Raw genomic sequence first — 144,179 nt, forward strand, 5'->3', positions numbered from 1 at the left:
TCATGAGGAAGCCCCCAGTGTAGATGGACAAAGTGCAAGTCATTAATGATAGCAGTCATTCCAGGAATTCTTGCAGAAGTTGCCATTTAAAAACAGTTCCAGTCAAATTTAAATTTAAATTCTCCTGTGAAACATCATTTAGCAATAGACTTGGAGGCCTTTAACCATGGGGGTCAAAGAGCATTCCGGCAGTCAGGAAGAACAGATAACTCTTTTATCTGGAGTCTTACAAGCACATGGCCAAGGCTTCAGCAGCTGACTCTGTTTAAGCTGCATCAGAGCCATGCCTGAGAGATTTTGAATTAGTCTGAGGGAGCTGTTTTGGCTGTATTAGTGAGATTAAGCCAGTAAGTACATGGCTTATTCAAATTGGTGTCCTTAAATGATCTCCAGACCTTTGATGGGTAATTTCTAAGAACCAAGAAATCAGACTTAATTCATGTTAATAGCATGGCTCCTTAATGAGAGTTTTCCTGTAAATCAATTAATTATTGATTTCTATAAGGCAGAGGGTGAGGTGTGTCACAGCCCTTCTCTGGAAGAGTGAGTTTTGCTCCTTGACACCAAAGGACACGTGTCAAGGTCTGGCAGATTTTGAGTTTTCTTACCTCAAGAAGAAAAGTATCTATCAGCTGCAATCACAGTGATGGTCAGCCCCCCTCCCAATAACGCATTAATTGCCCCAGAACATCTGGAGGGCCACTATTGATAAATGATACAGGATAAGGATAAAGGTAATCACACAATTTGAAAAGCATCAACCTAAAGACACTTTAAAGACGTTGATTTATGGTCATGAAAAATTTCGACAGAGTACATTTCCCCTGTACCTAAGTTACTCTCTAGAAATAAATTAGGTTTCTATGACACTGCATTAACCGCCTGAAGTCACCAGGGAACTGAACTAACGGAGACTGCTCTGGTGCCTTAACCACAGCCTGAGGGTGTTTAAAGAGTTAGGGGAACTTTCAAAAGTTGCTAATTCACAAGTAGGCATTAAAAACCTGGCACATGAAAAAGGACATAAATGCATCGAAAGGCGAACACATAAACAAGTTTCTATGTTCAGGGAGAACACAAGACACGGTTCTCAACTTGTGGGTCCTGACCCTTCTGTGGATTGGACTACCTTTTCATAGGTGTTAACTAAGAGCATCTAAAAACACGGATATTTACATTATGATTCATAACAGTAGGAAATTACAGTTATGAAGCAACAATGAAAGTAATTTTATGTTTGAGGTTCACCACAACATGAGGAAAGGGTTACAGCATTAGAAAGGTTGAGAAGCACTGGTCTAAGATCTCTCTCTCTCTCTCTCTCTCTCTCTCTCTCTCTCTCTCTCTCTCTCTCTCTCTCTCCCGCCCCCCCTTGTGTGTGTGTATGTGTGTGTGTGTGTGTGTGTGTGTGTGTGTGTGTGAGAGAGAGAGAAGGATAGAAGTTCATGAATTAGCAGTGGCCAATGATGGAATTAGATCTTATCTTTAAAGAAAAATAAAACACTGGATTAGTTAGGACTGTGGTATTCAACCTTCCTAATGCTGCCACCTTTTAATACAATTCCTCATGTTATGGTGACCCCCACTCATAGAATTATTTTGTTGTTGCTTCATATCTGTAATTCTGTTACTTTTATGAATTATAATGTAAATATATGATATGCCCACCCAAAAAGTGTCAGGACCCACAGATTGAGAACTATTCTTACAGAGAGACCCTGAAGGCTAACCATTACTCCATAACTAAATGATTCTTGAAGGCCATGGGGAGGTTTATGATGCTATTTCTTGTGACAGAGCCTTGCTAGCTTTCACCTCCATGGTGACCAGAACCCAAAAAACAATAAAGTACTGTAAGAGCTGCCAAGAGGCCTGTGAGGATCAGTTTACTGTGTCTACATAGTTAGGGCCAAATGACCAGGTCAAGCATTGTTTTAAACGCTTCTGTTGGAAGGTGTTCTTTAGATGAGATTAATTTTAAATAAGCAGATTGAATAAAGCATATTGCTCTCCACAAAAGAGTGACTTCATCTAATGAGCTGAAGTGCTTAATGGGACAAGGCTGTACTCCCTGGAAGAATAAAGAATTCTGCCAGGACTGTCTCCAGACTCGAGAGTCAAGCTGTCACTTCTCCCTATGTTCCTGGCTGCCAATTTGGATATTCTCTCTGACTCTGTCTCTGTTTCTGTTTCTGTCTCCCTATCTCCCTATCTCCCTGTCTCCCTGTCTCCCTCTGCCTCTTCCTTTCCACCCCCCCCCCACACACGCACACATACAGACATGCTAAATAAAATAAAAAATGAAAATGGCATTTAAAATGATAAGAAATCATAAATTCTAGTAAAATTGGTAAAATTTTAGGTTGTAAATATCAATATTAAAAAGGCATCACACTTAAACAGTTAAAAAATACACAAGGAGCCTGATAGTAATCCAAGAATTTGCAGTAAATTATATTTTTAATTATTATTTTATTTTATGCATATGGGCATTTGGTTTGGATGTATGACTGTGTACCACCTATGTTCCTGGTACCCATCAAGACCAAACAAGGGATTAGATGCCCTGGGACTAGCGTTCCATATAGTTGTGAGCTGCCATGTGGATACTACAAATCAAATCCTTGTAACTGCCAAGCCATTACTCCAGATTCTAATTTTATTTATTTTTTAATAGTGGGAAGTATAAACATGAGATTTATTCATTATAGCCACATTAGGACTGTGGACAGAGAGGAATTCTAAAAGGGCATTAAAGTTAAAACCTAAGGCTTACAGTATGTACTAAGCAATCCCAGTCAAGATGTGGCTCTGTCCATTGGACCATCGCAGTCTTCACTCATCTGATAAGTGAGAAATGTGTGAAAGCTTTCAGACAAGCTCACACACTGGCTGGCACCTTTTCTTCCTCCCTGCATGAGATTCTTGGGAAAACTCCCGTTTCTTTTATGTTTGATGTTTGGATAGTATGATACATATAGAGACTAAGTGTCTCTTTAAAACATCTACATTTCTTCCAGGATTATTACAATTCTCACTTCCTATTTCAATACCTCAATCTTGAGGTAAAGTATGTCTAAAACAAATATAATAAATAGACTGTCAGTAGGAATTAAGGTTAGAATGGAGTTAGTGCCAGGTAGCCATGAACAAAATCATTCTACATAAGCTCCTGGCCTTTAGTTACATTGGTGAGGGCTGACATGAGCAACTTCATCATGTTATGTTGAGAGAGGATCATATCATGTAGCCCAGGCTGGCTTCAAACTACAATCCACCTATATGAGCTTCCCCAATGATTGGATGACAGACAAACACTATCACTCCCAGTATGACTTTATTTCCATTCTGACAATTTTCTTTCATGTCTCTGAACAGCACGCTTTAAACACATTATTAATTACCCACCTAGTGGTTCATTTTTCATAGTTCCAGAATGAGAGGAATAGATTCATCTTGGTTGGTCAGAATTTGAGCCTGTGTTGGGGTAATGGGAGATGGTAAGCCACAGATGTAAGAAAATCAGTGATGATATATCCTTTTCACGCACTTTAAGCAATTGAATCATGGAAAAAGTAGCTCCTGGGTCAGGTCTTCCAAGAGCCCATTCCTCTTTCCCTTTGGGTAATGTCCTAGCATCTTAAAAATTTAGGTCCCCCCCCCCCCTGCAGCTCGTCTGGTCTCCTTCAGCATAAGCTTTATATCAAGGGTCAGATTTCTGGAAGAGTAAAAAAAAATGTCAAAATTCCTTTTTGTGCCTCACAGAGTAGAGGCAGAAAAGCAGCTGGTGCTGGAAGTAGGAAGAGGGAAGGGGAGTCTGTGGAGTGAAAGGACTTGGCAGATGCTGGGAATGAACATCTCTCCTGCCCCCTCAAGTGTATCTTACTGAGAATGGCAGAAGACCACAAATGATGGTTATCATTTTGGCATTGAACTTGTGGGTTGCAATACATGCTCTGGGTCAGTTCTGGCCACCCATCCTCAGTAAGCCAACAAAGAGAGCCAAATTAGCAGTGGAAAGCAGAAAAAGGAGATGTGGGCTTTGGGGAAGGGGGGGTGATTCAGTGGCTAAAGGTGCTTGTTGGCAAAGCTTACCACGAGTTCAACCTTCAGCCTTAACATGATAGAAGACAATCAATTGATTCTTGCAAGTTGTCTTCAGAACACACACACAAACACAAGTAAATAACAACAACAATAATAAACAGTGTATAAAAATCTGAACTTATTTTTCTGTTGAATAATTCTTCAAAACAAGTACTTGATAACAATAATACTATATACAGATATGGATATGTGTTCAAAATATTTGTACCATAAAATCAAAACAATAGTGACCAAAAAAGGTTTTACTAGAAGACTTTGAACTATTCAAAAATATAAAAACTTTAATTTTTCCAAAATGAATCTATAACTATGATAAAATATTAATAAAAGTCAGAACTTCAAGATGCACATAGAAATGAAAAGGTATTTTTAAAGGTAATCACAAATCTGGAAATCTATAATTTCTTTGAAATGAGATCCTGAGATTTTGGGGGTCAGACAATATTAGAGCTGGGACAGGGAAACTGAGCAATGGTGTAGAATGGGGCTCACAAATCAGAATTATTATCATGATCTAGAATTCAGCAGAAAAGATGGTGTTTTCAGTAAACAATGCTAAGGCAACTTGTTCTCCATATGGACTCTAAAAGTGTGTCTGGACCCCCATTTCACAGCACACACGAAAAGTGGTTCCAGCTGGATTACAGAAACACATATGAAAGAGAGACCACCAAGCTCTCAGAGGAAAACACAAGGGGACATTCCTGTGACCTTGGCACTGGCAAAAATCTTAGAAGCAGAACAAACAGGACCTAAGTGAACAGAGGAAAGAAAAATGCACTTAAAAAACTGAGAGGTTGTAAGACACCATTAAGAGAGTAAATACCCAAATTAAAAATTGGCACAAAGCATTTATAGTAAAGAAATTTGGCAGTGAATCACCTACTGAGTAAGTAAATAATAACAACTTTAAAAGGTTGTCGACTAGGGGGAAAACCAGGAAAATTAAAAAGACTTTTAACAATGAAGGATACTAAATTGCAAATGAGTATATGAAAAGGTCATATATCTCCTATTTGTAAGAGAAATAGTCCTAAGTCCACCTTGTGATAAAACTATACATGCACAGTAATAGTCAAATAGACCTGCCACGGCAGTGTTAACAAGGCAGAGGGGACAGGGGAAGTCCCATAGGTTTTTATGGGATTGTAGGAGACTTGTCTCCTACTGAGCATGCACAGATTTTAGGATGATGCAAATCCACTCCTAGGTACATATGCAGAAGGTTGTCCACAGGTTTACAGCTCTAAAGTGGAAGTGTTCATATGCCCAACAAGAGAAAGTAGGTGATAAAATGATTATACAGTTGAGTTAGGCAGCAATGAGAATAACCAGTATATAACATATAAATAATTTTCAGCAATATGTTACACACACACACACACACACGAAACACAAAAGCACACAAAAGCTTTGGTTTTATTTCAGAAGGTACAAAACAAGAGGCTGAGTAGAGAGCTCAGTTGTGAAGTGTTTGCCTCACAGAGTAAGTCCCTGAACTTGATCCCTGATTCAATGTAAAAGACTGGGTGTGAGAAGCATACACTGGTAACATCAGTGCTGGGAAGTTAGAGCCAAGAAGATCCTTGATGCCTGTTGCACAAGACAGCCTGACTAGTCTATTTGGCAAGCTCCAAGGCAGTGAGAGACCCTTAAAAGACAAGTTAGAGGGTGCCAGAAATTGATTTCTGGCCTCCATACTCATGCACACACACAAGTATACACAGACATGCACACCATGTACAGGCAAAGAGAGGAGTCACACAGCACTATGATAGTTACTTCCATCAGCATATTGTTTTCTCCTTAGAGAACTGGAGTCTCAAAATCAGATAGAAAAAGCACTTCTGGATACTGATGATGTCATGTTTCTCAAACTGCAACATGCTCATATTGTACACAGACTATTTTTCAATTTAAAACAAAACAAAACAAAACAAAACAAAACAAAAAAACCCAAACAAACAAATGAGCAAGAAGCCTGAGCTTTGTCCAGCAGAGGGTAGGCATCAATGTCTGATGCTTTCTAACTATATTAGTCACTATATTACTGTTCTATTGCTATGAAGAGACATCATGATCAAGGCTACCCATTCAAGAAAGAATTTAATTGGAGTCTTGCTTACAGTGTCAAAGGTAAGTCCATTGTCCACAGTGGAAGCATAGCAGCACCAATGTCACTAGAGCAGTATTAGCTGAAAGCTAATTTTGATCTGCAAGTGGTAGTGATGGTGCTGGCGATGGTGATGCTGATGATATGGGATTGGTCCTGACATGGGCTTTGAAACCTCAGGGTCTGGCGCCAGTGACATAATTCCTCCAACAAGGCCGCATCCACTCCATCAAGGCCACACCTCCTTATCCTTCTCAAATAGTGCCATTCCCTGCCATCTAATCATCCAAGTATATATGAGCCTATGTTGGGAGGATGCCATTCTTATTCAAACCAAACACTAAGAGCTTGGGCAGGTCACTTAACATACTGTGCCTCTCTCTTCATATGGAAAACTGTCATAAAACAGCCCTGGGTTTCAAAGTTGTATGGATCAATTGATTCAGTGAATTCCAAACATATGAACTAAATAAAAGGAATGCCTCAATTAGTGGTTACCAAAGACTGGCTTCTAGGCAGGTGAGATAGAATACAGCTGGAATCTGGTCAGTCATCCAAATGGTCCTCTGAAAGACAAGGTCTGGAGATGGTCTGTGGGGCAAGCTAGGTTCATTTTCTCCTAGAGTCAATTGATGGACAAAACATCAAGGAAGGTGCTTTTTTTTTTCCCTTGACCTGACTGCAAGAGACACTGGGGAAAGACAAACAGCTGTGGATTGATTTTCAATCTCTCCTGCTTCTATAGATTGAAGGCTGGACAGGTTCTTTAGTGAATTCACCCTTTTAAGGATACATAAGAAACATCTCTTTCCAGATTCTCTGTCTTCTCTTCCAGGCCACCTCAGCTTCCAGAGGAACTAAGTTAACCATGAGGCTATCCAACTTTGTGTGTTTTTATAGTATTGGAAAAGAGATGGATTGAGGGCCTGGCAGATGCTAGATACTTCTACACTAGAGTACTAACTCTACAACTAACCCATACCCCTTAGGTTATCATTTTGCTGATTTGGAAATCACTGTGTAGCTCAAGCCTCACACCTGCAGCTGCCCTTCTGCCTCAGCCTCCTAAACAATGAGCTTATAGTCCACCATTTTTAGTCTAGCATCCATACCTGATTTATTTAATGCATTGTCTGAATGTTCCCTCTCGATAACTGCTGCATCCTATCGGTTTTTTATTAGATATTTTCATTATTTACATTTCAAATGCTATCCCAAAAGTTCCCTATACCCCCCGGCCCTGCTCCCCTAAACACCCACTCCCACTTCTTGGCACTGGCATTCCCCTATACTGGGGCATATAAAGTTTGCAATACCAAGGGGCCTCTCTTCCCAGTGATGGCTGACTAGGCCATCTTCTGCTACATATGCAGCTAGAGACACGAACTCTGGGAGTACTTATTAGTTCATATTGTTGTTCCACCTATATAGGGTTGCAGACCCTTTCAGCTGCATCCTATCTTAAAGCACCCAAAAGTCAAATCAAGAAAGGCAAACAATATGAGGGGCATCATGAGAAATGTTTAAGTCTTTCTTTGTTTCCTGCTTTTTTATTTGTTGTCTTAAGCATAACTAGAAAAACAATCCCAATGATCCTTTTGGCTGACCTTAGGTAAGCAAGTGACCTTTCATCTCAATTGATTAATTGATTACTCTACTTCTGGGATTGGTTTCCCCGAGGAAACGAGATATTTTTGTAATTGCATAGATGCCATCTTTGATGGCCATTAATGATTGAGAGCAACTCTTCTTCGGTTTAGAACCATTTTAATTGATTAGCATGTGCTAGTCTAGTAGGACTCTTAGTTCTATGCTGTTGTTTCTTTCCTTATCTGGGCCACAATCAGGAATAAATCACAGAACATAGAGTTTACTTTGAGAAATCCTAGTCAAGGTAGAATTTTGTGAAAACCAATATATTCTAATGTTACAGCCCACAATTAACACGGCCTTATGTTAATAGAATGTAAACTACCTGTTCCAGGTTAGTGAGCATACTCACATCCCATGATGCTGACTCAACCCAATCTAATGGGGAAAGAAGCTCAGAAACATCCAGCTTTGTGTCACATGCCTCACCTGTTCATCTGTAGCTTACACAGATTCCCCGAGTCCCATGAGTCACCATAACAAATTATCAGATTCAACATGGCAGTCCGTGGGGACCTTTTATTATAGCTACTCAGAGTAACAGGTCTCAATCTTGGATTTACAGTTGACCTCTTTCTTAATTGAGGACTGTATTGTGAGACAGATCTCTTAGCCTGCTGATCTTATGTTTTTGGTGTAGATGATACAGATACTACCCACTTACCTGTTGGTAAGGAGAATAGGTCACAGATTTAGTCACAGAGCCATGCTTTGCTGTGTTGACTGGGTGTAGAAAAAAACAGTTTGGGGTCTCATACTTCATACTCAGCAGAGAAATAAAATAAGAAAATGTAAGAGAGAGAATACAAAAGCAAATAATATTATCATGGTCGTGAATTTTGATCCATATGTGATCCTGATTTACAGATAGTCATAACAACTGTTTGCATCTGTGTTGGAACACTCTGAAGCATTTTAATGAGCCTTAGAACTAGATCTTCAGTAAGGACAAATATTCCATTGGTAAGGTCTATAGTAACTCATATTGGTAACCATAGATTCAGAGAAGGTAGCCCCAATGTAGTGTTAAGATGGACTTCAACGTGTTTCTTGCTCTGCACCTCCAAATCTTCCAGTTACCTAGCATGTATGGATGTGTCCAGCTGTTGCCCTCTAGAAGGGCATTTGTATTTATTGAGCGTGAGGCTTGTTACATCATTTACAGATGGATATAGCTATACCACTCCAGAAGAACAGTTTGCACATACTGAGAATGAGACTGGGTGGTTTTGGTTGTGCCTCTCTAGAAGGGCATCCTAAACTTGAACATGATGCTGGGTGTATCCCGTATGCACATGTTCAATTCTTCAATATAGAAGAATATTTTATAATCATTGAACATGAAGTAGAGTTTCAGTGAAGTCCTGAGAATGTACTTGGTTTGACATGTATATGTCAAGAAGTTTAATTCCTCACCCATGCAAGAGGCAAAGACTTCTCCAGGTGAGGCTCAGAGGAATGACAAAATATTTATAGGACCAGCAAACATATGTTAATATAATTTGTGTGCTTTTTTTCTTTCTTCCACCAGATGTTTAAAGCTCAAAGATTTCTCCCCTACTGTAACTGTTCTACTGAGATTAGCTAAACTTGTCTCATTGTTTAACTATGTAGAGTGATCCTGAATCTCTGTCCAACTGTACCTAATAAACACGTGGGTATTTCAGGGTGCTGTAGCTTCTCTATTGAGAGAACAAATCACCCAATCCCAAATCTTTCTGTGTATCTGCTATCTCTTCATTCCATTCCCACCCAAGCTTGTTCAATCCCTAGAACCATGCAGAGCATGACACTGAGTGTATCATGTGTGAATATAGACAACTGTACCTCTCTATATATAGAAGGACATCTTATAGTTGTTGAGCATGAGGCTAGGTAAATATTATCTATTATTTTGTAATGTCCTACAAAATAAAATAAGAGAGATTTGGACAGGAAGAAAATCTTCAGTTGCTACTGCTGATGACAATCAAGAAAATGGTCTTGGTTAATTTATTCATGGCTATGACCTGATAGAAGAAACTGAAGTTAGGAGGGATTTATTTATCATGGGGACAGGGAATGCATCATGGCTGAAGCATCCTAGGTTGTGGGAAAGGGAGCCTGCTGCTGGTCATATTGTGGGCATAGAGGGTAAGCAAGAGAAAAATATATTTGAACCCCTGAACCAGAGGTTGTCGGTAATACTCCTGATACCCTATGCCCACCATCTAGGCCTTACTTATTTCCTGAAAGTTTCATGGCCTCTTAAAGCAGCACCACCAGTTGGGGACCTTATGGGCCTCCATACGGGGACCTATTAGGGATATATGGGCCTATTGGGGACATTATCAAGCCAAATCACAACATCAGTTTAGTACATAAAGTCATCTTATTTTCATATTGAAGCAGGAATTTATTTTTCCAAAAACTTTCCTTTAATGTAACCATGCATCCAGATGAGCAAGACAATAGCTTAGGTAGCTTTTTGCCCCCTGTGGATCCTGATCTAGACTAAGAGGATTTTCAGAGCCCTCCATTCTCACCACACCAGAGAGCTAAGCCACATTTCTTTGACCTTGATGGGTTTGCTTTGTGGCTTACTGTCCACTTCCAGGTTCAACCTCTCTACCAATAGGCAGCCAACTGCTCTGATTAACTTAATCAAGAAGAACTATATTCAGAAAATGAAAAGTAGTTGGTAGAATCAACAGGAAACAAAGCAACCTGGCCCTTAATGTGTTGCTGAAATGAGAGGCAGCCACAAGGCTGACAAGAAAGCCTATGAAATAGACCAGCTATAGCTCTGTGATGATCCCTGAAACTAATGCTGCATTGAGCCACCAAGATCACTGTTGATAGTGCTAAACTCTGCCACAAAGACCCGGGGTAAAAGATGGTGTGTTCTCTCTGTGCATTTGGATATCATTTAGTCACATTTCAATGTTTAGGCTGGGAATGCTGGGGTGGCTGAACTGTAAGTTTACATTTCTTTTTTTTCTTTGTGTATGTGCATGTGTGTGGTGTGTGTGTGTGGGGGGGGTACAATCTGTATGTGGAAGTCAGAGGACAATTTGCACAAGCCAGTGCTCTCCTTTCATCTCAAAATGTTGGAGCTTTAAAAAGTCAAGCTCAGGCCATCAGACATGTTTCCCAGTGCCTTTCCTCTTTTAGCCATCACACCAGGCCCTAAATCTATACTTTAAATAAATCTCTAATCTTCCTTTGATATTTGTTCGTCCCACAATCTGAGTAATTCAGCTACCTATTAAAAATCTCAAGAAATATCACTTCTATTTCTTTACCATGTGTATCAACCATGTGTTGTGTGTGTGCTATTTTTTCCTTCCTTCCTTCCTTCCTTCCTTCCTTCCTTCCTTCCTTCCTTCCTTCCTTCCTTCCTTCCTTCCTTCCTTCCTTCCTTCTTCCTTCCTTCTTCCTTCCTTCCTTCCTTCCTTCCTTTCTTTTTTCTTTTCTTTTTTCTTTTTTTTTCTAGATATTTTCATCATTTGGAGTTACAGAGACAAAGTTCAGAGCTGAGACAGAAGGAAGGACCCACCCGGGGATCCATCGCATATACATCTACCAAACCCAGACACTATTGCATATGCCAGAAAGATTTTGTTGACACGACCCTGATATAGCTCTCTCTTGTGAGGATATTCCACTGCCTGGCAAATACAGAAGTGGCTGTTCACAGTCATCTATTGGATGGAACACAGGGCCCCTAATGAAGGAGCTAGAGAAAGTACCCAAAGAGCTAAAGGGGTCTGCAACCCTATAGGAGGAACAACAATATGAACTAACCAGTACCGCCCAGAGCTGTGTCTCTAGTTGCAGATGTAGCAGAGGATGGCCTAGTTGACCATCAATGGGAGGAGAGGCCCTTGGTCCTGCGAAGATCATATGCCCCAGTACAGCAGAATGCCAGGGCCAGGAAGCAGGAGTGGGTGGGTTGGGAAGCAGGGCAGGGGGGGTATAGGGGACTTTGGGAATAGCATTTGAGAGTTTACATTTCTACCTATATGTTTTTGGGAAAACAGAACAAGAGAAAATTTTCACAAATATCAGAGAGAGATTCATATCCTAGAAGGGAAAAAACAGTATGACAAATTTCTATTGCAGAACCTACATGAGTTTATGCTAGAAAGATGAAGATACATAAATAGAATTATGCATGAATGCATACATATATTGCACAGAAGAATGATTTCTGTGTTTTGAAGAGGAGCCCTAGAAAGGAAACGTGCTTCTTTTATTTATGTGGCTTGAATAATTTTCTTCTTCTCCTAGCTTTTATGGGTTTGTAACAACAAACAGTCCTAATAGCATTGCAATGTCAACAGCACAGAGAATGTGTCCTAAAAATCCAGTGTCCTCTACAACTCCACATAGTTGGTATTGGGAAGGATATGTTCTGAAAAGTAACTACTGATTTATTGACCTTTTCGGTCAATATCTTCTTGAGTACCAATTGATTCATGAACAAAAAGAAAGGCTAAGATGTCAGCGGTGACCCACAGCTATGACAACTAGCTATCTGACAAGTTCAGTGTGTCGCATTGGACCTACTAATAACAAAAAAGACTAGTGGAATTCTTTCCTTAGAACTCAAGGAAAACATAGATGGAAATTATTATCATTAAGTCTAAATTCACCCTGGATATTTAATTCATCCAAAATATGAATTATTGCTATATGTTTAAAGCATTTGGCTATCTTAATACCAGATTTTACTCGAGCAAAATTTTTAAAAATACTACTTTTTTTCAAAAGCTGATACCAGATACACCTTCTGGTATATATGTATTCATTTACTTACTAAAACTTCTAAGTAAAACAGTCTTATTTTACCTTGCTTCATGGTCCCATTTTTGTGCTTAGAATTTGGGAATAAGCAATATCAAAGTTATGCAGTCCACTGATCATAAGAAAATTGCACCTACCCAACAAGAGCAAAACAATAATGAGTTATTTCAGAAGCATGCCCAATAACATTTTTCTCGACCATTCTAAGGGGACAAACTCTTATAAATGTATTGAACTCTTAAAAGCCTGAGAACACTTCTTAATTAAAATGTCATTGCTGAAAAATTCAATTATGCTTTAATGTTTACTCAGCTGACTCTATTGACATATAGAGATGTATTTCAACATGACGGCAATGTCGAATGGTCCAGAATTTTAATATGCAGAACTTATTAGTTATTAGGGGCAATAAAAAAAAGCTCATTCAAGATCTCAGTAACCTAAGTCTTGAATAAAAATTTTCAATATGAAAATATTAAGATAAAATGAGTCTGTTTTTTGTTGTTGTAATCTTTATTGGTAAAGGAGAAATGAACTAACAGGGCAGTGTTACGACATGCATTCTATTGTATACACCCCGGAAATTAATGTGCACATGTATTCAAAGCTGATTGAAAGTTGAACCTGGTGTGTGGAGATGATATGTACACATGGAACCAAGCACTGTTCTAGCAACACCAGCCAACTGTGTCTTCAGGAAGGTTCTCCCTATGTTACCATGGAGATGGAAATAATGCTTTCTATAGCCAGTGGTGGTAACTGTCAGGAGCAGAGGCTCATTTGCTGTTCCTGATTCCAATACTAGATCTCTCTAGGACAGATGCAGAGGATGCTCCAGGAATATAAGATATCATTGACTACTAGATAACATTGTACAGAATATGTTCCTGGTATAATCATTTTCCGTCAATATTTCATTCAGTACCAATTCATTCATAAGCAAAAAAGAAAGGCTGAGATATTGGATGTAACACATAACTGAGAAGACAATTGTGGGTATAAGTTGGTAGACAAGATCAGTGTGTGGCATTGGAGTTAGTAAGTATGATAAGGACCATAAAATCTTTCTTTGAAATCTAAAGAAGACATAAAGAGTGACATTAAATAACTGAGACTATGAATCAAACTAAGATGTTTAAATACTCTGTGTTTAAGTCACTTTATGGCAAGTTGTAGATCAGAAACGGGTTCACCTGCCTTTTATCCAAGCCAGTATCTCGGTAGTATATTAGTCCTCTGTATCTCTACATTCTGAGAGTGTCAAAGCTACAGATGCAGCCAGAGCCCTTCAGCTCAGACCTGACACAAGAGTTACCCTTTTCACTCAGTTCCCACAGACCTTCCTATTGCCTACTATATCTGCGGGGAGTTGGAGATGCTGGATAATCTAGATAACTATTTCTCCAGGTGACTGTATGTCATCTGGAGGTTCTTTCTAAAATTGTTGATGTCTGCCTTCCCCTTTCCAAAGGATTTTTTATTTATCTGGTCTCAGTCATGACTTAAGCATCAGTAGATAGCTCTGCAGGTGGTGCAACTAAACCATTAATGGCACGGATAAGGGATCTAGGCCACTGTAGTAGTCAGACAAAGGAATGACCATTAAGGATGGAAAAGATGATCATGAGAAAGGCAGGAACTGCAGGAGGGTGGTAAAGAGCTTTGGTTTGTACTATCAAGATATAACCCTGATTAATTCAAACACTTATGACATCTGGGTAGAAACTCCACTGGCGCATTTAAATGAGCGTCAGAACTGGATGTCCCGTGGAAATGAATTTTCAGTGGCTAAAATATTCTCAGAAATTCATCTAGAGAACTATGGATCCAGGGAAGGTATGCCTCAGACCTGAAGAACTGGTTCCAGTGACTAACATATTCCTTTCCAATGTGATGCTAAGATTGATTGCAATTTGTATCTTTATTTAGGTCACCCACCTTATGATTTCTCAATCCCTCTTCAAATAATAAGTAGATATTTCTACTACCCTCAGATTTAGATATTTATATATTTAAGTGCTCCATTATTGGATATTTTGTATGTATTTAAAAACAAAAAAATAGTGTTAATTTACTACCATTGTTTTCTACAATAAAACTGAGGCCTGGTTAACCTAAATGATAAGAGAAAGTCCTATTTCTAGAACACTGAACTTCAGCAATTACGGTAGAACTTCAGAAACTACCACAAGAAAACTGGGTTAGACAATTTCTAGTCAATCCAACAGGATCCGAGCTCTGTAGAGAAGCCATGACTACATACCATGGAACTGCAAGGAGAGGATGAGATGCTCAAACTTTGAGTGGCAAGGAAGAAAATGTAATCCAAGTCTAATCAATAGAGGAAATATGTTGACGTCTATCTGTGGGAAAACTTAAAGGAAGTTTTTAGTCATGCCTTAATGGATAACAAGTCAATTTAGCTGCTGTTTTCTGAGTTCTGGCTGCTTTTATCTTGGTTGGTGATTTTCACTTACAGGAAATCTTATCTTCCAGCCTTATTCTTCTGAAGAAAGAGTCAGCTTATACTAATATTTCTGGTTCCTAGAAAACATCACCAAAAATGCTAGATGGGTTCTGAACCAAATACCCACCCTTGTCACTATGGTGGGTAGAATGGCATAGGATAAATGAATACAGGGCTGGAGCAACCCCTGTACAATTAATAAAAGCCATAGATCCAAAAACATATCAGAAGGAAGAGAAAGAGTGAGGGAGGAAATGGGGAGAGAAGAGTAGTGGGAGAGAGGAAGGGAAGCTGGGGCAGAGCACAGATAGGTAAAATAGAAATTTCTACACAAGAATCAATATAGTCAAGTTCCACTTTAAATTCTCCCAAGGACACGCGTGTCCTTGGTTACTTTCATCATTGGTCACTTTCATCATTGCCATGAGAGTAGGGGAGAAAGTGATCTGATTTGTAATGCTAAAATTCTGACGTTCAGATCTCTCAAGTACCTCATGCCCGAACTATCTGGCTTCCAGCCCTGTTTTTTGAGAATCATTTAAAGGAACAGAACTGATTTATGGTTATGGGCAAAATTGTTCAAGGAAATTAGAAGAATGTTTCCACTTTTCTCTGCTAATATGGGAACTGCTGGTCCTGTTAGTGAGCAATCATGGCGCCAATGCCTGACTTCTTTCCCGCTGGCTCCTGGGATAACTGATAAATCTGCACAGTCCCCCAGCTTGTTTAACAATGGATTTTCTTATATTTGTTTTAAAACTTTTCTTGAATGATTCGCTTTGCTCCTGACATCCTCTTGCACCTTCAGTGTGTTATATGACACCAGAATGGTAAATTTATTGAGGCTTTCGATTTTAATTAGTTTTTTTCCCATATTTTCCCTGAAAAGTTAATCCTCTTTTAATGAAATTGTAAAATATAAGCAAATCTTACACGACACTTTTATCACCTTCTCATTTGAGATCAAAAGTCTAACTGTACAGCCTTCTAAAGTTAGACCGAATTCTAAGTGTGTATTAAAATGGTAATTTTTATCTCTGATCAATGGCCGAGCTTTAATTTGTTTGAGCAAAATAAAACAACATAGATAATGGTTCAGAGTTGTATCTCAACATGTTTTAGAGAATAATTATATTACTATAGTGAATTTTTTACCACTCTTTGAAGTATGGTAAGAAGTAGATTCGTAACTTAAAACTTAATAGATTTGTACTTTTCATCAGAACAGAACTTGCTATATAATTTCTTGATAAGGAAAAGGATTCACTCATATCTTTTGCTGTGTTTTATGATGTAAAATAGCACCTACAGTTACTTCCGGGTGATCGTAAAAATCTAGTGCACGTGCTCATGGGTGAGCTCCCAGACTTGTGATTAACTCTGCTTGGGAATAAAGAAAATATCTGATCTTTAATGTCTATTCTAAGTTTTCCAACCAACTCTGTACAGGGCTGAGATGACTTTTTTTCTTCTTCTTTATCATTTTAAGTCAGTACTTTCCATTTAATTTAGGCACCTTGGTTTATATTGGTTTAGATTTCATCCTTATTTATGATCAAAGTATAGGCTCACTTTGTAGCCTTATGCTGAGAATTTATAACCAGCTTATAAATGTCCCTTGTCCCTTGATTTATGATAGGGCTCCTTCTAGGAGCCCATGACCTCTTTATCCAAGGTCCTCACTCATTGCTCATCTCAGGGAACAGTTGAAATTCATCAGTTTAGGTACCTGTGGAAATAAGCAAACCAACATGGAGACAATGCCAGCATTATCTTCAGCTTCTCTGGGCCAGCGTGTCAACACAGTGAAAGGCAACAATGTGTCCTGTGCGAGTCCAAGTCCAACTTAGACGAGAATTAAATTTTGTCCTGGAGTCATGAGAGAGAGAGAGAGAGAGAGAGAGAGAGAGAGAGAGAGAGAGAGAGAGAGAGAGAGAAGGCGACACTAGTTTTGGGTAATGAAATTAATTGAGAAAAAGCCAGTCTAGCTGTCAAACGAGGAGAACCTTGGGAAGAAAAGCAGCTTTGAAAGGTCAGTGCGCAGCAAGTTGTAATCTTTACCATCTGTGCTCTGGCTGGTCGGATTCTAAGGCTGTCATCTGCAGTCTTCCTGGAAAAGAACAGACAAGGGAAAAACCGGCTTGCCCAACAGGGAGCCTGGATGTACTTAGCTGGATGGAAAATGAAAACACTACATGGTATAAACTCGGGGTGACCCATACTTTCCCTTCCCCTTGACCTACGCGGGTCCACAGTTTCCGCCAAACACAGGGACAGCAAATTGAAGGGACTCAGACTCCGACGAAATGCACTCATCTATTTACAAGGCTAGTCGCTGGGCGGCTGGACTCAGGTTGGATATTCTTCCTGTCTGACTCTGTGTTCTCATGCCAGCTAACATGGCTGGCTTCCTTTGTGTCTAACAGGAACTATTTTAAAAAGAGGTAGAAGCAGGCGGTTGGGTTCTCTTTGTCGGAAGGTTTGGCAGGGATCACGCAATCGAGAGTGTTCTGAATCTGTTTGGTTTCTCTTTACTCTATTCTAGGCTGTAACGGAGACTTTGCTGTAATTGTAGATTTCATGCTTCTATGACTTTTACCCAATATACAATAGCTTTTGATTACTGAACACAGTAATTACTTTCACTTATGTTACTTCTGAACAATAAAAAATGAAAACTAAAAAAAAAGTTGTATGCAGTATTTGTATGTTTATGCATATTTACATGTGCTATATATTCATAAACACTGTACATCATGTTATTATTTACTCAATGCCTTTCCCTATATACACTTCAAATGACTATTAGAATAATGTGGATTATGATTAATTTTTTTAAAAGTGCGAGACATGCTATTTAATTTGCTATCATAATTTATAAAAACAAATGTTTTCAATATTAGTGTAACAATATCAATGTCTGGGTTTTTGTTGTTGTTTGAAAAGTTGCAATCTTTCATAGGGTTTCAGGACTAACTCATGCTAATCTTTCCCACAGAAGTAACTCTAGTTATGAAGGTCCTCATTGGAAGCGTCAGCACTCTCATTAGCTCCAGCTCTCTTTTCTTTCTTATCTCTTTCCCTCAGTCCCTTCCTTCCTTCTGTCACTCCTTTCTTCTCTCTTTCTTCCCTCTTTCCTTCCTTTCCTTCCACTTTTCCTTCTCTCACACCCTCTCTCTTCCCTCCCTCTCTCTTCTCTGTCTATTCTTCCTGTTTGTTGGCTACCAATTTCTTAGGCGAGATAGACTATCCATCTTTGAAGAAAGCTTAAGTCACTGGATTCTCTAAGGGAAGGTAAAAGATTCTATCCTTCAAGGAAGCATTTGATCTCAGGAAGGAGACAAGTCAAAACCTACAGGAAGTCCCTGAAACTGAACAGGTTCACTATTTTTTACCCTGAAGCATATATAAGCAATAAAGACTTCTGAGAGACACTCTCAGGAAATGTGAGCTTCATAGAAAATCTCAGATAAGCTGGGCTGCCTAAAAGAGGCTCAGACATTCTCCAACATGGTGAGTTATCTGAAAGTTGTGCTTTATAGGTTCCATATATATACATATACATACACATGCACATAAATATACATACAGATTTATTATACATACACACATATATGCAACCTATGCTGGCTGGAGTTTGGGTGATGCAGCTGCTTTTAAGTCATTTCTGTTCCTGTAATCATTCCCTCTACCTTATTCCTATAAGAAAAACTCAAATAGCACTCATAGGTTCACCAAGTTAGACTTTGGTCTGTCACCAAATCCCTATCTAGGGTGAGAATCATTTATGATATCCCCAGAGGTATGGTATCACATAATATCTCCTCCTACCCTTCCTTCTTTGTTCCTTACATAACTTCCTTCTCTTTTCCCTCCACATTTCCCTTTCTTCCTCTCCCTTCCACACTATCCCATCCACATTTCCTCACCTCCTTCAGTCTCCCTTGTTCCCTCATCTCTCATCTTCCTCCCTTCCCTCCCCTCTGTCTTTTGTTTTACTTCTCTTATATGTACAATATCTTAAAAATTAATGAACATACATGATTCCAGTGGCTCAGCATACTTATATACTGCCGGATAATTAAACTTCTTGCTACTTTAACTACACTAGGAACAGGTTTTTATGAAGCCTGCTAACATCTGAAGTATAAGGGTAAAGCTCTTTGACTTATCTTTCTCATGATTTCTTTGTTATGTTTCAGGAAACACCAAGCAGGAGTTTCTTGTCTCTGAAATGTTTGTTTCTGCTTCTCCGGTCTCCCAGGAATGGGGACCATAAAGTCTTTGGCATAAAACATAATAACACTCTCCAAATGCTAGTTAATAAAATGTTCCACCTCTTTAGGGGAAAGAGATATTTTATTTGCTTTCATTAGGGTGACCTAACCAGTCACTGGTAGCCTTCATTTTGTTTCTCCTGGAAGATGCAGTGGCTTGAAAAGAAAGCCTGGGCACTGGGCGATGCTTCGGCATCCTTTAGGACTTCCTAAACACAGCTATCCTTTGTTCCCCTTCCTCCACTTCTCCCTCTTGTTTTCCTCCTGATCTGCCTCCTCTTCTTTTTCCTCCCCTTGCCTCTTTTCTCAGCCCATGTGCTACTCTCTCCTAACAAGCCGTCTGTTTTACAATCTAAAGGTACTCTGATAGTTAAAGCCCCTGTGAGATTATTGTATTGGGCTTGGTTTTGTCATTGTTGTTTGGACATTTTAAGTTAATTATTGTATACGTCAACTGATTCATGTTGTTCTAACATAAACAAACAAATAAACCAAAACAAAAAACCTCTTTCTGTTTTTTGGAAGGTTGTGTCATTGTCAAGTTAATAAAAATTGCTTTTAAATATTCATTGTTATGTAGGCTAGAAGTTTAACATAGTGATGGAGTGCTTCCCCTTCAAAAGCCAAGGCCCTGGATTTGGCTCTTAGGTCTGGAAGGAGAAACAAGATTCACTATTATGTTTAACTGTGTGTTGGGGGGGGGGGGAATTGACACGTGTGTGTGTGTGTGTGTGTGTGTGTGTGTGTGTGTGTGTGTGTGTGTCATTGGGACCTACAGGAGCTGGAGTCACAGGCAGTTTGTGATCCATTAAATATGGATGGTGGGAATTGAACTTAGGTCCTCTGTAAGAGCCATAAAGGCTCTTAATCACTGACCCATCTCTTCTGTCCAAGGAAGAACACTGATGAAAATAAAGTAGAGGAATAAAGCGGGTCCTCACAAAAGAGAAATAGAGAGAAAGAAAAAAGACAAAAGCTTTGTAAATTTAGAATGCTAAGCAAAAGTCCCTATCTCTAACTTTTGGATAAAGGACAATGACCATTAATGACACTGCTGTAAGCCTGTTGTGAGGAATATCACATGTTAGGGCCAACCACCATGCAGTCCACAGGGCAATAATTCTCCATAATAGCTGCCAATTCCAGCTAATATATTTGCATCATTTTACTGCAGAGGCTTATGAAATGCAAATGAAAACTCTACTAATAATGCCTCTCATTTAATTAGTTCTACCTGGTGAATATGCTCTTCCTTCAGTGAAGACTTCAGAATCAGAATTTTGGTTCCAAGGCTGACAAAGCCACCTGTCCATTCTTCGGAAGAATGGCCCCTTTGCTTCAAAGTTGTTGACCAAAGAGATAGGATCAGTGACATGTAAGAAGAGACCCTTTTTTGAAATGTATACTATATGGGGATATGTCATTCAGCATTATTATTTTGATGCTCAGAGTAAAGCATTCCCCCATCATATTCCTAACCAATTTTAAAAATTGTGTTCAAAAACAGATAGTGCTTTTTTTTCTCCATCACATATGCATCATTGTGAATGTGAGGCTAATCCAGGCCATTTTGCCATTATTTGACATGTTTGCTCAAGATCCCTAACCTTAGGGCAACACTGATTTCCTTACTCCAAGTTAACTCATTGTGTAGCTTTGCTTCTTGTCCCTTTTTTTATTGTTGTTTTGTGACAGGGTCTCACATACTCTCTTATACACCCATTCACTCCTGCCTCTGCTGTCTCCACGACATGTGCCACTGCAACCTGAACAGCAGGTTAATTCTACTTCTAATCATTTTTTGTCCTGTGTACTAACTTCAAGTGTAATGCTACATGTACTTATAGATAATCTGTGGCTCAAGCCTGGCCAGACAGAACATCTCTGAATTCTGAGTACAATTAAGAATGGGCACAGGGGAAAATTCCTAAACAGAACAGCAATGGCCTGTGCTATAAGGTCAAGAATTGACAAATGGGACCTCATAAAATTGCAAAGCTTCTGTAGGGCAAAAGATACTGTCAATAAGACAAAAAGGCCACCAACAGATTGAGAAAGAATTTTTACCAATCCTAAATCTGATAGGGGAGTAATATCTAATGTATAAAAAGAGCTCAAGAATCTGAACTCCAGAAATTCAAATAACCCCATTAAAAATGGGGTACAGAGCTAAAGAAAAAATTCTAAACTGAAAAATACCAAAGGGCTGAGAAGCACTTGAAAAAATGTTCAACATCCTTAATCATCAGGGAAATGCAAATCAAACAACCCTGAGATTCTACCTCACACCAGTCAGAATGGCTTGGATCAAAAATTCAGGTGACAGCAGATGCTGGCAAGGATGTGGAGAAAGAGGAACACTCCTCCATTGCTGGTGGGATTGCAAGCTGGTACAACCACTCTGGAAATCAGTCTGGCAGTTCCTCAGAAAACTGGATATAGTACTACCGGTAGATCCAGCAATACCTCTCCTGGGCATATACCCAGAAGTTGTTCCAACCGGTAAAAAGGACACATGCTTCACTATGTTCATAGCAGCCCTATTTATAATAACTAGAAGTTGGAAAAAAACCCAGATGTCCCTCAACAGAGGAATGGATACAGAAAATGTGGTACATTTACACAATGGAGTACTACTCAGCTATTAAAAACAGTGAATTTATGAAATTCTTGGGCAAGTGGATGTATCTGGAGAATATTATCCTGAGTGAGATAACCCAATCACAAAAGAAGTCACTTGATATGCACTCAGTGATAAGTGGATATTAGCCCAGAAACCTAGAATACCTAAGATACAACTTCTAAAACACAAGAAAATCAAGAAGGAAGACCAACACGTGGATACTTCATTCCTCCCTATAATAGGGAATAAAATATCCATGGAAGGAGTTGCATAGACAAAGTTTGGAGCTAAGATGAAAGGATGGAGTATCCAGAGACTTCCCCACCCAATGGCCCATTCCATAATCAGCCACCAAAGGTAGACACTATTGCATATGCCAACAAGATTTTGCTGAAAGGACCCTGATATAGCTGTTTCTTGTGATGCTTTGCCAGTGCCTGGTAAATACAGAAGTGGGGGCTCACAGTCATCTATAGGATGGAACACAGGGCCCCCAATGGAGGAGCTAGAGAAAGTACCCAAGAGCTGAAGGGGTCTGCAACCCTATAGGTGGAACAACAATATGAACTAATCAGTACCCCCAGAGCTCATGTCTCTAGCTGCGTATGTAGCAGAAGATGGCCTACTCGGCCATCATTGGGAAGAGAGGCCCCTTGGTCTAGCAAACTTTATATGCCCCAGTACAGGGGAACACTAGGGCCAAGAAGTGGGAGTGAGTGGGTAGGGGAGCAGGGCAGGGGAGGATATAGGGGACTTTTGGGATAACATTTGAAATGTAAATGAAGAAAATATCTAATAAAAAATAAAAAAAGAAAAAGAAAAAAAAAAAAAGAATGAAACCTGCCCATCAAGTAGTATGTGAATTCTTAAGTCCATTAGCAAGAACTGCCCTTCTCTTTGAAAAGAAGAATCTCATTTACTAGCCTTCTATTGTTTTGCCCCAACTTTTAGGTCTGTGGAGCATGACTTCACATCAGCATTGCCAGTGACTCAAGACAGCTGAACTGCACTTTGGGAACCTAGGTTTTAAATTATGAGGCTGATGTGTTCACAGACAATTGGGAGCAACGTGTTTCACACACATGTGCTGTTCACGAGTGTTTTATAAGACATTCCAATCTATCTTCACCACTGCTGTGCCATAGTATTAACCTGATTTATTTCTTTGGATTAAGGTAGTGACATTCTTTCTTTTATGACCCCTCTATAACTTCAAATCTCACATGAATTCTAGAATATACTTTATAAATAAGCCAAGCTGCTATTACACAATAGACAAGATTTTCTCCTTTTTCTTTTTGCTCAACTTCCATGTTCTATAATATCTTGCACTTTAAGTGTATCTGAAGTGTAGTCTATAGAGACCTAAGTACCTGTAGGAAAACAAAAGGCTTGAAAATGCCAAGACACTGAATTATTCAGTGTATAAGCACCAACCCTTCAGGCTGTATCAGTTCTTGTCATATTTGCCTATGTCCTCAGAAGTACATGCATTATTGATTTCCATTCCTATGGATTGATTCCAGTTATACATATTGTGGTGGTTTGAATGTTCTTGTGTACCCAGTTGGTGGCACTGTTTGGGGAGATTTAGAGGCTCGAGCCTTGTTGGAGGAAGCATGTTACTGTCAGTGGTAGGGTGGGGGAGGAAGGCTTTGTGATTAAAAGCTTCATGCCACTTCCAGTTTGTTCTCTCTGCAGTTCAAGGTGTGAGTGCTCAGCTTCCTGCTTCTGCTGCTTACAATTTGCCTGCTGCTTGCTGTCCTTTCCTCCATTCAGTGATAGATTCTTATTCCTCTGGAGCTGCAAGCCCAAATACACTCTTCTTTTCAGTTGAATGATCATAATGTCTTATGCCAGCAACAGAAATGTAACTAATACATACATATATGCATGCACATGTGTGCACAAATATGCTAATGGAAGCAGGACGGGGTTACAACAGCCTAGAAGCTTGAGTAGAGAAGAGATATTCATTCTACAGTTAAATGAAATACCAGCACAGTAGGTGGAACCATGAGAGAACATTCCTGGGACGAAGATATTGGCTTAAGAAAAAGTAAGAATAACAGGTAGAGTTAGGAATGCCCTTTAATGTACCGCCTAGCTTTGCTAAGGAATGGGTCCATCATAACTGCTTTCCTCCCTGACTTAGTATTATACAGCTATTACCATTGCTGAAAATAAGAATGTATCCATTTTGGGCATTAAGACACTGACACCCACACCCATATGTGCTAATTTGTTTCCTGCCAAAACATGTCTTTTGAATCATGTAGGCTTGTGCAAAGGGAAAAAGAGAACGGGCAGCATGCTCAGTGGAATGTAGAAAAATATTCATGAAGTCATGGCTCTGTGACTTCCCACAGGAAGTTTTGGCTCTTGCTTTTAAATTAACCTGTCCAGGTGCTGCTTAGAGGCTGTTAGATTATGGAGATCAATTCAAAATGCCCATGGGGATGGCTTTTGTAGTTGAGATTTTGAGTAAGAGCAGATTGCTATGTGGTTAGCAGAAGAGGCAGAAACTATGTATCTCAGTGACCAATTTGTTTAAGAGACACGGGAGTCTAGAGTCATTGCTCAGACAGGGACAAACAAAACAAGAATGAACCCTGCAGATCACACCCAAACCTTCAGGGTAAATCTGAACAAAGAACAGACTATAATTTTTTTTCCTAATGCATCTGGGTGTAAACCTCCCCTCCCCTTTGCCAGAAACCATCATGTTTATAGGCATGTTTTACTGGGAATCTGCTGCTTCTCACAATGTTTCCTGAACAACTGCCGGAGTAAAACTACATCTGGAAATGACAAGAACACAGTTGTCGATCTGGAAGTCGGTGTGTTGTAATAGCTTACAGCTACAATATGGCTGTCTTGCAGAATGCCAGAGTTCCAAAGACACAACCCAGCTGTATTCCTCTGAAAAGAGTGCTATGTTTTCTCAGGATAAAGGACAGAGTTTAAGAGGTTTGCCATATCTCCTGTCAACCAAATAGACCAGGATAGATTGAACTCATTGCATCTTGAACAAACCAGTTATTTTAGAAATTTTGAGAACTGGTTTGGAGCTACAACCACTAATGCACGTTCTGAAAACATGTAGAAATTGGGTGAATCACAGTCTTACAGAAACTGACTGGGTATTAGGCCTGTTGAGTCAAGTGTCTCCCTGGATGATGAACCACCCACCCAAAGATTCACAAAATGCCATCCTTGGGAATTATCTTGCACATCTCTGTTTTTGAGCCCTGGATGGGTGAGGTGATGCCCATATGGATCCCAAAGAGATGATAATCTATGCAGCAAGAATGTTGTCTTCCAATGCACTTGTTTCAATGGGTTTCTTCCAAAGTTCATGCATTAGAGCCTCCTGGCCAGTATACTGGGGTCTTTGAAAGGTAGGGCTTCTAAAAGAGGATGAGGTCATGGGATTATGACTTCCTTCTCTCTTCTTAGTGGAATTAAGGCCCTTTACAAGAGGGTCTACACAGAATTTAATTCTTTTCACCTTTGGTCCCTTGTACTGTGAGAGACACAATAGATGCCCCCTGCCCCGCAGAAGATACAGTTTTAAGGTGCCCCTTTAGAAGGAGAGACTGAATCTTCTGCTAGATGTTAAACCTACTAGAACAGTTGTTCTCAACCTTCCTCACATCACGTCCCTTAAAAACAGTTCCTCTTGTTGTGGTGACCCTACCCATAAACTTATTTTGTTGCTACTTCAGAACTGTAATTTTATTGCTATGACGAATCTTAATGTAAATGTCTAACAGGGTGGTTATCTGATATGTGACCCCACAAGGGCATCTTAACCCATCAGTTGAGAACAAGAGCTTTGATTGCCCTGGCCTCTCGTACCATGCGATGTTGTTACGTTCTTTATGAATTGCCTCGTCAGTGATGCTGCCTTATTGTTGTGTAAATAAACTAAGATATTCTAAAAATGTTTCTTTGGGTCTTTTTAGTTAATGTGAGGAGCCAAAAGAAAAATCAGTAACAGTGGGTCATTAAGCCTCCTATACAGCAAACCTACCCGTCAGCAAGACCAGCAGCAGTAGGTGGAATAAACATTATTTAGTAGAGCATAAAAATAAAATTAAAAGATCAGCAAGGTCCATATTTATTGTTTAAATCACAAATTATTTATTTAAATAATAACTATGTGGATATCTTTAGACACTATAAGCCTTGATTATATAATATGCACGCATGAACTTTATTCTTAAAGTTTAGGACATGCCCACAAGTTTGTGTTTATCAGCAGGGATATTTGAAATAAGGAGTATCTTACCTCTTCCTTCTCATCCCTTTCCTTTGCAACATGTTCCTTTCTTCTTAGAGACAGCAAGGTGTCTCTGTTACAAAGTCAGCTACTTTTTCCTATTCCTCCCTTTCTTCTTATTCACATTTCCAAAGGGAACTCTGTCCATTGTTCTCGTATCTTTAATGCTTGGATTTCCTTTGTAAGCATTTCTCTCCTTGTTTTCAATCATGCACAAACATCTCCATGAATGAATTTTTAAAAGAACTAGGAAGGTTCTGAATCTATTCAAGAGCTGGGTGTGGAATGAATTAAACAAAGTTCCCTGTGAGATCAAAGAGAGTGGGGATACTGCCTTTGGATGACAGTGATTCCAAGTTTCTTAACAAATACCCATCCACTTAGGGACTCAATAAATGTTTGTCAAATAAATGAATGAAAACAAAGAATGAATAAATAAATAATACATGTATGTATATGCTACTTCAACCCCCTCACAACTTATTGGTTAGTTTTCTTTCTCTCACACCAGAATCCTTGAAATCACCATAATCTGCTAGTTGTCGTTATCCTTCAGTTTATCTCTCTATAGGTTTAAAACATGGGGACTCCCTTCCTATCAACAACAGTATCACAATGCACACATGCACAGATACACACATGCAGACACACACACACAGATACACACACACACACACAAACATGAGAGAGAGAGAGAGAGAGAGAGAGAGAGAGAGAGAGAGAGAGAGAGAGAGAGAGAGAGATTTTCTTTTGTAACATTCATGGCCAGATGCTAATGTTATTCTTGTCTAATTTCATTACCTATGTGTTTGGTCTCCTCAATGTTTCTAGGTTTTCCAGGATATATTTTGCCTTGCTGTTCCACATCCTCTGGTTCTTGGATTTGCATTTGTCTCATTTTTCATCTTAGTGACTTAATGACCTCTCCTTTGGTAGAGATGAACAAGCAGAGGAAAAGGGAAAAGGGATGGAAGCTTTAATTAAGAGTTAGAAGTTGGAGATCACCTTTTCAAATGAAGCCAGTGGACTCCCTTTTCTTCTTACAACTACCCGTTTCTCAGTTTGTAGCCTCAATGCCACCATTTTGAATTATTCTTGTTGATGTTCAGACTTTACTGGGAGTTTCTTACTCCCAGTAAAGGAGAATCTGGTGTTTAGGTCTCCCAGAACTATCTTAGGAAACACAAGACTCAGAAAAAGGTTTGGAGCATTTTCATCATGAAGAAATGTTAACTGCTTTTAGACATAGGTAAATTTACCTTAATTTCAAGTTTATACAAATATTCAAATACTTGTATACAAACATAAAACTATTATATGTGTCTTGTCATATCTGTATATTTTACAGTTCAGTTAAGAATTATGTATATAGTAATGAGCTAGTTTCTAATCATTCACATAATGACATTTTTGTAAAACTAGATGCCTATGGTAGAAAGAAAGGGAAAGATGAATTGATTAATATGTAACACTGGCTCATTAGTCTGTGTTTCACTAATACATTAATTTTCTTCTGCCAGAGTCCTAAGAAACGCATTATTCACAGACTCCATAGTCCCATTCCCAAGCCACTTTCCAAGTGCCCTCTTCTTTGGTGTTCAGCAGTGAGAGTTCCACTTAGGGACTGTGCTGTGGCATACCTCCCATGTACTTCTGGAAGATGTACAAAGGGCTCCAAACCAGCACTGAGGACTCTCTGTCATCAAATCTACCTCTTGATTAGGATGCCAGAGCTCTAGTTACTGATAACTGTATCCTTGATGCTTTTAGCTGTGCGTATTGCTTGTTGCTTTTGTTTTTTGTTTTTTAATTTTTCCAAGTCCCTTCTCTTCAGGAGGCTCTTGGCTGATAACTGGCCTTAGACATCGGAAGATAGAAATGATCATCATCAAAGTATAGAGCAATTGCCTAGAATCCTGGCATTCATATGGGAAGATGGATATGAAAGTCTGGAAAATCCTAGGAAGCTCACAAGCCAGCTGGCTTGGTGTATGTAGCAAGACAGTGGCTATCCAGTCTGAAGTCAACTGGGAGGTGCGAGCCAACACCCAAGGTTGTTCTCTGACCAGCATATGCACTGTGGCACCCATGGGACTCTAAGTTTGTGTGCTTGTGTATATATATATATATATAATTTAAAAATATTTTTGAAACCTTAACATTTTTTAAAAGCTTATTTTATGTGCTTAAGTGTTTCACTTGCATGTATATGTGTGCACCATGTGTGTGCCTGCTGCCCACAGAGGCCAAAATAATGTATTGGAATTTAGGTTTAGATTGTTGTGAGCTACTTCATGGGTGCTAGGAATAAAATCCAGGTCCTCTGAAAGAACATGTGCCTCTAATTCAGTTCTCCTGCCCAAACCCAGTCTTTTAATCTCTCCTTTTCCACTGGGATAACAGGAGTGAGTTACCATTCTTGACCTGTACAATACTGGGACCTCATGAATGAAAAAGAACTACTTTGCCAACTGAGGTACATCCCCAGCCCCTTGACTATGATTTTAAATGCAGATTTAAGGAAGACATCCATACCTGATATTATAACCCTCACCAAAGTTCCATGACAAAAAAGGACGTAGAACTTGGATGTCTATGGGGATGACTTAACCTATTGTTTAAATTAAAATAGCATCAAACCTCCTATGTACATGTAGCTATATACATAATTACTATTCTCAGCATTAATCAGGGACACTCCCTTCTTCAGTGAGGATGAAGGTAGAGACACAGCTGCACAAGGTGTGAGCATAAGTCCCAGTAGAGCATCTCTATGGTTTCTTGTATATGGAATATTGTAAAAGAGGGGCCCAGAAGACTGTAAAAACCAGAAGATACAACTTTGATTGATTGAACTTTCATCAACTATGGAGGACTACACTGTGTTCCAATTAATTGGAACATTAATAGCCCGATAGGGATGAAAAGACACTCATGGACCCCATTCCTCACTATGGAACTATTTTCTATGGACAGCTTCAGGAAAAGAGAGAGTCATTGTCTTCTATTGTGTTCTTCTGGTGACCCCACCACATTCCAGTGGGTAGATCCATTCTGATGTAGATTTAACCACATGGGTCATACAATAAAACTCAAAGTTACTAATCATGAAAGGAAGAGGTATAGGGTTGAAAGGTGTAGTAGGGAAATAAGAAAGGCTGGGACAGGGAGAGTAAATAGAATTCATTGTAAACATGTATTAAATTGTCAATAAATTAACAATGAAAAACTTCTAAGTAGTTCTTATAATTAATATCTTAGTGATTGCATGGTGTTCACATACATACGCATAAGTATGTGCCATTATCTTCTAAGCCAAATCATTTGATATGTATATGAATAAAGATAAGGAGCTACCACAAGAAAAAAACTATTTAAATTTTTCTCAGTATTTAATTATAAGCATCTCCCATTCAATCAAGAACTCAGTAAGTATATTTTAATGGTTGCATGGTCTTCTACTGAATGGCATTCATATATATATATATATATATATATATATATATATATATATATAATTGAACTGAACATTTTTCTCTTTAGGGATACTGACAGTGTTTCCATAGATTTGAGTAGCATGTATTTGAGAGAACGATGGGAGGAAACATATTTGTTTATGTTTTCACCTGGTTTGTTTTCCCATGGCCCGATCGCTGATGCAGACTCTGTGAATCAGGAAGCATTTTTATGGCTCTCAATGCACAGGACTCCTGCCCATTTCCAAGTGTGATGGTTTGTTTTTACCTGGCTCCAGATTGTTCTCACTCCCTGTAGTCAATATTTATTTATGAGAATTGTTAACTAAAGGTAATGAAAGAAATTGAGGAGAACTTAAAGGGAGAGGCAGTTTGCTTGAAACTTCTCCTTGAAAAAGTCTTTTTGTCCTTGATCAAATTGTACCTGGATTTTAATTTTGCTCTTTTGACTATGGGGAACATGACAGACCCCTTCAGTTTTGCTTTAGAGATCATCTTTAACTTTGCCTATGTCTGCTTCCTCTTACACATCTACTTTTTTTCCCTCCCTGTATCTTCCACTTTTTTTTTTTTTTTTGGTTTTTTGAGACAGAGACAGGGTTTCTCTGTGTAGCCTTGGCTGTCCTGGGACTCCTGTAGACCAGGCTAGCCTCGAACTCAGAAATCCACCTGCCTCTGCCTCCCAAGTGCTGGGATTAAAGGTGTGTGCCACCACTGCCTGGCCTCTTCCAATTTTTAAGTGAATTCCCACTCTCTCTTTTGTTGTAGTGGTGCAAATATCGCCGGGTCTGGACAAAGGAGACACCTTCTTTTCTTTCCTTACTCATTGTCTGTTTTTCTCCTGAAACAATGAAGCACAGGTCCTAGCTCCCTTTCCAAAGAGTCTGGAACTCTCAAATCTGCTCTGCCCTCCAGGTTCTGTTTCTGAGGTTTAAACCTTTGAAATTCCTTTGCTCAGAGTCACTTCCATGTGATACTTGCTGCATAAGCCTCAAGCAAAGCTGGGGTCAGAGAATGACAGGTCCAGAGGATCTCCTAGTGCCCATCATCCACAATGTCACAGTGGGACTCCTTCAAAACATGCTAGAGATGTTGCTCTCATTGTCCCTGAGCTCATATAACTCCCTATGTTTTTCTCTATTCCTAAAATAGGACCCAAGTCTCCTGGCTGAAGTCCCATGCAGATGCCAAGCTCAGCAATGGATCTGAAGAGTCACATTTGAAAGATGTCCTCAAAGCAGGAAACTCTGACACAGAAAACCAGGAGTGAGTAAACCCATCTGCCCTGTGACATCTGGGTTTTGTTTGTCTGTATGAATTCGGCAAATGGGCCAGAGCATTACAGAATAGCAAGAACTTGTCATGTTACCGAGAAACAGGTTATTCTACTAGAGCAGTTCTGCATGGAGCCACATTTCCTAGCAAGTTAGGGACTGACAAGGACTGGTGTCTCACTGGAGAATGTCTTTGGGTTTCTGTGTAAGTGAGGAACTTACTAAAGCAAGGGAATTTGAAGCATGTGGCTTCTTACAAATGTTTCAGACTCGCATTGGAAACTGTGATCTGTCCTTTAGGTCAAAAGCAAGACCACGCTTTCCCTGATCAGCTTCCTGCCTGGGAGCGATCAATCATTTATTTCCCCCGGGGCATTGTAGTTCATAGGTCTGTGGCCTGTTTTCCATTGGCTTCTATTATCATTTGCTAATTAGATTACAACCTAGTATTTACCTTTGAGTGCCTCTTAGAGCCCTTTCCCCCGCCATGTTTTTCTGTTAGCTTTAGAAATGTGGCTGATCTTGATGTCTCTTGGCCTGTTGTGTTAAACCAAGCAGAGGGGGAACTTCATATGCCACTTGGCTTGGGAAGGTCAGAAGAGGTTAATAAAAAAGGAAAGAAAGAAAAAAAGAGAGAAAGAAAATTCAATTACTCTGATTAATGTTCAGATGTAACTTACCTTTAAGAATACAAACTTCGGAAATTTTAGAGATTTTTGGCATCCCTGGATTGCCTCAGGCTTTAAAACTCTCACCTTGACTTCATATCTTGCTTATGCTTAATAGAAAAATTATTTTCTAATAGAAAATAACATCATGAACCCTTGGTGGTGGGTACTCTGTGTGTCAGCCCGGCTAGGCTGCAGAACCCAGTTATTTGGTCAAACAACAATCTAACTATCATGAAGAAACAGTTACTTCTGTGTATGATTAGCATTTAGATTACTTTAACCTAAGTAACGCAGATCATTGTATCTAATGTAGGGGAGCTTTTTGAGTCAGATGAAGTCCTCAAATGACTCATGATCCGTCAGAGAGCAGAAGTCGTGTCTCCAAACTGCAGCCCAGAAATTCTGTCATAGGGCCAGCAAGATGCTCAGCAAGAAAGGAGCCTGATGCTAACCCTGATGACTTGAGTTCAAACCTCAGAACCTATAAATAATAAATAAGTGTAATAAAAAAGAAAGAAAGAAAGTGGTATCGTTGATGCAACACGACCTTCTAGGGTCTGATTCTCTGTCACCAACCTAGGTGCTTAAGCCCTTCAAGGAAAGTAGGTGGTGCTGAGTCTTAGGCTGAGCTCTTACTATAAGCAAATGCATCGATTTAACCATCAATATTTTGGATTGTTCCATGCCTGGTTTGAGTACACATTTACTTGGCTTATGTGTCACTGACCCCCAAATTGAAGAATAAATATTAACTCTGTCTCAAATAAAGTTCTACTTTGTTGGCTTCAACACAGGTAGCAACATCTTACCCCAAGTTTGAGGGCACAGAATTTACACTATAAATGCATCTAAATACTATAGGTTAAAAAACCCTGCCATACATACACTCATACATACATACATACATACATACATATGTACACATACACATGTACACATACAAACTCACACAAATACACACACACCTGCACACTCACACATACACACACATTGGTGAGGGGGCAATATAATCTGGGCTTCAAATTATCTCCCCAGGTGGCTTCTCTGTTATTTTGAAGATCCAGAAGGTAGCTGATCAAGTGAACATTCTCTCTCTGCATCAGACAACCAGTGCTTGGCCAGTGTCTCAACTTGGTTTGGGGACTTGACTTGGGGCCTCTTCTTTGGCTTGCTAGCATACAGATCTGCCAAGATGGACTAGGGCTCTCATTGCTTCTAGCCACTGTCTAGCCATCTGTTTTCAGAGGTTCTGTTTCTATCCTATCCCAAGAAAGGAAACAGCAAAAACTGCCTAGATGAGTGCTTTGGTTTCCATCCATTCCTTATGTGGTCATCATCTATTCCAGGATTTCTTTTTTAGATTTACATATGCATGTAGCTATGTGTGTAGCTATACATGAGTATGCATGTAAATGTGTATATCTGTACATATGTGCCTGTATGCATGTATGTATTTGTGTATGTGCTTATATGCACATGTGTTTGTGTGCATGTGTGTGTCTGTGTGTGTGTGTCTGTGTGACTGTGTATGTGTCTGTGTTGTGCATGTGTTTGTGTGTGCCTGTGTCACTCTCCTTGTGTGTAAACACACACAAGTATATAGAGAGGTCAAAGGACTTCTTGCCTGAGACCATTCTCTTCTTCAACCATGCGGGATTCTGGGATTGAACTCAGATCAGCAGGATTGATGGCAAACTCCTTTTCTACACTGGGCCATCTTGCTGGCCCTGGTCTAGTACTAAGCCAGCTAGCTGTGATAAACAGTCACCCTCTCCCTTCACAGCTTGTCCTTGGGCCACTATGTTCATAATCAAAAAGGAGAAAAGTGAACTATCAAAATGTCAAAGCCATATCTGGGCCAGTGGATGTGAAATTATTCTGTCAATATTTCCTAAGTGTTCTTTGTTAAGATCTTACCAAAGATCATTGACACGTATGAGCCCCATTCGTTTTCATTTTCTTCACTGGCAAAAATCTAGTCCTCATGTTTTCCTTGAAAATATCTTTTCTAACTGAAAATTAAGCAGTAAAGAAATCACATGAACTACCAAGAAGAAAACAATACTCATGATGTGTGTCATATCCTGCTGAAGGTATATCTCTCTGAGAATTGTTTTGAAATCATTAAATGGAAAATTTATCAGAATACTGGATCCTCATCTGGAATACACCAATCAATATTCATCGGGATGTGAGAATTCCATGAGGAAATGCCTGGTGCTTCTGGCATGTCGTAGCTGTTAGGGAATAGTGGCTTTAGCAGACTCTTTGCAGCCAAAGGCCTGGGGTGAAAGGAGTTATGGTTAAGAGAACTTTGCTATCCACTTCAGGAAACAGGCTTTTCAAATACATCAACAAAAATGATTAGATGTGTTAGGTTTGTTTGTTTTTTGTTTTTTGGATTTTTTTTTTTTGAGTATTTCATGGAACTGTAAGCTCTTAAGTATACCCTTCTTAACCTTGTGTGCACTCAAGGTACAGCACACACTGCAGTGATGTATAAGCTATTAGATCATGCAGAACCAGGAGCACTACCACTTCTGTGGCTCAGACACCCATCTCCTTGATGACTTTTAACCCTTGGAGAGTTAAAGAAATCTCTCTTACTTCTGATTTTGAAAGCACTTGTGGATCCTGGAGGATTATGTGCACTGCAAGAAAGTCTGAATTGAAATAATAACATCACATCCTTGAAATGTTAAATACTCCTACATACTGGATTTCCAATAAAATCTAAGCAAACAAATCTTGAAGCTATCTTTCCTGTTAACTAAAAATGACACAAATTTAAATTAATAAGTGATACAACAATAAAGCTGCTCAAAGATAGGATTCATCGTGCATTAAGCGCTAGATACTTTATTTAGGCCAGTCGTGATTACGTGATAATAGGATAAATGCCTTGCTAAGTGCATAAAAACGAAAATGCTCCGTATATCACACAGGCATATTACATTTCCAGGGCATTAATTTACTTCATTATGCAATGAAATTATACTTTTTAAGTGAAATCTCGAGGAGAAATCAATTTGCTGAATGGAACCCAAGATATATTCACCTTAGATAAAGATCAGCATTTACCACACATTCTATGTTAGGCAATAGGCTTCCCAGATCCTTTTAAAATGAGGAAGAATTCTAGAAAACTCCTAACACATCTTGGCAAACATTCAAGCATTCTTTCTGACTCAAGATTTTAAAAAAAATTAAAAAAAAAAGTCTTAGTCCCTCACACGTATGGCCAATCTGTAAACTGCCAGTGTGAACACAGGTGTTTCTCTAAGTCAGTAGCTTATCAATATATTCGGAACTACCTTTGAGTGACTAACTCCCATTGACAGCTTTCTCATAATTCTGTAACCTCACATCTGCAATAAACAGAAACCCTAGCCAGAGCTTGGGTCACTGTAGTCCACTTCATATGCCTGACTTCTAAATTCCTTCCTGCCATCTAGTCTCTGTCCAGATCACTGAGGAAATGAATGGGAGAAGTTTGCGTTCACACTCAAGGCTAAAGAGTAACTTATATATCTATCTCTCTTTGCTCTACCCTCCCCCACATCTAATCTATAGCTCCATAGATCAGTTCAAGTGCCACCTGCATTTCAAGTTCATCCACTGCCCTCTCTATTTGCACAGAAACCTGAACCAGGACTTCATCCATCACCCCGATAACTGTGCAGCTGCCTCCTAATCTGAGTTCCAGACTCCTCTCACTCATGACACCAGAGTCTACTCTGCACAGCCTAGACAGAGGAATATTTTAGGAATGCAAATAATGTGTCACCCCACCAATTAAGCTTCCGTTGTGTTCTACCACGGAAGAAATATCTGTGATTCTCTAGATCTCATTGACCCCACCGTATTTGGTATGTTCCATTTCCTCACCTTTTATCATAATCAGCCTGCTAGTCTGCTTCCTTTCCAAACTTATTCCTACTTTAGGGATATTATACAGTTTGTTTTGGTGGGATGTTTTTAATTTTCATCTCTTTGAACAGATCTCCAATTTTTTTTCCTACAAAGATATTAGACCACACTGTGTAGATCTTTCCAAGTCACTTTCCATTCCTTTGGGGTTGTTTGTTTGTTTGTTTGTTTTGCATCATTGACAACAAGGAAGTATATCTGGTATCTGTTGTTACCTGTTTCCTTGGCCCAGAGGCTCCAGGGGAACAGTGATCATATTTGCTTTGTTGCTATTATACCTCCCGAGCTAGCACCACGTGTGACACTCTCCAGGTTCTGCTGGTACAGTCCATGCTGGATCATAAGGTGTTCTTCTTGCTTGTGCAAATAAGATGTATAAAAAGACAAATAATCAACTTATTTGCATTGTCTTAATGAGCCCTTGCCAAAGACCGTTTTTAAAAGAGCACATTCATTAAGAAGTGATTGGCTTGCTAAAACCCTTTGAACCACCTCTAGAGGCTTAGGATTGAGTGATGACATTTTGTGCACTTTTATAGAGGTGTTCTTAATGTTCCTATGTGCTCTCATGGGCTATTTCAGCAATCTGCGTTACTATGTGACATTTTGATTTTCACCCCATCAAGTACACAAATCAAGAAGGATGTTGCTATCATGGATGATTGACATCTTATCAATTCTTGCTGTCAGCATTAAAAACAGTGTTTGGACCCTTCCTCTGCATGTGTATTTAATTCTCTTGATAAGTTAAGGCCTAGTTTTGGCCTCTGACAGAGTTTAATCTATGCAATTAGTAAAATAGGAGCCTATGCACTCTTGCTTCAGGATTCACAATGCTAATAATATGCTTTGTACACTTCCTGAAACATAGATGATAGACAAGAAACAAAAATTCAGACTACTTACTGTCAAATACACTCAATTTCCCTTAAATAAATAATATTGAAATGTAGTTACATGAGTCACTTGCTCGGATCCAGAAACTAAGACATCAACAGTACGAGGATTCGTGAGACTATGCAGAACAACTGAGCAAATTCTACACTGAAGTGGAAACTTAAGGGTTCTTTGGAAAGGGAAAGTCAGTTGGATGGTGTTTTGCTCGGGAAAACATGTGAACGAACATTTTATTAAAGTGGACACAGGTGTGAAAGGCTAAGGCAGTTTCATGAAGGAACATTTCACTGAAGCAGACACAGGAAAGGGTGTGTTCTGCTAAAGCAAGCACGTGAAAGGACACCTGATGAAAGATTCTTTGCTAAAGACATGAATGTATTAGTCCACCTTACTTTACGTAGTTGAGTTGCATTTGTTGGGACTCCAGAGAGAGAGAAATGTACCAAAAAATGTCTGGTGGTATATTGCAGTTTGTTGTTGCTTCCAAGGCGGCTTGGATGCATGGGCTGAGGCAAGACACATGCTGGGGCAAGGCATATGGAGGTTATGTGATATTTGGAGGGGATAAACAGGACTTGAACTGATGGAGACAGAGCTTGGCTTGCTGGTACAGCTAGCTGTGCAACATTTGCGGCTCTCCCGTGTTCACTAATCTTAGCTTCCCTGAGAGAGACACAGCTGAGAACTTCTCTTGGTTTTCCTTCGGAACCCTCCTGCTGACTTTAGCCAAGGCTAAGGCGTGGCTGTCTCTGCTAAGTTGTGTCTCTGCTGTTGACCAAACTGGGCTGTTAGTGTATTGGTTAGGTATTTGAAGTGGATCAAGCCGCCACATTCTGCTCACCCGTGAACTGAACTGCTGATTTCCAGACAACACAGATGGGAGTTGCTCCAAAGAGCCTTTCTAAACAGGTCCACTTCCCTTGTATCCTTTCTTTTCCACGACCTCTGGTGAGTGGTGGCTTACAAGAAAATTTAAAGCATTTAAGAACTATCACTAAAAATAGGATTTGAAAAAAATTAAAGTTATATGACACAATGTGAAGAATTCTAAATGTGATGTGATGAACTTCTAAACAGTACTGTGTCTCTCTCTCCTTCATAAAGGCCATGGGGAGGCCCCTGGGGAGGCATGCCTACTGTGTCATCAGCTGGTCCTCTGCTCCTGACAGATTCTGTATTCTGGTGTGCTCTGTTTGTAGGTGATAGCTGTATCCTGACAACCTCCACTACAAAGGAGACTTTGGGTCAGGCTGGGCTTCCTCCAGCTCTAGAAATCACTATTCCTCATTTCTATGCCATCTGCTTCTCTCTACCTCCTGATACCTGCCTCTTCCCCATCCCATATCTCATGTATACCTGACCCAGAGAAAGTATTGATGTCCTTGATACATTCCTCTCCTCGATCCAGGTCTCATTGCCCCTCTACTTTCTCCATCTAAAGGAGTTCTCCATCTAAACTGTTGGATGAAGGACAGAGACAGCATTGTGTCTTTTGGTGCCTTTGTACAAACCATTACCACCCTGTTCAAGGAGTGAGAACCAAGCAGAAAACATCAATGCAGTCTGTTCAGTTTTGTTTAACAAACATGAAAGCTATTTTCAAAAGAACTTCCTTAGCTGCTATGACCCTCAAGTCCATCACATATCCATGCAGGAAATGCCAGTGATCAGAAGTTCCTAGAAAGAAATAGTAGGATAGTCAACAGAGTCCAAGTAGAAGCAAGGATAATGAGACCTGCATATGCCTTTGCCTTGTTCCCCTTAAAGTGTTGCCTCTGACAAACTTACTTCTTCTTCTCACCAGCCTTTGTCATAACTGTTCCTTGGCATCTCAATAACCAGCCCCTATGCAACCATTTAGACTGAAGAATGGGAGCAGTTTCTCTATTAAACCATCCGTAAATCATCGTCCTTTGAATATACGATTTGCTTCCTGTGTTTGCCACGTAATTATTCTCATCCTGGTACCCTGCTGAATGGCCAAGACCCTGAGATGGAGCAGAGGAGATAGGAAAGGAAGATGTCACAGTGTTCTGCTTCAGGGCATGGACTTGTTCAAGATGATCACCACCTGGCATCACTCAGGCTAATAAGCCTGTGAAATATTTTGAAAAAAAAAAGTTTGCCTCCTTTTGGTGTTATTGTACTGTGATTTATGCTTATATTCAGAAGGCAAATGAAGGGCAAGGGAGAACAATTAATCTCTGTCTATTTAGCTTTTTTTTTTTTAATTAAGTACCTATTTTGGTAGGCAGAATGTGGGGACAAGAGAAGAAAAAGAGCAAAAATGATTTACCAGTTGATTTTAAGGACTCCAGAGGAAAAACAAAGCTGAGTGTAGAGTCAGGCTTCCTGTTTGAGGCACACTGAGCAGGGCAGCCTCAGAGGGTGTGTGCTTTGAGTTAAAGGGAATCAGGAATGAGTTAAGAGGGCCAAGGCAAGCCATTCTCAACCTGCAAAAGGATCCCTCTTTCCAGAGACCCTGTGTCATCATGTAGGAATGTATCCAATTGTCATAATGATAAGGTAGAGGAAAGTGAAGAGAAGAAACATTTCTGCTGGCAATTTATTGATAGAGCCCAGGTCACTTGATGTCCTATCATGTATAGTCTAGCCATAGACAGTTGTTTAACCAAAGATGCCAGTGTATAGCTGCATTTAAACAGAAGGTTGGCACAGCCCAACACATATCTCCTGTGTGTTTTTCTTCACTTAAAGCAGGCTATTGAGGACCACACATCTTCACGCCTTTTCAAACCACCTTGCATCCCTGTTGTCCCCATTCATCTCAGGCTGTTGGCCACCCACAGGTGGTGTGGGTTTGATTCGGGACCTGCAGTGAAGCAGAGTAGAATTGCCCATCATAAGCACATACATGGTTGTTCTTCAGGCTTGAAGGCAAGTTCACTGGTGGCAGTTGATTCTGATAAGAATGGAAAGACCAGCAAGAGAAGAAGGATGTTGCCTAGTTTATACCTGTGCACAAGTGGCTCTGCCTGGAGGGTAATTTGTGGCAAGGAAAGAGACTAGTGATACTCAAGAGGCTTTGAGTCTCTTCACTGGAAGCTCCAAGAGAAATGTTACATTTATTTTTTTACAATTTTCTCTTTATAAATGTGTTCATAATTCTTTGAAAGTGTATTCATCTGATATCACTGTTTCACACTTCAAATATACTAATTTTTTCTGTTTCATTTTATTACAAGATTCCAATAATAGCAAGATTAAAAATAATAGGCTATACCCTTAATAAATTCCACTGTTTAAAACAATACATTTCCTATTTAAAATGGCTTAAATATAACCCTCCTATAATTATTCAGCCATTCTCCCCTTAGCCACTGAGAATCTTACAAGCTTGTGAAGGCTACTGTTTTATAACCTTTGGATAAAAGAAAAGATGCCTCCCATTTCGTTCTACAATGTACTCTATTGAAAAGCATTCTGGAAGAGGCAGCAAAATGATAGCATCCAATTAAGGTTTGGATGCTCTAGCAAATTAGCCGTGTACAACTAAACTCCAGCCAGAGGTTCTGAGCCTGCACTATGCTGTGACCTGTCCATAAGTAATAGCTGCAGCTTGACATTTTGCACTCTCTGGCATATGTGTGCAGTACCTTTAAGTTCACCACCATGGAATTCAGAAGCAGGTAGATTTCAGGTTTGAGGGCATCCAAGGCTGTATAGTGAGTCCCAGTCTCTCCACTAGAGATGAACTTCCAGGAAACAAAGGCCTTTTCCTTGACTGTCTCAATGTTTTTAACAAGGTGACCTACTTTATCATAAACCAGGAGCAGGTAGAATGAAGATCCTGGTAAGTTATTTCTTCGCTCAGTCTAAAAAAAGAATTTCCTTTCTCTGGTGACTTCCTAGTGCCAACACTCTAATGACACATACAAAACCTGGGTTTTACCTCAGTCCTTTCTTCAAGCCCTGAAGGACATAATAATTCACCTCCTGCAGCACTGAAGAAGGAACAAACTTGATCCTTTGCATATATAGCTTGGGTGGCATTTATGGTCAGCTCCTGGGAAGGGATATTTAAGATGTACTGATCGGTAGCCTAAGCATCAGTTGTTCCATGGAGTTCTCTGAAAAGGAGGGACACCCATAAACATGATAGTTAATGATTTGGAGAGCTTGGGGTCCAGTAATCTTAACCATGCTCTATGTCTTCCTCTCCAATTGATGATGGCAATGTAAACATGGTCAGAGCAACAAAACCATGTAAACTTCTCTGTGCATAGGAATAAAACAAACAAACAAACAAACAAACAAACAAACCCTTTTTTTTTTCTCAGTGGCCTTTCACTCATCCTGGGAAGAAATCTTCACAGGTTCACATAGGAATGTGGAAGTAAGTAGAGCACAGAATAGCTCTTGCCACAGTCACAGTGCATCTTACGATTTAAATCATAGTTTAAGATTCTGAGTGATGTGCAGTAATACCATGAAGAGCCTGCTAATGCTTGACTTTGTCCTTACCCTAAATACTCAGGGAAAATGGTTTCTTTGAGGTCACAAGCTCCAAAAGAGTGTTCCCTATTTCCCTCGACTTCTGAGGTCTCATTGTAATGAACACACTTCTGGAGTTCAATTCACTCTTTCCTCTAAATTGGATTTATTCGCTTCTTGTGTATTTTGCTATCTTCCTTCCTCCCCCATCTCCTCCTCCTTCCTTTTCATGATATGGGCAATGGAAGGAGACTGCTAGCAGTGCCTACTAAATGTGGAATAATTAGATGAATTCAACCCATACATGCCTGTACACAGCACTGTTACTGTTTCAAGAGTCAGGAAGAGTGACCATTATTCATCATTGAAAGCAGATCTACATGCTTTTTGCTGTATTCCACTTAAAATTTGATCACACAGTAAGGTTTATATTTAGCAAAGCAATAAAATATAGTCCTACCATACCGATATTTTTACTTGATTCTTGTAACAATCCAGGAATATGATCCACAGCAGTAGTTCTCAACCCGAGGGTCACAACATTTGACGGTTAAACTGACTTTCCTTGGGTCCAATATTAGATACCCCGTATTTCAGATATTTACATTATGATACATAACTGTAGCAAAATTGTAGTTATGAAGTAGAAATGAAAATAATTTTATGATTGGGGGGACAACACAACATTAGGAAGGGTTGCAGCATTAGGAAGGTTGAAAATTACTGATCTAGAGTGTGAATCCTTGGGGCAGCCATTTCTCATCCTCTAGGCATTACATGGGTTATGAAGTGCTACTATGTCGGTGAGTTACATTTGACTTTATAAGAACTTTAAAAACAATTCCCAATTTTTATGCCAAATTTCCTTGATTCTCTTTTACTCTTACTGTCATAAATTTAGATTTTAGAGCAAAATGCATGGCCTTTTGAGGGTAAATGCAACTCTAATATACAAGCATGAAATGCCACATGGGAAGACAAAGTGATAAATGTCTTCTATCCTTGATAAAAAGCTTGCCTTTTCTTTAAGCTCCATGTTTGTGTTCTATGGCCTGTTGGAACCATCGGTAAATTAGTCAAGCAAAGGCTGAGCATAAGCCTCAGAGTGGAGATTTCCCTCAAGCAAAAAGCATGATGGTTCTAATCACTCTGACAATGACTTAGTCTTGACTTGACCTTGAACCTAGAAACTCCACAAAGAAGAATCTTTTGATAAAAGAAACTCTTATAGACATCCATTTGAACTACAATGGTCTCTAGACTGCAGTCTAGGTTTCCATAGGCCATGCATTGATTATAACAGAAGTTTTTAGCAATATCTAACATTGATCAGCTAGCATCAACCATAGATTATATATTATTTGTCATGAAGAATAGCCCAACAGCATAGTTGCTTGTGTCAAGTCAGCCCTGCAGTTGAAGACTCATAGGGAAAGCTACAGCTCTCAACAGCATTGTTAGAGGGAAAGAACTCCTAATAGCAACTCAAATAAGATTTGCTGACTCATGGACAGGCCCAGATGGAGAGTAAGGGAACCTTCACCTTGAAGTATTGAATGATTCTATCTCTGTTTTCAATCTTAAGCACGAGGCTGTCCTGATTTGTAGGACTTCATGTCTGCCTGCATGAAACAGATCTTGTAAGACCACCAGTGAGCCACATCTAAGCCACTCTACCTACAAGGGATGGTGTCTTCCTGCTGCTAGCTTCTTAGATAATTTTGACACTTTCCTAAAAAGGTCTTGGCTATCAAATACTTGTAGGTAAGCCTTGTCATCGATGTGATCATTTTCATGACCTATGTATGAGCTGATACAAGCAATGGTACATGATTTGTCTAAGATATATTGATCCCAGGATGAGAGCACATTGATACTTCTAGTACAATGTACGTGTCTTTTCCTCTTCTCAGATGATCTTTCAGGTCACCAGTGCTCCATCGGACCATGTAATTTCCTTCTTTTATTTGTTGATTCTAAGTAAACTCCATACATAGCTGGCTTCTGGTCACATATTCCTGCTTTTAAAAAAAATTAAAAGAAATAATCACAATATTGGAATTTCTAATAAAAGAATCAACAAGCAAACCTAATTGCAGAAGGTCTATTAAACATAGCACTTAGCAACTGAAGTAGAGTGCCATCTTCTATTCAGGATACAGCAATTACATGGTTAATTTGACATTAACCAGGATGCCGCATTCCAGTGCATAATCGCATTTCTTTGAGATCCAACTTTCTAACTTACCCGATTTTCATAAGTATTCATTTGTAAGTTAATTTTTTTTTCCTAGGTTGCTTTGGAAACCACACAGTTGAATAAGATTCAAAGATCCATTTAATGGAATCTGACTCCATCCTGTCCTCATTCTACCAAACCTGTCTTTTGGTTAATTCTTGATTTAGCATCCAACCAGGAAGACATTGAACAAATGTCCTTCTGAAGAAAAGGCTGAGTAAACTTCTCTTTAGTGAATGAAGAAATATTTTTGTTTCCTTGAAATGGTCCTAAAATAACAGACTTAAAAAAACATCACCCTGAGAGGTGATTAAAACACACCAATTTCAAGGCTTTTAAGGAACACACTTGGTGAACACCCAGACCAAGAATCTGCATTTTAGTCAGTAAACACTAGTAAAGTTTAAAAATGTGTTCCACAGAATATGTTTGCAAATATTTATCCCTTATGAACCAATGGCATACTAAGTAAATGCCAAATCCTCTCTGTTTCCTTCCTTGTGCATTTATGATATTAAGCAAAGATGGATGGATGCTCACAGATTATGGGAATTCTGAAAACTGAAAGCTTCTTAGTCTGTATTCTCAGTGAAAATGGCATCTTGAAACGACTACATCATCTTATGTTTAATCTCTATTTAAAGTGAAGCCCAGATCCTGCTGCACATTCATCTTGAAGCCCAATCATCCTTAATCATGTGCTTCCCTGGATGCAAGGCTTATATTCATAGCTTCTATGTATCTCTCCAGAATAGGTGGACACTCTAGCCTGCCACTAGAGGACTTAGTAATGTGTACAGAATAGATTGGCCCATCAAGAGCTTCTGGGACATTGTAGAGGTTGTTGGGTAGCAGTTGGAGATAAGAAGGAATGTTAGAGAAAGCCCACAAGCATCAGAGATTTTTATATTTTTAACCCAAAATATCACAGAGCTTCCATTATTCAGCAAGATAAGGCTTCAGAAGAAAACGAAAAAAAGACTGAGAACATGATTTTAGGGAAAGGCTCATCTGGCTTTTTCCACATGCAACTGTGATGTATGGAAAAAAATCATTTCAGAACCCAACAATCACTGGGACAAACTTAATATTGGTGTCCTTCACAGTGCCCTCTAGCCCTCATCTCTGGTGAAAGTATCTGCCTTCAAGTCTAGCCCCTGGTTGGCATTCACAAACAGGTGTGGTCTCCAGACCCATCTCCTGCCCAGAGCCCATCTTGCTCGGTACACTTGAAACCCGGATTCTGTTTTGACTTAAGAAACCTATGGAAGTGGGCTAATGAAGCTCTGATGATAGAGTCCCCAAAGCCCCATTCTGGGCTGGCTCAACACCTCATGTTGGTCCATGGTGGTCTTGAATCCCCATAAGTCAGGAACTCATGACTTCCAAGAAATTGTTGTGCTTCAGTAACTGTGTAACCCCCACATTTACACTAGTCCGAAGAGTCCCCTAGATCACTCTTTTGTACCATAACCTTAGAATTCCTAGAGGCTGTTACTATAGAATTTTCCTACATCCAAAGTGGGATTTTGCATAACAAAGATTCCAAGATCTCTCTATTAAATAGAAAAATAGGCCCACTGTACCTTTAAACTGGTCGTGCCATTTTAAATGCCCATCGCCCCAAACCACAGACCTGGGGCCTCTCAGAGAATATTAAACCTGAGAGCAGTGCTGCTCAAACTGAACTTACACAGCCTCAGCCTCACCTGGTGGGCAACCAGGGACCAGGTAAGAATTTGGGGTTTATGTATTCCCACAATAGCAAATTGGCTTAAAAATGTAGGAAGAAAAAAATTTTATGTTCATATTAACATCTGGATATTTCGGAGTAGGTTACAAATTTTTACTTCATTTGCGACATGAAAATAAGATTAGAAAGCAATTCCTGCTTGCACTGGCCTCCTAGGCCTCGGTTATGAACTACCTTAGGGGATGTGTTCATTGTTGCCTGTCACTTGGGGTGTATATCTGGAATTGGGAATCACTGCCTATTTCTTCATCTTGCAGAAGAGAGAAGCTTCAGCCTTGATTTGGTCCAGGCCAACAATAGCCTCTTTTTAGAACTAACTAAACTTTGTCAATCAATCTTTATATTTTTAAAAAGCTTACAGTACTATAATCCCAGTGAGTATGTAAAATATCAATATATTTTTTAGATGTATTGATCATTGATAGTTTTTTCCCCACAGGAGAGAGTAGAGGCTGAATACAATAGAATATTAAGGGTGAATGTGTGTGTGTGTATGTGTGTATTTATAGACACAAGTTTTTAATGTATAAATATCATGAATCTAGATTTCAGAGCTTTGCAGTAAAGATGCATCAGAGCAAGAAAAATATAACACAAAACAGACCGTTGAGACCACTGAATATGCATTTTCCCATTTTTCAATTTGGTATTCAATATACTAGTACTCATTAAAATACAAGTGTGGCTCACCTAACCTCAGCCTTTTCCTTAGAAAAAAATCATGCCTTCTTAAGTATTTCCATCATTCATGTGAAAATCTAAAAGGGCTAAACATCTTTCCACTCACAGCTGCCTGCAGTAATGGATTATGCCTTTGAACTTGCCAGTAAACTTCACGGTCCTCGTATAAATATCAAACTTGTCAAACTTGCTTTCCAGGGAAGACCGGTAATGAAAGGCTTATCTGTTTGGGGAGTAACTTAATGCCTCAACTTTACCTCAAAGTCCCATCCTGAGAAAATTTCAATGCTAGGGAAGTTCCTGTCACATATCGGGGTCATCTCTGGCTAGGCCTGGAGGCTGCAGTCACTGAAGTTTGGGCCTACTGTTCTCCCCACCTTCTACAGAGCCTCAAGCATTGCGCTGAACTCTGGGCCTCTCTACTCTCCCCCCTCCCTTTGAGTCAGGGCACCCGAGGATCAAAGAAGCCCAAATACAAGAAGTACAGTGGAAAGACATCAGTGAGGGTGCCAGGATCACCCCAGGGACCTAGGGGTTACCCAGGGTTGTAAGGTGAATATCCAAGCTCTGCCCACCTGGCTCATTACAGGACTCAGGTTGCCTTCCCAAAGCGGCCAAGGGCAATTTCTCTGTCAGGAGATAGCAGTTTTTCCCTTTCTAAGAAATACCGGTATATAGAGAGAGCAAAGCCCCAGAACTATGTATTTGCAACCTGATAGTAATCCTCACCACCACTTTTAAGCGTAAAATTGCAGAGAACAAAAGAGTATATTTTAAAGATTTGGAACAGAGCATTAGTCAAAGTATGCAGAATGGCTTGTGCCTGGGCCGCCTTCAGCGCTCGCCCCTCACAAGCATTCCCATCGCGATTTCCTAACACAAAGCTTGCTTCACTCTCAGATGTCCTGTTAAATCCTTAACAATCCCCACAAGGTACTGACCGCTTGGGCCACATAAAGAGCCCTCCACGGGAAGATCAGGGGTCTTTGTTTTCCTCGTAGGTAGTTGAGGAATGAGCTTCTAATGAGAACCTTCTGGCCTTCTTCAGACATGAAACTCTGTGATCTCAAGTTTCTGCAGCATGCCCCAGAGAAAGGACTGAGGGTTTTAACGTGTGCAGTGATGCCAGCTAAGGGGAAATACAGGGACCAATTGTGGCCCCCCAGAGCCACCCCTCAGAATAAATGTTTCTACCTGGCCCTTAATAGAGACATCAGACCTCTTACGATTTTTTTTTTTTGCTTCCCCCACCTCCTAACCACTCCCAGATCTGTGGCCAGCTGTATTGTAGTTAAATTTCAAAATCCTCATTTGGCAGCTTTGTACAGTGGTACGGTAATGGTTATAAAGCCCGTGGCGCAAGTTGGAAAGTGGCAGGCACAGATACGCACTTTAAAGGAGGCATAAAACGAACAAAAGACATTACCGATGCAAGACCCAGTATTAACCACATTCATATGAGTTGTGTGTTTGTTCCAATAAACCAATAGTGCTAGATGTAAAATTAGCCTGTAAAACTTTCCACTTTACCATCTACCGTGGCTATGTTCAAACACCAGTGAACAAAGGTGACATATTTCTTTAAACAATGAGTTAAAACAGTGCATGTGACTCACAGCATACAGGCATTCACAGTACAGCATATATGTCAATACATATATAACATGTAATGTACTGCTGTACATGGAAGGTACATGTGCTTATATAGAATAGGTACAATGATTGTGATTACTAGGGAAATTGAGTGAGCTTCTTTCTCCTTGCCACTTTAACTTATGTCATACATTAAGGAATCTGAAAGGTCTGTGTTTCCCACAGTTGTCCCAGAACACTGCTCTAGAAAGAGACCTGAGGTTTTTGTGGTAAACTTCTCTGGGGTTTATTCCACCAGGGTACCTTATCTATTCTTCAGACAGAAACATCTGGATTTTCCCCAGGGACCACACCTGTTGATCAAGTCAATTGAACTCAAGAATGAGCAGAGAAGGTAGGCCTGAATAAGTAGGTCACTTGGTACTCAGTAGTGCTCTAGTAATGCTTGCCTAGGATGCCATATGAGGCAAACCAGCACTGTCAATTGGGACATTATCTTCTTTTGTTTTCCCTCATGGTACCATAGACTGAACCTAGAGTCTCACATGTGGTAGGCATGCAGCTGACTGCCAAGCTACAGCCCCAGGCCTGGTTCAGAATCTGATTAGAAGCTTTGGGAAATCAGGCATAGCAGAACACGTCGGTAATCCCAGCACTGGGGTGGGGTGGGGGTGGTGGGCAAAGGCAAGGAGAGCTTGAGTTCAAGCCTCCCAGTCTGGGATCTATTAGAAGGAAAGGAGGGAGGGAGGGAGGGGGGAGATGGGAAGAAGGGAGAGAAGGAGAGAGGGAGGAAAGAAGGGAGGGAAAGGAAGAATGGAAGGAAGGAAGGAAGGAAGGAAGGAAGGAAGGAAGGAAGGAAGGAAGGAAGGAAGGAAGGAAGGATGGAAAGAAGAAAGGAAGGAGGGAAGGAAGGAAGGAAGGAAGGAAGGAAGGAAGGAAGGAGAAAATGGAGGGAAGAAGGAAGGGAGGGTGGGTAGAAGAGAAGGAGGGTGGGAGAGATGGAGAAAGGGAGTGTGGAAGGAAGAGAAAGAACATCTAGAAAATGTTCTGAACCAGGCCTGGTGCTGTAGCTTGCCTCATGAAACCTGAAGCTCTGAACATCCTTTCCTGTTACTAATAGGGGTGTCTTAGGAGTAAGGGCCACCCAAACATGGGACTGACTCGAGGAAACAGAATTAAAGTAGGAAGAAGAGCTAATCTATGAGAATATTATTTAAGCATCTGGCTCCAAGTGTGGCCGAAGTCCTCTCTAGACTCCGAAGTTGCTTTGATAAATCATTTTGATTGCATAAGTGCTATGTTTTGTTATGGTTTCTGTCTGTCACTGAATATTTACTGATTGAAGTGTCTTTGTAGAGTATATTCATGTCAGTATTCTCATGATAATCTGTGAGACTGACATTACCTTCATTTATCAGTTTCTAAGTATCTAAGGCTTAGGGGAGACAAGTTAACTCATTTACCTAAGACCACCCAATTATGAGGTCATAATTCCAAAACTTGCCTTTTAATGTAGGTAAACCTAGAGTTTAAACGTGTCTTTAAATGTAAATAACTTTGAAAGCAGAAATAATTTATTCAAGTTATAAATAATTTAAATCTCAATTATGTGAAAGAGCTATGTGTACTCTCAGTTCAGAAATGAACTTCAAAGGAAGAGAAAACCAGATGTGAATCTGTATAAGGGGTATGCCACAGGGAAGGGTAGACACTCACCAAAGACACACATATGGGCCGATTCCATTCTCTACCAAGTCCCGAGAGACAGGCCCAATTTGTATTGTCATTGCAAACCCAAAGGTGCACTGAGGTGAAATAGGAGATCCAGCATCACAGCATGCACATAGACTTAGGCATCCTTCCACACCTGATTCTCTCCAGGTGTTCACAGACAGGAGACAAGAATGCATTGCCTGTGCTGACAAATACTCATTAACTACTTTGGCAATGAACTCCTCTAGAATCCCACAGCTTCAGGAAGCAGGTTTGGAGATGATACATAATCAGACAAATGACTTCACTTTGAGACTTTAAGGAAAACTTGCTGCTGTGCAGAAATATAGTACAGATTACTACTCCCCCCTTAAATATCTAGAGTCAGATGGAAGAACTCGAGGAAGATCCAGCCTGTTGAAAAATTCATCTCTCAGACTCTGAAAACCAAAGATGTTTATAGTTTAGAGAGGAAAAAGAAGGAAATATACCAAAGACCTTTTGTATCCTAGCTGCTGAAGATGTTAATGGTTGTTGGATAATTACAGACGGGGTGCCACAGAACCTGGGGTAATCAGAAGGACTCTGGGCAATTGTTTTTCATAACTCTGGAGAAGTTAGGTAAGTTTGAAAAGAAACAAAGCTGGAGTGTGGTAAGGTGTATTCAGAGGTGACATACCTGAACTGTGATCTTCAAATCTTTAGAAAACTTATTGATAAAGGAGAGAAGGAAAGGTCACCTCCAATACCCCTTTAAGCCCTGTGCATCCGAGTGGCCCTGTTCTCAGCCCATTTTAAATGTCCTGTGGCTTTTAGACAGTTCTAAAAAGAGCTTTGTCTAAAAGGAGTCTTTAGACAGTCCTGTGTGACCCTACCCTAATTTCCCAGTGACATTGGTCTGGCTTCTCTTTTGTGCCGAAGGTCACACAAGAATATCTTAAAAGAAGATGAAAGAGAGGTTGAAGAAACGAAGAGAATGTAATTCTTTCAAAGCCCTACCATAAAGCTACCTCTGTGTGCTAAGAATAATTTCACATTATAGATGCCTGCTACTTTCAGGGCTTTTATGTATAAATAGTAACTTTAGAGAAAACTTGTATATGGTCATTTTTGTCCTGGTTTGCTCTGCCATTCTTATTAGACCTTAGATCTCCAGCCAGGACTTTCTTGGACCTACCATACTAAAAAGGGAGAATTATCTGATCCATTTGTGTATGGATACATTTAACATATCTTAATGAATTGTGTTAATATTGCAGGACAGTATATTCAAGACATAAAGAAACATTGCCTAAACCTTTTGAAAACATCCCATTTAATTATTCTGTAAGAGTGAAAAGTCATGGGATAGGATCGACTAGCTGGGCTGCCTTGTCTTAACTCAGTGAGAGAGGAAGCACCTAGCCATGCAGAAACTTGAAGTAACAGGTTTGGGGGAGATACCCAGGGAGGGTATTCACCTGCTCAGAGGAAGAGAGAGGGGAGGGGAGGGGAAAGATTGTGGGAGGGGGTGACTGGAAATGAGCCAGTGAGTGGGATATAAAGTGAATAAGTAAAAATAAATTAAATTAAATGAGACAGACAAAGAGAGGGAAGGAAAGGGAGGGAGGGAGGGAGGGAGGGAGGGAGGGAGGGAGGGAGGGAGGGAGGGAGGGAGGGAGGGAGGGAAGAAGGGAGGGAGGGAGGGAGGAGAGAGAGAGAGAGAGAGAGAGAGAGAGAGAGAGAGAGAGAGAGAGAGAGAGAGAGAGAGAGAGAAGTCAATCTCCCAAAAGAAAAAAAAAACATTACTTGAGAAATGGGCATAGAATTTTCTACAGCTGTCTTCTAAAATTTTTTAAAATCATAGCGTAGAATCTCAAGTTGCTGCTTTTGTGCTGAGAGGGTTCTCAAATATGAAGAAATGCTTTTTAAATTTTTCTATTGATTTCCTCCACTTCACTAATGTTAGGAAGAAAAGAAAATGAGTGAAGATGTGGGTATTTGAATCTAAATCAAAGATCTGCTTTGTTCAGTAGGATACGTACTTACCTCAGCCTGGGTGGATCTGAAATATAATCTGTTGCTAGAAATAAGATATCTTCAGCCACTTCTCAGGCAATGATTTACTATTTGAAGTGTGTGTCAGGTGTTCCCTGATACATCACATTTTGAGCACAGTTTTTGTTCTTGTTTTCCTCCCAGGGGAAGAGTAGGGAAACATCTTGCCATCAAATCCTAGTGTCTGGAAGACCCACACTGGCATAAGCTCTAGCCCATCCCACACTATGCTGCAGATAAGTCTCTGCAATGAGAGGAAATGGCCCCTAGCCATTGTCTACTTTCTCTGTATGGATCTTGTGTCATCCATATTTTGGTTCTCCTTCATTTGAGTGGGTAATGGAGAACGGGCTGTAATTGTATTCAACTCAGTGCATCTCAGGGCTGAGATCATTAGCTGGCTATTACTTCTTGGCATTATAAATTTCTTTTCTCCTATGATGAGTGTCCTTACATACCACAGTTGCCTGGACTTTTTAAAAGTTGAATTTAAGAGTTTTCTTAATACCCTCACAAAATAAAGATTAATAAATGGTGCCCTACATTAGATAAATCAAGCATGGATAATTACATTCATTTTAATAATTTGCCTTTATAATAGTCTCCCATAAAAATAAATCAAAAGTACTTAGGTTTGATTACTAATCGGCATCTCTCATACACAGCATACAATAAAACGTGATTTACTTAAAAATCAATACTTTAAAAGGAACCAATTCTGGAATACCAAAGTATATAAGTAAGCAAAATCTTTGGGATATTTCCTGCAACCTGCATTTTTCCCAGGACATTATCTGTGTTGTTTCCAGGCGTAGAACTTCCTTTAATTAGAAAATGACCTATCAGTCTAATAATCACTTCCTAGAAAAAAATATGAAACTTCATATTAAAAATATACTCTTTTAATATGCTGGTCACAATAATAAATAGACACCTAAAATTATATACTTTATGAATTTAATTATATTTCATATACATTATACCAATATCTATTGGATCATGTTAACCTTGGTACAAACATTTACCATTTTTTCCCTCTGAATTCATAGCCTCCATCTTCACATATACAAAGAATTCTTAAGATTGACAGCATAACTTTAGTATATAGAAGATATACTGAGCTATACAGTCTGCATTTGCATTTAGTAAACAATGTTTAGTCTTAGAATGGAAAGTGCTCTAGATAGATCCCTTATTTATACAAGTCACACGAGAACTTATTGACAGATGTTCAGGTCTTTCAACTTTCAAATTTTGAGAACAGGCTTTGAATATTCTATGATCTTTCCTAAGCATTTTGGCAATTTCAATTGCCTTTAATTATGTGTAACTTGCTGTATATACAATGAACTTTCATTTTGATTGTATTTTCTATCATGATTTTATTGGAAATAATGAATTTTAATCTTTAGTGAAAACTCAACTGCAATTGCAGCCACTGTTGCCAAAAATCTAATTAAGGTGACAAGAGAAAGAAAGTCACCTCCACACACAGCTGATCTCACATATGTGCCTTCAAAGATCACTGCTTCACAACGACTCCCTGCATGGTACTGAGAAGAACACAAGACCAAGTATCTCAGTAATTTTTTGTTTTTGTTTTTTTTTTTAGAGAAATAAAACTTGTACTTTGTGCATGGGTATTTTTGTTTTTAAACCCCTTAAGACCCCCATGTTTATTATTAAAACTTGTATGAATTTTTCAAAGCTTCTGTATCCTCTAGCTGAGTAATTTCTTTCCCCTGTAACTTCCTCTAGTGCACTTTATTGCATGGTTATTTATGCATTTGTCTTATTTATTCTACTACATTGTAATTATTGAAGCATGCATGGAGGACCATGCTTCTTCGTGAATACTTGACTTGGCTTCCAGTGCTAGCACACTACATATTCCTACATTGTTCAGAGAGGTTTATCAAAATTTCCTCAATGCAAAGTATAGGTGCATGGCTGTGGCTATGCCTTATGCCATATTGCAGTGTTAGAGAGTTCTAACTTGTGGGGTATTTTTCTGGGAAATAATGTGGAAGATATTTAGTGATAGTCCTGGGTCATCCCTTGAAAGGGGTACACCCAGGACACCGCTGAACATGCAGCCTAGTGCAGACAGAAGCGATTACTCAGACTGTGGCCTCCGTTTTAGGAAAATAAAATAGATACATCAAAATTTGCTGAAGGGCACATGCAAGTTCATGTTGATCATAGTCTGTGCAGCACGTAGTGAGCCATGCTGTTTCCAGACCTCCTTGTAATAATACACTTAGAGTCTTCAGATGTTCTCAGTTCTCTACCAGCCTCCATACAGCTGGTCCAGTTTCCTCTCAGAGCCATGTAGGTCAGACTCAGATCTCCGGGTGGCAAACTTCTGTATCAGTTTCTCTTTGCTCTAGCTAAGAAATTAAAGAGTCATTGATAATTCCTTCTTTTTAAAATAAAATGCAGAAACTGAGGTTGTGACACTAGCTGTCAGTTAAAGTGCTTGCCTTCCTTGGGTGCAGTCACTGGAACCTACAGGAAAAGTCAGGCATAGTCACTTACGAGTGTAAGTCTAGTGCTGGAGAGGCGGAGATCCCTGGGGCTTGCTAGGCAGCCAGCCTAGACTACTTGCTGAGTTCCAGGCCAATGAGAAACACTGTATCTCCAAAATAAAATGAAAGAAAAAGATAAAGAAAAAAAAAGACAGCATGGTTGTGGTTGTCCTCTGGCCTCTTCATACATATGCACAAACATCCACAAACACCTGCATGCATGCATACACACAAAGCACAAATTGAATCTGCATTAATTTCACCCCTATATTTTTTCTGCAAGTAAAACCCTATCCATCTGTAGAATGCTCCATGAGATTCAGGAAGGAGACTTTGAATTCATCCTTAGAACAGTTTCCAAGTTGTTTTTTCTGCTGTTACTGTTGCTGCTGGTGGTGGTGTCCTCTTTGTGTTGTTTTTCCCCCTCTTTTTAATCTTCTTGCTCTCTCTGTTCTTTCTGTTATTTAACAGTGACTTATAGGATTGCCCACTATGCATACAGAGAAGGAGCACTTTCTCTTCCGTTCGTTTCTAAATCAGATCCATGAGACTCATCTTGGGGAGTTAGCAGAGTGTGACCCAAAGTGCTCAGGTTCCAACCCAGGCTGAGTCTTAAATTATCTATGCAAATAATGATTCTTCCTTTCTGGCTATTGTGAAGCATGAACAAATACATAACAGATTTTAACAGAGTCTTTTCAGAGCTAGCTATTCTAATTGGCCAATTACTGCAAATTCACCTACAAATGTAGACACTCTCTAGGGTTGGGGAGGGACATAGACTTGAACCTGGCAGATCACTGACTGTGAGTATAACTCTGATTAACAAAACATTATTTGAATTGACTTTACCTGTAAGCAAACAAAAGGCATTCTCTGTAAGCAGAAGTGAAAGGGAGTCATAGAAATCTCTTTTTGAATGAGTACTGTTATCTGAGTGAATTGTAAATAGTATAGCTACTTACTACCCCTTGAGTCATGATAGAGTGCATATATAATGGGTAAGAATTCTTCATACAGTGTGGTTCTCACTGAAGCCAAACAACACTGGTGGGTGGGGAGAGATGCAAGTAATCTGCAGAGAGGGAAACCCTTTTGTTTAATTCAAAAGATGAGATTGACCACTGGAAATAAGTATCATTAGCAAAACTGCCAGTGGTACCTGCTAGAAGGAAGGCTGGTGAGAAGTTAGTCTGTACAGGTAAGAAAAAAGACCACCCAGGGACTGTGGTGCAAACATATTCAGGACATCATGAAGAAGTCTTAGGGATTTACAGAAGTTATGAATTTTCACATGTTTTATAGTATCAATAGGCAGCTTTCCTATTTGTCACCTGTTCCTCTCACACACACTCCCTCTGCATACACACACACACACACAACACACACATACACACACACACACATATATATATGCACACACATACACATATATATGTATACATCCACATATGTATACATCCACACATATACACATACACACATACACACATAAACATATACACACACATACACACATATTCAGATACACACATATTCACACAAAACACATATACACACATACACACATATATACATACATGCACACATGCATATACACATACACACACATTGGTAGATGGTTGCATAAAAGATTCATAGACTCATAAAATAAAGGAGAGGAAAAGATATTATAATTGCTTATGGCAGATATTTTTGAGGGTGTCTTATTTGTTTGTTTGTTTTTTTCATAAAAATAACACCGGATTGATTTTTGTTACAGTTTTGATGTTTAGATTTTCACCTTTGCTTAAGCAGTAATTTGTGTTAAGCAAGCCTCCTTAAGCTTCTTGAACCTCCAAGGGAGCCACAGGCAAGGGAGCCAATGCCTAAATGAAAATGAGCTCCTCAATGGACAACTGCATTGGTAGAGACAAGAAGCATCCCACCGGTATTCCCAATTCAAATCCTTCCAGCTCTGACTGGTTCTGCCATCTCTCCTCTCCCTCCTAGCACACACATGTGCATGTTGTAGATGGAGCATCTGTAAAACATTTGGTCACCAGGAGATTCAAACACATTGAGTCAAGTGATTGCCAAGAAACCTGATTTCCACTCTCATCTTCTATCAGAAGACCTTGTGATCATACTGGGATGGCGAACACAAACAGACAGGTTTAGGACCCAAAATGAGTCTGTCTCCAAGTCCCTGGGCCATTTCTCACTCTAGTTTGAAATATGATGGTAAAGAGATGCAAATGGATTCCTTGAAAAAAAAAAGCCAGAGTGGCTTCTGGCAAATGTATAAGGATGGTGGGAGTGGACATTTCAGACTATTCAGTTTATATTTCATGCTATTTCAAAAGAATTGGGGGGAAAATCTCTCTTGAAAAGGAATGGGTGATTCAAATAGGGTTGGTAGGCATGCAATTTTTATTACCAAACGTGGGTGTATGAATGTGCATAAATCATATGGGCTGGAAGATGGAGGGGTCCAGGAGTGCACTGCTTTTTGTACTGATCTCCCCATCTTCTCTTCAGCCCACATTGTGACTGAGGGTATCAGGGGACACTTGTGGCCCCAGTGTAAAATTCCATGCACTTAAACTAAGAGCAACACACCAATTCTGTCTTTGATGGTCTTAATTTTAAGGTGTTCATTATATAAATTCTCTTTGGTCTTCACCTTAGTCTTTGTCAATTCCTAGGAGTTTTCAAAGCTTCGTAGTTTAAACGTGTTCTTGTCCCCCTAATTTGACAGTGAAGTTTGACATCATTCAATCTTAGCTGTGCAGTCATAGTTCTCTATGAGCTTTCTAACCTACTCTGTGCTGCTTTGTCCTGATCCCAGAAAACACCTCAAAGACTGATTATTCAGCCATCTGTTTCCTGCTCTTTTACGATAGCACAAGCTATGAATCAACAGATAAACACGTAAGTGTGTTTTCTACACCAGGGAGGAGGCAAGGGAACTTTGTCTGTTTACCCTTGCCACCTCCATCCTCTCCTCTCAAGAACTGTCTTGCACTCCGAAACAGCTCCGTGAAAACTTTAGCCCCCTTAGAAAGGTGCTCATCTGCTTCCACCCTCCCACTTTGCCAATGATTCATCTCCTCGAGGGTCACAGGGGCAGGACCAGCAAACGTGACACTTTATACACATCTCGGATCACTCTAAGTGTAACATGTTAGAGGTAGAAGCTTTGTGTCCTAATTACTTTTAGTTCTTTCCCTCTTTCAAGAGTGAGTTGGAAGTTTGACATAGGATAAATATTTATTAATTAGCTGGGTCAATTTAGCAAGCCAGTACAGAGATGGGTGAACTGTTAATGGTTGAGAGTTGGGGTTTAAGTAAACAACCGAGCTATAGAGCGATGGAATGGGGAGATTAATCCTCAAGGGGAGGAGATGGGCTGGTTGTAAATGTTGCCTACCATCATGATGTGTTAAATTCCAACCCAAACAGATTCGTAGACACCACATTTCTCATTGTGAACTATTTCTTTATAATATGACCTAATTATACTATATGAAGTAATAGGAACACCAATAATGTTAGACATATCCCATGCAAAAGAATTAATATAGCACATTTTCAACTTCAGTATACATGCCTTTAGGATTACCTATGATTCCTGCATTATTCCCACATGGTTTCTTCTCATTAACACTAATGATCAACAACTAATGGCAAAATTAGCTAAAGGAAGAACATCACATGCCCTAATAAATTCTTTCCATCTTTGGTAACAGAGACCACACTTGAGTGTTAACTCACAGAAAAATCCTGGTCATAGGCAAACACCGTCACATTTTATCACAGGAGCAATGTAGGTACTTGGGATTTTTTTTTCCGTCACTGTGGCTCCATTTGGGAGTCAATTTAAATTGTTACTTACTACTGGGGCCATGTGTTTCAGATTTCTAAGGGGGCGGTGGTCCTGATTTCCAGAGCAGTCCTGATTGCCAATATCCTGTCCTGTTATTAGACCATGTGTTCCATGATTTTTCAAAAATTTCTGTTAAAAAAAAAAAAGCCATGAACAGTCTGGTTAAGTTGTTTTGGTAATAGGTCACCATTCTTATGCTTCCATTTTGGAAGTCCACTCAAACTAGTTTGTTCAAAGATCTGTCCTTCCCCAAGGGGAGTGAGGTGACAACCTGAACACTCAAACCTGTTGTGTGGAAAACATGAAGCATCTCTTGCAAATGGCAGTGACCTCTGAGACCCTGAGACTCACCACACAGGGGGAGACCGGTAGACACAGACTCATTTTCTGCCCACTATTTACCATTGTCCCAAAGCTGACATGTTAGCTTTTGGTCTTTCACTGACCCATATCCCTGGGATGGTGCTAGAATCTCTTTCAGTCCCCAAAGGGAAAGTTTACTAGTGTGCCCCTCCCTCCATTCTCTTGTTTAAATTGCACACAAAAAGCTGCAGATTCCAAACCCTTTGGTTTGATGAATGTAGTACAGATGGAAAGCATAAGAGAGGTCAGAGTCCATTGCCTTTGGGCTAAGGTTGGCCTGTTTTCTTGGAAGTGTAAAAGATGACTTAGGATGTATGAAGCTGTTGTTCATGTAGAACCCACGTTACACTTACAAGCTTCCATTGCCGGACAATGGAACTCCGCAGTGTGAAGTGTGTCATTTGGCAGTTCAGGGGACTTTAAATCCTTTTCAGCCTCCCAAATGTCCTAAGCAGTATTAAGAGATGAAAAAATATGATGGCATTCGTGTGTGTGTGTGTGTGTGTGTGTGTGTGTGTGTGTGTGACTGTCTTGATTCCATTTAGAAGCTAATGAATATAAATGGACTGTAAGTATATGAATTAAATATAGTGTATGTGTTGAGGGGGAGGACTTGTGTGTACCAGCATGTAGAGGCCTGAAATTAACATCAGATGTCTTCCTCAATTACTCTTCACTTTATTCATTGAGGCAGGGGCTTTCAATTGAACCCAGAGCTCACTAGTATGGATTGTCTAGCAAGCTAGATTTTCCTGTTGAATTCCTACCTCTGCCTTCCCAGAGGTGGGATTACAGGCAGACTCTCATACCCATGCCTCTACCTGGCATATGTGGGTGATTTTCAGTCCTCACACATTTAGAAATCAAATTCAGGTTCTTGTACCTCAGCCCCCTCCCATACCCTTAATACATACTTTTATTTTACCTGCTGAGCCATCCCCCTAGCAGAAATTATACCTTTTTAGACATGCATGCATATTTGCATGCAGCTGTGGGGATTCACATGCATGCCATGTCCTGGTCTGAGAGCAGCCTTGTGTCACTGTTTGTAACACTAGCCATCTCCTGTAACATAGAGTCACTTACTGGTCCTTATCTTGCCAAGTAAGGTAGGCTATCTGGCTAGTAAGCTCTAGGGATCCCTTTGTCTCTGCTTCTCCAGCACAGAGATTAAAAATGTGTCCCACCACATCTGGGCAGCAAATATGTGTTTTAGAAATCAAATTCAGATTCTTGTACCTCAGCGCCCTCCCATACCCTTAATACATACTTTTATCGTATTTATAATCACTTATTTTTAATACGCACCAGATTAGAGGATGAAGAGTCAGCAATACTACTGTTCAAAACATTTATTGATTTGGAGTTTCTTTATACTTTGGCTCCTCCTACCCCTTTATCTGGTAACAGTGGTATTGGACGTTGGTCCTGGAATTGAATGGTTACCTCCTCAGTGAGTTAGAGATCCTGGAAGGTACTCTAACTGCCATAGAATCCTCAAGTGCCCTTTAACAAGCCTCCATGAGTGGTTTCATGATCAAAAAGCTTTAGAACCCCATAAACAGGATTTATCTTGGGACTTAGCTATGCAGCTGGTTCCACAGCTGGGATACTGGACCATGGAACAGTCAGTCAATTCATTTGGCCTTGCCCATGATTACCAATAATTGCTCCAGCTGTCCTGATGTGCAGTCATCAATATTCATGGTAAAGATGGACATGGATGCCCCTTTGGTCTTTTCATCTCACACATGTGGACCTGGCTTTCTATACATGGAATAATTCATTCATCAGACAGCACCTGGCTTCTAGTTATCCCACTGCAGAACTGCACAGTATCAAATAACTGCTACATCTAGGAAAATAAAGGTCTCTAGCAACTAGATGTCTTCATCAGCATAAAAACTAGCTTGGAGATAGATGGATGGATGGATGGATGGATGGGTAGACGGAAGGATGGATGTGTGGATGCAGAAGATTGTAAAGTTCTAGTGGTTCAAAAAGGAGTAGCAGATATACAAAGCCACATTCTAGAAGAATCCTTGAATTTAGGAGTCAAAGGAGAGTTGGCATGCTAAAAATGACTGGAAAAGCAAACTGAATCTCCAGCACTGTAGAAAGAAGTATTGGCTTTCCCTCTTAGGTTTCAGTTAGCTGAGCCTCACACAGTAAGCTGACTATCCCCTTCTAGCCTTAGTCCAGTGGTTCTCAGCCTTCCTAATGCTACAACCCTTTAATACAGTTCCTCAAGTTGTGGTGACCCCCCCAACTATAAAATTAGTTTCAATGCTACTTATAACTGTAATTTTGCTAGTGTTATAAGTCATAATATAAATATTTTTGGGGATAAGTTTGCCAAAGGAACCACAAGTTGAGAACTGCAGCTCTTAGAGACAGCTTTCTCTATTATGTGTAAAATGAGACTCTCTAAAAGATGGAGGCTTGCTGAGACTGTTGCCAGATCACCCAGAGGCCTAATATTTAGAACAGAGGGATGATAAAAGAAAAGGAGCTCTTCACTGGTACTGTGGCAATTGGCCTTGAACTGGCCTCTACCACTGAGAGGACCGGTGTGACCAGTGGGTATATTCTCCCATAATACCGCATCTAATAACAAGTCTTGGGTCTACTAAATGAGAGGCTAAGTCTCTAACAAGTTTTACAAACTAAGTAAATAGAAGAATGAATGGGTGGCTGAAGTATACCAAAGGTCCTATCTCAACACATAAGAAAACTACAATTTAGTTTGCCGAAATAGTAAAATTTAAATTTCAGCCAAGTTTTAGTATTATAGTCTAAAGAACTTAAAAATAGAGACTTCCGGCACCCTCCCAGCCGGAGGACAGAGACCTGCCCTGCAGAGAGTGCCATCTTGGCTCCGGGACTCCGCCGAACTTAGTCTACAGGTTAGAGTGAGGACCACAGAGGCAGACAGCTTCTGGGACAGGCGGGAGCCACAGAGCCGCTGAGGCAGCACCCTTTTGGGGCCGCAGACATCCGGCACCCTCCCAGTCGGAGGACAGTGACCTGCCCTGCAGGGAGCGCCATCTTGGCTCCGGGACTCCGCCGAGCTTAGTCTCTACAGGTCAGAGTGGGGACCACGGGGGCAGACGGCTTCTGGGACAGGCGGGAGCCACAGAGCTGCTGAGGCAGCACCCTTTAGGGGCCGCAGACATCCGGCACCCTCCCAGTCGGAGGACAGTGACCTGCCCTGCAGGGAGCGCCATCTTGGCTCCGGGACTCCGCCGAACTTAGTCTGTACAGGTCAGAGTGAGGACCACAGAGGCAGACAGCTTCTGGGACAGGCGGGAGCCACAGAACCGCTGAGGCAGCACCCTTTTGGGGCCGCAGACATCCGACACCCTCCCAGCCGGAGAACAGTGACCTGCCCTGCAGGGAGCGCCATCTTGGCTCCGGGACTCCGCCGAACTTAGTCTGTACAGGTCTGCTGACAGAGGATACTCAGAATCCCCAGAAGAACAACCTCTGAACAGAGACAACTATAACAACTCCAGAGATTACCAGATGGCGAGAGGTAAAGGTAAGAATCTTACTAACAGAAACCAAGACCACTCACCATCATCAGGACCCAGCACTCCCACTTCGCCCAGTCCAGGGCACCCCAACACACCTGAAAAACTAGACCTGGATTTAAAAGCATATCTCATGATGATGGTAGAGGACATCAAGAAGGACTTTAAAGAACTACAGGAGAACATGGCTAAAGAGTTACAAGTCCTTAAAGAAAAACAGGAAAACACAACCAAACTGGTAGAAGTCCTTAAAGAGAAACAGGAAAACACATCGAATCAGATGATGGAAATGAACAAAACCATACTAGACCTAAAAAGGGAAGTAGACACAATAAAGAAAACCCAAAATGAGGCAACACTGGAGATAGAAACCCTAGGAAAGAAATCTGGAACCATAGATGCAAGCATCAGCAACAGAATACAAGAGATAGAAGAGAGAATCTCAGGTGCAGAAGATTCCATAGAGAACATGGGCACAACAATCAAGGAAAATGGAAAATGCAAAAAGATCCTAACTCAAAACATCCAGGAAATACAGGACACAATGAGAAGACCAAACCTACGGATAATAGGAGTGGATGAGAATGAAGATTTTCAACTCAAAGGACCAGCAAACATCTTCAACAAAATTATAGAAGAAAACTTCCCAAATCTAAAGAAAGAGATGCCCATGAACATACAAGAAGCCTACAGAACTCCAAATAGGCTGGACCAGAAAAGAAATACCTCCCGACACATAATAATCAGAACAACAAATGCACTAAATAAAGATAGAATACTAAAAGCAGTAAGAGAAAAAGGCCAAGTAACATATAAAGGCAAGCCTATCAGAATTACACCAGATTTTTCACCAGAGACTATGAAAGCTAGAAGATCCTGGACAGATGTTATACAGACACTAAAAGAACACAAATTCCAGCCCAAGCTACTATACCCAGCCAAACTCTCAATTAACATAGATAGAGAAACCAAAGTATTCCACGACAAAGCCAAATTCACACATTATCTCTCCACGAATCCAGCCCTTCAAAGGATAATAACAGAAAAAAACCAATACAAGGACAGGAACCACGCCCTAGAAACAACAAGAAGGTAATCCCTCAACAAACCTAAAAGAAGACAGCCACAAGAACAGAATGCCAACTTTAACAACAAAAATAACAGGAAACAACAATTACTTTTCCTTAATATCTCTTAATATCAATGGACTCAACTCCCCGATAAAAAGACATAGACTAACAAACTGGCTACACAAACAAGACCCAACATTTTGCTGCTTACAAGAAACTCATCTCAGAGAAAAAGATAGACACTACCTCAGAATGAAAGGCTGGCAAACAATTTTCCAAGCAAATGGTCTGAAGAAACAAGCTGGAGTAGCCATTCTAATATCAGATAAGATTGACTTCCAACCCAAAGTCATCAAAAAAGACAGGGAGGGGCACTTCATACTCATCAAAGGTAAAATCCTCCAAGAGGAACTATCAATCCTGAATATCTATGCTCCAAATACAAAGGCAGCCTCATTCATTAAAGAAACTTTAGTAAATCTCAAAGCACACATTGCACCTCATACAATAATAGTGGGAGACTTCAACACACCACTTTCACCAATGGACAGATCATGGAAACAGAAACTAAACAGGGACACAGTGAAACTAACAGAAGTTATGGATCAAATGGATCTGGCAGATATCTACAGAACATTTTACCCTAAAACAAAAGGATACACCTTCTTCTCAGCACCTCATGGTACCTTCTCCAAAATTGACCACGTAATTGGGCACAAAACAGGACTCAACAGATACAAAAACATTGAAATTGTCCCATGCATCCTATCAGATCACCATGGACTAAGGCTGATCTTCAATAACAAAATAAATAATAGAAAGCCAACCTTCACGTGGAAACTGAACAACACTCTTCTCAATGATACCTTGGTCAAGGAAGGAATAAAGAAAGAAATTAAGGACTTTTTAGAGTTCAATGAAAATGAAGCCACAACATACCCAAACTTATGGGACGCAATGAAAGCATTTCTAAGAGGAAAACTCATAGCTCTGAGTGCCTCCAAAAGGAAACTAGAAAGAGCACACATTAGCAGCTTGACAACACACCTAAAAGCACTAGAACAAAAGGAAGCAAATTCACCCAAGAGGAGTAGACGGCAGGAAATAATCAAACTCAGGGGTGAAATCAACCAAGTGGAAACAAGAAAAACTATTCAAAGAATCAACCAATCAAGGAGCTGGTTCTTTGAGAAAATCAACAAGATAGATAAACCCTTAGCCAGACTCACTAGAGGGCACAGGGAAAGCATCCTAATTAACAAAATCAGAAATGAAAAAGGAGACATAACAACAGATCCTGAAGACATCCAAAACACCATCAGATCCTTCTACCAAAGGCTATACTCAACAAAACTGGAGAACCTGGATGAAATGGAGAAGTTCCTAGACAGATACCAGGTACCAAAGTTGAATCAAGATCAGGTTAATGATCTAAACAGCCCTATATCCCCCAAAGAAATAGAAGCAGTCATTAATAGTCTCCCAACCAAAAAAAGCCCAGGACCAGATGGGTTTAGTGCAGAGTTCTATCAGACCTTCAAAGAAGATCTAATCCCAGTTCTTCACAAACTATTCCACAAAATAGAAACAGAAGGTACTCTACCCAACTCATTCTATGAAGCCACAATTACTCTGATACCTAAACCACAAAAAGACCCAACAAAGATAGAAAACTTCAGACCAATATCCCTTATGAATATTGATGCAAAAATCCTCAATAAAATTCTTGCTAACCGAATCCAAGAACACATCAAAACAATCATCCATCCTGACCAAGTAGGTTTCATCCCAGGGATGCAGGGATGGTTCAATATACGGAAATCCATCAACGTAATCCAGTATATAAACAAACTCAAAGACAAAAACCACATGGTCATCTCGTTAGATGCGGAAAAAGCATTTGACAAGATCCAACACCCATTCATGATAAAAGTCTTGGAAAGATCAGGAATTCAAGGCCCATACCTAAACATGATAAAAGCAATCTACAGCAAACCAGTAGCCAACATCAAAGTAAATGGTCAGAAGCTTGAAGCAATCCCTCTAAAATCAGGGACTAGACAAGGCTGTCCACTTTCTCCCTACCTATTCAACATTGTACTTGAAGTCCTAGCCAGAGCAATTCGACAACAAAAGGAGATCAAAGGGATACAAATTGGAAAAGATGAAGTCAAAATATCACTTTTTGCAGATGATATGATAGTATATATAAGTGACCCTAAAAATTCCACCAGAGAACTCCTAAGCCTGATAAACAGCTTCGGTGAAGTAGCTGGATATAAAATTAACTCAAACAAATCAATGGCCTTTCTCTACACAAAGAATAAACAGGCTGAGAAAGAAATTAGGGAAACAACACCCTTCTCAATAGTCACAAATAATATAAAATATCTTGGCGTGACTCTAACTAAGGAAGTGAAAGATCTGTATAATAAAAACTTCAAGTCTCTGAAGAAAGAAATTATAGAAGATCTCAGAAGATGGAAAGATCTCCCATGCTCATGGATTGGCAGGATCAACATTGTAAAAATGGCTATCTTGCCAAAAGCAATCTACAGATTCAATGCAATCCCCATCAAATTCCAAATCAATTCTTCAACGAATTAGAAAGTGCAATCTGCAAATTCATCTGGAATAACAAAAAACCTAGGATAGCAAAAACTCTTCTCAAGGATAAAAGAACCTCTGGTGGTATCACCATGCCGGACCTAAAGCTCTACTACAGAGCAATTGTGATAAAAACTGCATGGTACTGGTATAGTGACAGACAAATAGACCAATGGAATAGAATTGAAGACCCAGAAATGAACCCACACACCTACGGTCACTTGATCTTCGACAAGGGAGCTAAAAACATCCAGTGGAAGAAAGACAGCATTTTCAACAAATGGTGCTGGCACAACTGGTTGTTAACATGTAGAAGAATGCGAATCGATCCATTCCTATCTCCTTGTACTAAGGTCAAGTCTAAGTGGATCAAGGAACTTCACATAAAACCAGAGACACTGAAACTTATAGAGGAGAAAGTGGGGAAAAGCCTTGAAGATATGGGCACAGGGGAAAAATTCCTGAATAGAACAGTAATGGCTTGTGCTGTAAGATCGAGAATTGACAAGTGGGACCTCATGAAACTACAAAGCTTCTGCAAGGCTAAAGACACCATCAATAAGACAAAAAAACCACCAACAGATTGGGAAAGGATCTTCACCTATCCTAAATCAGATAAGGGACTAATATCCAATATATATAAAGAACTCAAGAAGGTGGACTCCAGAAAGTCAAATAACCCCATTAAAAAATGGGGCTCAGAACTGAACAAAGAATTCTCACCTGAGGAATACCGAATGGCAGAGAAACACCTGAAAAAATGTTCAACATCCTTAATCATCAGGGAAATGCAAATCAAAACAACCCTGAGATTCCACCTCACACCAGTCAGAATGGCTAAGATCAAAAATTCAGGTGACAGCAGATGCTGGCGAGGATGTGGAGAAAGAGGAACACTCCTCCATTGTTGGTGGGATTGCAAGCTTGTACAACCACTCTGGAAATCAGTCTGGCGGTTCCTCAGAAAATTGGACATAGTACTACCGGAGGATCCAGCAATACCTCTCCTGGGCATATATCCAGAAGATGTCCCAACCGGTAAAAAGAACACATGTTCCACTATGTTCATAGCAGCCCTATTTATAATAGCCAGAAGCTGGAAAGAACCCAGATGTCCCTCAACAGAGGAATGGATACAGAAATTATGGTACATTTATACAATGGAGTACTACTCAGCTATTAAAAAGAATGAATTTATGAAATTCCTAGCCAAATGGATGGACCTGGAGGGCATCATCTTGAGTGAAGTAACACAATCACAAAAGAACTCACACAATATGTATTCATTGATAAGTGGATATTAGCCCAAAACTTAGGATACCCAAGATATAAGATACAATTTGATAAACGCATGAAACTCAAGAAGAATGAAGACCAAAGTGTGGACACTGTGCACCTTCTCAGAATTGGGAACAAAACACCCAGGGAAGGAGTTACAGAGACAAAGTTCGTAGCGGTGATGAAAGGATGGACCATTTAGAGACTGCCGTACCCAGGGATCCATCCCATAATCAACTTCTAAACGCTGACACCATTGCATACACTAGCAAGATTTTGCTGAAAGGACCCAAATTTAGCTTGTGAGACGTCTCTTGTGAGACGATGCCGGGGCCTAGCAAACACAGGAGTGGATGTTCACAGTCAGCTATTGGATGTATCACAGGGCTCCCAATGGAGAAGCTAGAGTAAGTACCCAAGGAGCTAAAGGGATCTGCAACCCTATTGTTGGAACAACATGATGTACTAACTAGAACCCCGGAGCTCTTGTCTCTAGCTGCATATGTATCGAAAGATGGCCTAGTCAGCCATCAATGGAAAGAGAGGCCCATTGGACTTGCAAACTTTATATGCCCCAATATAGGGGAATGCCAGGGCCAAAAGAATGGGAATGGGTGGATAGGGAAGTGGGGGGGCGCTATGTGGGACTTTTGGGATAGCATTGGAAACGTAATTGAGGAAAATATGTAATAAAAATATTAAAAAAAAAAAAAAAGAATGAGGATTAAAGGAATGTGCCATCACTGTCCGGAGACTGGATATTTTTAAAGAGACAACAACATTTAAAGTGTTTGAATTTTAAAAAAAAAAAAAAAAAAAAAAAAAAAGAACTTAAAAATAAATGGTGTTTAGTTATCAGTGGCAATCTGAGCTTGTTTCTCTGATTTGTCCTGTTCTTTGCAACACTACATTGTTAATATGCTTTAATCTAATTGAACCTGGTCTGTCTAACATTAAGTGAGAGTTTTAATCTGGACTTTTGCCTGGACTCTGCACGCAGTCTCACACAATCACTATAGTAATCACTTCACTTACATTGGCAAACAGAGTAAAGTTCAGCCATCTTTAAGGAAAGATAGATCTCTAATGAGAAACTGCATACAAGGTAGGGGAGAGCAATTAATTGTGTGTCAAGTCCTCTTGAGAAATGGCCCTTTGCCTTTCTTCCTCTCTTCTCCATAACATTAATCTGTTCCTGTCATAAATATCATATTGCTATCCAATATGTGTGGTGCAATTGATCATGTAAAAAAGCATTATACATACATATATACATATATTTTGCTATTTTATTACACACACATATATATTGCTATATATTTTGTTATACACATGTGTAAATTGTGTGTGTGGGGGGGGATGTCTGCATAATGGCACATGTGTGTGAAGCAGGTCAGGAGTTGGCACATATTGTTCTGTCAGTCACTTTCCACTTAATATACTGAAGCATGACCTCTCGCTGAACCCAGTGCTCACTGATCTTGCCAGTCTAGCTAGCCAGCTTGGCTGAGACATGCTCTATCTCTGCTTTCTGGACACCAGGATTCTAAGTGGGCTGCAATGTGTGCCCAGCTTTATGTGGTCCTGGGGGTTTGCATATGTTGAATGCCAGGACTGTCTCTAGTTCCCCAGACACACTTGTTTTAGACTGGCAGTTGCAAAACAGCCAGTGTTTTGGCTCTTATTGATAGAAAGACTTGCAACAGAGTCCAAACTTAGGGCCAGAGTGCCACTGGTCCTGCAGCTGTGGGTGACCCTGAGCGCTCCAGTGCTAGTGTCCCTTCTTGGGAAATGAGAGCTGAAATTTATTTTCTCAAACACTTGGATTTTTGTTTTCTGGGCTCAAAATGAAGGACTCATTTGCCAAGATCTTAAACTCCCTTCAAGTTCTGGTTTCATTGGACCTTGTAGCGGGGTATCATATAAGGTCTACATATAATGATTTCAAACCAGTTTGCTGATTGTATTTCAGCTTTTATATTAATGACCATGTTCATAATGACCTAGGTGGCTGAGTCCTTGTTCAATCCTGGGGCTTGGTTTGCTTCATGTAACTTCATGTAACATCTGTCACAATACAGGGAAAATAAACTGAGTGTGCTAATAGACTTTCTTGACTGGAAAAAATCTTATTTCAATTACTAATCCTATTAATTGTAGAGTAGGTATTGGTACTTAACTCTATGTGAGACCCAAATCTATGGGTTTGGTTGTCTACCTTACATTTGATGGCAGCAGCCATGCTCTGGTATATTTGCATTGTAGGAGGAAAGACACAGAATTTCAGAGAGAATGCTTGGTAAACGTTACTAGGCAAATGACAAATGGATTTGGGCATAAAATTTGTGTGCCCCTATATATCCAAAAGAGTATGCTGCTATTGCTATTTATCTTGGTTTGGAGATAAGGTCTCACTCTAATTTCTGAAATGGTCTTAAACTGATGATCCACCTTCCTCTCCCCCAAATTGCTGGAACTGCAGGTGCACAACATTATGACTGACTATGCCAATGTTCTTAATGTTTGCCTGATAATATTATCTATTATGACAGTGAATGCTGCATCCATTAACATACTCTATGTGTGTATGCACATGTTCTTATACATGTGTTGCAGAAAATGTGTCCGCATTAAAATGAACAAATACCTGATGGAGGACTGGACTGCATATATGCATGCAGGTGGCATTGTGCTCATACATAGTCATATATATCCCAAACAAAGTCCTAGGTACACAGACTTTCCTCTAGCTGCCAATGGGTCATTCTTCATGAACAGGTCTTCTAAGTAAATGCCAGTATCAAGGGTAGAACACAAATACAGAACCCAGAAATGCATGTAGGACATTATGAAACTGTCTCCCAATTAATAAGAGTCAGGATAATTTTTGCCAGTGTTAATGGAATGTTGAAGTGAAGCCCTGATGGTTTGTTTCAGAGAGTTGATTGCATATGACAAATCCATTTTATTTACAATCTGGTGACTTCACTAAATTGCTTATTTTTTTTCTAACAAAGACTACCCATTCAGTAGACAAGGTGGGTACTCTTTTGGGTAACGTTTATTGTGAGTAATATCATCATGTGAATTGATTTGTTGGGTAACTGGAGCAGAGCATGCAGGTTGCCATTTAAAATGTGCACACCATTCCCAGATTTACCTGGACCGTATTCCAAACCCTTAGTGTGTGTGAGCTATCGACTGTCTAGAAACATATCTATCTTTCTGTCTATTACACAGCTACTACATCTTGTCTTTGAGAATAAAAGCCAGTTTCATTTGGAAGTTATTACTCCTTAGATGACCAAATCCTGCCCCAAGATGCCTAATATTTACTTTGCCTTTGAAGCATGATAGTTAAAATTATTTCCCCATCTGCATGATTTTTTAAAAGGCTCCTTAAACTCTTTCTACTTAGGACAGAGACCAAGATTCCACAATGTAAATGTGCCTCATTAATCAACTCCATTATTTAGGGGAGTAATGAATATTTTGCTATTTGACATCTGGTAGTGATTTACAGTAACGGGAATTCCTAGTTTGCAAAAGTACACATGTATGATTTGATTTCTTTTGGTGCATTAAAAAAATACCCGTTGCTTTTCTTGGCTAAAAAAAAAAAAATTTAACATAGGAGCAAATGAGCTATCAGAATGGGGTTAGAGCTTAAACTGCAAGTAGATTTATAAGTAATTAGGCAGCTTACAGTAAACTTTCATGTGTGTTATGTAATGTGTAAAATCTAGTGTTTATGTAGGTCTGAGGCTGGCTTGATAGCAGTCACTAGAGAGTGATAGATAAACATAAAATAATTTCTAAACAAACTATGGTTTGTAAAATATATAAACACTGTACTTTTGTGTGGTCTGCCAGAAGGTGTTCTTTCAAATAGATAACTAGTGTATGGCATAATTTTTCCTTCTGTACCTCTCTCTCTCTCTCTCTCTCTCTCTCTCTCTCTCTCTCTCTCTCACACACACACACACACATACACACACACACACACTCTTCTTCCCTCACTCCATCTCTCCCAAGATTGATTAAAAGTTGGGCCTTTACCAAAAAGTCAGCATGTACTTATAAAAATCTTGATATGTGATACTGTGACTAAAATGAAGTTTGTGATTTACTTCAACTCAGCTTTGCTACTGTGCAATGCAAGCTTTGCATGAATGTATAATCATTAGGAATGTGTAGCTTCCCACTAAGCTATTAGTGTGCAGGCAGGCGTCTTGGTAGTGTTGCCTTACAAGCAACACTGATGCTATGTTAATGATTAAATACATATAGAAAAAATCACTCAGCTTGAGGCGGAAAGAAAAATGAGATTAGAAAAGATTTTCAAATCATGAGAATTAAGCATTAATGGGTAGTTGTTTAGATTGAAGAAATGCAATACTGTCTTCTACAGTGGGCTATGAAATTAGGTATTTATCCCTGTTAACAAATTCCACATGCAGTGAATGAATGTCACCGGGTAGTCATGGTGCTTTTCCAAAGAGCTCTTTCAAGGCTTCTTTACCCAGTCAGACTCCTTCATGTTCTTTTTGTGAGAGTCATATCTAGCTGCACATAGTCATCTCAAAATCTAGATAAGAGCCAATCCTTCTAGAAGGCAACAGGAGGGACAGGCTGTTGGATACTGTTGGGAAGAACAAAGGTCAGCTCTTGGAGATCCAGAAAGGGGTCATGTCTAGTAATTTCTCCCTAGTTCATGGCTACTTCATGATGTCAGAGCTGGCATGAAAGAGAGAGTTGGATTTATGATCTACCAAGCGTGGTGCATGTACCATTGCAAGTGATTGGATCTTACTGAAAATGGCTCAAGAAAAGTCATGGTTTTATCAGATGGGAATCTTAGAAGTGCCATCAGCCTTGAGTGTGGTGGGATTTTGGATTCAGGCCTCATCATGAATTAGGTATATGTCCTATTTTTGCTTCTCTTCATTGTATGGGCCTCAAGCACCATAGAGTGGAGCCTTAGCCACTCTAGACTCACAAGCAAAGCCTGTCTTAGATTCAGGCATATTTGGTTTCCTGCAATTCCACACGTGTACTCCCTCGTGATCCCACATGCCACAGACAAAAGGATGGTCTGTGACAGGAAATGCTGATCCGGTGAAAGCAACCTGTACAAACCCTAGAGAAACAGATCCTAGCTACCTCAAAACAATTAGCCATGGTTTTCAGTGAGCACTGTGGCATGTCAGGCTGCTGACAACCAGAGGTGGGCCCTTCATTGGAGGACAGGATCTTAAATGGTACCATAGGAACCATGTAAGAGAGAAGAAAAACCTTATTGACATGTCAGCCCACCCCGAAAGGAGTCTCTGATAAGTAAACATATTTCCTAGGTGACCTCTGGGCTTTATTTTCTGTCTTCATTTTGTATCTCACTCCACAGGTCTGGAATGACACTTGAATTATCACAGTATTTTACTATAGCTGGACACAGTGATTGAAAAACACAATAGTAAATTATTTTTCTTATAATTATACACATTTATGTCTAGATGAAATGCACATAGGCACAGGATAGACTCTTACTCTAGACTGCTAGAATAATTGTGTCATTTTTATGAGAGTGTGTAATAAGTTGTTTCAAAAATTAAAGGGAACTCCACTTAAATATTCTCATTAAAATTATTTACAAGATAATTTAAATAGTGTATGATTTTTAAATTTATCTCTACTTTAAATTTTAAGAAATACTTCAGAAACTAAACTTGTAGCATTTAATTTTTAAGGTATAATTTTATTTATATTTTTTATTAAAATACACTCAGATATTATAGCTTCATTTTACTCAGCCTTTTAGATGACAGGATAATTAGCTAAAAAGAAGAATAAATTGAAAGAAGAATTTTTTATCTTACAAGCTTATAAAATCAGGAGATTAAGCCTGGTTTCATTTTTTTAAAGCATTATAAAGGTCAAAATAGATGCAGAGCCAGAACATAGCTGTATTAAATCACACATTTGTGTTAAGGTATAACTTTAAGATATGACTAATGTTTGCCTATGTTTCTGTACTTTATCCAGACTATAGACATTGAAAGAGGGTCTGCTCATATATTTTCAGTACCATGACCAGCAGAAGAGCTGGAACCAAAGGAAAAAAAAATGCTGCTTAAAGTGTTGAAATTCAGTTCACTTGTATTAAACAGTGTGATTTAATTAAATCTCCCTGACTTAATACCCAGCAAAGTTTATGCTCAATACTGCCATGAGAAAAGTGAGTTGAGGCTTTTAGAGACCTTCGAGCTTCAAGCTATTAGACTAGGTCAATTGAAAAGTTTCTTTTATCTTTTTTAAATGCCCCCCCCCACACTGTCTTATCTGTTATATAATTTCAACAATGTATTTTACCAACTTCCCTTGGTTTCCTTTTCAATGAAGAGGCATGTTCTCCAAAGTAAGGAGAAGCATTTCCTTAAAGCAACTCACAGTAAGCTTACATTTAATGCCATGCATTAGAGTATTTGAGAGGTATAGGTTTGTGTGTGTGTGTTTGTGTGTGTGTGTGTGTGTGTGTGTGTGTGTGTGTGTGTATGTGTGTGTGTATATATATATATGTGTGTGTGTGTGGTGCTTGGATGTCCAGAAGCTAACCTCAGGATTACCATTCATTACCTTTGAGGCAATATCTCTCTTTAGGCTTGAGCTCCTCAGTTAGTCTCCACTTATTGGGTAAGTAACTAGCTCCAGGGATGACCCTATTCCTACCTCCCACAGCACTGGATTAGAAATGCACATCACTGTATCTGACATTTTTCAAGTGGAATCCGGAGACCAAACTTAAGCTGTTGCACTGAGATATCTCCCCAGCCAGGTGTTTTCCTTCAAATATCTTTACTAACTTTGGTCTTCTTCAGTCATGTCTAGAGGCCCTGGAGACTAACTAGAAGAAAGGACCAAGAGCTCTGGAAGGAAAACTTACTAACAGTTATTAGTATTGGATATTACAAAGGACTTTATGTTCCCATGGCTAATATTCATCTCCAAATGTGACTGATACCTTGAACAGGTTTGGTAGCTTCTGGAAGGTCCATTTATACCTGGTTATCAGAAGAAAATGTAACTCTTCAATATAACTGAGTGATGTGAAGTGTTCTGCTCCCTAGATTAAAACTGGCTTCTATGAATGAGTTTTCTTATTTGAAGAGTATACAATATGAGATTCACTCATTCATTTCATTTCCTTAGTCCCAAGAAATGTTGATTGAGTAGCCTTCCTCTCAGGTAAGAAAGACTAGTGCTGCTCAGGGAGTTACAAGGGCTCAAGTTAGGGTAAGTTAGGTGTTCTGCTTTGAAGGCAATTTACCAACCCCCATCAAAACTCTAGCCTAGAGGAAGGCAAGACCATAGACTGAAACCATTTGTAACGTGTAGTGGGGATAAAATTGCTTGGTGAGTCTTCAGCCCACACCACTCTCCTCTAGGTTCTTTCCATCTCATCTCCAAGTTCTCTTTGATAACTCCACAGAGAGATTCGGGGGATGTTTTCAGATCTGGCACCGAGACTACCCAGGCAATTATTTTGTCTTCCACTGGTTACTCAACCATGCACATGATTTATAGGTAGAAGAAAAACTTCTTTAAAGAAAAGGCTTCATGTGCTTTACGCTCTACAAATAAGAAAACCAAAACTCAGTGAAATAATTTCAAGCAATTTCTTTGTCTTTTCTTTGTCTGTTATACTGCCTACTGGCCAGGAATACCAAGTTCACCTCTTAACCCTTAAGGAAACTTCTCTGGAGAGATATCTTGATTAATTTTTGTTATCAAACTGACAGGATCTAGAATCATCTTGAAAACATACCTCTGGGTAGTTTCCAAAAAGTCTTACTGAAGAAAGATGATCTCCCTAAATGTGGGTGGAACTATTCCATGGCTTGTAGTCCTGAATTGAATAAAAATATAAAGCAAGCTGGATGTCAACATTTGCAGAACTACGTTGGCTTCCTGACTACAATTGCTATTTGAGCAATCACCTCACCCTTCAACTACCATGACTCTCTTCTTTGATGCTCTGTTCCTGTTCCTTCCTTCTTTTCTTAACCTGGCTTTTGCCAAGTATACTGTCTCACTGGTACATAAAACAAACAAGCAAAAACAAACAAACAAACAAACAGAAAAAAAAACCCTAGTAACCAATAAGATAAGGGCTAGAATGATTGCTTAATTTGCATACAACATTTTGCTTGAACCAAGAGGTGAAATTTGTCTCTGAACTAGGTGACAAAATATGTATATTGCATCCTTGTATACATATGAAGGCTCAGAACTAGGTTTATAAAATGAGAAATAATTCCTTATACTGTGGTATATCATTTCTCAGAATACTCTCAGTTATATTCTACACAGACACCCTAATCCTTCTTGCCTTGTGGAACATGGAGCTATAGATACATGCAGATGAAAGTTCAATCAAAAGAGGACCCAGCTGTACACTGGCTAAGTAGCTGCTTAGTAGGCAGGGCAGCTTCAATTAATAGGAGCAGGGTTTAAGAAGGTTAAGCCCTATTGTTAGTTTGCCTTCAGGAGCCACCTCCAAGAACTTCCCAGTCACTCCTAGTGTATATGAAGATGACTCTCTTCAATCCAGGAAATGTGCAAATGACATTTCCCCACTAAGCTGCATTTACATTGTAAATTGTGATTACCTAAAGTCCAACTTCACCAGTTTCTGCTGATCAAAGAAGCCTCTGGCTCTTTGTCTTGCCCACAATAGCAGTTCTACCTAGATTGTCACTATCATATTGGTGTTATGGGAAAAGACCTACCACGTGGTGTCTTAACCAATTCCACGGAACTGGGTGGGGTATTGACTCACAAAAAGCAAAAAAAAAAAAAAAAAAGGAGATAAAAAGAACAACTTGTTTTGGTTTTAATAAACTCCTATTTTTGTCTTAATGGTCTCAATGTCTCTATAGTCAAGGCAATCTCTTTGTTCCCTACCTCTAACTGTTTTCTGTAAAACAAACACATACCCAGTTATGACATCATTACTATCATCACAACCAACAAAGCCATCTAATTGTGTGTATTAGTTAACATTCCGTGACATAATATCTCAGTCAACTTAATCTTCCAAAGGTTGATACTGCTCACAGTTTTCAAGACTACAATCTATGACAGCTTGGTCCCATGAGCCAGAGTCAGAAGAAGGAGTGCCTGCCAGCAGCAGCTACTCATATAATAGACTGGGAGCAAAGAGAGAGGAAGTTCAGAATTGTGGACCCTACTATGACATTCAAGAATACACCTTCCAAAAACCTCACTGTGTCCCAAAGGTTCTACCACCTTCTAGTAGTGTCATAGGCTAGCAGCCAAGCCTTCAACATCTGGGCCCTGAGGAAGACACTCAAAATTTAAACTGTAGCATTGGTTGAACTCTCAGTATTCAAATCAATTAATACCTTGAGGTTCTCTCAGACTAGGACACACTGCTGAGGTTTCTTAGTCACCCCAGGAACAGTGTTTGAAGCATTAAACTTGGCAATTCCTCTAGCATTCCTCAATGTCACCCTTGCACACTTGGTGTATCAGGTACAGCCTTAGACCCACAAGCCTGTCACATTTGCACAGAGCAAAACTAGATCTATGCCTTTGATTTTCAATAAGATTTACACCATTTTGTGGAAAATAAAAGAACTTTCTTTTTTTTTTTTTTAACCAGTGCTCAACTACTAGGAAGTTGTTTTCTCTGGGCTGTGAACCTCTGATTTATTTAAGCAAGAGATAAGCAGACAGATGATGAAAGATTGATTAGATGACCTTTGGAGACCTGGGGAAATGCGCCCGGGGTGAGAGGAGAGTGAGATGGGTGTCTGCTGACTGTGGGAAAGGAGGTGGGGGAGGAGTGGAAGAAAGGGAGTTGCTCCCTCCCACTCTGAGCTGCCACCCAGCATTGGTTTTGGCTTCTCCCTATGTTGCGGGTTCACTTATGTGCCCAATTCATCCCAGCTTCCATCAGCTGCGGATCAATTTCTAAATTGTTCTGGGAAAGCCACATAATGAAAACTTGTCAGTGAAGAAAAATGACTAGCGTCAGTTCTAGCCCTGACTCGTGACCGCTGACTAGCGGGGGTTTAATGTTCCTAGCATCTCCCTTAGTGGAATATTATATACACCACCTTCCTAATGCACACGGTGGTGCGAATTAGCCTTCTGAAACTGCAGGAGAGCCTGTAATTTAGACACTCCAGGCCATAACCACAGCAAAGGAAAGGATTAGGGTCAAAAATAGAATGGTCCTAAAATATCATCAGAGGCATTTTTACCTAGTATCAAGGCTTTGTCAAAAGAAAGGACAGCCACTATATCCTCAATGTCTCCTTAGAGGACATTGAGCATAGAAATATGGTTTAGATTTGTCAATAAGATAGACAAAACCCAACACTCCATGACTATAATCAAATCACTTTAAACCCCTAACCTAAAACACAATAACACCTTCATGACATTGTTTATCCTGTGGAAAGGACAAGACCAGTCTATACTAGTGATAGTGGATGAATGGCTTACGGTTGTATTGTATGCAAATGACTTCTTACTAGCTCAACAGGAAGGGAAACTGGAATGGACTAGAAGGATGTCCTAGAGTTTTATTGTTGTAAAGAAACAACAAGACCATTAGCAACTCTCATAAAGGAAAACATGTGATTAGGGCTGGCTTACAGTTTCACAGGTTTAGTCCTTATCCTTATGATGTGCAACATAGCAGCAGCAGGCAGGGAAACATGATACTGGAAGAGGAGCTGAGAGTTCTACATCTTGATCTGCAGGCAGCAAGAAGTGGACTATGATACACTTTCTCCAACGTGGCACACCTCCTCATAGTACAATTCCCTATGGGCCAAGCATTCACAGGACTCTATGAGAGCCATTCCTATTCAAACCACCAGAAGGACTTTCTGTGATTCTGTGGGGAGGATGTGTTTCTGAAATTTTCTCTCTGTATTATCAAAACATACCATGTAAAGCAAAGTGATTTTTCATATGTTGTACGCTGATGGCAGAATTCAAGGGCAGAGAAAAAAAAAATCCAACCCCAGAAAAGATGTTTGCTTGAAAAGTCATTGTAGATCTTGGGTGAAAACCCACAGGAGAAGCATCATAAAGGATACAATGCTTATTCAGCCAACTGCAGTAAATCTATGGTCTTCCCAGGAAAGGGGGTGCATTGCAGACTCTTAGCCTGGCTATTGTTTGACCTGAGCCCTCTTGCAGAATACTTGATCACATTTCAGCCACCTGAATCCTTACTTCACTCTTGTTCTTCCAAAGCCTTCACCACGGAAATGACAGACCATAGCTTTCTCTTCTCTCCACCATGCCCTTCCCTCATCTAGGCCTCACAGCAGTTTATCTATTGCCCTACTCCCTTTCTGTGATATCTTCTACCTTCTCTCATCAGTGACTCCACCTAACTGCCTGGGCCTTTTACTCTTCCTGAGAGAAATCAAGTCTTGTTTTTCCTCTACCTCTCATCCCCAAACACTGCTCCACAGTTACCTTCAGGAGGTTCATTCAAACTTGGGGGCAATTCCAACTTTATTAGTAAACTGAATGTAAAGCCCATCCTGCCTCCCATCTCTTTCTCTCTTTTGTCTGAAAACATCTCACACTATTCTACACTGATTACAAGTACTGCTGTCATAGATGTGTGAATGTGTGCCATTCAATAGTACCTTTTCCTCTGCTCAAATGTCACAGTTTAGAAGGAAAAACTAGTTTGTATTGCCTGTCCTATTCTTACCACCTAAAACAGAAAAGAAGCAATAAATCTTGTGAGTAGAAACATCCATGATTGTGAAGAAATGAACTGGAAGATAAACCAGGACACACAGAGAGGCCACAGGATTGACCCCGGACCCCAGAACTTTCAAATTTGCCAGATCTCAAACATCATTTTGATTTCTTGAGAAACAATTGCATCAATAAAACACAGTTCTTCAGACCTAGCTGAGACATAGGAATTTAGGGACTCCAGAGTGAGACCTCCTTACTTGGTCCTTTCTAGCTGCCACATTAAAATATGACAGACTAGGTGACTCAAATGAGAAACTTACTTATTTGTTTTTGTGGTTTAAAAATATTTGTTTACTTATATTTGGAGATAGGACCCAGGTTAGGCTGGTCAACTCGAGTGAATTCCCAGGCCTCTGAAATTTGTCTTTTTAGATTTTGGTAGCATAAAAATCTCCAAGTCAGGATCTTGTAGATGCCTGAGTTGTTTCCAGAAGGACTTTTAACTTGGCCCACGAAAACAAACAAACAAACAGCAAACACCTTCTAACTATTTCCTCAGGTGGCCTCTTGTTTGCAGCATTGGACAGAGTATCATGGCTCCACTTCCATTTGGAAGAACCCCTGTCTTGAAGGATTAGGGTCCCTCCATTATTTTCTCTTCTTACCTTAGGCATCTCCTTGGAGGTCCTATAGTAAACCACAGTCATGTTGTGAGGATCTAACATGTAGCAAGACACTGAATTTATCACAGTATCCAAAGTTCCCAAGGAGTTCCTGACTGGAGAAGTATGGGAAGCAGTGCTTAAAAACAGGCCTACCTCCTTCAGCCTACATTGGAAAAGGGGTTTGTTGTTCTCTGTGGCTGAGTCAATCTGAGAGTTTGGGATAAAATCCTTAAAAGAAAAAAAGATATTGACAATAAGGTAAGACTGTAAAAGAGCATTTATAAATATGAAGGACAATTGCCAAATTCTAACCGGGCATTTTTTCAAACCTTAAGTGCTTCTGTATAAAAATCAGAAGTGTTCTCTAGTCTCACTGAAAGTTAACTGATTCTCTTTTTTATTGAATTGTTAAAACAGGCTGTTGGCATAATCTTGAGGGGAAAAGAATTGTTCTGGAACTTTCCCTGTCTTCAATTGTATCCCTTGGAATCTTCCATTGCTGACTTCAGTTGCATGGATCAGAGATGGCAATAAAATGCAGGTATTCAGGAGGCTAGTCACACCCTTGCCAGCTGACAGCCTATTCACAGATCCACTGAGAACCCAGTCTAGCTCAGCCTCTGGGCTCACAAAGTGAGGGCTGCAAGGTGCCCAGCCATGATCCTTCCTGGGTTAGGATGGAAGTAGAAAAGGAGGGTTGAAAGGATAGACCAACTTTGCAATAGCAGATGTGGTGTTCCTCCTGTGGCCTTGGCTGCCACTCCATGAAATAAGAACTCAAATCCTCTCTGATTACTGGGGGGAGGTATGACACAGACAACTGCCCCAAGACAGGCTCACAGTGGTACCAGAAGCATTATTCTTGCCGTTAGTCTTTATCTCTAGTTATACAAACACCAAGAAAGGCCCACTCAACTCCACTTTCATGCACTTTCAGTTTTGACAGTGTCAAGGGTTTCTGAAAAAGGCGACTCAAGCTATCATTCATTGGTCAGTAAAGTGTTTCTGGAAGCTTCTCATGGACTACTTAATACCAAGGTTGTTTGCTTTGGTTTTTGGGTTTTGTGGGTTTATTTTATTTTATTTTTGTCCTTATTCTTGCATAGGAACAAACACATTTGATATTTCCAACTTGATCAACAAATTACCCTCTTCCTAATGAAAGTTAAATACCACAGAGATAGTGTATGACCATGTGTTGGCTAAGTCCTTGGGAACTTAACAGAAGGCATTGCCTCCATCCAATTGACCTGATGTGACCATGTCTGGGGGACATTTCTTTATTTTTCATTTCTATGGGAGTACCAAGCCATTGTTAGGCAGAGACTGGGCTCTATAAGAGAGGTAGCTGAGCAAGCCAGAGGGAGCAAGCCAGGAAGCAGCATTTCTCCGTGGTCTCTGCTTCAGCGCCTGCCTCTAAGTTCCCATTCTGCCTTTCTAGTTAATGGGCTATGGCCAGTAAAGCAGTCACACCCTTGTCTCCCCAATTTGCTTCTGGTCACTATTTTGTCACAGCAATAGAGAAGCAAACTGGGACAACCTGTGAATATAATATTCTATTATTTTGCTACCACATCCCAAGAAGTTGTCCCACTGAGAATGCCCAGAATAAAGGGAGGGCGCTGAAGCTACAGTTTCCAGCATACTCTGAAGGATATTGCTTTATGAAGCTTAGTTACCATAAAATGTATCTGTTATAATAGTTGAAATGATTGGTATAGATACTGTGTGTCCATCCTGCAGTAACTCCAAGGGCTGCACATCAGGGTCCTCGGGCTGAGGGAGAAACAATAAGCAAATTTACTTCCTAAAATAAAACTTGCCTCCATCACCTGCACAAGCTCATAAATACATTTCCTCTTCAGCTTCCATTTTTAGCACTTTAAAAAACTCCCAATAATTGCGAGTCTTTACCCACTGTAGATGGCCTCTTTATAGACATAGGATTTCATTCTGTCGTAACTTCTTTGGACAGGGGCAGCTATCTGCACCTTCCGGCAGGTGGGTGCTAGCATTTTCAAAGCTAGGTCTCCACTGCAGTCTGTGACATCAGAGAGGGAGCCAGTGTGCTCCACCTTCACTGTAAAGACAAACTTCAAATTTCAATTAAAAGTAATAGTCTATAAACCTCCACATAAAAATGTACAATTTTCATTCCCGATATACAGTCTTATTCTTTCTCATTAGAGAGCCATATTGAACAATGGGGCTTTGCTTGTGTGCATTAATGAGAGTGCCAAGCCTGGGAAAAAGAGGCTATAAAAATTGGAATGAAAACAAAAGGCTTGAGAAATTTATATAAAGATTTGGGGCTTTGTGTAATTCCTCTGGAATAGTGTTACACACGGTGCCTTTTAAATCTCCTCTGTGACTACAGGGAGGAAAATTGGGGAATAATAGACCAGTCCTTTATTCAAAGACTTTCTTTATGGCCCCTCCCCCAACCCTAATCAGCTGAGAATTCAATTGTAGCAATAATTATGGAAGTGGAAGTTAGGATTTGGACTTGTACAGAGAGTAGTTATATTTGCTATAAAAAGAACTCTACCGGAAGAAAATATAACAGAAAAAGCTGAAGAAAAGATAATAATAGAAAATTAAGAGTAAAGAGAAAAAAATCTGAGAAATAATCTTCACATTTTTTAGTATTATATTCAGCTACAAGTCATAGAAAAGTCTAATGTCTTAATAAAAGGGAAAACCCAGGATGAAATCAGAGTGGTGAATGGTTTGGTAATGGTGTTGTGGACCCAAGTTTGTTCCATCCCTACCCTACCATGCATCCAGAGAAACTATTTTCCTCATGGTCACAGGTAGCTGCCAAAATTCCTAGCATTCTCATCTGTGTCTGAGAGGACAGAGTCAGAGACGTCCTTACATTTATTTTTATTAGTTGGAGAAACAGTCCCTAAAAGTTCTCCAGCAAATCTCCTATAGCATGTTACTGCCGATGCAGTGTTATAGGAATACTCCAGATGAGACAGACTTCCTAATTCAAACAGTGGAGATGAGTGGAAGATAGCCACTGATGTAGATGACAACTCTGCCTGAAAGAAAGAGGGGCTGGCCTCAGATGATTGCTAAGACTCAAAATTCTGTAGCACATTCAAGTACTTTTTGCATTAGTGTTTATATTATCAAGTAAATTCTATGTTCCTTCATTGAGTCGTTCTCAAATTGGGTTCTTAAGGAGTTATTGCATTAAAATGTCCAATAGCAATGCCTACCAGTGCGTGCAGAAGCAACTCATGTTTGTCAGTAATAATGCCATCATAATAGCAAACAATATTCCACTTGGGTTACTGAAAAACCTTAGCGTTTCTACTCTAAGAAATTCATGTTTCAGATTTTTCTGTAGTACTCACCTTGTGTCTTTTCCTTAAAATGATAAGCTGGGTGATGTTGGTGCACACCTTTGATCCCAGCACTTGGGAGACAGATGCAGGTGGATTTCTGTGAGTTCCAGGCCAGCCTGGTCTACAGAGGTAGTTCCAGAACATCCAAGGCTATACCAAAATCCCTATCTCAAATCCTGCTCCCTCCCCACCACAAAAACGTTTCACTTCTTTGAGGCTTACTTAATCCTTCCATAGGAATTGATCCTGTCATATAGCAGGTCAGCATGGTTTATCTTGATCTCTTACTGCAGAGGTTTCCCACCCACCCCCACACAGCTCTCATCAGATTTATAAACTTTCTTCCTTGCCTCTTCTGCTTTCAACCCTTTCCCTTAATTCCTACTTTAAGGGGTTGCTCTACATTGGGAGGATGTAATGCCCCTTCCTCCGAGTGTTGACATGAAAATTAAATATCACAGACTAGTCCAGGGTCCATGGTCACAGAGAGAGAGACAGAGTTTGTGTTCAAATTCAAATGTTCTACCTTTCCATTCAAAGATTTTCTTAATTCTTCACTTATATTCCTGCATATTGGTGCTGATTTACATCAAATTTGTATTCAACTACCTCTCTTGTTGATTTTTACATTAAGTCAATATAAATTTGCCCTAACTGGTATCCTAAAACTTTGACACCAATGAGAGAATTTAAGACTCAATACTTTTTAAAAAGCACTTGCAGCCACTGTTTTGATCTGACCTAGACCACCTCCTTAGCTCCATTCTTCTCATCTGAGTAGTTTTTAGAACTAAACACCATTGTTAGCCAACAAATGGAAAACACTTCATGGGATTCCATAACTGACAGAGAAGCCTCATTTGAGATGTCCACACTGGTGAACCTTGGATGGTACAGCTTTGTCTCACTCACATTTAAACCAAGCCAGTGGATCCAACTTCACCCAACTCTGAGCAGTTTCTTTACCCTTTAGGTCAGCATTGTGTTTAGGATGGAGCATGGTTACATAAGTCACCACAAAAACATTTCACAGTGACTCAGTTTTATAAAGTATGCATGTGGTGGGACAATAAACAAGCAGAACTGAGTTTGCAAGCTGGAACGTGCTTACCAATAACTCCATGTTCAGAAGGGATGATCTGTAACTTTGGCCGCTCACTGTCCCGAGACAGTGCCAAGACTAACAGCTAAGTTCTTGGTATCTGAATCTGTATTTTCATAGACTTTTGTATTTATGTTAATAGAAAAAAAACATAAGATGAGATATGCCAGTTTGACTTTGAGATCATAGGAATGAAAATAAGGGAACAGAGAGTAAGAACATATATAGCCTTTGCTTTTAAAAATTTGGTGTGCAGCATCTGGGTGAATTCAGACCCAATGTGTAACCCTGCAGGAGAAGCTGATGTCTGTACTGTAACAAGAAACAGTAAGATAAACAGGGTAGAATCCATGTCCAATAAGCTGTATGCAATGAAAATAGGAGTAGACACTACAGCAGGAAGTAGTAAAGAAAGAACAACCTCAGGTTAAGCTTCTCTAGACAATGTCTGTATCATGGACTTATTCCCCAGTGCCTAACTTGGCTTTGCATCAGGGTAGTGATGGAGGATGTGACTCGGGATAAAGGCTCTTGGAGAGGCTTCAAGAAGTAAAGAGCCAGTGATGATGCCAAAGCTGGGGCCAGCACTACAGTGAAAAGTTGGTTTGTGTAAGAACATTTGCTCTTAAATGATGATAATACAAATGTGCCCTTAGTCCCCCATCTTCTGCTGATTGTATTGTGCTGTTATGTGGATGTACTAGGGCATGGAGACAGAACTCTGAAACACTTGCAAAGTCCTTATGCATTGGTCTGACTTCAATATAACTTCATTTGCTTAGGAGTATTTGGCTTTCCATGAAAATGAGACTCTCTCCTGAGATATAAATTCCTTTCCAACAGTCTCTAAGCTGACTCTGAATTTCTGTAACTGCCTCTTGTGTTACTCATAGCTCTGACCTATTTTGTTTAAGTGCACCATTGCCCCAGGGGAACTACTCTTTCTTATTATGACACAAGATCCAATTATCCAATGAGTCAGTATCACCCAAGAGATAACATACATGTTTCTCCTCTGAAGACTTCCTTCGACAGAATGACTTGGTTTCTCTCTATAAGAGACCAATGGGATTTTCTCTAAAAGCAATCATTTATACCGCGATTAATTCATGTTCAAACACTCCCCTGATGTGTCATTTGTCTCCTTTGTACAAAGCACATATTGATTAAGAATATTTTAGCGTCTTCAGATTTAATGATGAACTCCAAGTAATAATGATAAACTACAAAAATAGCTTGTGTTTCATCCTTCACGATCTCTATAATCCTTGACAATAGAGGATCAATTAACTTTAGAATAAGTTTAGCTGAAAATATCTATTTTAGCCATGCTGTCTGAAGTTTTATTTTGTACTTCCAAGAAAATAAATTGTATAATCATCCATACACACAAATATTTCACTTTCCAGACCAAAAGAATAATGGTGCATCCAATCACCTTCATTTTAATATATGATCCTTGGCTAAGTTTTCATATATTTAGTGTTTTTTAAAATAATGTCCATCTTAGATAGTCTTGAGTAGCTCAAAATTATTTGACTGTAAACCAGTATTTATGTGGGAAATTCAGGATGCTTCAAAGTGTCTGTGTAAGTGACAGAATTGGAAAGGAGGACAAGTAAAAATAGAAAAAAAAGGGCAGGTAGTCACTTACATGGTGACTGTCCTTGGGAGCAGGGATGATTACACCCACCTTTCACTTGTTCCCTTGCTTAATTTAGTTTGCTCTGCTCCAATCATTTGGGATTGATGGGTGAGCTACTGAAGATTTCAGTTCTGCCATAGTCTGGACCCTTCAGTAATAACAAAGATAACATCTGTGATTTTCCCACACACCCATTTTGCTGCATATCTCTGGCTTCAAGGTCATTCCATTTGCCACCATATAATTTATTTTGAAATATGTCCAACATCAGCCTTCTAGACTTCCTCTTTCAGATACTGACCATGTCTCTGTAAGGACAGGCCTCACACAATTCATAGTTTCGTTTGTCTCTCTGACAAGGCTACAGTACACAGGCAGTCAGCAAATATAGCCAATGAAGAGATACAAATATAGCTCAGCTTTGAGATGAAGGAGCCAACCTGCTGTGATGGTTAATCACTCTTAACTTGACATCATCTAGAATCACCTAGGATACAACATTTGGGCATTCTCCTAGGATACCAACATCTGGCCATGTCTCTGGGAGTTTCCATATTCGATTGAATACGTGAGAGGGTCCATGTAAAATGTGGACAATTGCATGCCATGGGCTGGGGTCCAGAAATGAATAAACAGAAACAGGGTGATGAGCTCAAGTGTTCCTCCCCCTCTGAGTGCTGACCAGCTGGCTCAAACTCCTGCTGCCGTGTTCCAAAGTGAACCCTTCCTTTCTTAAGTTTCCTTTTCTCAGGTGTTTGGTCAGAGTGAACAGGAAAGCAGCTAATACAGCTGCCGAATTCTGCATCCATCATACAAGATGCTCTCCCAAGAGATCATCTAACAATTGAATGGTTCTGTTATGCATAAGGGGTAGAAATATTTCTTCAATTTGAAAACCAACCATTGTAACATGTACATCATGAGAGATGGCTGGCTCATGGTGAACAATAATTGTCTGAATCATAATTTAAAATAAAACAAAGCATTAGTTGTTGTCAGTGATGAAAAAAACTTAAACTTAGGTTTACCTTAGGCCAAGGAAGAGGAAGGGGAAGGGGAAGAAGGGGAAAAAGGGGAAGAAGGGGAAGAAGGGGAAGAAGAGGAAGAAGGGGAAGAAGGGGGAAGGGGGAAGGGGAGAGAGAAGAAGAAAGAAGAAGAAGAAGAAGAAGAAGAAGAAGAAGAAGAAGAAGAAGAAGAAGAAGAAGAAGAAGAAGAAGAAGAAGAAGAAGAAGAAGAAGAAGAAGGAAGGAAACAGGAGGAGGAGGAGGAGGAAGAGGAGGAGGGGGAGGAGGAGGAGGAGAGATAGCCAGTGACAAAACAATTAGCTAGATATGTAATTATTGTGTTCTTATGTTCTCTCTCAGCTCCTCTGCTACTTCAGTAGTTTGCTGCCCTGAGTTGCCTGTGCTTCTACTTAAAGCCCATGTTCGGGTTTGATATTGGGTGTTTAAATGGGTTCTTCACTTCCTAGTTTCAATAAAAGGACTCAACATGTCCTGGGTATTCCTGTGTGGAAAATTATGTGTCTTTCTGCTTAGGAAGCCAAGTAAGAATGGATCCAGGATAAGGTCCACACAGAACCTGATCCTCTATGTCTTAGAACTCAATCAACTGGTTTCTCTAAGATGAACTCTCAAGATCATATACTGACCTAGCTGGATTGAACATTTTGGCAAACTCTGATAATGGGGGTGTGCAAAGGTATACAATTTATGGCACATTGCTATTTGGGAAAGCTCTAATATCTGTCATGTAATTGTGTGTGTGTGTGTGTGTGTGTGTGTGAGAGAGAGAGAGAGAGAGAGAGAGAGAGAGAGAGAGAGAGAGAGAGAGAGAGAGAAATGTGTGGTGCCTATGCACTTGTGTGTGTTTATGTGAGTGGTTTGGTACCACAGCACACAAGTGAAGGTCAAAGGACAAACTCCAGTGTCACTCCTGGCCTTTTGCACTGTTTGGGTCTATCAGGGATGCTGCTGCATAAGCCAGGATAACAACAACATGAGCCAAGCACCTCTGACTCTAACTCTGGCCTCACTCTATGGAGGGAGGGGCCGGAATTGCTTGAGATATGGATGTGGGTTTTACATGTGTTCTAGGGATCCAAACTCAGGCCAGTCGCCATGTTGGTTATACTCATGGTGAAGGGCACAATGTGAGCATCATGCTTTTGCTGAGTGTGAGCTTCTGAAAGCCTACTGAAGTCACATGCCTCCAAGATGCTACTGGCACAAAACCACCCTGGCTGCTGGTATGGTTATTTTCTCCATTAGCACTGGCAGTCAGTGGGTCAAGAACTCAATGGCTGTACATTGAATGAATTAAATGGATAATGATTCTTAAACAGAAGCACATTAAAAACCATGCCCCTTAAATCCTACAATTAGAGACAATAAAACAAAGTGGGAAATTTGTGCCAGTTTAAAGTTTCATTGACGTCTCCAGTTAGGGAAAACCCCTGTCTCTGCTTCAAATGGGTTAGAATTCAAACTGTTTCACGCCCCCTGGGGCCATCTTTTCTAAGGGGCATCTCTACACTTTGAGGCTTCTTACACTGTGTATTCCTTTAAAAATGCTAATAATAAGTACACAGGCACAAAACCTTGAAGCAAGCATACATGGTTTCTCTTAAAACAAATAAACAACAAACAAACAAAAACTGTGCTTTCAGGCTGCTTTGGAAGAAACACATTGACATACACCCTTGAAAACTTTCTGAATAAATTAATTTTTATCATTAATTAAAATTTTATAAAACCAATAACCGGGATACTTAGAAATTATCTAAGATGAAGCTTGTCTTCCTGTCTTTTCTAAGCTTGTTTTATGCACTCAAAAGCTTAAGATATAATATTCTCAGAGTGAAGAGATGGCTCAGAACTTAAGAGCACTTGCTGAGTAACTGGGAGGACCAGAGTTTGGATCCCAGCACCCAGATAGCAAGCTTGGTATTAAATATATTCCTGCAACTCCAGCTCTGAGGGATCAGATACCCTCTTCCGGACTATGTGTGCATAGGCAGGCGCACACACACACACACACACACACACACACACACACACACCAGGAAGGTACCCATAGATGAATGTACACACAGATAGACAGAAAGACAGGCAGAGATACACACAAATAAATAAAATTGTTTTTAGGTAATATATGCTATTTTATACACAAAATCACTCATTCTACAGAATCAATATGCATGATCATGAAAGAGGTGACACACTTGGCAATCCAGTATGAACAAATGCACTAACCTTAAGAACAGTATTTTAGAAAAAGACTCCTAGGCACTTCTTAGAACTGCTTGGCAGCTGTCTATAAACATCAGCTCATTCCAGGGGAAAAGGTGGCACACAACATCAAAGCAACAGCCCCATTAGATAGAAGAGGTTTGGAGAATCAGCGTCACATTCTTAGAGTAATACTATTGGCCTTTGCCCTGTTGTAACACTCACATTAAATATTCATACTGATGTTTATTTTCTAAATGTAAAATGGAATTAGTATAACAAATAAAGATGTCTAGCATCTGGTGGTAATATTGGGTATGTATTATGTTTTTTTGTTTTTGTTGGAATTTAGATGTTTGAAACAAGGTAGCTTGCTAAATAATGCATAAACATCTTTAGGAAATGCATTTCCTAAACAAATAAATAAACAATAAATAAATAGATAAATAAATAAATAAACTGCATCTCCACAGTTGAAGTTAGAGTGGGAGTCAAGTTCTCATCTTGAACTAAAAGTAGTGATTTTATTCCACAGAACAAAACTACAGTGAGGATAGCCAGTAGTAACACTATCTAGTTTTGAATCAAAATGTAGATTCCCTGTTAGTTCATGCTCTATGCATAGAGCCCAATGCTATTTGCTATAAAGGTTAGATTTCTTGAAACATCTTCCTGGCCAGGACATAAAAATAATCTAAGGGTCTAAGACATAGGTTGTATTTGCAAAAGTTCACATTACTGACTGGTGCAAAGTGATACAGGAAGAATCTTATTGTTAACATTGTGCCTTTGCGGGGGACTAGTTTCATTCCAAACTGAATGACACATTCTTCATTTAGTCCCCCCCCCCAAAAAAAAAATCCATACTTTTTTCTTGAGGGAAAACTGATATTGTAGATTTCACCTCTTTGCTGAGGACTTTCAAAGTAGCAACTACATTCGCAGAGCTGCTGGATGCTGGCTCCTAGATCCTGTGACTGCGATCTGGATTCAGAGAAGCACTGTGAGATTGTGTATGCTTGGTTTGAGCTGACTTTAATTTTTCAAACTTATTGGAGATGAACTGATGATGCAAACTCACTGCATATTATTTTTTTGACACGAAACCTAACCACAAATTAGACTAACCAGCTACATAATTTGTAGAGCTCAGTGTCAAACCACACCTTGCCTCACCTCATTCAAGAAGATTAAGAATTTTTCAAAATGCTGGCCACATTATATTAAATGCAGCCCCACTATGAGTGAAGGATTTGAGCAACTGCATGGTCACATGTTCATGAAACTGGCCCCGATAATGCACACACATCTGTCATAGACTGTGTGTAAGTATAGAAACCAGGGCATTTGATTACACACCACATTTCCTGCAACACTAGCCCAGTTACTCTTCCCAGTGCTGGGGAGTGAGGACACACATCTGTCCTTCTCACTGCTGGTTGCTTCTATTTAGCTTTCCTGCCTTCCCCTGTAGCAAGGCATAACCCTCTCTCCATCAAGTTATAATCCAGCTGAGCTGCCAACATCTTTTTTTGAAAAGCACCTTGTCTTTCTAATTGGATTCCATAGATGATCCCTCTCATCAGCCACACTTTGACAACATACCTAAGTGTGCATTACATTTTAAACATAATAGGCTGGCTTTCAGTGATTTCCATTTCAGAGGACTGTCATTCTCAGTTTTATGTCTGAAGTGTGAAGAAACTTAGAACAATAATCTTTTCACTGACTAGGCATAGTCTCTCATTCAATAAATCTTTATTCAATACCTAATGCTCATGTGTTGGGAGCTTCTGCATTTGATATAATTTCACATAAAACCAACAAATGACTTTTCATTTGTTGAACATGTATATTAGATAAGACCATTTTAATTGCATTAGCAAAATCCAACTTAATCTAATCTAAACATTAAATAGACAGGTACTATAGTTAATTAAATAAATGATAGATAGATAGATAGATGGATAGATAGATAGATAGATAGATAGATAGATGATAGATAGATAGATAGATAGATAGATAGATAGATAGATAGATAGTAGGTTTGACTGATGAGTAGATAATAGGTAGATAATAAATTGATAGATAAGTGGATGATAGATCAATGGGATGATTTATACATAGCTAGGTAGAAAGGTTGATAGATAGATAGATAGATAGATAGATAGATAGATAGATAGATAGATAGATAGATAGACAGATTATTGATATTTTTGATGAATAGATAGGTAGGCAGGCAGGCAAATAGACAGATACCATTCACATTTGAATAGCTTTGGGAGTACAAAGCATACTATTGCAACAGTGTTTCTCCACCTCCTCTCCTTTCCCCTCCCCTCTGTCCTACCCACCTTCTCTTTTTTTTACTATCGCACTTTATATATAGTTTGGCTTTACTGCAAAAATGGGATTTTTCTCCTTGTAATGGAAAAAATGTTTATAAGTTTCTCCATAGCATGTGTGTTCTTCATTTTACCATCCAAAATGTGCACATCCGAAGGTACTGAATCCCCTGGTCACCAGTAGTGAGGGTCTGAGCTGGTATTTACAGGTTCATGGTCTCCTAGCCAAAGAATGGAAAACAGAGACTCACACAGATTTCAGAGTCAGCAAGATAACTGATTTGGAGCAATGCAAAACTGCAGATCACAGAGCAATGGATACACTGCCAATTTTGACAGCAGGCCACTCATGGGCTCAACCCTCAGAACTTCCTTTTAAGGGTCCTAGGGAACGAGTTGTTACTAAGTGGTGTAGCTTGAGTGATTCCCATTTTTGAATCATAAATTAGGTCATATATTCATTTTTTTCTTCTGTGCATAATTTCCTTCCGATGATGCATCTGATTTCGATCTTGGGCCTTCCCAATTCTACATAGGCCCAGGATGATAACTAGGAGCTTCTCCATAAAAGGTTAGTATAAAAGGTCAGTAGAGGACACACTTTTGCCTTACTGCCTATGGACACAAAACCAGTTCGGGCCAGATTAGCTCTTTTATTCTTCATACTGAATACACCGGAGAACACTTGAATAAGAGTGTCTGAAATTTGATTGTTACTGGGGGAAGGGAAACTTCTACCGTTGTTCAGAGATGGTAGTGGGAGTAGCTCAATGCAGATGAGGGCTAGAGGGTTTCTGAGATCCCTAGATGCATCCCTTGGGGAGGGGAGTGTGTATATAGTATGTGCAGGTGACAGAAGAAACTAAGTTGCCAAATGCATTGTTATAAGAGGTAGTTGGCATAATTCAAAACCAAATGGGGTCTCAAGCTAAGCTGTCTCCTGTGTTTGCCCTACCTCATGCCCTACCCTATGTCTTGCCTGCAACACATGCCTACCCCAAAACAATAGACACTTTCTGAATTCTTGGATGTTGTCACTAGAAACTCCTGAGACAAATAATTGACATCCCCGAATACCTGAGGTATTCAGAAAGCATTTATAAAAGTAAAAAGAATAACCTAGGCTACGTAAAAAGAAAGAAGTGCTTCTGGGCAGATGAGGTAGTGAATGTCTACATCACGACTACAGCAAGCCCCACATCTCAGTGCAAAGGGAGCTGGAGATCTAACCTCTGGAGAGAGGGATGTGCTGCTGAGACCTGCTGTCCTGTGTGGATGTGGTCCAGTTACCTCAGTAAGACTGGCTATTCATGTTCATTCCCAAGGGAAAGCATGAAGCTACTAGATCTACTTGCGACATTGTTCACAGAGGAGATGTGAAGCTTACAGTTTGTAACTCATTCAACTATTAATTCTGTTCTGTTTTGCTCCATATGTGTGTTAAGTATACAAACTAATAGAATGATATTTTCATATATGCATATGCATATTAGAACATTTTCATATATACATATAAAGGCTTTTGCTCTATCACCATTGTTTCTTCTCCCTCTTCCACTCAAGTCCTCCTGTTCAGTTATTTCCCTTCTGTATCCATGGTCTTTGTGTGTATGAGGCCCATAAGGGCATTTAGGGTTGTTTATATGAGTAACCAAGTTCAAAAATTTATATAAACCACCCTAAATAAATGTATGAGCATTATTAAAATTTTGAATTTGAACGTGTTTAAGTTTTAGGAACCAAAGCTGCCAGCCAGTAAAATACTGGTCCCCATACACCTGGGAAGACTTTCAACTGTGGAGACCAGCACAGGGAGTGGGGAGACATCTCTCTTCCTCTGTCTTCTCAACCCTATGAGGAGAGCCCAGAGACACTGGAGCTCATTGGTCTTTTCTTAAACTTTGGCTCTTGTAGTGAACTCTGAAGACAGGTCCTAGCATCCTTGTAGAGGGTTAGAGACTTGACTATAGAAAAGCAGCTGGCAAACAGCCCTGCACATGGAGACCAGTATCAGCAATGTTGTCACTGGGATTTCTGTCTCCCTGCATGATGCCAGAGAGCAAATTCAGAAAAGCCACTGTGCTCAATGTAGTCAGGACAGGCCTCTCCCCCTCCAGTGCTACCTCATTCTCCACATACACACTCCAAGCATTTGACAGCACACTCTGACCCATGTGACAACATGCTGGGAAAATGTCCCTCTTGTATGTATTCTTTACCTGTAAGATGATGGGACCCTTAAGCTTGTCTCCAAAACTGCTCAACTGCATCAGAGGACACTTCTGGGGGCCATGGAGTCGGTTGGGGTGTGTCCTATGCAGACAGAGGAAGAAGGTGAGCAGAACACTCCTCCATCTGATGCTCTGTGCGATGCTTGAGGGGGTTGATGCCACGACAGGTCCCACTGTGTATCAGTTATAGAAGATTCTGAAATCCCAAATCAGTGATTTGCTGAGCTTCTGGAGAACATGGGCAAAATAATCACATCAGTGACAGAAGAGATGGCCAGTTTCATACAGGTGCATCATTACTGTCTGGCTATTGGGCGTGGCTGGAATGGCATGGCCATTTTTGCATGAGTCTCAGGCCAGAAGAGTTTGAGTGTCCAGATGTCCCCCACATCTGACACTGGGCTAGTGACAGTGCCTGCTTGGAGGAACAGTACACAAAGTGGCAGGTTTTTTTTTAACTGGGTAACAAATAAATGCTCAGTGTACAGGTATGGTGGACAGGGGGAGGTGAAGGAAAGAAGATGTCTCCATGTTGTTTTATAACTTCAGATGGAGGGTAAGAAAAAGAAGAAAGGTAAGGGAAATGGTGTGAATAGAAGCTTCAAGAACCATCTAAGGATCTGAAAACACCAAACTCCCTAAGTGGCATTTGCCAGCTGCCTGCAGTATAGTGCTTCGGGGCCTGGGCTATCCAGGGAACCTACCAATGTCCCCAGAAGCCCATTGTTTCCTACCTTTAATGGATCCTGTCAGCACACTAACATCCCCAAATATCTCTGACTGCAGTAATGTTCCCCCAAGGCCAGTTGACAGGTGTCTGAGGGACGATCCTCTTCTCAAAATGGCACAGACCTTCTGTGCTGCTATTCCTTCCTATGGGCTCTGAGGTGCACACAGGTGTCCTTTTGGCTTCCCAAAAAAGCAAAGCTGTAATTTTATCACACTCTATTTTTGCCTCAAGTTGCTGGAACTTGAAGTAAAAAAAAAAAAAAAAACCCAAGGGAGCTTACCTTTATGAAATGTCATTAAAACAGTCTTGTTTGTATTAAATAATGACCATAGGAATAGATTATCTGATACAGGCTTATGATTTGATTTAACCTATTAAAAATACCCACAACTCTTGAAAATTGATTCCTTATTCTTGCCAATAAAACATCTGTTTTTAAATTTTTTCTCCTGTATTTCAGACTGGCCAAATCAAAAATACTTTAGTCCAATCTTTCCACTTTGCGAGTTGAGGATTGTTCTTCAGTAGTGTTCTCCTCTCACCCCCTCTCCATCCACATTCATTCAAAGCTACTGGAAGGCAATGTTCTGAAGATTGTTGGCTGTGGTACCCATTATCTGTCTTTCATCATTGTCTCCCACCTTTAAAGAGCCCTTGCTCTTCCTTCCCTCAGGCTCACAGTGCATTTTGTTGTTGTTGGTTGGTTGGTTGGTTGGTTCATTTGTTTTTGGTTTTTTTTTTTTTGCTTTTTTTTTTTTACATATAAAACTATTTTTTTATTACATCTTTTCCTCAATTACATTTCCAATGCTATCCCAAAAGTCCCCCATACCCTCCCCCCTACTTCCCTACCCACCCTTTCCCATTTTTTTGACCCTGGCGTTCCCCTGTACTGGGGCATATAAAGTTTGCATGTCCAATGGGCCTCTCTTTCCAGCAACACAACCGAAAATCATTTGTTTTTTAATGGCTGTTAAGGAGCCTCCCCCACAGTGAGACCCTGCTTACCAGCCTATGCCATGGTCAGTTCATGCCAGAACACCAAGGGAACCTGTAGGGAGGGTGAACTAGAGCAGACACCTTTCACTGACAACCCCAAACTATAGATCTGTAGGCAACTCATTCATACTGACTGTCACCCTTCTCCTCACCTGTAAAATAAAAAAGGCATTTGTTTCAGAATGCTCTCAAATGCCAGAAGCCCTCCTCACAGCTGGGTTTCACCCTGATCAGCCTCATACCCACCTCTCCAGCTCTTTTCTTTTTTTCTTTTTTCAAAAACAATCTAAGTTGTACAAAACGGCTCAGCCCTTGCCACTAAGCCTAAAGATCTGACGGCAACCCTGGGTCCCATATGGTAGAAAAGGAGAACAGACTCCTGGGTATTGTCTTCTGGCTTCCATATGTGCACTGTGTTACACACCAAACACACACACACACACACACACACACACACACACACACGAGAGAGAGAGAGGCAGAGACAGAGAAAGAGAGAGACCGAGAGAGAGGGCAGAGAGAGAGAGAGATGGAACTTTCAAAATTGGGAAAAAAATCTGTTCCAAAGACACATAATAATTATTCACATGTATAGACTATCCCATGATAATTCAATACACATATTTCTTATGAATATATAGTGATGATGCCAAGATAATTACATTTTCTATGTGTTTAAATTTATCATTTCTTTCTGTAATGAAGTTTCATATTCCTCTCTTCTACAGAATTTATATGACACTGGTTTCTGAAAACTGAAGCAGCCACCTAAGCTGAAGAGCTTAGTCCTCCTGTAGACTTGTGTTATTTGGTCTCTCTTCTTCCCTCCTTGTGCCTCTCTTCCTTTCCAGGCTAGAATAATCACTATTCCTTTACTGTATCAAATGTTTCAACTTCCATAGCAAAGTGAGATCTTTTAGAGTTTATATTCTCCCACCCCATCTATTTGCTGCAGAATTTCATTATTGTCAAAGTATAACGGTGTCTTACTTCATATGTATACTGCATTTTCTCTATTCTTCATCTCCTGGTGGCTGAAGGATACTGTGTTTGTTGGCTCAAGAGTCCAGGGCAGTTCCCCTATGGTCTAGCTCTCCATTACCTCAAGTCTCAGCTTGCAGTTTACCTTAGAGAGACTATCCTCATCTGCCTAAGACTACTATCTCCCGTGTGAAGAATCCTTATTTTTAGTAAACACCATTTATATTTACCTTGTAATATTTTATTTATTTCACCACTTCCAGCTTTTTATATGTTTGATATCTTACTCTTATGGGTTATAAGTTTCTAGTTACACTTCCTAGGACAGCAAACAGTGACCAGAATCTATGTTTTTGTTTGACTTTCACTAGCCTGGATAGAGAGATATCTAAGGAGAGCTAGGAGCTCATTTACTCAGGCAGTTATGCAGCTAGAGAGTTAGCCACCACCCTTGTGTTTAATAGACAGGTTAAGACTAGCAGGAAGCAAACAAGTATATAGTGACAATTTTTAAAGAGCATATTATTTAGATCTTGGTTGTCCCCTTAGGACTTGTGTGCTGAAAGCTTAGTCTCTTAGCCTGTAGTAGAATTTGGAAAGGATGGGACTTTAAGAGGTGGAGCCTAGTTGAAGGCAATTAGGCCCTTAGCTATGTGTTCCTGAAAAGGATATTGAGACCCCAGACATCAGCCAACTGCTCTGTCATGAGGTGAACATATTCTCTTTGTGCTGTACTATTCTCCCACAGGCCCAGTACAACACAGCCAAGTTACATGAACTGTGTGTCAGCTACTCTTCTATTTTCTATGTTCTAGCAGAACATCATGACCAAGGCAACTAACAAAAGAAAGCATTTAATTTGGAAGCTTGCAGTTTCAGAGGGTTAGAGTCCTTGACCACTATGGCAGGGCATGGCAGCAGGCAAGAAGGCATGGTACTGGAACAGTGGTTGACCACTCTTTAAATCATACCCACAAGGATGAGACAGACACAGAGACAGAGAGACAGAGACCAAAAGGCGTAGACAGAGATGACATGGGCTTTTGAAATCTCAAAGCCCACTCCCATAGACAAACTTCCTTCAGTAAGGTCACTCCTTTTTTTTTTTTTTTTTTTTTTTTTTTCTGTATAGTCTTGGCTATCCTGGAACTCACTTTGTAAACCAGGCTGGCCTTGAACTCAGAAATCCACCTGCCTCTGCCTCCCAAGTGCTGGGATTAAAGGCGTGTGCCACCACACCTAACTAAGGTCACTCCTTCTAATCTTTCCTAAGCTCCCATTAACCAAGCATTCAAATATATGAGCTTTTGGGGGCTATTCTCATCCTAACTATCACAGACTGAGACCATTAAAACCAAGACCCCAATAACCTTTCCTCTTTATATCTTTGGTGCTTTGCCACACTAACACTCAGATCACCAACCCTAAAGAGAAAAAACATGATTCAATTCTGAATGGGGACTATCTACACTGGAAGTTAGATGAGCCCTTTCCAGAGAAACAGAATCTCAAGTGGTTGGATTTGGGAGTGTGTTTGGCTTTCTGCAGTGGTCTTGGGTCAGTAGAAACAAAAGCAAATGAATCTGCAGTTACTGACCAAGAGCTGGTGGGCTGCTGGGCTCCGGGCTGATGGCCACAGAGGTTGTACATAAGATGCCCATTATCAGAAGCAATTCAGCCTCTGTGTGTACAGTAAGGTTCTCTTTGGACTTCTTTTTCTCTCTGTACCCAAACCAAAATTTACTCTATCAAAAACTGAAGATGAGCAGGTGGAATGTATAAACTATCTTTGCAGATATTGTTGAGAATATGTCAAGGCCTACTCAATTTGAAGGGAAGTGGCATTTATTAGAATTATTGAAGACTTAAACAAAGCACTAGACAAGAAATAATGAAAACCAGAGAGGTGAACATTACTGGGATTGTAGGGAGTTCTTTGGTTATTCTATTCAAAGGTCATGGTAGAAATAATTCTGTCTTGTGGGTTTTTTTTTTTTAAGTAATACTGAGTAGAAGTTTCTAGCAATACTAAACCTTTATAGGAGAAACAGGAACGGTGCTCTTGATGCCTTGACATTCAATGTACATTCTTGTCCCTGTAGTCCTTGTGTCTTGGACCCTCTGTCCCTTGCTAACCAAGTTCTAGGTTCTGCCTTTTGATTCATACATGAAGAGTCTTCCACCATGCAGTCAGCAGCAGCAACAGGGGTACTGCTCTTTCTCTGTCCTCTGGGTTCCTGTGTCTTTTATCTGTGTCACTCAAACCGTAAGGACACTTTGTGGTGCACTATTTCTCATGTCAGTTTTCCTTCTTACCAAGTAGATTGGAAGCTTCCCTCACTTTTGTATATCCATGCCAGCAACCATTAACATGTTCTTTCTCCATTAATAACAATAGGGAGAGAAAGAAGAGAACAGAAAGGGAGTGTGCCATGGGATATTTAATTACATGAGCTCAGGCTTCAGTTCTATGGTTTAGATCTATATTTAACAATATTGTGTGTACACTTAGTTGGATTTTAAATGTATCATTAAACTCTGTCTTCTTTCTTCATGAAATGAAAGAAATAATATAATATCCCCCTTAAAGCCTAGTGCGAGCCAAATATACATGATCTGATAAGTGATGATCAATGTTACTTCTTATGTTATTTCAAATATTAAAGCCTGTTAAAATTAAATGGAAATAATCCGTTTGTAAAATATGTGTACACATACGTATAGATTTCCAAATGTTAGACTCTCATGAAACTGGGCTTTTTTTTAATGTTCAAATTAATATGAAGACTAACTCACTTGGAAATGTGTTTCTCCAATGGTTATTTTCTTTTGTGTGAGAGCCAAACTAGAAGAAACATTGATCTAGCAATGTAACATATATGTTTATCTAAGTAGATACATATGCCAGTATATTCTAGAAAATCCATTCAAAGTAGCCCGTTCTTTTATAAATTTCTCACCAACTGGCCAAATGACCCTGGAGTCACATGATGTGGTAAAGAGGCTTGAACCTGAAATCAGAACTCATGACTTGCTACCCATGTGACCCCTGTAAAATATCTGTCTTCATTAAATCTTTTAACTCACTTGTAAAATGGAAACAATATCTTTCAACTCAGGGTTAGTGAATCATAAATATGATTTGAGGCAATGATTGGCATGCTCATATGAGAATAAGAGTAGCACCAAGAATTAGCTGGAATATAAAAAACCCATACAAGTATACTTCCATGAAGACACTGGGATGTTGCACAGGTTAACCACATTTGAGAGTTAAGGTCCTTGGGAAATAGCTCCATCCTCATGACGAACTCAACTTCTCTGTGTTCCTTCCCTCCTGGGACTTGTGTTTGTTTTTGTCTGATTGAGAGTTTGCAAAGCCAGGGAGAAAGTGTCTGCCAGAGGGCAGGAGAGGCAGCAGTCTTGGCACCACCAGGAGACTATGCAGACAAGAGCTGGGGTTCAGGCCAATGAGGAATCAAGGACTTAAGAGACCAAGGTCGTTTAAAATAAAGAGGCACAGAGAAAGGAGCCTGGCGTTCTCCGGTACTGCACCTTAGGCATGGGCCAATTCTTCATTGAGCAATGTCAGAGGTTAAGAAGCTCAGTAAACTGCAGCTGAACAGAGAAGTGAGATCTGGCAATCTCACAACACTGAGTAAACAGAAATCGGAATTCAGGGCTGCCAAGGAGAAAGAGGTCATTTGTAAACACTCCAGCCTTTTTAGTTTGTCTGGGTCCTTGGCAAAGCTGCACTCTAGGAATCAGAGAGAAAATAGAAGGAGAGCAAGATTTAAAGGGGCAGCAAACTCTCTGAAGGTGGACTGCGTGACAGCACAGGGGATGAACCTCACCTGCATGGAGGAAGTGATCCACACTCTGTTAATGACTTGAAGGAAAACGATGAGTACAAAGTTTAACAGTTTGAAGGCTGGTGCTCAATAATCAAATGAAATCATTGAGTTCTGCAAAGGGGGGTGGGCAGAGACAATAAAAACAGGTCCAAGTAACAAAGATCTTTTAGTTAGCAGATAAAGATTTTTACTGGCATCAATAGGAGATTATATTTTCTGTCTTCATGCAAGTGTATGTACATACTTGGGTCTGTATGGTATATGAGTACACAAGTATACAGAGGCTTAGGCTGATATACGAGGTCTTCCTTCATGGCTCTTCAACCTTATTCTTTGAGGCAGTGTCTTTCAAGTAAATCCTGAGTTTGCCTATATAGAAAGCCTTGATAACCTACTTTCCTAGGAGATTCCAATTGTCTCCCTTCCAAAGCTGAAATTACAGGCAGCTGACCATACCTAACTCAGCACTTACATGAGTTTGGGGAATTTAATCTTTGGTCTTATTATTTATACTCTACCTCCTGAGCCATCTCTTTAACCCCAAGAACATCCTATTTAGACTGAGTTCTTACTTTTCTGGGGGAAAAAAACATGTAGACTGTACACTTTTTTCCAATTGTGTATAGTTGGCACAATCTTTGCAAAATGATATATCTCTATGTGTTTCTGGTCCTTCTCTGTTCTTTGAACAGAATCTTGGAATTGAGGCCAGTGCTGTTCAGAAGGATCCAAGTCCTTGAAGGGTCCTGCCCTCTAACGGAAGTCCACACAACAGCCTGGAACTGAGGCAATTCTGGTCTACATGTTTTCGTCGGCTTCCCTGCTGCTTATTCGACAGAGCTTCAGAGCCTGTAAAATGTGTTGATAGATATATCGGCTTGTGCTGGAGTCTTTACGTCTTAACTTTTGTTTTTCTGGTGTTACAGAACTGTGAAGTCTCTCGTTTGCCTCTTCCCTGCCTTTTTCCCCAAGCAGATCCTGGATTCTTGGCCTGATGCCCACACCAAGAATCCTCCTAGGGGGAAAAATACTTTGCTACAAATGGAAAGCCTACATTTATTCCCTTCTCTTCTCTTAGGCATCTTGGCTGCTCCCGTTTGTTTTGTTTGAGCAACTTTCTCTCAGCTTCAGAGAGATGTTTTCTTTTAGACAAGTTTGGAGTTGAACTTGTGAAGAGGTTTTTATCTGCCTCAACTTTCTCTTGCCTGCCAGATTAAACCAGGAATGTCTCCTGCTAATGAGGATGTGAGCAGTAGTCTAAAACTGTCACTGAGTATCAATTGCCACAGCAGTTTTGGAAAAGCGATATAAGGTTTATATCTCAATGGTAGCTTGTCGTTTTCTTGTTACAAAATACGTGAGAAAAAATAGTTGAAGGCAGAACAAGTTTATTGTGGCTTACAGTTTGAGGGAGTACAGTCCACCCTTGGCTGTGGGTGTCTCTGTAGTAAAGGGAATGTGGGGCAACTTTCCTCACATCTCAGAGGATCAAGATGGAGAAAGAGGTTTTCTCAAACCATAACTAAGAAATATAAACCTCATGACCCATTCTTAGTGACCCTCTTCCTAGAATAGCCTTCTCCTATCAAAGGTTCCACAAGTCTCAAAAAAATACCATCAACTGCAGACCATCTATTCATGCATAAGAGCTGTGGCAGAGTAGGAGGGACACTTCACCTTCAAACCATATCATCATGACTACAGCAATTCTCCAACACATTTGTGTATTTGAATGTACCACAGCCCCATTGGAAACAGCTCATCGTTGCCCCCAAAAGAATGATGTCAGCTGTACTATGTTCTTTCGACTGAGAGCAAACTATGATGACTAAATCTATGTGTTGACTTAAATGTGCCATAAACAGCCTCAAGCAAAACAAAGGCAGTGAAAAGAGACATCTGTCTGTGTTGAGACATTGGTCAGCCACTACATGAACATTTACTTCTTGCCCTCCTTTTCCTCCAGCTTCTAGGTGTGTAGAAGTTGTCACACCCTGTAATTATAGCAGTCAATTTTTCAGGGTGAATATGGTTATAAGTGTCTGTGTGTATGCACATTTGTGATTCTCTGGAAAGTCCTGGCAAATACAACCAAAGCATAATTTTTTTAAAATCCTTATAAATTAAATGACTTGATCTTTGAGAAAAACATTATTGAAAAGCAAACAACTCATACTTACTTCACTTTTAATATTCTATGTAATTTCAGTGAAGATTTATAAGCATAAATATGATGAAAGAGAAAAATAAAGAATACATTGTTCTAGAAATACACTTAGCTAAATTTAGAAGTATCAAAGAACTGTTAACCCCTCCCCCAAACTATTTTTTATTTCTGTAAACTATGAATGTTGCCAATATGTCCAATATTTCAGTTTTTTATTTTAGTCTCCATTAGTCAAATGCAAAAGTAAATTTTTCATTGTTTTTACCCTGATATTTGTCTCTCAATTTCATCCCTTTTCTTTAACAGTGTCAGCTTCTAATTTGAACTGCAGTGTCTTCAATTTGATGTGTCTGGAGTTTAATGGATATAGAGGGCTCATGACCTGGCTCATCTCAAGATTTCGACAATAACAAAACCCTTTGTAGTAACCAACTGCTCTTGATCTCATCCTGTGGTCAGACATCAGGATAATGCAACTCTCCCTGCATAATATTCATTTTCCAGAGGGAATATTTGAGATAGACTTGAGAAGACAGAGACGTTTACAAAAGTTACACAATGCCACTGTTTGCTCAAAGAAGTGGATTAATACAAAGAACTATCAATACTTCAAAAAGTCTCATAAAATAAATTATATATGAGCCTGATTTTCTCCCAAATACAGATTCTTGAGTTTATAAATGTCAGCATGTTTGCTAAAAGCAGCTTGCCTGAAATTTCATTGTTTACTAATGCAGGTAAGAGATCCAACAACTTTGCAGACAGACATTGGAACTTAGAAATATAATTTCTCAGTTGTCTTTTCATTAAAATAATGTCTCTATGCTGCATATTTTAGAGATTTAAAATACCTGCGTATTTTAACATAAGTTCCAACTGACAAAATTTACAATAATGGTACAAGGAATTTTATGCATATATTAGCCCTATTTAGCAATTGTTCACAGTAATTATATCTTTTTTTTTTTTACTATCTTTGCCCTTCCTTTCTCTTGTCTGTATTGATATATAAACATCTTTGTTTAGGAATAAATAGAAAATGCAATTTCTCATACCCCTAAATATCTTAATATTTTCTAAGAATAAGCAATTCTCACAAGTACAATTATCAAAAAGTAACGTTGAAGCTGTACAGTTAGTTTTCTAACCCAGCATTCATATTGTACCCTCAGTTCTTCAATTTTTTCTTCCAATACAAGATGGTCCAGCACACTTATTGTGCATGTTTCTCCAGTCACCTGGGCACAATATCTGTTTGTCATTCTTATTTGTTTGCTTCTTGGTTTGCCAAATGCTGCTCCCCCCCCCCTGGTCCTCCACAAGTCCCCTCCACCATCCCCTATCCACTTCTCCTCTAAGAGGGTGAGTTCTACCCTAGATAACTCCCCCCCATCCTGGATATCAACCCTGCCCCTGGTGTCTTAAGTCTCTGCAGGATTAGGTACATCCTCTCCCACTGAAGCCAGACAAGCAGCCCTGTTGGGGACACAGATTCCACAGTCATTCTACAGCTTTAGGGACAGCCCCCACCTCCAGTTGTTGCAGAACCCACATGAAAACTGAACTGCATATTTGTTACATATGTGCAGGTGGGTGTTGCTCATTCCAGCCCATGTATACTCTTTAGTTGGTGGCTCGGTATATGAGAACTCTCAGGGATCCAGATTAATTTATTCTGTTGGTCTTCCTATGGAGTTTTTATCCAGTTCAGGGCCTTCAATCCTTCCCACAAACTCTTCCATAAGAGTTCCCAACCTCCATCTAATGTTTATCTGTGAGTATCTGCATCTGTTTCAGTCAGCTGCTGGGTAGAGCCTCTCAGAGGACAGTTACTAATTAATTTATTAATTTATGGAACCACAATTCATAGTTTAGTCAGTGGTGCAATAGTGGTAGCAATCCATTAGAAAAATTATTTGTTTTTGTGCTCAAATTTTCAAACATTTGGCTTGCTCCTCCAAAGATGACTCATGTGTATGTAAATATGTATGTGCAAATGTCTCTTTGTGTGTATATGTATGTGTATATGCTTCTATGTATTTGTTAATATGTGAATATGCCTCTACCCATGTAAATGCATACATGCCTTTGTGTATGAGTGCATATACATTCCTCTCTGTATATAAATAAATATGTGCATATAGCTCTATGTATGTATATATGCATATTTCTGTGTTTATGTGACTATGTATGTAAACATGCCTCTGTGTATGTGCATGTACCATGTTGGTCTGATGCTGCTATGTATTCTAATACTAAATACTGACTCCCAAGGTCTGGTTGTCTCTAACGAGTAGATCATCACATTCACTAGGTGATGCTATGTAAACCTTTCTCCCCAACTTACTGGTCAATAAAAGGCTAGAGCCTGTGATTGATTGGGCAGTAGAGGGAGAAAGGTAGGACTTGAGAATCAAATGAGGAGTCTCAGGGGAGACAAGAGGAAGCAGAAGAAAGGACACAGAGGAAAAAGGAAGATGCCATGACAGGAGATTACCATGTGGCCAGGAAAAACAGCAAATTAGAATAGCTCCAAACCTGTCCAATCTAGACTTATGGCTCATAAAGAAAATACCTGAATTGTGTGTCTTTTATAGAGCCTAGGTAGAATGTTTAATTTGTTTGATGTGCATGTGTGTTTGAGCATGCCTCTGTATCTGTATATGCATGTGTACATGCCTCTGTGTGTATATGTGTATACCTGTGTGTCTTTGTGTGTATGTACATGTCTACATGCCTCTGTGTGTATACGTGCATGCCTCTGCCTATGTGTTCCCATATCCCTATCATTCATTGAGCAGTTCTTTACTTATGAGTCAAAAATAAATGTTTATATCCATTTATCCTATCTATTTAAAGATTAGATGAGAACTGGAATCTAAGGTCATACCAATGATTTTTGCAATCTTTTGTTCTGTGTGCTCTTGTGTATCTTGAAGTATAAACGTATCTTTTATCAAAATTGTTTGGAACGTCATTTGCTGGTCATCTTGAACATACTGACTCACAGCAAAATGTAGATCTTCCAAATGTTGGCATAGTTTATGAAGTATTATCAAAGAGAATCACATTTGTTAAAATGTACTTTTCATGAAAATGGTGACGAATGTTACCAGAAAGTTTCTAAGTGCCAGGATGCTATCAAGTTCTCAGTACTGGATAAGATTTTTCCAAAATTCTAATGTTTATTTGAAAATTTGAATTTAATACTGACAGCAAATTCTCTCCACTGGTTTCCTGAAACTGACAGATTGATTTAAATCTATTCCAACATAATTCATGTGTCAATCACTTCATTACTCAGAAATGGTATTCTATGAGAAAGATGGCAAGTTCAGTTCACAATTCAACCAACTGGACAATTATATATATATATATATATATATATATATATATATATATATTTCTCATCTTACCGCAAACAATAGTAAAGAGCTGTATGCCTGAGCTCAGGAGAGGACTCAGTTTGTAAAGTGTGCTATGTATGTTTGTGAGGACCTGAGTTCAGGTTCCCAGAGCAGATGTCACAATGTGTATCTTTATCCCTATGGCAGAATGGAAGACCAAGAGAGAATCCCTGGAGCAGGTGGGAAGCTAGCCTAGTGATAAACAAAAAAGCGCTGGCATATTTAAAACCAAACTCATACATATAAACACACACACGCATTCTCACATACATACATGCATACATACATACACACTTACAAATATGAACAAATCCCCACTCACACAGATGAACACAAACTCAGACACATACAAATATGCTCACACATATGTACACACTCCTACTCCCACTCACATACATGAACACATGAACTCACATACATACATATACACATACTACTAGACACGAACACACAGATACTCTCCCATAAGAACAAACACACATAAGCACATACACAGGCATGTACTGAAGAGCTATGATTTTTCAAATTATTCCTTTAGGTTTAGCAGCTTTACTCAGCATTGCTTATGTGTGTGTGTGTTCACGGAAATGTTAACAGGGCTTTAAAGCAAATGCCACTGACCTTTCAGTGGTAGTATAAAAAATAGTGTTGTCCACACTGACCCCTTGGTGCCGTTCTTTAAAACTCACCAACAGAACATTACAAACTGTGAAAAACGTAGGTTTTATTTCAATTACACTCAGTAGCTAGTAAGATTTTAACTAAGGAGAAACACGATTTGGTTGAAAGTAAAACTTGATAGAAAGGTTTTATAATGGAGGATGTATTAGCCTGTCAGAGAAGCATCACGGGGGAATGGGTGAAGGCTGTCTGAGCCATATTACATCAGGAATGTCAGTGAAACCGGTAAATGGAAGGGCTTAGTAGCAACTTCTAAGTGTAGAGTTCAGAGTTAGTTCTACCCTGGAATTATATAACTAGGGTCCATTTACATATAGATAGAATCCAAAATTATGGTAACTGAAGCTATTAAATAAGAAGAAAGTTAGAAAAAGAAGAAAAATGTCCTAAACTACTCACACATTTCAAATGTGTTGAAATAGTTAATTCTTTGAAAGCACATGTGGAATTCCAAGAAAAGAATTTACGTTTATACACTGTTCACAAATCCTAGAAAAGATATACATTTCTGTTTTTTTTAATTGAGGTAAAATTATTAATAATGGGATATCTGATTTATTGACCAATGAAACCAAGACAGTGATCATAGAGATACAAAGAAGTTTATTCATTAGTTTTTGAGATCCACCTCTGTTTCTCACTACTTTTAGATAGTTATCATCAGCTAGAATGAATTTTATTCAACAATAAAATAATTAAAACATAAAACATAGTAGAGCCGGGCGTGGTGGCGCACGCCTTTAATCCCAGCACTCGGGAGGCAGAGGCAGGCGGATTTCTGAGTTCGAGGCCAGCCTGGTCTACAAAGTGAGTGCCAGGACAGCCAGGGCTATACAGAGAAACCCTGTCTCAAAAAACCAAAAAAAAAAAAAAAAAAAAAACCAAAAAAAACATAGTAGATGTTGGAGTCTGGGAATTGCCACACAAACCATTCAAACACCAATCTCAATCAAATAGTGCTGATTTACTGAATACCACACCCAAAGACTGATCAACCAGGGACAGGACTCAGGCTCAGGAGCTGAACCAGGATCCTGAGTTAAGGTCCTACCGGGCATTTTAAGCCTGAGACCTATAAACCTCTGTGTTATTCCACCAATCAACACTTAGGGATAAGGGACTTCCTTAGGAGCATGTCTGTGTTGTACGTTTATCCTGCTTCCATTGGTTGGGGTATTCCGTGGTGGCAGGGAACTTGCCTTGTGTAACTTTCATGTCTTAACCTGCTAACCAGGATGCCAGTTACCCACACACATGTCTCTTTCTGCCAAGTAGGGTGTCAGTTCCTATGGAGGTCTTGGAAATTCAAACTTCATTAGACTCCTTCCTACTCAAAATGGAAGTCTTATGTTAGATAGATGCAGGTGTCTCTCTTATGTTACGGTCCATACCAGGTACAACTTAGAAAGGCAAATACCATGAAAGCTTACACAGGAAGTGCTGTTGGGTGCTTAGCTTGGGTCCAAGCTTATTGTGAGTAACTATGCAAAGCAATTCTACTGACTTCTATCATGATTGGTTTCCAAGAGCACAGATCTTAACAGAATATGTAATCAACCTGAGCATGAGAAAGTTCCCTGGTAACAGCAGAAACAAATTACAAGAAAGTTTCCTTAAAAAGGAGGGCTAGCCAGATAACAGTTAGGTCTTAACCTTTTTCATAGACCTTAACATTCCATCTAGGCCTTAATATTTTACCTAGACTTTAACACTAGACACCATTTAATAGGAGAATAAAAATTTGAGAACTGAACTGGCTTTCTCAGAGTAATTAACTTTTTAAGAACCAAAGAAAGCTCTAAACCCAGTGTACTGGCTTGCAAGGAGGACGATTTCTCCCTCCCAGGTTGCTGGTGCTGTACCTTGATCTTGTTTCTTCCTCATTTGACTCTTCCTGAGATCCCTTTTGGCAGCATTTGAAGGAGAATTTCTTGCCTGAAAGTTAGAGTCACTCCTTGATATCAGTACCTTTATCTTTGACAGCTCCTGGGGGTTTTGACCAAACAGGACTTTTCAAGCCTCAGAAACACACCAAATACACTTCTTAAATCCTCTCTTCTTTCAAGAACTCCTTGTGGCATTTCACATTTTATTGTTGTAAGATAAATCAACAAATACTAGATAAACCTGAAGCTTTAACACTGGTAGATCTTTGAGTAAAACACTGTTTATCCATTAAGAAGTCGGATAAGATGCTGATTTTCACATTAGTGAAATTGGATTCATTTGTAGATTGTCCTTTAGTGGATTCTCCTAGATGTAGAGTTTGAGTCACTAATTTGAATGCCCCAGAAGCTCTCAGATAGAGGTGATGAACTAAAATTACTAAGGGACAAAAATTGAACTATGTTGTCCAATAAGTAGTCATTGTGCACAAGTGAAGGTCAGTCTTGCTGACAAACTAGAAAATGCCGTGATCTGTGCCTCAGGGCTGCCTCGTCTGAAGGATGAGGAAGATGAAATGCCCATTCTTTAATCTCTTCCCAGAGAATCATGAACTCCTGAGATATCCATCTGCCTGCTGCCTAGGTGAGACCATATCGAGACTTTTGGTGTTGAGTCATGGATCCTGGCATTCACACAATTTAGGGATGTGCTAGGTTACAAACTCCAGGGCACTTCAATGTCTGCTAAATGAGCTATATAATGACTTACATAGAAAGGAAATTTAAACTTACAAAGAATCATTGGATTTTATTCATTCCTATTATCTCACTATGCGCTAGAAGCAAGCTAAAATGGGAAAGTGCAAGGCCTCTTAGATCAGGATCCTTTTCTCAGTCATTCTGGTACGTGGCTATGGCAAGGGCTTCATGAGTACCTAACAGTGACTGTAACAATGACTGGAAAGGTTTCTGTGAACCACACTCAGCGTAACTATGAAACGGTATGTTGGAGTGATGGGGAGGGGATGCTTTATTGTCAGACTATTCAGTTATGTTTAAACGCCTGTAATCAATAATCTCAGTGCCAAATGTCCTCACTTTCCTAAGTCTTGATGTCTTCTTGTGTTACCTGAACATAATCGGTTTCTATGCAAATGTGTTACTGTGGGTAGTAAATGAGGGAGATCGTGGGAAACACTTATCATAATATTTGACACTTGTTAAATGTGAATGGTCTGTTAACTATTAATATCACTTAAAATATCCATTTGGATTGTCTGACATTTAAAGGGACTATATTATGGTTGACTACTTGGAACTTCACACATACATACAGCCACCGACAACACTCCTGACCTTATCTGAGACACATTTGTCAAAACCACTCACTTTACAGCAAAGGTAGACATAACTTTATCCTGATCATTTCATTCCTCAATGTTATGTTTTCGAAGGTTTAATTTATTTGAGGAAGTCGGAGCTGTGTTTTGAGTTAGGAAAATGATACAAACCATTTGAGTAAGAGTTTAAAGTAAAATTTCAAATATTCCTTTCCAGCATTATACAGAGTAGATTTTACATGTCCCCAAATATCAGTTGTACCGTCTCTTAGATTTTATTTCTATAACTTCTGTTTCCTTTTATTTTTTTTTTACTTTTTGATAATTTCATACATGAATACAATGTGTTTTTTAAATATCCACTCCTTTTTCTCCTTCCAACTCTTCAGAACCCTTCACCCTACTTTTAACTTCATGTTTTCTTATCCTTAGATTTTTAAGACAAAAGAAGGAAATAAAACAGTTAAAACAAAAAATATGAGTCCAGTTACCGGGTTTGCAGATGATATGATACTGCATATACAAGACCCCAAAGACTCCAACAGGAAAATCCTAGAAACGATTTGCATGCTCAGCAAACCTGTGGGATCCAATAACACACAGGATGAAAACGAAATCATGGAAACTGTCCTGTTCACAAAATCTTCCAAACAATTAACATCTCCCAATAAACACAACCAAGGAAAGGAGAGACTCCTACAAGCAAACTTTTAAATCTGAAGAAATCCATGTAGACACTAGAATATGGAAAAGCTTCCCATTCTCTTCTGTTGACAGCTATAATAATGTGCAATGACCATCTCCCAAAGGAGCAATTACAGATTTAATGCAACCTCATTCAAAAATCCCCAGAATGTTCTTCCCAGAATATTTTTTAAAATATCTTAAAATTCTTATGAAAGTGCAGCAGACTCCAGATAGATGGGATAATCCTGAGCAAAAAAGAATAAATAGAATAAAGTTGGAGAGGTTTGTTCCTCCTCCTCCTCTTCTTCCTCCTCCTCCTCTTCTTCCTCTTCCTCCTCCTCCTCTTCCTCTTCCTCCTCCTCTTCCTCTTCCTCCTCTTCCTCCTCCTCCTCTTCCTCCTGCTCCTCTTCTTCCTCCTTGCTTTCCTCTTCCTCCTCCTCTTTCTCCTCCACCTCCTCCCCTTCTTGCTGCTGTTATGAAGCATACCACACTTATACTCCAGAACCACAGGATTTAAATCAGTGTCATTCTAGCACAGAGACAGAGAAATGTATCAGTGGTCTAGAATGGGAAGACCAGATACAAGTCCGGGAAAGCACACCCTGATTTTCAGCAAAGAGGCTAAAAGCACACACTGAAGGAGAGACTGCCTTTCCCAAAGATGGTGTTGGGATGTCCACATGTAAAAGACTGAAATTGTACTCCTATCTCTTCAGCTTCTGTTACTACATTACATGTTTTGCAATCTATGGGTCTACTTTGCTTTAAAATGCTAACTTCCTTCTGGGTAAGAGGCATCATGGTGAATGTTTGTGGTCTGCTTTTCAGCCACAGCCATGGATTGACCTCACCTTGCTGAAAAGAAATTGTCTCAAAGAGGAAATTTTTTTCTCAGTCTACCACCAAAAAAAATGATTTTCTGTTTGCACTATAGCACTTACATGTCTTTCTTTTCTCTTTCTCCTATCCCCAGTGGAAATTTAAAATTAATAATAATAAAAAATAAACCACAAATCTCTTGGAAGGTACTTAAAAATTGTCATTGATTATCTTTATTTTGTCTGGCCTGGATGGTCTGTGGTCAACTTTATCCTTTGAATAAGAAACAAAACAAGCAAGCAAGCAAAAAAAAAAATCTGCTGGACAAAACCACTTATGTATATAGAAGGAAATTTGAAGTCTGGTCTTTGCTTTTGCCTCCAAGCCTTTGATTCGGCGATATCACAAATAGCGTTGATGTTACAACTGTGAATTACAGAGCTTTAAGCGGACCTGGGAAGATCTTGGTAAAGTCTACACACACAGGACCGTAAAAAGAACCAACACTTTAAACAAACACTTTTAAATTAAAATTATTGTTTGATAATTTCATACATGTATGTAATTATTTCTATCATCCCTCTGGTTTTGTGGTCCCACCTCATGTATCCTCCCCCTTCTCTACATGGACCCTCCCCCCTCCATTTTCCTGTCATTTTGTCTTATTTTAGTTGAAGTTATGTGACCCAGTGAGTTTAACCAGGTTCACCCATGTGAACATGTATATAGAGTTAGCCACTAAAGCATGTGGGACTTGCCAGCAGCTCTGCTGAAGACAATATGTTCTCTCCTAGCCATAACTGGGCCCACCAATGGGCCCAAACTTGTTCAGACCCAGCGCAGGTGACCACAGCTACTATGAGTTCATGGCTGTGACAGCTATGTCATTTCCAGAAGATGGCTTTTCACAGCCCTCTTACCCAGTAGTGGGTTACTGCATTCTTCTCTACCCATCTTCTGCCACACTGCCTGAGTCTTGAAAGGGATGATGTAGACACTTCGCTTAGGGCTGAGCTCTCAACAGCCACTTACTCTTACCACCTTGAGCAGCTATGAAATTTTCCATAAATCATGCATTTCCCTCAAAATGCTTTTCCGATTAAGACTAGGAGGAGCACATGTCCAAACACAGCCAGCACCTGATTAGCACAGACAGGCTTCTGAAATGATAGATTAACTTTAGGTGAACTGGGAAAGATGTCAGTAAAATTATTCTACACTTAGGCCAAGAATTAGGAGTCCCGTTTCAGCAAAGCTGGCTATATTATATTAGTGCAAAGTCTCATCTTCTAAACAGGAGTTCAGGAACACAAGGAAAACAGTCCAGCAGGATGGCTGGAGTTCAAGGGAGAGGATGGGAGAAAACCAACTAAAGCATTGGCCTTGGAATGGAGCCAGCATCAGCATCCAGAGACAGACTGTTGCTAAAGGTGAAGGTTTAGTAACAGAACTGAAGAAAACCATTTTGAGGATATTTCACAAGCAAAACTGTCAGAGGAATGAGGGCTAGTTTTAGTTAGAGGCAAAATAAGATGGGACTATTGATAATCCACTGTCATGATAATTCCCAGAAGACTCACAAGCTAAAAAAAGCATGTAGCATTTTACATGTTTAGTAGAACAGAAACATAGGCAGGGAGCTCTTTGGCTGAGCATCTCTCTTTAGGGCAGCAATGATCTGTCTAGATTGGGACTGCACTTTCTTCTACATAATTTGCTGTACCAGTTTAATTGGTAGTAACTGTATAGTCCCCATGCACAAAAGGCAGTTGTATTTATGACCTTATGGTTTGGTTTTTGGGGGGCTTTTGGGTTGTTTGTGTTTGTGTTTGTTTGCTAGAAGTTGACAAGGAACCACCCTTTGTTATATGAGTCTTCCCATAAAGTACCTTTCTTCCCAAAGTCCTAAAATAAGAGTGCCTACGACAGGATCCAAGTCAAGTTCTACTGCCTAATAAGGAAATGCACCTCATCGATTTTGACTCGTCAGACATTGTAGACTCGTCAGACATACATTCAAGTCACCAGTGAATTATAAAGACTCAGAATGTCATGGAAAGGCTGGAGAGACAAGTGTTCTTCAAGAAGATGCAGATTCATTGTCCAGGACTTACACTGTGACTCACAACCATTGGTATCCAGTCCCAGGGGATCTGGGACTTTCTTAGTTATCAGACTAACTAACCTTAGGGTCTGACCACTGCACTATACAGAGCTCATATCTCGATGAATAGTCTAATTTGCGAAGACTGTGAGACTGTTAAAGTTATATTTTTAATGTGAGATCTTGAGGATGAATGAGAAAGGAATGGATGTGGTTTAATGGTAATGTATTTGTTTATATGTCAAGTAGACAAGGGATCAACTGTCCTGGACAGTTTAATCAAGTCAGCTTGATCCAGGGAAAGGCTTCTGAAAAGAGAGAACATCAATTAAGAAAATTTCTTGATAAGATCAAGGTGTAGGCAAGCCTGTAAGGCATTTTCTTACATTGAAAGAGAAGGGTCCAGCTCGTTGTGAGTAGTGCCAGCCTTCCACTTATGGTCCTGGGTTCTTTAAGAAAGCAGACTGGGCAAGTTCTGAGGAACAAACCAGTAAGCAGCACTCCTCTGTGGTCTCTATAAACTCCTGCCTCCAGGTTCCTGGTTTCCTTGAATTCCTGACCTGACTTTCTTAAGTAGTGGGCTAAGATTCAAAAATGTAAGCCAAATAAACCCTTCCTCTCCGATTTGCTTTTGGTCATGATGTTTCATTATAATAGTAGAAACTCTAAGACAAGTAGCTATTTTGACAATATACAGTGTTGGGAACTACTATAGCCCCCAGTCCGTCAGTATTGTGAGGGAGGCAGACATCTCGAAGAAAGTTCACCTAGAATCCGAAATTAAAATGCCACCCTCCCTTTCTTTACTTTTCTCCAGCTACAAGGAGACAAAAAAAATGTCTCATTCAGATTTCTGGTTTCTCCTTTCAGGGGTCGTTGTAAGCATAGCATTAAAATTATTCCCACATTTTCCAGGTTTTGTGGATCGTGACATTGTCCTTCCTTTGAAATGGAATTGCTGGAGTACAGTAGATACAGAAAGGATTACTATATTATACAAAATACACCCCAGCAAACCAGACAATGCATTTCTGTGAGACAGTTTAAGCCACAATTTTTGTACACTGAAAGAAATTACCATTAGTTTACTGTAAAATTAATCTCTGCTCCCCCCAAAAAAAATCTAAGTGAAAATTAAGAAATGAAGAGTGAGAAATGGAATGGGATGAAAGAGCAAGACACAGACTGGCATTTTTAAATAGCATCTCTGTACCAGGTAGAATACAGAGAGACATTGCCCTTGTGACTTTATTTTGAAGTGTGAGCAGTTATTTTTTTCAAAGACTCCCTCATATATTTCATATGGATTTCTTGCCTTTTAAAAGCTTGAGCCCAATCTGTTCCTTGCATTTCCTCCAAATTTTCAATTACCATCCAACTCCCTTCCTCAATCCCTTGAGGTTAATGTAGAAAATATATTGCATATGCCTTTGATAGCAAATTAAACTTGTACATGTTTTTGGTCCCTCCCAGGATCCCTGTGATGACTGAGATGCCCGTGAAGTCATGAAATCCATCAAGGAATACATTCCCTTGCTGAGCACATGATAATGCTAGCTGGAGCTACAAGAAAATGGCGGGGTGATGGGAGATACGGTTCTTGTCTTCCATGAGTCAGCAAAGGCTCCAATTTGTACTGGAACAGCTCCTTCCCCCTGGGTCAGCCTACTGACTGGTTTTAATCATAGTTTCTAGTCTGGGCTAGATTCGGTAGCACGATGTAGACACAGCTTCAGTCCTTGGCCTTTTACTGCTCCTAAGACCAGTTTTCAAATAAATAACTGGCTAAATCGCTTCCAGATGCGAAAATAAAAACTATACAGATGCAAATATATTACATTTAATTTCAAGGCTGTTTAAAAAAATTTTTATACTGTGCCTACAGAAGACAGCTATAAAAAATGCACATCATTTCAACAGCATACTTCATCAATTACTCCATTAGCAATAACAATGTGGGAAATAAAGGGTGAAATTGAGTACAATAAAGCAACGAGGAAAATGAAAATAAACAAAAAATGAAAATCAAGCAATGAGCCATGCTACCCAGAATACATTGCGGTCTTTTTTTTAAAATGATGTTTCTGACCACTGATGAAAATCCTTGACTTTCAGCTATTGGATGGATCACAGGGCCCCCAATGGAGGAGCTAGAGAAAGTACCCAAGGAGCTAAAGGGAACTGCAACCCTATAGGTGGAACAACATTATGAACTAACCAGTACCCCAGAGCTCTTGACTCTAGCTGCATATGTATCAAAAGATGGCCTAGTAGGCCATCACTGGAAAGAGAGGCCCATTGGACTTGCAAACTTTATATGCCCCAGTACAGGGGAATGCCAGGGCCAAAATGTGGGAGTTGGTGGGTAAGGGAATGGGGGGGTGTATTGGGGACTTTTTGGATAGCATTGGAAATGTAAATGAGGAAAATACCTAGTAAAAAAAATAATTAAAAAAAAATCCTTGACTTTTAGTCATCTTTCTTATGACACCGAAGTGCAGATGCTTATGTAGTAATGATCTTATGCCTTGTCCTTGTCCTAAAAACATTGCAAATCCCCATGAGTCTTTACGAGGTAGTAGTCACAAAATAAAAACAAAATCTGTCAAATAAGTCCTAAAATATTAAATTTATAACCCCTAGAGCACACACATGACGCCGGATGAGAAGAGATTAGTCACCTCAAGTCATATATACAAGTAGGCAGAGAAACAGACATTGGGAGTCATAGACTTAGCTGATGATTTGCTATTCAATCAGAAGCTGTTCAGCCCCTGCATTTATTTAAAAAAATGTAAGACACTAATCAGATTAGGGTGCCATAAGAGAAGGCATCTGAGAGAAATAATAGCTCAAGGAAGAAAGCAAAGAGGAAAGCTCACAAAAAGAGTTGTTTGACATTTGTTTTATGGAAACCATGACCTTAAAATGACATGATCTCAATATTATCAAGGTTTAAGTAATTAATTCATGGTGTTTCCTAGGAGGGTAGAGAGGTGAACTGTTGTGGAAAACAGAGCTTTAAAGAGTAACAACAACTAACATAGAGCATTTCAGTCTATTTCAAGTCGTGTCTGTAGATCATAAAATGAAAAACAACCTTGCTTCCTATGAACTCATTTGACAAAGCCAAAAAGCTTAATGCACAGCCATTTTACACTAACTCTTGAGAAGGCAAGGCAGTTGGAAACCTTTTGGTTCCTTTGGAGTCATCTGGCAAATGGACTAAAGAGAAGCTGGGACAGGTCTGTGGGACAACTGGGAGAGAAGCAGGAGCCAAGCTCTCTCTCATAGGGAAGGAAAAGCTTGGTGGGTTTTGCAGTCTGACGTGGCACAGATGATTCTCTGCACATGCTCAAAGCTGGGGAGCGAGATAAAAATGTGCTACAGCCATTCTTTTATCTCTGTAAACTTAAAAGTCCGCAGACAATGAACACACATGCTCTCATTGAGTTCCCAGCTCAATGCTTCTACATCCAAATGCTTAAGATTGGCGAGTTACTACTTTTTGCTCTGTTAATCCAGTGGCTTCTAATCTGTTTCTAGATCCATTCACCTTAAAAGCTTCGCATAAAAGTATGGGGACCACCAAACCTTGCCCCAGTATCCAAAGTAGGCTCCTGGCTTTTCTTATCTTAACCCCAAGATCTCAGTCCTGAACTTGCCTAAAAGGAAAAAAAATCATATGTATTTCAGCAAATCTAACTGATAAGACCATATCCAATTGTCCTGGATACTTGATTCCAGAATTTTGATGCATAGCTCTCGTGTTGTGTGCATCCTTTATAGTCAGTACATTGCCCCTTTGGCCTTGCTATGTATCTTCCTAGACTACAAGAGTCAAGCTAAAGAAATAGAAGGGAGGCCTTGAAACACAGTGTAAAAAATTACTGAGGCAAGGAGTCAAGAGATCAGGACTCTAATCTGAAAAGTGCCATCTACTTGTGTGACCCCAAGAAGACTCATATTTGGATCATATGCCTCGCTTCAAAAAGCACAATATTAGATGGAGTTCCCAAGACTCCAAGGCAGTATTCTGCTGTGTCTGGGGAACCCGTGTTCTGCCACTTCTAGAGGGATGGAAAAGTCTAATGAAAGAATTTCTACCTCTTTGCTTGCAGTTTTCTCCCTCGACCCAGCTCCCACCAAGATGAAGAAAAATGGAGTATCAGAGGCTGCATTTTATAGCCTTGAAAAAGTGCCCTCCAAGAGACTCTTCATCCATGCATTCAGATTTACTGCACTGCAAACCTGTGGGAACCCGCTGCATTCATTTAAACTTCTGTCATCGTCATTGTGAACACAGCCAGAAGTCTCCCGTGGGCCTCCAGATGAAATGCTGAATGGTAACAAAAGTAAACAAAACAGAATCTCACTTTCTATTCCCGGGGCTTCTCCACTCGTATTTAATGACATAAGAAATACCCAGAAGTCTCAGTTGTGTTAAGCATGAGCATAAATAAGGTGGCAATCCACAGAGCAAGAATGTGACTATCCTAAATTCTGAAAGCAGAAAACTTTCAAGGTACTTTCAAATTTAAGTTATATTTTTCTATTGTCCTTGTGAAATTTAATTTAGCGGTGGGTCTTTCTAAACCTAAAGCTGTAGATTAAGAGATGGAGGAGGAGATTATGTGAACTCCACTCAAGTTCATCTCCATGTTTCTTCTAGCCATCTCCTACTCTGAAACAGAACATCTTCATGGCTTCTCATGACCCAGCCTAAGGGACAGAATGGATAAATGCCTATGGAATAAATATTCTTAATATGTGAGCTACTTAAAACAGCTACCATTTTTTGTGCATGTAGCTCATTTATAATGTGATCAGGAAAGTGTCTGGTTCTTTCTGTTTTATGACAAACTGGCACTTTGTCACAACTGGGATCAAGGACTTCTATTGGCTGGGCAAAGGGAGAGCAGCCGTAGTCAGTGGGTGTCTCAAAGTGGAAGAGAAAGGCACATATAAAGGGTCTGGTGAGATCTGAGTTGGAGCCATTACTAGGGTTCAGGTGGACAGTGTCTGGGGAGGGTTGTACCAATCTGCCATCCAAGTTTAAATGAGCATCAGGAGACTGGGGGGTGTAACCTCACCTCTAGCTCCAATAAATATTACAGCTCCCAGAGAAAGGGTCTATATTTCTGTGTCTGCCTCCTTGTCTGAAACTCATCCATTCATCTAAAAGGAAAGTTCAATTTTACTTTATCTTTTAAATTTTGTTTTGGAATGAATAATTGGAATTTTCAGGTAATGGAAAAGAGAGAGAAAAGATGGAAATCTAAAATTCATCCCATCACTTTAAAACCAGCTCATTTTCAATGTGGCCAGATTGCATGCATTTAAGCATGCAGCAGATGAAGTGCAAAGTCTTTGTAGACATTGGTTGGGAAGAAGCTTTCAAGCCATAAGAGGCATGAGAAGTCCCCAGAGCAGCAGATTATTCAGAAGTACACAGGTTATTTTTAAGAGGAAAAATTACACCCCAAAGTATATACTTATTTGATCACTTGTAGGAGTATTCATCATGAAGCCCCTCCAGCACAGAATAAATATAATGATAGTCTGACCCAAACTAGTACATTTTCATAAAACACTCCTGGACTTTTCTGATTCTTTGTTCTTATAATTTTATTACTGTGTAAGCCGATTATGTAGTGCTTAATTAAACATGAACTTTGTAGACAATAATATCATTTTGTTGTGTCCAAATGTTGGACAGCCCTGAGGATATGAGTTATGCCATCTTGCTTTTCTTACTGAGATTAAGGATGTAAATAAACCTCTATTAAATTAGTAAGATTCTCCAAAGAGAATCACTAAGTATCTAAGCCGAGAGGCAAGGCAATGAGGAGTGAAGGAATCCTTACTCTCCTGGTCAGTTACTGCTGTCCCTGCTTCTATGGTGAGAGTAAGATGTGTCTTTGGACAGCTTGCGTGTTCCTGTTCACCACAGCAAAGACTGTGCTACTCACTACAGTTTGCTTTTTCATATAAAGAGAAAGCAAAGGTTTCTGCTCAAGTTACAGCTGCCCTTTCTTCCTTTATCTCAAACAAGGACCTTTGTATTACTGGAAATGTGAGTCATCAAAATTCAATTCTTAAACTAATAGCAATAATCAGCTTCCCCAAGAGTATCAAAAAGCATATCAGAGGAATCCTGATATTGGTACACAATCCATTTTATCTGTGTCTTTAAGGGGTTATATGCCCTCCTTATTGCTATTCCAAATCTATTTTCATGTCCTCTTTCAGAAAGAATGACATTTCAGAAAACGTGTATACATTTATCATATTGTTTGCCCTCTTGCTTGACCAATGCTAATGGTGTTGGCAATCTACATTTTGAATAAATTCTTTACCTGATATTTTTTCACATCCAAGTACAATCATGAGAAAGATTAGCACAGTTGTTGAGGCTAAACAGATAGGCCCAGAGAGTAGAAGAAATAGAGAGACCTATTAAGAAGTTTCTGCAATTGTGTAGAGGCAATGATGAATGTTGTCACTTGGTAGTGAGAGTGATATAGGCAGAAATGGGTTCTGCCTGAGAATCCCTGCAGATGGAGATTTCAGACAGGGATGCACTCCCTGATAGTAGTCAGACTGGATCGGGCGGAACTGGCTTATGAATGTGTCTGGGCACATCGATTTTAGGAGTGGTTCCAGGTGTGGATTCTCCTACCACCTTTCCTTTTGACCAGAGACACTGTGTCTCTACAAAGCCAGTTCAAACAGAGAGTATGTTGGCAAAAACAGTTTCTCTCACAGTGTAGGTCTTGTTTTAGCTACTTTGAGTTATTCTAAGTACCAAGAATAATACCCACAAAGACATAAAAATGGCACACATGTTAAACTGTGTTCTGAAAGTCACCAGGACTAAGCAAGCTGCTGGCCACTTGGAATCTGGAAGTCATCTCTGTAAAATAAGGTCTTTTAGATATGGCAAGTACCTTTCTAAAACTTCAGAAACTCCAGGTTTAGCCACCACGGGACTTCCTGTCTGTGAATCTTCATCCTGAAGCTACCATAGTCATCCCATAGGATCACAAAAGATGAGGACATGGAGGAATGAAGACCCAGTTCCCATGGATTGGATGCTAATTCCTAATCTGTTTCTAGGATCCTTGCCCTCATTCTGCTTAATCATTCTTGAGAAAATATAGACTTGAACAACATTAAGTGATATTCTGAACAACACCAAACCCCTCTTTGATAGAACAATGTGCATGGAAGCTTCAGTGTATTGAAATACATACCCTAGAGTAAAAATACTGAAGTCCAGAGTCACTTAGCCATTCACAGGGCATGGATCCATTTTGTGCTTTAGTTTCCTTGTCTCTAAAATAAAGTCAGTAACTCCCTTGTAGAGTTGCCATGAGGATTGGAAGAGATGCTGAGAGCAAAGGCTTAGTACCAACAATAAATCAAGCTTGCAAAATAGGCCAAAGGAGGAAGCATGCTTTATCAACTTGGTCTAGGATGGCTTGGCCAATAAGTGTAGGAAACAGGAATTCCTTAGAAGGGTGTTCTTTTGTTTATTTTTTTAATTATGTGCAAGTGCTGTGTGTGCATGTACCTTGGACACTGAGTGCAGACACATACGGTAGCTGGAAGAGGGAACTAGGTCTTCTGCAACCAGAGTTACAAGCAGTTATGAGCTGCCAGATGTGGGTGCTGGAACTGAACTTGGGCCCTTTGATGAACAGTAAGTCTCTTAACTGCTGTGTTACCTCTCTAGCCTAGAAGGAAAATTTTCAAGATGAAGTTGAAGAAATTCTGTACTAGAAAACTTGGCATTTCTGGGGTCGATGGAGAGGCCATACAGTTAGTAATGGAGAACAAGAAGGAATAAGAAAAGTCAGACAAGGATTAGGATTTCAAGTGTTGATCAGCCTCTGCTCCTCTGGCCCGGTTTCTAAAGTCAGTGACAACAGGCAAGCAAGGTGTAACCCCAAAAGGAAATGGGATTTTATAGTCGGGACTATTTCATACTTCACTTTACCTCAAGGGAGGATTTCTGTAGTAGTAAAATTAGGTTCACCCCACAACTTAGGTTTACTAGATAGTAATCAGATATTTTTTCATCTCCATCTATGATGCAAACAGAGTCTGTCTCAGAATAAACAGTGCCCCTTTTCAGATTTGCTTGGCTGGACCCTGAGCTCTGAGCTGCTTATTCAAGGAAAAGGCTGGCTACTACCACCTTGCAGCCTTCCTTTTTCTCTGCCCCCACCAGCTTCACTGATGAAATTCAAGCAGTACCATGTTCTTATCACACCTGATAGGGCAAAAGGCTTTTGAGCTCCATTGTCTATTTTGACCTTTGGAAGTTCTGGGTTGTTTTACTATTTCTGAGCCTAAGAGATAAAGGGTCACCAAGAAGGGTATAGGGTTTATTTTAGTCTCTGTATTACCTGTCTGGACTATCCCAGGAAATATAACCTGAAATTTTAGGGAACTAAAGATAATAGTGTAACACTGAAAAATGAGACATGTTGGTGCTAAGATGTTGACAGGATTCATCTCCTGTCTTCTCCTACAATGAAATGTTCCAAGAGACAGTGATTCCATGTACTATGTCTAGACACTGACTTCCTAAGTGTTGAGACTATCTCAATAACATGCTCGATTTTTGTTATTGTCTTTTCCTGCCCAGTTAATTTCTATTATTCTTACTTTGGGATGAATGTAAATTTTCCTTAAGTGTCTCTTTTCAAGGAATTCAAATTAAGTCTGATTTTATATAAAAAAAGGAGGATTATGGATTATGCTGCTAGAGTTTATTCATACAGTGATATTTCTTGGAATTTGGGGAATTTGTCACAGGGGTAGGAGGATTCCTGATAATTAAAGCTAAAATCCATTTCTTGTAGGAAAATTGTCTTTGTGATTTCTAAATTGAAGATTGTTTTATAATGGGATTAAAACTCCAATAACCTCTACATATAGAACATAAGAATGTGAATAATGTTTAGTCCCTTGCATTTCTTAGTGTCATGTTGAATACAAGAATGAATAAAGGCTTAGTAAATAGTTGTTTTATACATACTTCTTGTAACAATTTTTTAACAATCATTTAACTGAGGAAAAAGGCTAGTATTTACTCTACCTGACAACAAAACCAAAATTCTAAAGTTAAAGCCCCACAAAGCAGGATTTAGGAACCCCCAACCATTCAGGGGGCTTAAGCCTGCTTCTCCTCCAGTGGGACTGATGGGCCAAAAGACCTACAGAAATGAAAGCACCAGCCATTACACATTATGCAAGATAGTAAGCTGTAGAAAAATGTCCCTCTATATGACAGCCTCTCAAAGATGTATCAGACATTGTTTGGGGGGTATAGGTAACAGATTGCAATGCAGACTTGCTGATTTATGTAAAGTAGTGGGTTTTTTAAAAAACAAAACACTGTCTACATAGGTTTAAACATCAGAATGCAGAATGAAGAATCATGGAGAGTTGAAGAAGGAACGTTTGGAAAACTATGGAAAGTAATACCAGAATCCCAGCTTCAGAAATTCTGATTAATTTATTCTACTTACTCTCCAAGATTTAGGGTTGTTTTGTTTTGGTATTAATTTCCCAGAATGATTCTAATAGGCAGCAAGATTTGAAAACCCTCATGAAAAGTATATACCACTGTGTATATATGATAAATGACTTGTTTAGGTAATATTTCATACGATAGTTACCTTCTGTAAAGAAAAGATCATTGTATATGGATTAGAGGCTACCCAGAGAATAGAAGAATTTGTAAAAAGAAAATGAAAATTCACACAAATACTCAGGAGCTGGGTTGGAAATGATGCTTCTAAAAGTGAGGCCAAGGATGAAGACAAGAAAATCTAGTCAAGGGAGTTTTTCCTGCATCTCTTTTCCTTCTCCCATGGAAGCAGGTGAGTGTTCATAAGAGTGATGATCATGAGAAGACAAATAACAGCATAATGATACCAATAATGATGAAAAAATGTAATAACAAGTCAGTCTCAAATACACAGTAGGAATGGGATTTTTTTCTCATTCAGCTTTCAGAAAAATTACTAGGACTAGATAAGAAATAAGAATTTCTAGTTTATAGTACAGATTGGATATTATTTCTACAAACAATTGAAGTACTTTAATCTATTATTTATATTTTAAGTTTTGCTATATTAATATTGTGAGAAATGGATATAGATAAGTAAATAATGATAAATAAATGATAGAGATAATAAATAGATGATAGATGGCAGATAGATAGATGGATGATAGTTAAATAGATGGATGGTAGATAGATGATAGAAGACAGATAGATGATAATAGATAGATTGATATAATGAGATTAGATTATAGATAGATGACTGAGAGATAACAAGATGTATAGATGATAGACAGAGATAAATACATAAATGATAGAGAAATGATAGATGATGGTAGGGAGAGAGAGAGAGAGAGAGAGAGAGAGAGAGAGAGAGAGAGAGAGAGAGAGAGAGAGAGAGAATAGCCAAATAGAGAAATAGACAGACAGATAGAATAGGTAAATAAGTGATAGATAAATAGATGAATGGATATATAGATAGATAGACAGATGATAGATAGATAGACAGATGATAGATAGATAGATAGATAGATAGATAGATAGATAGATAGATAGGAAGTAATATATGGATATATGCTAGGGCAAGCAAGAACACATTATGTACATGTACAGTGCTTGTGTGCTATGGCCAGAAAACAAGTTTGAAGAGTTGGTTCTTTCTACAGTAGGTTCTAGGCATTGGACTCAGGTCATCAGGCTTGGCCAGCAGATATTTTAACACACTGAACCACCTTGCTTGCCTTGATCTTTAATAATTTTTTGAAAAATTGGATTAACCAAATCAAGATAAAATACTAATTGACTTCTGACCACACACCATAGAAGACCCCAATCCAAAACCTAGCTGGGTGATCAAACTAGACTCAACAGGTAAAGAGGAAGAAAAGTAAAAACTAAAGAAGTAATCTCAAAGTTAGGTGGAAAGGGACAGAATGTTTCAGAAGGTGACAAGGGGAAAAATTGACTATGGGTGAATATGTTCAAGATACATTGCATGAAATAGTCAAAAAATTAATAAAATTTGATTAAAGATTAGTTGACTTCCTTGAGGAAGCTTTCCTTGAAACCTAGTCCATTTATACAAAGTCCTTGAAAAGCTATAGCTTTTCAATTCTATAGAGAAGACACCACCGAGAGAGGGGCAAGGAAGAGAAGGAAGAAAGCAGAGAACCCTCGTCTCAAGAACTATTATCATCTCTATTTATTCAAGATCTTGAAAAGAGGTCAAGTCACCTTTCAGAAGTCAAAGAAAAAAAATTCTTTGCCAGTCACTGCTACATTGCAGGTGTTTTGTAGGTAAGGCTGACTCACTCCATCAAACATGCAAGACATTGGCCTGATATCATGTGGAACCTGGTGGTCAACCAGAACACTTGAGATAGAGTTCAAATCCAGATGTCAAGGACTATGGCTAGAGTAATTTAGTTCTGATACTATTCTTTCTGAGATGAAAACTTTAGAAAACTACCACCACCCAGCCCTATAGCCCTGTTCCTGTAATCATATCATAAGAACCATCTCATACTAAATTGCCCATGTCTTGATGTAATTGCAATAGTTTAAATATCCTTCAATAGTTTCCAAGACATTTGCTGTGTAGCAAGGGATGTGAGGTGTGGCAATGCCCTAGAGTCTGTTCATCATGCCTCTGAATAACAGAGATCTACCAGACAAACTATCTTGGAAACTTAAGTTTCCTCACTTATCACTGTTGAATAATAGAAAACAAACCTGTTCTTGGTTTCTGCCAAGACAATCCACTGGGGATTTCCATTGTTCCCTGGTAGTCATTACTTTGTTTTGGTTTGGTTGGGTTCAGACCCCTGGAGATGGCCCCTGAGTTTCAGGTTCATTCGAACTGCTGAGCTGGGCCTGGTTTCCATCTGCAGCCATGAAATTGCTTTGAATTTCTCCAAACTCAGGCCAGGTTTTCTGAAAACGCATCTAAGAGTAGGCTAGGGTTCACTGAGAGGTTTGCAGATCTATTTGATTATTGAGCCTGTTCAGTTCCTAATTTCTAAATTGCCAGGTGACAACTTTGTCTGCTTGGAGATTCTCTCGTCTGAAGGCATTTGTATGCTACTCAGGCCCAATTAAAGATTGATTTTTCACGATAATCTTTTCAAAAAAAGAGTAACTAGGGTATTTGAGAGGAGAAGGTAAGCCTCCAAGTCTCAAACTACTCCTTGACTTTCCTCCCAAACAAATAGAAGAAATGTTGGCTATCAAACCCCTGTTTAGAGTCTCTCTCCACTGGAGGCCATTGAGATACCTTCCCACTGATTCTAAAGAGGAAGAAGACATTGTAAATTTAAATGAATTTGAAGGGTCTTGTTACAAAATCAATGGAGACCAAGCTACATGCATGGGCTGTGGGGCATGAACAAGTTCATGTGTGTTAGGGGAAGGAGCTAGATCGACACAGTTGTATAGTTAAGAATTGAGGAAAAGAAATGGGAGCCACTCGTGAGGAATGTTTAGCGCTTTTCCCCCTGAGGTAGTGTAGCAGACAAAGAAGAGTGCTCTGTAATTTTAAAAGGTTTAACACAATTTAAAAAGGTGTCTTAAAAAACAAATTTTACAACTAGTGGCTCATTCAATTGTGTTTCAGTTCCTCTTCTCTACAAGACTTCCTTGCTAAATTGGCATAAACTCACACATATCAGATAGACAGCTTGGAGATATTGTCATCATTTTTAGGCATATCCTTTATGTGTAACAGATTTTTTTGCACTGTGACTGTTGATCAGCTGTTAGTTATCGATATCCAGAGCTGTGTACGTGGTTAAAAGGTTAAAATGAAAACTAAAGGTAATATCTAAGATTCATTAGAAATGATTACAGGTAACATTTTAAAAGATCTTTTTGACAATTCTCTACTGAACACCCATTTGTGATGGTGACAAAACCTAGCTTTATGTTTTCACTAAACACGTTAAACACTTGAACATAGGTTGTCACCTCTCTAGAAGTGGTGGGACCTGGGGGAACAAAGCTGATAAATGAGACACATTAAAGTCTTATGCAAAACTCAACTTTATTCAGAGCCCCAGACAATTTCTGCTCTGAGGGTTAAGAGAGGTCACATGAGTAAAGTTCTCATAAGTTCAAGATGCACACAATCACAAGGACAAGCTGCACGTGGCAAAAAACATTTTTCCTTAGGGGCATATAAACATTCTTTAAACATTTAATTAAATAACAACAATAAGTAGTAATGAATAATATGAAGGAAACTCACTCCTATCAGCTGCACCTGGAAGGAGCCTGAAAACACTCCAAGAACAAGTCCTTCGGTTTTGTTTTGTATTTAAAAATAAACAAACCTGCAGGCACAATTGTCTTGTTTTCTTGAAGTGTTCTCACTCCACTCAGAATTCTCCTCACAAGACTCCATTCTAGAAAAAGTAGATTTTTTTAAATGTATGAGTAAATAGTAATTATTTATGAATCTTTGCATCAGAGATACTTTTTAAAGTTCTAACTTTATTTTTTATTCTTTGTTCCATTATTTTGTTAGAAGAGATTTTTTTTAACCTAGATTTTTGAAATGATTGTGTGAATGACAAGAATAAAGTAAATTCATTTTGCTTTATATATCAAGCATGTTCTCCTTGGTCCAGCATATTTTTAGTTACCATCGTTGGCTGAGTTGTGTGACCCCCAATTTCATATTTTGTGTTCCCACTGATTCATGGCATGCACAGTTTTGGAGACAAAATTTAACAGAGGGAGCTACACTAAAATGAGGACACTGGGGTAGGCCCTGATCCAAGATAACTAGAGGCTTTATGTAGGCCTCTATAAAAGTGATCATCCATCAGCCCAAAAGTAAGGACCAAATACAGTCTTCTCTCAACTCTTAAAATCAACCAACCTGTTGGTTTTTTTTCTTTAATTTTACTCTATGAAAAGTAAGTCTCTGTTATTCAAGCACCTCCAGTTGTGTTACTTTGTTACTGCATGACCAACAAACTTTAACTAATTGCCTTGCCATTGGCAATAATATTTAGCTATTATCTATATGTGTGCTATTCCGTGTTGTTAAGGGAACACAAAAAGAACCTCAATAGATGAGAATATCCACTTATCCACTACTGACAGATTAAAATGGGATAGGGAAGGAAAATAAAAAAGGGTAGAGACTGAAAAGAAACCACATCTTAGGCTTTTCTGTTGATAGGATCTTTCTTCAAGGTGTTTGGCATGGATAGCACAACACAGAACACATAAGCTAGGAAGCACTACATGGTCCTGCTAACAACTGCGAATAGATTTCCCTTAGTTCTCTCTCCTTTAGAAGGATAGTCCTACTTGTGAATATCTCTCTCTTCTGCTTTCTTGACCAGGAAGAGTGATCTGGACATAGGAAGGGAGGTACCTTCTGAAGCTTGCAATTCACTGAATCTGCTAGGCAACCTTGATAGAAGACCTACCATTTCATGTGATGTACTAGATGTCTCAAAAGTACTTCCCATTGCAACAATCAGTATATTTTTCCTTTTGTGACAGATCTGTGATTACCTCCAAAGGCCATTTTATGAGATGCAGCAGATGTCATCTAACTGCTTCTTTGTTTTAGATATCCTCCTGACAAGCAAGAGCATAATTAATTTCTTGATCATAACACCCAGCCATATTTTTTAAATTCTGCTATAGCCTTCTAAGAAAATTACCACTCAGGATCTTGAAAGATGCATCAGCAGGTAAATGTACTTGCTGCAAATGCCTGATGACCTGGATTTGGTCATTAGAACCCACCATGGAAGAAGAGAACCAAGCCTTAAAACTTGTCCTCTTACCTTGTGATGGTTTCAAGAAGAATGCCCACCATGGGCTCATAAATTTGCATGCTTCCCAGTTTATGAACTGTTTGAAAGTATTAGAAGGGTATTATTAGGGGAAGTATGTCACTTGGAGTAGGCTTTGAGATGTCAAAAGACCACACCAGTCCTAGTCCTCCCCTGAGCCCTGCTTGTGAATTAGGATATAAAACTCTCAGATATTGCTCCTGCACCATGCCTGCCTACCTATGTCCCACCATGCTCCCATTACAATGATAATAGACTAATGGACTAATCACCTGAAACTATAAGCAAACCCTTAATTTGGTGCTTTCTTTTATAAGAGTTGCATTGGTCATGGTGTCTCTTCACAGAAATAGACTAGTGACTAGAACAGACTTCAACATGTATGAAACACCCCAGGTGAGCACATGTACTCACATACACATTAATACATATTATTCAAAGTAGAATGTTATCACTCAGTCTCAGAGTCAACATTTGGAGCATAACGTATCAGTCTAGATTTAAATGTAAGACTGTATGCTGACTTCTTGCAGGCAGGTTCAGGCAAGAGGAGAGAGGTCCTGGTCCCACTGGGGTCTTTCAGGGCTGATTGGGATGGCAATTGTCCATGGCCCAAAAGAAACACAGGGATCTAGGAGTCTTGTTGAAGCAGGAACTCAACTTTATGGCATCAGCCTCTCACTTATATAAGTTCAGAACATAGCAAGGGGGATTTTTGGTGGGGTAAGATGCCGTAGGAGGCAGGGAAGGGTGACAGAGGGTATAGAATGACTCACAGGGTCAATGGCCAAGCTCTATATAAGCAATGGCAGGGCACAGGCAGGGCTAAACAGGTCTTGCTGAGTCACCCTGATATGAAAGTGACTGAGACAGATCTCAAAACTCGAGACAGACTCGGTTTGTCCTCAAGGCCCAAACAAGGGTCAAAATTAGGCCCAGCATTTGCTTTCCCCTGAAAAGTGGACTTTTCCCTGTTTCAATAAGCAAAGGGTCTTTTCTTTTCTTCTCTTCTGTGTGTGTGTGTGTGTGTGTGTGTGTGTGTGAGAGAGAGAGAGAGAGAGAGAGAGAGAGAGAGAGAGAGAGAGAGAGAGAGAGAGAGTAGGGATGCCTTCTGTCTGGTTTGAGACAGAATATCTCAAGTTCACTGATATATAGGTCAAGCTAACTGATCTGAGAACTTCAGCATTCCAGTATCTTTCTTATGATCTCCTGATAGGGATACTCTAGGATTACAGAGGTCTGGGCTACTGTATCTGTCTTTTGCATGGGTTTTGGGAGTCTGAGTCAAGTCATCAAGCTCGTAGGACAAGTCCTTTACCCTCTGGTCTCCCCATAAGGAGATCATAAAGCTATTGAACCCTTAATAATATTTTATGGAAGTGGACTTATATCCAACTTTATAGGACAGTGTGTTGTGACTGTGTATATCTGTGTGTCTGTGGCTGTGTACCAGGGTGGAGGAATTCTAAGCTCCCTCTAATTATACAAGAAACTTTGACACAGAAGTGCTCATGATAATGCTCTCAGAGATCAAGTTTTATCTAGCAATAGACAAAGGCAAACATGGAAACTATTAGAAATTCTCTAGAACATTCTATTATAATATTCAGCTAGAACTCTAGTGGTATAGGTGGATGCATTTCCACACTGTTGGAGAAATAGAAAAATAAGAATAGACAATGTATTTCAATAGAATTTCAAAGCTATTTAAACTCTTTAAATGAATCGTTAAAAATAAGCTTGAGAGTTTCGTTGAATCTTCAGATACCATAAATCATTTATGTTAATAATTTCTATCCTTTAATAATATAATTGTTAATACTATTTTAAATTTTTCTTTGAATATGAGTGGGTCAAACATTGCAAGAATTTGATTTCGAAAATCAAACCCCAGATCCATCCGGTTCATGAACAGCCAGAGTGTTTGCCTTCATTCACACAAATCTGACTTCCATCAAATAATTAAACGCCTCTTGCTGAGGATCCTTTCCAGCCTGTATTTGAGCTTTTATCAAGCAAGAGTTGATCCCCTGGTCAGCAATTCCACATTGTTACTCATCCGACCGCTTATATAATGCCTCACTGAGAACTAAATGCTATCTTTCTTCCTTGGGCAAAAAAAAATTGAAGTCATGGATTTGTTATTTGAAAAATCCAAAATTCAACAGAGATTTGGGTTATACCGCCATGCGTGGACATTAAAAAAAAAAAAAGAAAGAAAGAAAGAAAGAAATTGCTTTATTGCCATTGATTTAAAACCACAACATGCTTTGAATCAAATTCAATATATTTCTTATTTGTTTCTGATTTTCCCTTTCTTTTCTTTTAATTATTATTAGAAGGTATAAATTTCGAGAAAATCTCAGCCTTGACAAAGCCCCATTATTTGCACATGACAAGGCTGATCAAAAACAGTTGGATTTTCCTAAGAAGTCTTTTATGTCTCCTCCACAGAGTATAAATAAATGAAAAGGATTAGGCTGAGGAAACGGGAATGTAATTCATGACCAATGGGAACCACAGACAAGGGGTTGCAGATGGATGAACCCAGAAACTTGGATACCGCTTTAGGCAACAAGCCCCTCTTGTCTGGGCCAACTTCACTCGCACCTTCAAGTTTATGAAGAAGCCGGACTCATATTTTAGCCTGTGGTGTCATCTTTAGTTATCCATACTCTTTTGTACTTTAGTGCTCAGTATATAAGTCTAATGCTGGTTTTGACTTTCAAAAAAAAATCTATCATATTCTGACACTGACCCTAAACCACAGTTAAAAAAATCTCTCTTGTGTCCCTGGCCCCCAGGGTTCTCCTGCTGCCCTACACTCACCGAAAACCAGAAGAATAAAACAGCTTAAAACCCACAATGTTTTGACCTTTGCAACTGCGTCAGCTCTGACTGTACAGGACACCGTGATTGAATGATTTTACGTCTCAAAGTCAATAATTCAAGTAATTTAGGGAAAAGGTTTTTGTGTATAAATGCTATGCCTCTCTGACCATACAAAATCAAGCATCTTCTCTAGCTTAATCTAAAACATAATGAAAATTATTTCAGCTTGTATACCCACCTCTAATTTGGTTGGCTTGCCTGCCGTGCACTCGCCTTGGTGAGATGGAAATTCATAGCATAATTTCCCCCTCAAATCTGCCTGAACGTTCTGAAATAAGAGACGTTTCATATCCCATATTCTTTCCCCGAATTCCCATCTCTATCTAATAATAATAGAGTGCTTTATAGCATATAAATCACATTTCTGCTTAAAAGTGACCTTCCGCATGGCCTTTTTGTCTCTACCTGTCAGCACGCATTCTTCCAGCAATAATAAGCTCCGGCCAGGAACTAAGACTCAAATTAGAACAATTTCAGGGACTGCCCTTATGAAGGCCAGGACACAGTTCATCTTGAAGTTAAATAATTTAACAGCTTTTTCCAAAGTAGATATGAACGGGATGGTGTCCTTTTCAACAGAGAAAAGTTGACTGATGCTTTTGAACTGGAGATAAAGAAAACATGCCCCCAACTTAGAGTTTGAGGGAAATGAAGTATTGCAAGTGAAAATGTCTCCATACTGCAACATCCACTAGCCATGAGGAACTAAAACCTAAAACTGGAGAGGTGGTTCAGGGAGCAAAAATACTGGCTGCCCAAGTGTGAAGACTTGAGTTGGACCTCAGGCACACATATAAAAGCCAACTATGTAACCTCAGCACTGTGTGTGTGTGTGTGTGTGTGTGTGTGTGTGTGTGTGTGTGTGTGTATACAGGGGTGCAGAGACAGGAGAGCTGGCATTTGCAATGATGAAAGCCTAGCTATAGTTCACTGTGAGATCCTGTGTAATGTGGCAGAGAATGATAGAGCATGACACCCAGCATCTATCTCTGACTTCCACGTACACGTGCTCAAGTGCGCGCGCCCGCACACACACACACACACACACACACACACACACACACACACACACAAGCCACACATAGGCACAAAAATAAAAAAAAATTATAAAAAACCAAAACCACTCAATTACAAGGTTTTGGTGTAGATGCCATGAGCACACAAGTTTCTTCACGTAGTTTTTTCCAGTAAAGTGATGTTATTTAATGGCAGAAACATTTATTTGGAAAAGTTGGGCACAAAACTGAACTTTTTAGATGTCGGCCCCTAGAGGCATTTTAAAATGACTGTCTCACAATAGTTGGAGAGGAAATTTGTTTCCTGTCAAGCAGATTGATCCGTTTTAAAATACTGGTGTAAATTTTCTGAGAATCATGCTTCCTCTTGAATCCTAGTAAAACAAACAAACAAGCAAGCAAGCAAACACACCTGTCCTCTACAGAGTTGGTTGATTTGGCAGAATATTCTGTGTTCAAGCTATTAGCTTCCACCTAAATACAATGAGGCTGGCTGCGCAGTGGCCCAAACTGTAAAGGATTCCCTCACTAGTTGGACAGTCCAATCAAGACAGAAATGAAGGAAAACATCACCCTCCTCAAAAATTAGAGGATCACAAAATACCTTCTTGGGCACATCTTAGTGGTCTTCCTGAGGGTTATCAATCAAATGATGGTCAGGGGATGTCAGTGACGATCTGGGAGATTTAGCCCATAGCCCTTAAATACTCTGGCCACAAACATACAAGGCTGAGGTCTTTGAAGGGAAAACAGCCCACTTACCTGTAATGACTCCAGTGTTCCTTGACTTAATCTCCACATGAAAAGCTTCGTTCATCATAAACCCATAGATCATTTTCTTATATTAACAGTGGCCTATGTGCCAATGATTTAAAATTCATCCTTTTAATAATAACAGAACAAAGTTTGGAGAAAGTATTGGCTGCTAGATGCCCTATGGGGCAATGCTAGAATCCAAGCCTTATAAATGTCTCAAATTTGTTTTACTGGACAATATTAAAAGGGGGCTAATTTGCATATTACCTCTATACAGGCATGCTCGCTTGTTGTGATTCACCTATACTGCTGTTTTGACTCATGGCGATTTTTCTCAGGAGAGCCTCTTCTGGGTCCCTTTGAAGTCCAAGCCATGTGAACGATCATGGCCACTCTCGAAACATGAGCCTGGCAGTAACATCTTGTCCAGTCACACACAAAGACACATGGCTGGGCTCACTGCTAAGATGAGTGCTGCCAGAAGATAAAAGACTCAACTCACATTCGAAGACCCTGACTTTAATAAATGTTACCCTCACATCTGGTTTGTTGGCTGGGTTCCCTGGGTATCTTCCTATGGACATAACCGTCTCGTTTTTCTTTCTCTGGACTTAAGGTTCTGGAATCACAGGCAGTGGGCAAAGCTTAATTGTTTCTCACATCTTTGAGTCAGTTGATTTCTCTCAATTAAAAATTACTGAGCTCCCAAGTCAATCCCATTGCTCAAAGTGTGAGAGAACTCTCAGGGTCAGGAAATGATAACGAGTCTGGCGCGGAATTGGACTGGAAGCCAAAGTTTAAAAGGAAGCATTGACAGGTTATAAAAACTCTTAATGGTAAGCAGAGGGAGCTCTCCGCAACCACTGCCCCCAACAACTCACCACTGCTCTGGCTGCTCCTATCAGTGTCTTTGATCTTAGCCCACTCTTCTGAATGTCTAGAGTGGGCCAGGTGGGAGATTCCCAGGCTCTCGGGGACTTTACAGGGTTGAGTCTAAAATAAATGATAAATTGCCAGATGGCAGCTGAATTATGAAGCCTCCCTCTCTTGTTTGTGTTAGTAGCAAGCTATTCTTCATTGTCTGTGTCTCAGAGACAAACTGCAGGCCTCACTCAGGCCTCTCAATAGCAGCGACGCAGAACTGTCAAGAACTCAGTGGAGTGAGAGACGCGGTGCTTCCTTTCCTCATGGGAATGAGTGTTGATCAAATCGTCATGTTCAAGTACCATGCCTAAGCAACAGATGAAAAAGAAAAAGAAAAAAAAAAAAACCTCACCCTCTGGATTCTTAATCATCTGCGGTACTGTGTTTCCTCAATGCTAGTCCTCGACTTCTGCAGGATGTGGTCTTTCTCTTGATCATTTTCCCTGTATGCCAGGGCAGTGTCTGTCAATATGTAATGTGAATACAAATCACCCGGAGAGTTTGCTGAGCTCCACCTTCTAATTCAAGAGGCCTGGGCTGGGCCCTGACGTGAGACAGCTCTTAAATTCTTCCTGGGTTGGGGCTACTGCTTCTTCTCACCTAAACATCATGAGCGTCAGAACTCCAGCATGGCAAACTCAGGACTGAATTGCAGTCATGGTTTCTGTCGTGCGTTCAACATGATCATCAAGCAGTGGACTGGATTCGAAATGGCTGCTGGGAGTTGGGGTTCAATGTAAGGAATGGCCCCATCTTACAAAGCAGGGTGCCTACTTAGGCAAACGAAATGAAGCAAGAGCGAGATCATTTTTCCCTTTTGACCCATTTCCCTTCATTTATCATCATAGTTCATGAGCTTTGGAATTTTCCAGCTGAAAACTGAACGGTAAAGGCCACCCCGTCACGCAGATTTCAAGAGGCGCTCGGTTGAACTTCTCTTTTGCACACTAATGGAGATATCAGACCTCAAAGGTGCCTCTCAATTCTCCCTTCTCAACCCCACCTTTGCCAGGCAAAGCCACAGAGCAGAAGGGGAATTAGGTCAACATTTGAATGAGTGTGGTAGGTTTTTAAAATGTGATCCATTTGTATTCACTTTGGGCGATAAAAGTTAGACTCTGCATTGAAAGGTAGATCAGTCCTGGCGCTTTCCTCTGCTGGCCATCCTGTCAATGTAGCCTAAAGTGCTTGGTCAATCCCCTCATTCAGAACCACCAAAATCAAGGACCGGGAAACGAACAAATGCTTGTGGGCTTGGTGGAGAGACTGAATTAGCATGGTGGTACTTTCCACTGGTGCAAGCAAAAGTAAGAATGGCTATGGAAGGCACTGGACCCCCTAAGGATTGGTGAAAAATAGAGACTTGCCCATAGAAACTATGAGCATGAGCCCTGAGCTCATAGTCATGCCCACCAGTGCCAACTTGATAATGCAAAAGCTAGGTAACCTTGCAGATCTGCTTTCGCAGTGTTCTGATAAGCCCAGCCAGGGCCCACCTCTGCTTACCACTACCCTGCAATTAGGATTTGACTTGCAGTATGCATCCTCCCTCTTTCTCTAGACTCTGACCGACTTAAGTCAGGAAATACACCTTCTTTATCTTTGGCTCTCTCCAAGGAACGTCACAGAAACTGTTTGTAAAAGAAGGTAGGTGGTGGCATGGTGATGCATACCTTTAATTCCAGTACTCTAGAGGCAGAGGCCGCTGTATCTCTGTGAGGTCAAGGTCATATTTAGTTCAAGTCCAGCTGGAATTACTTAGTTAGACCCTGTCTTAAAAAAAAAAAATGTAGGGGTGGGGTAGGAGTTTGAGAGATGTATCAATAGTTAAAAGTACATCACTTGGGAAAGTTTGTAACAGCCCATACCTTCAGCTTTAGGGATTCACTGCCTTATTCTTCTGGCCTCCACAGACCAATGCACTCATATACACACTCAAGAATACACACAAACACACACACACACACATGCATTTTTGCATACTTCTGCATGCATAGGAGTCACATGCACATAATTTTAAAACATTTAAAAAGTAATGTTAATTTTTTTTAAGGGCACAGGGTCCTGGCTCTCACTGAATGATCATAATACCAATATTCAGGAGGCAGAAGCAGGAAAATCGCTTCCAGTCCCAAGCCAACTGAGGCTATAATAACAATAAAGCAAATCTTGCCTCAAAAAAAAAGAGTATAATTTTTCTGTGTTTTACTTAAAATAGATTTTTTATACAATATATTCTGCTTATGATTTTCACTTGCCCAAATTCTCCTAGGTTCTATCTCCCTTTCCACCCAAATCTACACCTTTTTTGCTCTTTCTCATTAGCAAACAAACATGAATCTAAATATTAATAATAAAACAAAATACAATTAAAAACAAACAAACCAGAATAGGCAAAAGAGCCAAAGAAAAAGCACAGGAAACACATATGGGCACACACAAACACACACACAGAAATCCCATTAAAAACACAATAGAAACCATGATATATATGTCAAGACCCTTACAGTTAGAAAAAGAGAGAGACAAAGACTGACAGAGAAAAAAAAAGCCTCCAAAATATGTCATTGACTTTGTTTTCTGTTGGCCATGTACTAGGGGGCTTTAAACAAATTTATAAATTTTTTATTAAATAGGAACTTATTCTTTTTTGAGCTGGTATCTTAAAAATGATATTTGAGCTTAACCCTGTATAAATCACAATACATGTAAAATAGTCTTGTCAAAACTTTTTTTTGTAGAATTATTGGGGAAACTTGCATTTAGGATAAAACCCTGCCACAGCCCGAGGTGATGACATCATTCAGGGAGTGTTGTCAATGAAGGATGCTTTTCTTGCCTGGCAGAAAGAGTGGCCAGGGGAAAAGCTTGTTTGCTGAGGAGTGCTGAGTATTTTGAAGCCAGACTGGAAAACCATGGCTGGAAAAGCCGCATGGTGGTAATTTCTATATTAGAACAAAAATGGATGGAAGGCTTTCAATTCCACTGTCAGCTTTGGAAAAACCCATTAGGTCAGCAGCAAAGGTGGGAACTTTTGTCCCCTTGGCCTTTGTTCCACATAGAGGATCTCACTCTCATTTCTGTCTTAAAGTCAAGACTTATTTAAATATAATAATTTTGTATTAATCTCTAATAGAGTACAGTACAGTGTATGTTTCTCTCTCTCTCTCTCAATGTGTGTGTGTGTGTGTGTGTGTGTGTGTGTGTGTCTGAGCGTGCGCCCACGCACGCGCGTGCGTGTGTGTACATGGGTCCACTTTAAGGACAGAAAGCTTTATTTCCTTTTCTTCATTTCTTTGTTCTTCTTTATGTTCTTTCATGGGTGTACATACACATAGGATTGAGATCAACATCATGAGTCTTCTACCTTATCTCTGGCACAAGGTCTCTGAATCCTACCCCGAGCTCACCCACAGGACTAGTCCTGCCAACCACTTTGCTCTGGGCATCCCCCAGATCTGCCTTCCCAGCCTTAGAATTACAAGCAGGCCACCAGGCCACCTCATGTTTACTTGGATTCTGAGAGTCTAACCTCTGTAAGCAGCAGGCACTTAACCACTGAGCCATCTTCTCAGCTGTAATTGTTTCTCTTTAATAACCAGTACATCAGCATTCATCATGACACGGTTTCTAAGGATTCATGTTCCTGTCAGTCCTCACCCCCTCTAACCTCTTCTACTTTGCTATCTCAAGCAGCCAACTTTGCACTTAGCTCGCTGACTTTATCTCTGATTCCTTTTCTACCCCCTCCTCCCATTCTTTCCTTCCACCTTGCTGTCAAATCAAAATGCATGTCCGTCATCTCCATTTATTTTAGGAAGCCTCAGCATAGAACATGACTTCAACAGAAAATTTTCTGGAACTTTCCTAGAAGTCCCACCGTAGAAAACAGAAATTGTGATGACATTCAAAATAATTTAAGGGAAGGTGGCGATTAGCACCAGACGTTATCCATCCGATTTATTATCCTGAACCCTTACAACTACAGGACGCCTTTCATGTTTAGGTCTGTAGAATGCAGCTGAGAAGTAAGGCCAGTGTTACTTCTTTTGATGGTAGATTTAAATCAGTTTAACTGAACACACAGAGACAGTGTCCAGCAGTTGAATTGCTTGTTTCTGTTGGATACAAAAATGTTTCAGGGGACCAGTTTTTGTTTTCTTAGTCTCAGACCACTTCTTTTCTTAATTATGCTGCTGATTTAGAGAAATATCAACCAACAGCGAGTGTATAATTTCTTTATATGACTTCTAAGAAGAAACATTTACTTTAATATTTTTGACATCTTTGCAGTTTACTGTGAGCAGCAAAACAAAGGAGGATTAAGAACATTCAACATCCTAAGTCTTTTATTTCTAATCAAACCATTAAATAGTCTGCAGGTTAGCTATCCTGAAGGAAATACACTTCTTCATAAAGGTAAGGCCCAGGTGCTGTAAACCTCGACCTTCTGAGGGCATAAAACAAACTGTAAAAGCAATAATCCTAAATTCTCGAGGTGTTAGGCCAAGTTTATGCCCTAAAAAATTGATTTTATTTTCTCACCGGGTCATTAACATTGCCTGCCTTCTCCTACTGAGATGGCTCTCAGTATGAACTGATTAATGACGTCATCCTTTCTGTGGTCTAGCTTTGCAAGGTACAGGTTATATTTAGAAACGTGTTTGTGAGCATCAGCATGCACGGGCTTTCTTCTACAGACAAGCCTTGTGGTGTGATTCTTCTTCTATTTCTTATTGCTTTTTCTTTATTTTCCTCTCTCAGCCTGGAGGCGATAAACCTCTGTCATTTACAGAGATTTGCGAATAAACTCCCTAGGAAGTCTTAAGAATCTGTAAGGCTATGCTCTGATTCTTGAATGTAAAGTGAAACACACTGGGCGTCTCACTCTGACCTCAGCTGAAAGTCACTGTGGTCTTGAATGGCTCTCTCTCTTAGCAAAATTCTGCAAAGCTTTCATTCACATCAACAGGGAGTGCAGACCTCATTCATATCCGTGCATGTGCGTTGCTGTAGGTGTTGTCCTGAATAACTTATTTAAGTCACTGCCCTATCGATCACACCACTGAAAACCTGGCATTTGTAAACATTTCTTACTTTTATGGGGTGATTATAGGGTGCTATGCCTTATGCAAAGCTCTCTTACAAGATTTTTCTATTCATTGACTAATACCTAAAGTGTTTGGCATCCTTGATTTTTTTTTCAAAATTCAAAAGATCAAAATAAAGTTTAAAAATAAATAAAAGAAAACAAAGCCAAGCTTGCTGGCATATGTCTTTAATCCTAGGATGTGGGAGGCAGTTGTGGGCATATCTCTGTGAGGTGGAGGTTTGCCTGGTCTACATGGATAATTTCAAGCTAGTTAGGGTTAGATAGTAAGATTCTGCTTTAAAAAAAAAAAAGTTGCTGTGTTATTTAATACCAAATTTAAATCAATGGTCTTTAAACTACATAGATTATTAATTTCTGTGAATTAAAGGAAAATCCATTGTCTACATCAAGGGTTGCACACACTCAGTGCTCAATGCTGCCTGGGATTCCATTAACCACAAGTAGAATTTGGTCTTGACCCCAATCTCAATGCCAAGGTTTCTAAAAATGCATTCTTCCCACTCACTGCTGTCAGGAGTTCAGAGCAGTCAGCATTTGCAGTGACCCCAGCAGTTTATGGTACCCTGTGAAGTGAAGGAAGCATAGATCAAGTTCAAGTTCTTCTATGCCATCTTCATTTCTTTTCAAATATATATAGTTCTGTGCATTAATTTATGTGAAAGCGGCTTCTTAATTCTGTGATTAAGATTTATTGAAAACTAAAGTGTCATTCATTCATTCATTCATTTATTCAACGCAAAACAGACAGGTCTGATGGTTAAAGAGCATCTTCAGTAGACGCAAACCTAGGAACCATCCTCTTGACCAGGCTGGAATTATCTACAAATGCATGCAAGCTTGACACAGCTTCAGCACATGGTGCAAATGGATAGATGACAGTTATTCTTCATAAAATGTTTTTCTTTTATACACACCAATTCTATGCAGACATGTCCTTATCAAAATTAGGGTTTAGTGGCAGTTCTACTGTGAGAAGAGAGATTAAAAACATTTGAGAACTAAGCTCCAATTTACATGAGCTCCATTGTGGTTTAAAGCAACTAAATAAAAGTACCGGAGTCTAAGACATTTTATGGCTCACATGAGGAAACGATTCTAAACCCCTGTTTTCTCTAACAAGGAATTCCTTCGGTGATTTTTGGAAACAATTCTATAAATGTCAGTATGTTTTATGCTAATTCTTCATATACAATGCATTAATTTTATGGGGATGTAAATCACTAGATTTTATTATTCCTTTTAGATTGTGTTCTTTGAGAAGAATCATGGATCCTTGATTTATCTTTATACAATGCTCTAATTGTCGGCACTGGCTTTTTAATAGTGGGTCAGATTTCTTCAGAATTGAACATGCTGATTATATTTGTATAAATGCCAATACACAGACTCATCATATGAGTACTAATAGTGCCTCCCAGGGCTTGCTGCCTATTGTTAACATTAACTTTGCATTGTGTGTGTGTGTGTGTTTTAATATGTGTTCATGCATGTGTGTGGGTATACATACACATATATATGTGTGTTCACATGGAGGCCAGATGTCAATGTTATCTCCTCCTCTATCACTTGGCATCTTATGTTTTAAAGACAGAGTCTTTCAGTGAGCCTAGAGCTCACCCATTTCTCTAGAATAGCTGACCAGTAGGTTCTAGGGATCTTGCGTTCTGCCTCTTGGTGCTGGGTTACAAGTACAAGCTACAGTGCCTAGCTTTTTATGTAGGTACTGGGTATTCAAACTCAGGTCCTCGTGCCTGCATAGTAAGCAGTTTACTGACTGAGACATCTCCCTACTCCCCAATGCTTTATTTTTAAGTTCTTAAGTGCACACATATACACATAACCTCATTGAATTATGTCAGTTTTGTGATAGCTGGTTAAACATTTCCATCACTTTGTAAGTGTTGAAAGTTTAGTTTAGAGAAATTATGTTCTTTGCCCAAGATTAAGATAAGATTCTGAGTTAGTTCCACTCTGCCATTAGTTCCCCACCACGAAATCTGAAGTTATATGCTGCCCAGATGGATAATATTTCCCTCCCCGTACTCCAGTGGAGATCAGCCCATCATAGCCTAAAGATTCTTTATAAGTTTTAGACTCCGGATCAAAAGATTAGCTTCATTTAATTTATTACATTCATTTAAAAGAACTAAGTAAAGACTGGGCTTAGTGTTGCCAGCCTGCATCTCTTAGAAAAAGATGGAAATCAACTTCAGAGAATTATAAAAGCTACAATCTCCTGATAATATTTATATTAAAATGATTTATGGTTTGTTAATACTTATAAAAAATAAAAATTAACCACTGCTTGGATTTTAGTGTGTTCCTTAAATGTCATTTTGCTTTCTACAAAACATACACATTGTCTTCATTTAGAGATAGATTGTAAGCACTTTCCTTTGACCATACACACTCCGCTGACATGTATTTTGTAATCATATATATTGTGTGATATATTTCATTTTTAAAATGTGCTGCAATAGCCTGAGGCAATCTCCTAATAGTCTCTTCAGCTGCTTCCATTTCCCTTCTGTTTTTCAGAGAAACGAATTCTGTTGTCAAAATCTTTCTAAAGTTCAGAAAACTCCACGATACAGCAAACTTTCAAAGGAAATCACTGGCAAAAGAGTTTGTGTCTCTTTAAGACTTTTGGAAGACAATTTCTATGCTTACTGGTCAAAACGAGAGTGAGCATTTGTGCCCTGTAAAGACACTCTCAAGACATCCCAGACCCCAGCTGACTTGCTGGCATTTTCCAAATCTTAACAATTTCCACTTTTATAGCTAGAGATTGACAATTGCTCTTACACAATTTGAGTAACCCTGACAATATTTTTCCTACAGGTATGTTCTCCCCAGGTTTGTTAGGTAGGTCAGTACTTTTGTTTGTCTTTTGGGGATAATTTACTTGCCATTTTGTGAAAAGAGTTCCATTTCTCTTTTAAAATGTCTGCTATATTCTAATATTTCATAAATGCTTTCATCCAAAGTTGTCTTTGTGTTAATGATTTTATTGGTGAGCCTGCAATTTGGATTGGTCTTTTATCTCGGTGTATTTGTGTAAATATTTCTCATCAAAGTTTTATTTCTTTATCCTTTTTTTTTTGTTTTTTGGTTCTTTGGGGGTTTTTTTGTTTGTTTTTTTGTTTTTGTTTTTGTTTTTTTGAGACAAGGGTTTCTCTGTATAGCTCTGACTGTCCTGGAACTCACTTTGTAGAACAGGCTGGCCTCAAACTCAGAAATTCACCTGCCTCTGCCTCCTGAGTGCTGGGATTAAAGGCGTGCGCCACCACGCCCGGCTTTTTATTTCTTTTTCTTAAAAAAATCTTCTTTCTAAGTATGTTTACTGGATCTGAACATGTGGGTTTCATAGATTTTACAGTAGTGACCCAGCAGAGCCAGCTTCCGAGCGACTGTGATTAATTGTGGGAAAGCCTTGCATAGAGCCTCTTGTTATAAAATATACAGATACGAGTAGGAACGTTCCTAATGCCAACAGTACTGGTCTGAAAATATTTATTTTAAAATTCACTTAAATAAATGAAAATACATGAAACTTCATATTTGAAATGTCAGGTTTATCATATTTTAAATGTTTTTAGGTAAACGGCTTTCCATGGGCATCCATTTTTTCTCATGAATCACTTTCTTACACAATTTGCCAATTTCATGACTCTGCTTTTATCCCTTTTTTTTTTACTTAAATTATAGTTTTAAATTTACTTAAATTTATAAGGTATTATATAATCTAATGGTAAATATCTTCTTACCTTCTGCTTTTAAATTATTTTCCTAGAAATTTGAATCTATTTGATTGTTCCCAACGAAATTCAAAGCCATTTTGTCAAGTTCCAAGGAAGATTTGATGAATTATTAATTAAAATGGCCTTAAGAGTAAAACTAATTTGAGAGAAAGCTTTTTGGTTTTAGCCATTTTTCTAGGAAAAAGATATATATATATATCCAAAACATTTATTGGCATTTTTTCGTTGTACAGTGTTGGGTTTCAGACAATTCCTTCAGTCACTCAGGCACTTGATGATAATCATTTCCTCCCGTGCCCCCCCTTAGTTCCCACCCACTGGCCTTTTTCCTTCCCTTCCCATGCCTCCTACTGATATATGGTTTTACATATTTATAAAGAACTCTAGGATGCAAAACTGAGAGAAACCATGATATTTGTCTTTCACTTACACCACTTACGATGAAGATTCTCAGGTTCATCTGTTGGTTTTTTCCATTTTGTTGTTTAATTCTTATGCCATTAAAATATAATAAGACCTTCTTCCCATTATTTATTGGAATAATACAGTTGTCATCTTAAAGCTCATTACCTTGTGTGTATACATTATAACAAACTGCCCTACGGAAGACATTACCATCTCAATGACAGTTACATGGGAAGCTGGCTCAGCTGTGTGACTAGTTGGAAAATTTGATGGACCCTTCCAATTCCAGCAGGTTTGCAGGGAGCCCCAACCTAATGACTCTTTTATTATTTACTAATTTAGACAGACTTTCCTTCATTCACTCAACAAGTATGTCTGATTCCTCTATAGTCTCAGGCTGTAACAAACAGGAAAAAAAAGTGGGGGACAGCAGCCTTGGAAAGGACTCCTTGGCCAATAATAAGATCCACTAGTCCAGAGTCATCTCACTCTAAGGGCTTATAGTAGTTTTCATCCTTTATAGAACATCAAAATCACATAACGAACTCAGTAAAATCCCCAGGCCCAGACCCAGGTTTCTTTCCATGAGCCTGGAAGTCTATATTCTTTAGTCCTTTCCAGATGGTTCTGAGATGCACCCACATATCAGAACTATAACTGAAAACAACCTCAGAAATAAACTGCAGGGGGATTAAGCAAGTTTTACTTATCTTAATAAGGATACTAATGCCTCACATTATTTACGGAGCACTTGAACATATAAATGTTCTACTCGGACATGCTTAATGCTCAGAACCAAAAAGGAGTGTTAGCTATCACTACACTCCTCAGTTACAAGTGAGCCATCGAGGCCCAGGAAAGAGAGGCCAAACACCTGGACACTGTCTTCAAGCAGGTGGAAAGTGCATAGTCACGTCGTTCTCCATAATCACTCTCCTGCTTCCTCTTAACGTGTGCCTCACTTAAGTGTTATATTAATGTATTTTTGTATTTTTTTCCAGGCTTTTGGTGACAGTGGATCAAAGAACTAACTTACAATGCCACAGATAAAACAGAAAATATGATAAAAATTTGTTGAACGCTTAGTCAGAGAAGATCTTTATAGACTTGAGAGCAATAAATGAAACAAGAAAATGGTCTTTTATTTGATTATGAAAAGTCTTTTAAAAGGTGTATATGAAAAGTAGTAGTTTGAATGAGAATGCCCCTGACTTTATATTCCTGAGTCTTTAGTTGTTGTGGCTGTTTGTGGAGGCTTGGGAGGTGTGGCCTTGCTGGAGGAAGCACATCACTGGGGGCTGGCTTTAAGAGCTGAGAGTCAAGCCAGGCCTGGGGTTGTTTCCCCTCTGATTGGTTGCTTGCATTTGATGATGTGAACCCTGATGTGGTGCTCCATGCCATGATGGTGATGGACCCTCTGGAACTGTTAGCCCAAATAAGCTCTTCTTTCTGTGGGTTATCTTGATCGTGGTGTTTTATCACACCAATAGAAAGGTAGTTAGTACACCAAGTAAACAAATGGAAGGAGAGTAAGAAGAAAGAAGAGGAAGAAAGGAAGGGAGGGAGGAAGATCAGTACAACCTTCCTCAGCATCTCCAACTTAGAAATGCCTCCTGGTGATGCTTTGAGGAGCTTTTCCAAGCTATCAATGAATTTAGCACCTTTGCATAGGACTATGATAATTGGTATCTGTTTAATCGCAGAATACAGAGCACATAATACTGTGATTTTTCTAATAGAATGTGCTCACATAAATGATGTTAATTACTAAATAAAAAGATAAATGAAGAAATCTACAGTCAGGAGTAGTTTTTCCTTGGGATCATGGCTGAATTACTTTATTGTGGGACATTTTTACATTTTCTAGTTTATTTTTTTCAAGTAGGCATTGTTTCTGTATTCTGAAAAAAGTCTTCAATAAACATTTTGGAGAGTAGAAATATAAATGGGTTTATAAATAGAGGCTCATGAAGACAATATTTACTAGACAGGGGGCTCACAGAGAGAAAATTAATCCACCTATACTAACTGGAAAAACATGGTCATATATTAAATCTACCAAATCTGGCTTTTAAAAGTTCGTCAATAAATTTTTTTTCTGCATAAAAAATAAGGTAAGTACTCAGGAATAAAATGACAACAAAATTCATCTCTTTCTGTC

The sequence above is a fragment of the Mus caroli genome, unplaced genomic scaffold (genome assembly GCF_978045245.1).
Source record: "Mus caroli unplaced genomic scaffold, Mus_caroli_1 scaffold_1, whole genome shotgun sequence".
Classification (NCBI taxonomy): Eukaryota; Metazoa; Chordata; class Mammalia; order Rodentia; family Muridae; genus Mus; species Mus caroli.